The sequence below is a fragment of the Sylvia atricapilla genome, chromosome 6, assembly GCF_009819655.1.
Source record: "Sylvia atricapilla isolate bSylAtr1 chromosome 6, bSylAtr1.pri, whole genome shotgun sequence".
In the NCBI taxonomy this organism is placed as follows: domain Eukaryota; kingdom Metazoa; phylum Chordata; class Aves; order Passeriformes; family Sylviidae; genus Sylvia; species Sylvia atricapilla.
In genome coordinates, this window is record NC_089145.1 from 44,643,223 (window position 1) to 44,762,116 (window position 118,894).

A 118,894-nucleotide genomic window follows, 5' to 3' on the forward strand; every position below is an offset into this window, starting at 1 on the left:
TGTTGCAGCCTCTCCTCAACAGGCAGGGTTATCTGTACCACCACGAGCCATTCCCTCAATGCTTCTGGAAACAAAGGCTCCCTTTCTGCAGCTGTTTATCCAAAGGACACAGAGAGAGCTGTAGGAGGAGTTGTGGGAAGAGCAGGAATATGAGATCCCACCCAGCGTAATCCCTTCTCAGAGAGCAGAGGTATCTCTGGACAAGGAGGACTTGGGACTCACAGTCACATTCCAGGTTTATCTCCCTGTTCTGTCATTAAGACTCATCACTAAGTCTTCTCCCAATTTATAATGACCCATCTTCCCATATCAGAGACTGCTTCTGGACTTGGTAACAAACCTGAAGTTGTGAAGATTGAAGAATTATGAAAATTAAAGAAACAAGCAATAGGGCAAGAGACAACAGCTTCAAGTTGTGTCAGGAGGTTTAGATTAGCTATGAGGAAAAATTTCTTCACTGAAATGGTGGTCAAGCTGCCCAGGAAAGGTGCTGGAACAGGCTGCAGAGGGAAGTGGTAGAGTCTCTGTTCCTGGAGGTATTTAAAAGATGTGCAGATGTGGCACTTGGGACATAGTTTTAGTGCTGGGTTAACAGACTCTGGAACTGGGTGACACAGAGCAGCCCTGGGGGTAGTGGCAAAAAGTGCAGTGGCTCCAGGGAATGCTTTTTGGGGAAAGTGGCCATTCCCCAGGACAGGGCTTCCAACCAGGATAACCACACTGCTCATCTTGTGCTGAGGAACCCAGTTATCATCTCGCTTCCAGCTCATCCTGAACTGGTGGAAAGTTGATATTTCTCCTCCCAGTCCATAACTCACACATCTATTAGTCACTGACAACTGATTATATTTTTTGCCATCACATGCAGTGCTGTGGATGTTGCCAGAGCCCAGCTTGGGGAATATTTATCCAATATGTCTTTAGATGCAATTTAAGAAAACAGACTCTCATCAGCTAGCTGCCCCAGCTGGCCTGCAGCACAGAGGGAGACCAGGGAGAGGTTTCCAAGTGGTTTTTTCAGAGTTGCAGTAAACCCATCTCCAGGCCCCTGCCACCAGCCAACTCTGCCCTTTGTGAGCTGCACAGATGCAGCAGGAGGGAGAATGTTGGTTGAAATCCTGACAGACTTTATGCTAATTCACCAAAGAGCATTTTAGACCATACACGGACACTTAATCGAGTGGGAAAGACAGCAGCGAACACGACATTTAATTATGGGAAAGAAAAACGAAGTCTTTTACCCTGCATTTGGCGTTCTCCCAACACACAGAGTTAATTGTTAGGAGGGTATATTAGAAGGCAATGAAGGAGAAGATTGAAAACCCTGATTATGCCGAGGTCCTGAAAATGCTGAATTTATTGAATTTCACATGAGAAAACACAGTCTGTGCTACACTGAGGGCTGTGCCAGCAGCCAGCTAAGAGCTATGGGGGTCTGTATGTGCATGTGAGAGGGGAACAAAGCACCCCAACTGCTTTATGAGCCTCTGCCAACTGCTGGCCAAGCCTCACTGCATCCCTAAAATGGGGCAGGTCAATATAAACTCACGTAGATGCTCTTGGTGTAGGTGATGCACAAGGCCAGCACGTTTTTCAGGAGTTCAATTTTCCTTTAGAAAAGGATCTAACCAGGTAAAGTTGGAAAGTGCATTTCATCAGTGACCTCTGTGTTGTACATTGAGTTGTATTTGCCTAAATTTGGCTAAAGCCTGAAGTTACAGCAAGCCCAAATGCTTTGGCAAGCAGTGGCACAGACGCCCATGAGATAACAAGAGTGGTGGGGCTGGATCGTGTGAAGGTCCATCAGTCCTGGGGGCATCCAGAAGAGGAGGTATTAACAGAACAGAGAATCAACCAAAATTCTCCCCCAAAAAACCCCACTGCCTCCAACACTTTGATTCTTAGCCCTGTCCTTGGGCTGTGGTGTTGCCTCAGTATCCCTCAGCATGTTTCACTATGAATTTTTTCAGTTGTCCCTTGAACCACACAGTTTTAGCCCACTTTTTTCTTCATGCCTCATCATGAGTGAGGAGAAAAACAGTGACCCGTGTCCCAACATTTCTCCCTGGGAAACTCCCCATATGGGCTTCCACAAAAGAAAAGTATTGCCAATAATTGCCAATTCCGTCACATGGCATTACCCCATCTGCTTTTGCTGAAGTCAGTGGAATTTTCTCCGGATTTCAGCAGCACAAGATGGGGTTTTTTTGTTGTTGTTGTTTTGGGGTTTTTTAATAGGAAAAATCCTCATGGATAAATGAGCTCCAGCTGATGGGGCACCTGCAGTAGCTGTCACTGTGCTGCAGGGGGGAACCTTTGGCTGCTGATGCACTGGCGGCTGCGGCAAGCTGGAACAGGCACTGCGAGTCAACTTTGGCCGAAATGCCCGCAGGAAGAGCCCTGGTGATTTGTGTCGCGGTTTTAATTTTATTTCAGCTTCTGGGGTTTTTCCTTAGCTTTAAACAGTTTAGGAAAAAGATTCCTAAAAATTAAAATAATTTTTAAAAAGACAGAAAGAATCTGGCATTTGGGGTAAGGTAGCCAAAACTGTTCCTTCAGATCACATCATTTTTGTCCCTAACCAATGTCACTGGAAACACCCAAATGGAACACCTGAGTCCGCCGCATCGACACACAGTCAGCTTGTCACTGCAGATGGAGAAGTCCAGCAGAAAATGTAAAATTCTGGCTCCTAATGGAGTGCAGCAAAGCACAGGGAACACAAAAGGCTTATGTAACAGTGGCACACCCCTCTCACGGCAGCCAGGTGTGTGTCCCAGTCCGGGGAGCACTTGGCACGGGCAGAGCTCTGGATTGAATCCCAGCAGCTCCCGATGGGAGTTAAGCTCAGTGCCGAGCCAGCCCCAGGCTGCTGCTCTGAGTGGCCGTGGGTGGCCACACATCCCCCAGGACCATTCTGAGGACACACACAGCTCCCGGGATGAGGAGCTGAGGCACGACAGTGCGACACCGAGCATCGATTTGTTGATGGAGATCTCAGGGGAAACTGCTGAGCCGAGAAAAACAAATTGATGGCGACTCCATCCTCGGCAGCCAAACGCTCTTCGGTTTTGGCTTAGATTTATCAGGTGCCTGACCGAGCTTGTGCTAAGCCTGAGCACAAGCCAGCCGTGTTTACCAGGCCGGTGGCAGGCAGGAAGGAGCACTGTGCCAGCCCAAAGCCTGTGGACAGAGCAGGAGCAGTGGGACCTGGAGCTCTGGCTCAGCCCCACGTGCTGGCAGCATCCGCCTCTCGTGATACAGCTTTCGGGCAAATAATTAAGTTTTGTTGTTTTTTGGGGTTTTTTTAATGAGACAAGAAAAAGTCTCTCAACTAAAATGTCCACTGTGCTGTTTAAAATTTTATTTAAACATTTCCCACTGCTTTTTGATTATTTATCCCTCGCACTGAGATTTTTTTGAAAAACAATTCTCCACTTCAGACCCTACAAACATTTTCCTATAAGGACCTCTATGAGGAAGGGGCTGGCTGATCATTTGCAAGAATGTTGATCCCTGGGGCTGTTTCCAGCACTGCTGGGTAATGCTCCAGGAGACTTCAATAATTCACCCCCAAGCTGTGCATGCCCTCAGTCACACTGAATTTTTGAGAATCACATCAGTGTGGAACTGCACGCCAGGCGCACGATGCCCTGCCCGGGTCAGCAGGAGGCAAGTGTGAGCACACACCTATGGGCAAGTCACAAGTGGAAATGAAAGTTAGAAAAATGCAAAAGCAGTTAAATATGGGTGAGCAAATTCCTCTTTTTTTTCAAGGACGGAGGGGAATTGTTTGACTTTAATTTGCAGCAACAATCACGCTTCAGATCTCCATTGCACTGCCAATGCAAGTGTTCTCAGAGGAACCCAGGAAGACTTCTGCATATAAGGGAGAAGGAGATGTCTCAAGACAAAATAAAAAAAATCTCAGAACAAGGCCACCTCAACTACAACACTAAGTGGAAGTTAAGCGGATGATTGAAAGACTGGACTTCTCCAGAAGCACATTTTCCTGTTCCTGATATGACAAGCAAAGGGTGGGTTCAGTTCAGCAGCAGCTGAGCTGCTGTACAGTAAAACTCACTGGTGAATGAGCTACTTTAAAAGCAACAGAACTTTGTCCTCTTGGTGGCCCAGTTTCTCTGGTGTCTCCAAAATGTTTGTCTATAAATGGGAAATGACTAACTGGCCTGTGCAGAAACGAAGGCAATTGAAGTTCCAGCTTTGGGAAGCTGCCCATGGCGTCAGACAGACGGGGCTGGAGAAGCCCCATGAGAGCAGAGGCTGAAGACAGCAGAGGGAATGCAGCTCCAGCCTCACCACTGCAGGTGGCTCAAGGAGTTCAGCTTCTGACATCTGCTTCAGCCCCCTGGGAGCCCTGAGAGAAAACCTGAATGTCAAATCCCACTGTTCTGACCTTGCCTCCCCTCTCCCCTCGCCACCATCCTAACACTTCTGCTAAAAACACACTCAAGTCTCTCAGAGCACAAACCAAGCATCAGAAAACCTGTCCATTCTTCCCCAGACAACAAAACACTGGAAGTGGCAGTGCCAACGAGGCTCCCCTTGCCTTTACAGCTCCACGTGCTGTCAACTCTGAAACCTAATGATTGTGCTAACACAGCACCTACCTTTGGCTTGCTTTCAGGGACCATTGCATTGCTGCCAACTGCAGTGGGCTTGTGCTACTATCCCATACTCCTTCCACAAAGCCCCAGGCCCTCAGAGGGAGCATCCAGTTTACTGCTAATGTTTGCTATGACACAGCCACTGCTGCATGCCACGGTCTGAAAGGTCACCTCTGACACAGGACAAACTACAGCCCACACAACATAACCTTGTCTCACTCACCAAGAGTAGTCCAGACACTGGGAACAACAGATCAGCACCCTCTGGAAGACCATGGATGCCAGCTCTAAGTTAAGCAAAGCTGCTTTTATTCGATACAAGCAAAGACCTTGAACTTTTATCAGGCACTTATCACCAAGACAACCAAGAAAGGCGCTTGAACCCCGGCCAGTATGTTTTTCTTTCTGCTTCACAGAATACATGAATTGCAAGAGCAGGCTGTCTCCAGGAGCATTTGTGCCTCAGAGACAGCAGCCAGGTTTCCAGGGTAAACTCAAATGAACTCTTACATCTCTTGTGGGTTTAACCAAAACACAAGTCTAAGAGATCTCAAATGCTGACATCATTTTAAAAACCCAATCCCACAGTATTACCTCTCCCAAGCACAGACTTTACTCCAAGGCTTACTTCCCTTTCTCACACTGGTATATTATCCCAGACCCACTTTCTTCAGTGGTTTAATGTGAAACACCTGGCTGTAAACCAGGACACAGGCACTTCTTATTCTGCCATCTCCACTTCGGGGGCAGGAGAGTGGGGCTAGAGGTTGACAGCAATAGAGCAGAGATGGGAAAAGGTGAGCCTGAGTAATTTTGTCTGCCTCCTGCAAAGCTTCTTAGCGTGACTGAAATTCCCACTCGTGCTGTTGGGCACTTCAGCAGGTGCTGCTGTGCCCAGCTCTGAGTGAGCTGCTGAGCAGCAGCCCTCCAAGAGCCACAGAACAGCCCCCACTGCTGACAGACCATGTTGGCAAGCGTGGGGTACACAGATGGGATGGGTGGCCAGGATGGGCTCTGCCCACAGAGCTGCAGAAAAGTCTGAAGGAGCCCAAGACCTTTGTCCAAGTGTGCTTCACACCTTTCTGCAGTAAAAAAACCTGTATATGCTCCAAACACTCTGCCTCAACGGTGGCTGCTCCATTGTGGGCAGCTCTGCTGTGGAGATGGAAGGCAGTGGGTGAGCCCAGTCAGCCTGTCCTGGTCCTGGTATCCAAGCAGGACTATAGGAGAGGTCCAGGGAGCAGAGCCAAAGGGGAGGAGACCACTGGGGCCCCCGCATGGCTCAGGTGGTGGCAGGCAGCAAGCTGACCTTAGTGCAGTGCTTAGCTGCTGAGTTCAGTTGTTTCTTAGCTAAACTATTTATCTGTGGCTAGTTTTTGCCACATATCTCATCTCCCAATTACTTTACATCATCTCTTAAGATCTTTTTAAATTTCTGTTTTTGGGGGTGGAGGCATCAGCCCCAAAAACACCCCCATCAAAACTCTTACAACATTTTGGAAACATCAGTCCTCCTGTTGCCCTAAATTGCACATGGAGGAGTAGAGGAAAATCCTGCAAGGGAAGCTTGGACCCTAATGCCCCAGCCACTTAATAAGCCATGAGTAGACATACTAATAGACAAATCTGATCAGGCAGTTACAAAAACTTCTATGCAAAATCAGTGCTTCCAAATGGAGAGTGCATAAAATTATGCTAGTGCTAGACCATCAGGTAAAAGGCATTGCTACCGATTTTAAGCACCTCTACAGTCAGAAAATTATCTATCACCTCTACATAGGGGATAGCTACTGACTTAAAAAAAGAAAAAGCAAATAGAAAGACCCCACTATGAACTCACCATGGTTTAACCTCCTGATTGTACTTGGATTCGAAAATTTAATTAGAAAGTAATTACAGAGAAACTGAAAATATTGCAGAGGCCTCATCACCAGGCCCAGGAGGTTTTCTTGGCAGCTGCCTGCAGCACTAGAAGATTTCTGACCACTTTTTTACAAAGCAAAAGGCAGACTCTTCCTAAACACCAGTCTGCAGCCAAAAGGCTTTTGACTGATAATCCAATCTCTTTTCAGGAGAACAGGACGGGTTTCCCGTTGGGTGGTTGGCGGCAGAGCTGTGGAGGCTGCAGTCACGGTTGGAGTTAACTGCTGCACCGCAGCCGCTTCCCACTGAAGGAAGCTCACCACAGAGCTGCCCTCTTTCTTCATCCCTGTTTGTTATTTCAACAGACCCAGCAGCAGCCAGGAGCAGAGAGAATGAACAAATGGGAATAAAAATAAGTCCTCTAAGACATGCGAAGCATTAGCCAGTTCTTTTTTTAATCTTTCTGCTTGGCCATATATCTATTGTGTTTCAGCGCTGAAATAGCAGAGGGGTTTCTTACAGCAAAGCCAGATCAAATACAACTTTCAGGTGAGTGCTATACCATATTTACCAGCCTCTAAACAAAAGTGGGGGAGCTGCTTTGCTTTATCTTAGACAGGAGTTTGTCCTGCAATGAGCTACAAGGTCAGAACAGTTTCATGCTGAACAGAAGGGTCTGAATAGCCACATGTGCCACCAAAAATTAAATATACACTAATCACAGGAGAACTCAAACCATTTAGGCCCAGTGGTTGGATAGGTAATTTCTGAGTCACAGAGCCCTACTCACATGCCAGCCTCAAATACCTTGGAGGGAAAAAATAGGACGGTTAAGGTAATGCTCCCCATGGCAACTCAAGCATCTACACGGTGAAGCTGCAGCAGACAGAGGATATCTCTGCTTTGCTCCAAGGAGGCTCCATCCCCCCAGACCTCATCTAGAGAAGGGGATCTACACAGCCTGACAAGTACAGCCTGCTCCAGAAACCAGGAGCTTGGGAACATGCCGCTAACACTATGTACCTACACATCCCTCAGCTTTACGCAAAGCCATTTTGGCATTTCAGCATTGCTTGGAATTAGGGTGCTGCTGCATCAGCAGTCCTGGGCCCTACAGCCTGAACCACAGGTTTCATTCAGGCCAATTATAGCACATTATAAACAGAGGATCCTGCTTGTTTTGGAACCGGCACATTGCGAGCGGCAGGTTCTGCTTCCACAAATAGCCTGGGAGCTGGTGAGGAAAGGTTCACATCCACCAGCCTGAAAAGTGCTGGGCTTAAAATGACACCAGCAGGGAACAAGGAGGTGTCCCCAGCCTGGCCAGAAACTGGAGTGAATAAGTCTGGGTACCGATCCCCTATGGAGCCAGGCTCTGCTCTAGCAAAACCTTTATGCTATTTACCTATAGAGCTTTCATTCTGAACCTTCCCTGAATGTTTTAAGCAGCAAAATTTAATAATCACGGGTATAATTTTACAGGCAAACAGATGATTTTGCAATGATTTTAAGGCATGTTCGTGATATATAATAAAAAAGGCAGGCAATTCATTGGTTCTTAGGGAGCCAGGGCAACAAATTCACACTGAATTCAGGCAGCTGCTCAGAGCAATTCCCACTGGGGAAGCCATCCTATTCTCTAATTATAAAACACTGCATCATTTTTTTAACTTTTGATATTATCGACTTTTTTTTTAGTTGGAGAGACAGAAATGCCAAGTGTGATGTCAGCAGGCAGCAGTACCTCAGAGCACAACTGCTCTTTCCCAAAGCAGAGCACTGAATGCCAACTGAAGCATGGCTGGATATTGCACAATAAGAGACAAGCTATGCTGTGCATATTTGGGGCAATGGAGGCAAGGGTTTGACCCCTTGTGCCCTTAGGGGTTGCTCTGCCAAGGCCAGGTTGCTGTATCATTATGATAAGGGTAATCCTGTTAGGCAAACACATCAAACAAATAGTCATTCCTGATTGCAGACCTTGTCTAGGCAGATCTAAGCCTGGGTTAAAAATGTGCTGAGTGTGCAGTCCTCTAGCACAGCACACCAGGGGCTGAGAGAGGGATACGTGGGGGCTTCTGTGCCTCAGGACCCCATGCAGGCACACTTCGAGACTCAGGCTAATTCCTGGAAATGTCTAAAAATTGCAACAGAAGAAGTTCCCTCTCTTTCCCCTTCACTTCTTGTGTAGAAGAGGACAGATGACTCTTATGTCAGCCTGTTTTGCTTCTATATTTATGTCCTGCCTCAGGCTCACAATGTTCAGCTCAGATGCAATCCAGTCTGGTCGTATTAATACATCTGGGAAAATATTTTTAACAACCAACATCAAGCTGAAGGCCAAAATTGTCCACAGGCACCAGGAGCTCTCTGACCCCTCTTGACCGCTTGCTTACAAAACAGAAATGCTCCCCAAAAGGTACTCTGTAGACTTTTAAAGGCCAAGCATGCTTTTCAGCTTCCCTCTGTAATATGCTGGATGAAATTTAATCTCTGCTGCAGTTCTGGGAATTTCCCTACGTTTCCAAAAGAATGAATGTGGCTGTTTCATTATAGGTGCCAAAATCAAGGCTTAATGAGAGGTGGGCTCTGAACCCAGCCAAGGTGAAGAGGACACTGATTACAGCCTGCGAGCATCCTTGAGGGCTTTCCAAACAGCTGCAGCTGAAGGAGCCCATCACCTTGCTGCCCACCTCACTCTGCCAGACTACTTTATCAAAGAACCAGAAAAAAAAAAGTTTCAAAGCCTTGAAATCTGGGTAATCCCACTGGTGGGCAGCATCAACAAATCCGTGACACCAGCTGAGCCATTTATTCATACTCTCATCAGCTGGGACTGATGTCTGACAGCAGTCAACCCTCACATTATATACTTCCGACAGAGCCACTGGTGAGATTTTCTTTTAAAAACAAAATCTATCAGAGCTTCACTTGGGCTCTCAAGAATCAAAAATGGGTAAGGTTGGAAGGGACCACTAGGTTGGAGGTCATCTAGTCCAACCCCCCTGCTGAAGCAGAGTCCCTGGGAGCATATTACTCTGAATTGTGTCCAGGCATCTTGTTAATAACTTCAGGGAAAGAGACTCCTCAAGGTCTCTAGGCAACCTACTCCACCAAGAACCATTATGGATGCAGATTTTTGGAATTTGCTCAGCAGCAGCCAGGAAAAAAGAATAGCAAGAAAAGATTTGCTCACTTTGTTGTTTCCAAAGCAGATTTTTCTTTCATGCCATAGATCAAGATGGAGCTGACCCTATAATGAAGCAGAGAAATCAGAGCAGCCAAGGTTATGGGTAGCTCCAGCTCAGTATGAAACAGTGATTCACACAAAGTCAAGCAAGCAGAGACTGACTGTAAAACAAATGAAGACTGAGGAGGAAGAGGTGGATGCAGAGCGAGACAGTGCAGTGGTGAGTCATGAGAACAGGCTGAGGCTCAAGACTCCTCCCCTGGACAGGGTGATGTTGTTTGATGATTCCAGCAAGGGAGCCAGGAGCATTGCCCCAACCCAGTGAAAATATTTTTGCACTTCTCGGGAAAACTTCTGTATCTTCTCCAAACTGATTTGATATTCTGAAATGAAAGGACAGCCACTTGCCAAAATGTTCCCCTGAGAAACTGAGATGGGCAATGACGCACACAAAAGGCATGTACATGACCCAGGTGTTACAGACCCAAGTGGGCATAGGAGGGAGATGCTCTCATCTTTGCATCTGATGTGCCAACAGCCATCCATGGTGAACAGCCCTCACTCACCACCATGCAGGAAGAAGATGTACTCCTCCTTACCAGGTAACCTCAGGCAGCTTCCCTTGCTGCCTTCCCATCCCTGGTGCTGCAGGCAGCCAAGGGCCCTGAGGTGACAGAAACAAAGGACAAGCTCATCAGGAAAACCAGCAGAAGAAATGAAACAGAAAGATTTCTGAGAAAATGTTTGTGTGAGGCTTCCACGAGGTGTCAGCAACAGCTATCATTCATCAGAGCTGAACGGAGTGCCTGGGGCTGCCACCCGCCTCCTCACGTGGCATGTCCTCACCAAAGGAGAACAAATCCTGTCTAGTGACTGCCAGTAGCTCTGCTGCTGTGTCTCCGTGTAGGATGACCAGTCTCTGTCCCCTGTCTAACACAGCACAGCAGAGCGTTCCTCACACAGAGTCCAAGGACCAGAACAATATACTTGCATATTATCCCTGACCTAAAGAGCTCACCAGCTGAAACAGGATGGTTGAAGCAGCATTACTGTATCTCCTGTGCAGGTGGGATGCTGATGGCACAGAGAGATTAAAGTGAAGATCAGTGATGTACCTGCTGTGAGAGGGGGACATACAGTGTGTATATTCCATCCCAGTGTCCCTACATAAAACCCCTGACTCTCCTCATTCCTTACTTAACTCTGAAGATGTGCACTTTTAGCTAAACGTGAGGCATTTCTCTCTGACTTGATGAAGATGCCAGAGGCTGAAAGTGAAGTGGTAGCTGTGCTGCTCCAGCCCTCCAGGGATCTGGAGCTGTTGTCCAAACTCTGCTGACCTTTGGTCCTGAGCCTGCCTTTTTCCAGAGGAGACTGGTAAGTGTTCAGAGTCAAACCCATGCACAAATTCCTCACAAGGACTGGAGTAAACCCTGTATCATTCAGCTCTATTCAAGAACAAGGGATGTACTCCTTGCCCATCTTCAATCTCATGCTCAAACCCAGCACTAGACCGTGTTCAGTGTACTCCCTGATAGTGCCTATTTTTATTTTGCTTTCAATTATACACACAGTCATGTCCATTAAGTCAAAATTATCCTGCCCTCAATTTAACAAAAGCCTTAGGAAGCAAATGACGTCTGCTACAAGAAATGGCAGAGCTTTTCCCTTCGTCCAATTACGTAGTTGGGGTTTCCGTAGTATTAAGAAGGTTTTAGTTGGTCACTGGCTGGAGAAACCAAAGGATCAAGGTCCTGGAGGAGGGTGAAAACGAAAATAGCTCTGAGGGAATACGTCACGTTACTTGGATGTGGCTGCACCGACAGAGTAATCTCCGTCATGTGCCAAGGAACCTGTGATAAGCCCTCTCATAGTCGGATTGGTAATAAGATCAGTTACTTAATTCAAAGTGATTAAAACCAGGCTGGACTGCAAACGAACAAATCATGTTCATGGGTCTGTGCAAAAAAAAATAAATATACATATCAGAAAAGTAAGACTTTTCTGGACTGTCCTGTTACATCACTAGTGCTGAGCACCGCACCCTATAAACAATTCTGTGGCCAAATGTAATCCAGTGCAGCCCACAGACAGGCTGCCTTTCCTACAGGCAGGCTCCCACTTCAAATGTATGTGACAAATACAATTTGCAAAGGGTTACCCACCAGCTGCGAGGCCAAAAGGACTTGGCACGCTCTGGCCTATTTTTAAGCCAGTGCTGGGGCCCAAAGCACACTATGGTTGTAACCATTCCCACCACCTCCACAGGAGAGCTTGGCCCATGAATAATAGTGCCACTTCTACACCAAAGACATTAATTTCCTACAGAAAAGCCAGTTTGGCTTTGTAACTGTGCTAATGCCTTGCCTTTGGGCTCTGACACCACTTGGCTTGCCCAGGCGTATGTGCAGGATGAGTAAAAAGGGCTGGGCAACCTGACATCACCACACTGGACATGGAAACCAATGGCAATGTCCTAGCAACAGCTATGAAAGGATCTGGGATTCTCATCAGGGCATCCCCCAGAGCAGGCAGCACACAGATTTGTGATGGGTACCACTGCCATCAGCAATGGGCAGCAAGGCACAGGCAGACACAAAGGGCTGTAGAAGCAGCTATTTTTAAACAATTCCTTTCAGTCCTGCACCTTGGTACAAATTATCCCACAGCTGCAGTGATAGGACGTGACTGACAGGTCAGTGCCCTGGTGGCAGCAGGGAGTGGTGAAGCGGCTGCCTTTAATGGGTTTTCACCTGGAATCGGAAACAAGCGGCGAAAGAGGATTTTCTGTGCCGTGGCTGACATCCAAGACACCAGGAGCTGTGGTGGATCTGCGGGGATCCTCGGATGACGAATTGTGCTGACAAACACTGGACGTAATTCTCTCCGGCAAAGCAGATCAGTGGATGTTATCCTGCTTCTATTTTCTTCCTTCAGATGTGGTCAGCAAGAGTTTTTAAGTGTGACAGTGACCCACAGTATCCTGCCCAGCTCCCCCACCTGCCTGCACTCTCTCACGTGGATCCCCAGGGTTTGCTGTGAGCATCACATGGCAGGGAAGAAGTTACAAAGCAAACCAAGCACAGTTTAGGCATTGTTTCCCTGGCTGAATGGTGGTTCAGAAGAGGCACAACAAAGGGGATGGCTGTTCTTTGCCAGCTTCATACTCATCGGGGTCATTAGCACAGTTGGTAGCGAGATGTGGTGTCCCTTCCTGCCTCCCCGAGCTGCTTCACAGAGAGGGCTGCAGGGAAGCAGAGCATTTCAGCCCCTGTCTGGTGACCTCCCTCAGTGTGCATGAGTGTCTCCCATTCCAGCAGCAACGGGACAACTCCAAGGATAAAGAAATCAGAGCTGTGTCCTGTGAACCCATCAGCAACTGCATTGCCCACCTGCAGATGACAGAGAGTCTGATCTTCCTAATTGAGAGGACAATGGCTGCAAGAGGGCGATACCTACACTGGGACCAAACACACAGAGGAAGAGGGAAATGGTCTCAGGGGGTCAAGGATGGAGAAGACCCCAGTATTTGCTATCAGTTAGGAGGCCTTATGAGAGAGCAGGTCCCAGTAACGTCAGCACTTGCTTTCCCAGTGTACGACTCTTACCTGTACACATGCATTTTAGGGCCAAGGGACTGCAGGTGCCGAAGGGGAGCCCCTGATGCAGGGCTGTGGCCAGTGCTCTTCTGTAGCCCAAACCTGACAGGTGCCTGTCAGAGGGAATAGCTGCAGGCAAATGTCACTCTCTGGAGACATCCGAGAGCCACAAGTTTAGGAAGGAGCACGTGTGCGCACACGTGCGCTGGCCGCAGGGCAGTGCCAGGCCGCCGCCCGATCCGCCCGCGGGGCCGGGCAGCGGGACTGCCATGGGCCGGGCAGCGGGACTGCCATGGGCCGGGGGTGTGTCACCCGTGTGCCCGGGCACGGCACGTCTGCAGCCGCCCACAGCCAGGAGGCCGGGTGTCCCACAGTCCCTGGGCACGGGCCCGCTGTGCTCCAGACGCCATGTGCCCTTGACCCATGTGTCCAGGCTCTGCTGTGCCCTGGATCGTCCAGACTCAGGATCCCATGCCCCGGGACCCTGCACCCTCTGCATCCCTTAGCCCCAGGGCCCCATTCCCCCAGGACACCATGTACCTCGACTTTTGGACCTTTGTACCTGTACCTGTGTCCAGGTACCATGTACCTGGACCTTTGGGACCTCAGACCCCCGCACTGCTGGGACCCCATATCCCTGGGACCTCACACCCCCGGCGACCCCGATCCCTACACCCCCGGGACCCCGCACCCCATAGCTCAGGACCCCCATATCCCTGGGACCTGCTGTTCCCGGAGGCCCCGACCCCTACGCCCCCGGGACCCCCCCGCCCCAGGCCCCCGCCCCGCGGCATTCCCGCCCCGCCCCCGCGGGACTCCGAGCCCTCAGCCAAGTTTCTTGGAACTTTGCCTCCCGTGACGCACGCGCGGGCGCCGGGCCCCGTCCTCCCGGCTCAGCCAATGGGCGGCGGGGGCGCCGGGGCGGCGGCCAATCGGCGTTGGCCGGACAGTTCCCCGGTCCTGACCGACCTTCACCGCCCGGGCGGGGGGGCCATAAAAGGGCCCCGCGGCGGCGCGCGGCGCTCCCGCCTCTCCACTGCGGCGGACCCGGCACGGGCGGCACCGCGGGACCGGCGGAGAGGTGAGCGCCGGGAGCGGAGGGAGGGAGGCCGTTCCTGTGTACCGGGTCCCCGTGCACCAATGCTATGGGTGTCCTGTGCGCTGCCGGGAGGCCGTTCCCATACACCGGCTCTCCGTGCACGGGAATAAGGGTGTCCGGTGCACCGCGGGGAGGCCGTTTCCGCGTACCGGGATCCCGTGCGCCGGGGACACGGGCGTCCTGTGCGCTGGGGGGAGGCCGTTTCCTTGTATTGGCTGTCCGTGTTCCGGGCACACGGGCGTCCCGTGCAGCGGGAGGCAGGGATGTGGATCCCGTGCTCCGGGGTACGGGTGTCTCCTGCACCGGGCTGTCGCGTCTGCCCGCCGTCCCCCGCGCCGGCGGAGAGGCGGGCCGGCCAACCCGGCGAGCCCCGGAAGCAGCCCGGGGAGCCCCGGCCGCCCGTCACTGACCGCCCCTCCGCTCCCGCAGGTCCGGGCCGATGGTGGGAGGCAGCCCCCGGCGGAGCCCGGCCGCACGCCATGCCCTGGAGCGTCCGCTGGGTCGGCGGCTGCGGCGCCCAGTCCCAGAAGCAGTGCAAGAAATCCTCCTTCGCCTTCTACCAGGCGGTGAGGGACCTGCTGCCCGTCTGGTTCCTGGAGGACATGCGGACCATGGAGGTCTTCCACTGGGAGGACGGGGGCAAGGTGAGCGTGTACTCGCCCTCGGAAGCGCTGCTCTACGCGGTGGTGCACGACCACCAGCCCTACGCCCGGCACCTGCTCACTAAGTTCCCCCAGAGCGCCCTGGCCGTGCCCAGCCAAAGCTTCAGCTGCTGCCAGTCGGCCCCGCACCTGGCCATGGCCGTCCGCTACAACCGCGTCCGGGTGCTCTTCCGAATCCTCAAGGCTCTCCAAGCCTTGCCCCCGAGTGACAGAGCCGCCCACCTGGACCGCCAGGGCTGCAGCCGCGTGGAGGGCGGCAAGACGGCCTTGCACATGGCCTGCGAACTGGTGCGGCCCGAGTGCCTGCTCCTGCTGCTGGGGCACGGCGCGTCGCCCTGCCTGCAGGACAGTGCTGGGAACACCCCCCTCGACACCCTGCTGCAGCAGATCTCCCACATGCCGGCAGCTAACATGCGTGCCAAGATCCTCTGCCTCGACTGCCTCTTCTTCTTCGTGCCTCACGACCTCAAGTTTGCAATGAAACAGCAACTGTTGGACAACCGGCAGCAGTGGCAGGACCTCCTGGGGGAGAGCAGGTTCCAGTGCCTGGTGGGCTTAGTTCCCCCGTCGCTGTTTATTGGAGCCATGCGTGTCTTGATCAGGACCATTTCACCTGAGCACTTCCCAGAGGCTCTGGATAATCTGCCTCTGCCTCATTTTCTAAAGCCTTTGGACTTGAAACTGGAGAGCTAGAGGGGTGGTATGAGAGCCTCCTGCTCACCTGACAGAAATAGACTAAAATGTGCTAAAAATGCATCAATATAAAAAGCTGCTAATGCAGTGGCCAAGTATCTGTTTTACTGAGAACAGTATTTTTTAAAAGAATTGTATCTGGCACTTTAGAATATATTTTATTTAAAGATCCTTGTGGTGAGGTGAGGGCCACGCTGCATTTTATAAAGATGTTCGATGGCGTGTACAAATGAGGGTATGGGGAAGAACATACTTGTAAATACATCCGAATAAACCACTGGCAGATGTGATCAAAATACAAATCAACTGAAAACCCTGGAGTGGCATGTGCCTTGGAAAAGCGTGTGCAGGGTGGGGGAGTATCTTTTTGTTAGGATTTCCCTGTTACATAAGCCTTGCCGTCCTGGAACAGGATGACTCCTTTTTTACAGCTCTCCTAATACATCTTGGCAGAGATGCTGGGTTTTTTTTAAAGGCACAGATGAAAACTTCCTCGTCTTGTACACAAGACCGAAGAGAAGCCAGATACTGTTACAACTTCCCTAAACAAGGCTGGCAAGGATGTGCATCTGAACAAAATGTATTTTAAAATATGCATAAATAACAGTTGGCTTCCTTGTAAAGTTGTCTCTGTTACCCTTGGAGGGCCAAGGTGTTTATTTTCAGACCGAGAGAGATGGAGCACACGTGTTGCTGTGGCTAAAAACGTACCAACCCTGGCTGGGCTGGACCCTGCAGCCCCTCTGGGTGATTGCAGGTGCTGAGGGTAGCACAAAGCAGAAGGGCCAGCCTGCTATTCTCGGAGGGGTGTAAGAAGGTATGACAGTGGCCCAGGATCCTAAATCATGGCTTTTTAAAGTGGATTCTGGCTGCTCCACTGCTGCTTCCCGTCAGTGTGTGGTGGCTCAGGTTCAGCTGAGAGCACCATGGCAGTCTTGGTGTCCACCCTGGGTGCCAGAGGAGTAGCTTAGACATCAAACCTTTCCCCAACTATCCCTTCTGAGATGCTCCAAGGTACAAACAACATGCTCTGCAGCTGCTCCAGATCAAAAAGCCCTTTCAGGGTAATGTCCTTCTTCCAACACTTCTGTTTTGACCGAGCATAGGGTCGAGCTTCAGTTCCTTGCTCTGCAGCCTTTACTCTTCAGCATTCTGGGCAGTCCCTACGTGCTCTGCAGGGAGCTGTGCTGGCTCCACCAGCCCTGCAGTGATAGTGATCTCCTAGGACACAGCACTGGAGCCTTGGCTCTGTTCTTGGAAGTTGTCATTGAAACTGTAGAGTTTTGTTTCAGGACCTAAATTCATAGCCAGGGAGTTGTTTGCCACTTGAACTATTTCAGGACTGCTGTTCACGCTAGGGTCATCAAGGAATTTACGTGCTTAGCGGAGAAGAGCTATGTTCAAGGCACAAATTTCTTTATTCATTAATTAATTTTGGTTAAGGAATGAAAAAACCACAGAATTAGGCACTATAAGCTGTTCATGTTTCAGCAGAACAAAGTGGTATTTCATCTAAAATAATCTCTGTACTGCATGCACAATAAAAGATAAGCCATGCTTCTGAAATTTGAGAAGAAACAGAAAGAAGAATGCTATTCTTAGCCTGATAGCACTGAAAATGTTTCCTAGAAGAGAAAATGTTCCTTTTTCCTAAGAAACCAAGCGGATACATGCTCAAACCCATTACCATGGGAAATTCAAATCCCTTGCTGGAAAACATGAAAAAATTCTAACTGTTCTCTTCGGCTACCTTGTTGATGATAAAAACACAGAAATCCAGAGAACTAATCCTAATGTTCTAAACCTAGCCACTTAAAAAAATTATCTGTGTTGCTACATTCTTTATTTGAGTACCTTTCTCCGTTGCTTCTGTAACAATGGTGTGGAAACATCTTTCTAGACAAGCAGTCAGGTCTAACCTGGACGTGGCAAAGTGTCATGAGGTGGGGGAAGAGACAGAGCAGGGGGGTGGGACGGAATGTTTATCAGCTTTGCTGACAAAGCCATAACGAGACTCAGCAGTAGGGGGGAGGTGGTCGATTGGTTGAACTGAGTTGCTGGAAGATGCTCCTGCTCCCAAGCTGTGAGAGTGATTACACACTGGAACAGCACAACAGGCTGGGCAGGATACCCTACACCTTCAAATGAGCCCTTTAACAAAACACGAATGCAAAGGCTACCCTGTGACTCCCTGGAGCCCTCCCACCAGCTCTGGGGTAATTCATTTCAATAAACAGAATGGGTCCCCTCAACGTGTGATGCATTCAAAGCTGACTGGTGTGGTCCTCCTGTTATTCTGGGACAGGAGTCAGTGCCAAGGCAATGCTGGGATGGCTCTGCCGAAGGTCACCAACAGCCCTCGCTGTGTGTGGCTCTTTGATGTCTGCCACGCTTCATCTGGGGAGGAACTGTGGGCAAAATACACCCATGAGCACATGGATCACTCCCCCAGCTGGGGCCAGGCTTGTTTGTCAGACAGAGTCGCAGCTTGCAAAAAGGCTGGGGCTCCTGGGCATTGGAAACAGAAGTCTTTTGTTTATAGATCAAGCAATAGCAGCATCATCTTTCCTCAGGCTGACCTGCCAGCTTATCTCTGTCTTCTGCCACCTTTAGGGCACGATGGAGTGCAGGCTCCACAGCCCATTCAGTTTTACATCTCTTGGAGAAGGCTACCAACAAAAGTACCAAGAAGTGCCAGCTGCATCACTACTGACAAGCATAACAAAGTGAACATGGACAGTGATTATGTCACTGCAGAAGAGAACTGTGGTGCTAGAGCCAGGAAGCTGGCCACAAAGGTGTGGAAAAGAAGATTCACCAAGTCCTAACACTATGGGAGCACAGGGGTAAGGAGATAAAACTTACAAGCTTCTGTCGTACCTGCACAGGTTAATGTTGTCACACATGGCAAATTGCTCATCCATAGGAAATGCTTTCCAAAAGCATGCGAGACAGTGGATAGCACCAGCATTCCTGAAAAGCTTAGTTACAGTCAGTCCCCTAAAAAACTACTTTCTGTCAGGAAACACTGATGAAATCTAATAAATATGTCCCATGGGTTGGTCAAGCACCTTCAAACCAAAATATTCATATACTACCCGCCTTGTAGTACAAAGTTTTATTTGCTGTGACAGGTAAAAAAGGCCTGAAACATTATTGTTCAGAAAGCAAGGGGAGGGAGGAAGTACTGAGTTGGTTTTGACTCTGCAACTGACTCCTCTCTGCAGCTCCCAAAGTTTAGCCTGCCTAGAGTCTGCTGAAGGAGATCTGTTGTAATTTTGAGTAACTTCTTTAAAAGACTGGTTTGTGCTCTTGAACAGTCTTCTTTACTTTTGCTGGCACAGAGGCAAGGAAAGACAGAGACCTGAAAAGGGCCAGCGTGCCAGGTTTGTTTCCCAATTTCCTATTTGTCCTACGTCTGGTGTTCATATGGGTTTTTGATTTGCAGTATAAGAAATCCACTGACATCAGCAGATCCTTGTGCATTGCATCATCCCATCCAGGCAAACAAGGCACACATGCCATGTGCTTAATATTTAAAGAGCACTGTAAATCCTTGCAAACTAAGTTTCATAAGATCTAAGTTAATAACAGTATTTCCATCCCTGCTTGGTGTCAGCATGTGTCTGAGGTTGCATCACCATTAATTCCCAGGCTGGCTTCAGTGGTGCCCCCTCCTCCACCCACAGCCTGTGAAAAGGAAGTTCTGCTTATGACTTGCTCAGACCACATCAAACTGTCCTCTATTACCAAGAATCTCATCTATGGTGCTGCAAGGCTGCTGCTTGCACTGATTTACTCCTGCTCTTCCCACCACACAGGGTCAGGTGCACATGTAGCACAAGAGTGGAAGGAGCTGAGCTCCCCCACAAAACTTAACTCAGCAGGAAACAAAAATACAGTTTGCAAAAAAATCAGAGATTTCTCTCTGCTGCTACAAGAAATGGAACCAAGTTCACTTGGGGTACAAAGATTGCCCCCACTTGCCCTGATGACCTGTGAAATGACCAGTATCTGTTTGCTCAGTGGTTTAGTTGATAAATGAAAAAAAAAATCACATAAATCAACAAAGCAAATTTCAAAAGCCTCAGATGAAGAGAGACTCATCATGGTTAGGAATTACTGCTAAGGCCAGGAGAGCCTGGCCATCTAGTCTAAATTATGGAAACTCCAGGCCAGCAGTTCTCATGTTAAGCTTATCACATCTGATTGATTTACAGCTTCTGCTTTAAATCCAACCTTACTTTACTGATTTTTAAACTGGCACATCAGGCTCTCTGAGGAGCCTGTAGCTGAGCCAAACAAAGGTCCCATCCAGCTAACCTTAATCTCTCCATCAGTCTCTAAACCCCAAAATATCCCCTGCCATCGACCTTGCCTCCTTATTCTCTAGGAAAAAAAATGTTCTTTTCCTAATACAAATGTGAGAGTTGACCAAAATGGATCTGAATCAGCAAGGAGAGAGGCAGAGACAATTCAGAGGAGCAAGGAAGGCAGAGAGCAACTTTGATCTTTCCCAACTTCAGCTTTCCAAGCAAGGTTTTAGCAAGTCTGAGCCAGTAAGTCAGGATCCTGTGTGAGCTCCAGACCCTCCAATCATTTTAAGGTTACGTTCCCTGGACTGCAAATCTAATGGGAAGCAGAAAAAATCAACACTTCTCCTTCAGGAAAGCAAATAAGGCCTGAAAAGCTCAATTCCCAAGTTCAGGAGACAGGGCAAGACACCTGCTCGCCTGGGGTAGGAGGGATGACCATGGACCAGTCTCCCCTTCCCTGTGCTCCCCAACTAAGGCAAACACAAGGGCAGTATGCTCCATGGACCTCAACAGGGTAATGCTAGACAAACCCTTTCCCCAGGGTCCTCTGTGGAAAGTAGTGGAAGGAGGCCAAGGGAGGAGAGAAAGACTTCCAAGCAGAAAGGACTTGGCTCAGGCAGGACAGGGAGCAGCTTCCAGCTCTGAGGAGGGCAGCACCCTCCCTGCCTCCTGGCCCCCTGATTCCTGCACGGTTTGCTGTGAGTGCCACAGTTCCTCTCCCACAGTCTCATGGCTCTGGGGGCAAATTGCCTGTCCTCCCAGCAGTGACCAGGCAGTGTACACAGACCTTGACTCTGTTTGGGAGACTGGGCAGTCCCATCTTCTCTCTCAGCCAGCAAAGCAACTTTGCCCAAAATTGTCCCTCTGCTCCTTTGTTCCCGTCCCAGTGGTAATTACTGTTTTGATGCAAGGGGTGTTTTTTGTTATCATGCTCTTAATACTCAGCCTTCATTTTATAATCATTAGGGGTTTTTCTTTTTAATACTGCAAGTAAATTGCAGTGAACACATACTACATCACACTCATTTTAAATGTGATGTCATTTTTCTGACAAATATTTGAGGCAACATTTTAGAGCAAAGCCTAAAAGGATAAGTACTTTCTAACTCTCAGTAAGAGAGAGAATGAAATCCCTTGGGGAGCTGAGTTTCTGAACATGCTTTCTTCTAAAACCATCTGCTAGTGCTCTCCTGCTCTCTCCCACTCCTGCAACAGGGAAAGCTATTGATGGTTAGTGACTCAAAGTGATGAGACAGAGAGATGCAGACTCTCACACTGATTTCAGTCCCTTGCTAATGCCATGCCCAGTCAGGACTGTGGCCAAAGGCAGGCTGGAAAAAATTCCCTAACTGGTAAAGGAGGTGATCTCAGCAGTGGCTCGTCCACTTTTTCTGTGAGGAGAGGGACACACCACTTCTGATAACACATCTGATAACTTTCTGATAACACATCTGCAGACTCTCCCAGAAGGAGCAGGGCTGGGACCTGAAGGGCCCCAGAGCTTAGGAAAACTGCTGTAAGCACTGTAGGGCCAGAGAACCATTGCAGAGCTCTCAGTGCTCTGGGAAAAACACTCACTGCCAGTGGGAAGAATGTGGCACTCCCTCGGGTTTGCTCCTCCTTCAGATGCCCAAAGTTTGACTCAGCTTTGCTGCTGCCTCATTTTCCCTGCCAGCAGCATCAGAGCTGTGGTTAGACTGTGAATGCCCTGGTAGAAAAACACCACCTGAGACAGGCTTGAGGTAAGAGCTGTTGGGAGGGCAGAGCAGGTGAGTCACTCACTGAGTCACTCAGCAGGTAGAATATTTTGAAGGATAAAACCAAGTAATTTCCTTCAAAGTGGATGCCAGCTACACATCACCCAGGCTGCCTTCACTATGGAGAACATCAGCTGAGGTGTTGGAGCTCTGTACAACATCCTGGCCAGAGACAAGCAATTCACATCCAACATCATCTTCCCAACCTTCATGACAGGTCAGCTTGCTACCATCCTATCACATCCAGCATCATCCTTCCAACCTGCATGACAGGATGGTAGCTTGCTGACCTATCAGCCAGGGCTGTGGTATCAAGCTCTAGGTGAAAGATGCAAGGTGTATTTCCTCCTAATCCTTTGCCCTGGTCAGTCTGGTCTCTGTGAGACTGTAACTCTTCCTGAGAGCCACCACCCCAGACTGGGTGTGCAGAGAGGCACTCCACCCTCCATTCTTTCTGCGAGGAATAAAGTCCTGTCTCCAGCAGAGCATGTCCCAAGGCTGTTGTCTGCCACTGATCCCTTCCAGCACTTCCAGCCCTGCTCTCAGGATGCATGGGAAGCACACTGCCAGCATGGAATGGGCAAAGAGCATCCAAGCTGTCCTTCACTGTTGAAGAGACTGGGTAAGCCCCAGCTCCTCAGCAAGATCAGGCCCGTGTGGAAGCACAGAGTAGGAGGCACCTGGGGCTTTGGGACGACAGGATGGCCAGGCTGACACTGGGGCCAAGCACCACAACACCTGTGCCATGAATGCAGTGAGGAGCTGAGTTCCTTTGGCACCACATGGTATCAGCTGCACTTACACACAGGCTTAGACATGACTGGTAGTGGTCCTGAGTCACTGCCCACATGATGAACAGCCAACTCACAGCACATCTTCTTTTGCCACTTTAGAGAGACAGAGCAGTTAAATCCCAGCTTCTGGGCTCTAGCTTTTCCTGAGTAACATCAGCAAACATTCTTATCAGTGACATCTGAAACATACCCCCGCAGCCCCCTGGGGCTAGCTCAGTTACCTGGGAGGTTTTGGGGGCATATTTCAGGGACAAGACAGAAGATCCAAAAGAGGCTCTTACCCCCAGGGTTTATCCAAGACGGTTTATTCCAGGAGGGGAAGCGAGGGCAGGAGGCCCAGAGGGCAAGAGGGATGGAGGGCAAGAGATCCAGAGGGTAAGAGAGCGAGAGGAGGAAGAGCAGGGCCTATCAAGGCTCCTGCCCAGGGGGGATGGCTGGACCTCAGCCAGTTAGGTCAAGAAAGGAAGGAAGGGTCAAACTACATGGTTACAGGCTCCAGGGGGAAAACCGTTCCCCAGAGAAATACAACATCCACAAACAATCTTATCACCAGAGGTCTCTGGCTCGGTATTGTCCTGCAGTGGCCACCACAGCAGCCTTTAACTCCTCAAGTCTCACAGGCACCCACAACACAAGCCAGATAGCAGCAGACCTTGTCCTGCAGGTGGATGCTGCACCTGCAAACAGCATTTTTGCTGGTACCAGCCCCGGAGGTTGTCAGGCAGGTGTTTGTACTGCACAGCGGAGCCCCTTGGGGCTAATGACAGAACCACAATGCTCTGCTCAAACAGCAGGACTCGCATGTGCTCCCATCCTCTTTCCACTTAAACTGAATGATGGGGGAGGAAAAAGGGGGAGCAAATTACTTTGCTAGCCCTGACAGTGAGGGAGTAATTTTCCAAGCTACAGCCAAGCAGAAGAGGGAAGAAGTGACACAGAGCATGGCTCTGCCCACCTCCAACTCAGAAAGAAAAGCTCTGCTGAGCAAATGCTGTGCCTTTCAGAGGGTGCTAAGCAGCCCTGAGTACTCACTTTGGGAGGTAATAAGTCCCAGCTGGTAGTCTGGATCTGCATCTATTCACCTTTTCAGCATTTGCAGTTCATGCATGGGAAGTGGCACTGTACTGTACCAAACCAAGGACACAGAGATGGGAGGGTATTCGGAAGTCTTTTGTTCCAGAATCAAAAGAAGCCTTTCCTGCCTCCTACTTGGGATTTGATGCTTTAGAAACTGGTTGCTCAGATACCAAACAAATCTTGTGTAGACTCCCTATTAAAACAAAAGCATAGAAATTTATGTAACCAAATCCCTGCTTTGGACACTGACCTTACCAAGCCCTATTCATTAATTAGGCTACACTGAAGTTTTACTCAAATCCAAACCTGACACCGATGCAGCTCACTCTGTAGGAGACACCCTTGCTGATGGGACACATACCAAACGTCCTGTTTTAATCCCACCTTGACCACAGGTGACCTTGACATTAAATACAGTAAGAAATACATGTCTTACCTCTCTCTGTTAGCTGCTGTCTGTGAAGAAAAAAGCAAGTTTGGCTACCCAAGCCAATGAATTTTAGCTCAACTGGGAGCAGGGCTGCACCCCCTGTGACTGCAAGTCTTGAGCTCCAACCCGACAGAAAACTCACGTTCTTTGTGGTATCAAACCATGACACCAGCACAGTGCTCCTGGCATTTCTACCTGCCCTCCTAGCTCCCAAGCCTCTGCAACATGGTTCTTCATGGGTTAAAAGGAAAAACATAACTCTACTGGTTTGTGGCTCCCTTTCCTATTGCAGTAGGATGTATCTGCCCATCATGCTCAGTGTGAGCTCAACATTTATGTCCTGCTGAACTGGGTAGTGAGAGTCACCTGACTGCTGACCACTGGGGTTTGCTCCTTTCTGAGCAGCCTTTGGGAACTGCCCAACCAGTCAGTCTGTCAGCAGCAAACCTTCACTTCCTCTTTCCTGTCTGCCTGCTCTCCTTCTCAATCTGCCTTTAGGTAAAGATAAGTTTACTGCTGGTTTACTACAATAAATACATGAGATGGCTGCGTTTGGGGAAAATGACCAGGCAATCAATAAAACAGACAGCTCAGGCATGTTGAAGTCAAAGACTGATACTAAACATGAGCATCCACCTGTGGAGGGATCACCTGTGTGGAGAAAGACTATTGGAACCAGCATCTACACCCTAACAAAAGTAGATGTACTACACAAGTCTAACCATTTGCCTTCTACAAGTCTCCCATCTTGTTGTAATGACAAATCATCAGTGGTCAAAGGAATCTTTCTTATTTATGCTCATGACATACTGATTCTGAAAATAAAAAAACCAAGCCAACCCCCAGGTATGTTACAGCTGTTGCAGGTGATGTCACGTGTTATGAACCTGCTGGTGGCAATGCTTTTTTGCCTCTTCTACAATAAAAAGCATTGTTTCACACAGGTCATCAATAAACCCTGAATGTTCTCACAGATAAGAGAAGCGCTGATGTGCAAAACTGCTGTGTGTTCATCAAATGACTGTACAAGCCATTTATTCATGAGTTGGACTCTATGATCCTAATGGGCCCCTTCCAACTCATAATATTCTGTGATTCTGTGAAAATGACATCAAAGGAAGATGCACTCATTCTTCACCTTCAGAATTCTTGATTTTCTGCTAATATCATTCAGATCTACCAAGCAGAACACAAACGGACATAAGAGTACTTTAAGAAGAGAAAACAAGGTGATACCACCTACATAAAAGAATCAAGCAAAGCAAGAGAACATTAAATGGCTCTGAGAGATTGATGTTCTTATTTCTGTATGTAATTACAGGGCTTGTTCCCTTTGTCCAATCTTAAATGCTTCATGGAATGGAACTGCCACCATTTCCTGACAACAGCACAACCTAATAAGTCTTATGATAAAGAAATGCTTCCTGCCATTAAGCCTGTTTCTTCTTCCCTCATTCTTCTTCCACAGGTCAGAATTACTCTCTTCAATATTCCCTGAAACCATCATTTACTTCTACTCACCCTAGCAACCATGGATTAAGGAAGGTATTCTTTCAAGGCTCTCTCACTCCCTTGCCTGCCTCCCTTCCCAAGGGGGAGCATTATCTCAGCTCATACTGGTTTTCTCAGAATGTCTTTTCTGAAATTCAGGTGCTTCCAGCTGTTTGCAGTAACATTGATGTGAACACATCAATATCAGAAGGAAATAAAGTTACATTAGCACTATGCAATGCAATAGATTTCACCCCAAACCAGGAACAAAAATGCAAATATTACACAAAACCACTATCAGAGGCCTCCTGCAACTTGACTATCTTTTGAAAAGATACGCTCCTATTTCCCAACCAGCAGTATAAAATGGCTTCCAAAGATACTCCTTACTTATGTGGACTACAGCAGAGACACTGGGATAAAGAGGGGGGGGAAAAAAAAAGCTGGTTCCTTCCCCAAGTGTCATCCATGTTAAAATTTTATGAGTCACTGCCAAAGGACTATCACATTATAGAAAGAAGATCCATTTATTTTGCAAAATCACTTGCTTGGGATGGCTTCCAAAAACATCTTACTTGGCTGAACATAAGCATAGCTGCCTCTTGAGATGTTATATGGCAAAGCCTACTAAAAATATTCCTGAAGCCTATCCAGGGTCCATTGTAGTGAAAGCTTTGCCATGAATAGGACTAAATATGAAAGACGAACTTTCCAGTATTCCCTACTTGTCTGGCTGTGTTTTCATAAAATATTTTTTCAAAATAGTAAAAAAAAATTTGTTTTTCCCCTAGTCAGCATGGTTATAACTGTAGCCAATATTTCCTGAGTTACATGACAACTGAATTCAGATACTCTTAATCTGCTATTGGGAAAACAGCTAAATATAAGTCAAGAGATCAACAATATCAGTCCTAATAAAAATAAACTCAGGTTTCTTTTCTTTTCTTCTTTGGGGCAAGAGCAATGTTCATATTCCCATTGCAGTAGTGTTTCTGGAGCAGTGATTCTCCAAGATGCTTCATCAGGCACTGCCAAGTGGATCACATTTGTTTATAGAAGTGTAAAACTTCTGTGGTGCTTTCTATTAAAACTAGATAGGAAAAGTGCAGGAACATCTACAAGGAAGTTTTAGTGGTGACCCAGGTCAACCCACTCAAGAATTTGGGAATAGCTATTTTAAATGTACTCACTGTGAACAAGCTATACTTGTAAAACTAAGAGTAACAAACAGTGAGAATCTTGAATGCAAAATGAAAACAGGGTAATAATATGCAAATCATCTGGGTGAGAGGCCTATTTGTTGGGTCCACTAGACACTGGATTTTAAACGTACCCATGTCAAGGTCAGAGATGGGTACTTTTGGAAAACCACTGTCACTCAATGTCCTCAAATAATTGAAGATGCTAGATACAATACGGCCTGTGCTGCTCTCCTCAACATTTACCTTCCAAAATTAAAAACTGCATGAAATATGGTGAAATTCACCCTGAGAGAGCATGAGCAAAGTTGTATTTATAACAACTGATCAAGGATGCAGTTTGTGTCTGTTGTGCTGTGTTCTATCCTGGCTGACTTCGGGAACTCTAGCAGGGAACCCTAGACTTAAAGCAAAATCCCTAGAGACAGATCTAAGAAACCACCCATTTGTCCATATCTGCACAAGATTCCTCTTATCCCCCACAGAGGCTGGCAAAACTCACCAGGCAGGGAATCCTATGTAGGTTATGAGCCTGTCCATGCTGCCCAGAACAAATGTGCTGAGGGAGATACTGAAGTCTAGGCTCTTGGCAGTACAATTCTGCAGAGACAATGTTATTATGGTCCCTGAAGCTGGCAGGAAGATAGATGCCAACCTGTTTCTAAAAGTGGCTCTGAGAAATCATTGGCTGTGATTGCAACACTCAGGGATTGAATGAAGCATGCCTTTTAAGTGAAAGCTGAGCTCACCTTGCCTGGTATGCTTTGAAAACTCATCTGGAAAAACATGGCATCTCTCACCCATTAGAAAAAAAATACAAACATCTGTTACTTTCCATCTCAAAAGTCTTCTATTAAAATCAGATTTAAGAAGTGTATTGCAAGCAGCCAGCAATGGTGAAAAACATGCTGCAAAGGACTAAAGACAAAGTTAAAGTTGACATGAACCTCTGCTGGTTTAAGCTCTGTTTTTTATTAAAACTGAAGTTGAAGGAACTGCTTCACTACATCCTTGGACCTCAACTCCCATCCTACAGCAATTAGAAATGGCAAGATGGGGAGGAAGGAAAGAGGGTGCCATACAAAACACCCAATTGCCTGTTTTCCTCGAAGGATTTGCTCTATGTGAGCATCATGTAAATGCATGAAAGGACAGGAGAAAGATCTCACTAAGCAAAGAACAGTATGAAAAGCCATCAGCAGGCCTTAAAAGCAAGGAGATTCCGCTCCCCAGTGTACCCATTCCAAGCAGAGACAAACACGTGTTTCAGAGTTTTTTGTTGCTGTTTCAAACAGGCCTCAGGTTGGCAGTATTTTAAGTAATCAGCTAATGAGACCTGAAGCCCAACAGATCTTCTACACAAGTACCTGTGGCATCGATGTTAATATTTAACAAGGTCAGCATTATTATTACAGCAATTACAAAGAGAACCAACAGTGTTAAACATGCTATTTTGAAGTGTTACACTGATCGTTTACCATGTTCTCCTTAACTTAAAAGGTCTGACTTTCACCACAGCACCATGGAGCAAAGTGCAGGTCCATTGCTTCACATGTTTTTATCCCCAGTTTGGAGTGCTGGGCGCGGCTCACAGAGGGAACAGACCTTAGACCATCTGTTGAGGCACAGAACGGATTTAGCAAGACAAGCGTGGGAGCTGAGCAAGTAAAATCTCAGTCATTCTAGCAATTACCCTACTTTGCACTTCCCATGATCAGCTGGCTGGTCTGTTCCCTAGAATTGTGGGGTTTCTTGCTGGCAGTTGCAGTTTTTCCCCTGCAGCTCAAGCAAATTCATTCTCTATGGTACATCCCCCTGCTCTGTAGCCAGGCACACGTGCCAGGAATTCTGCTGGAGGCTTCCGGAACTTAAAGTTTTTTTCTGGGAGAGATCTAGTTAGCTTGATCTTTCACCTGACCCAACAGAGCTTAGCTAAATTCATCCAGCCCACGTTTAGGGAAAAATGCAGCAGCCTGACAGCCTCAGCAAGGAGTCATCTGTAGAGTATTCTCATTTCATACTTTAAGAGATGTCAACACCTGTGTCGCTTCTCCATTCCACACACAAGATACCTCTGCACACCCTTAAGAGCAGAGAGCTCTCAGCAAAGGCTCCCCACACTGATTACACAGCAGGTCCACTGAATACAAATAAAGCACAGTCACTTGTGCAAACCCAAGATGGTAAGTAAAGCACCTTAATAAAATTCTGTACACATCTTTAGGTACATTTTCTCTGGATATGAGATTCAAAACACAAGTGTTGTAAATGGAACTCTCCTTCCTTTATCTGCTCTAAGTGTATCTCAGCTGAGGTTATGAGAAAATGATATTAAAATGGAAAAACAAGTCTCTGGTTTCTTCAGTATCAGAAATAGTGAATAATGTTTGAAAGATTAATTCGTAACTGCAGCACCACTCAGTGATATGCGGCTGCATACTATTCAATTCCTATATCAGAATCACAGGCTATAAAAATCCCTGTATTTAGAAGTAATTTCTGAGGGTCAAAAGGGAATTTTTCAGTTTGGAAGACTTAGCACTTTTGGGTATTTTATAATCATTGTTATTATCTTTAACAGAACAGAAATCAAAGCTCTTATATATGTGCATATACACGTGCATATAAATATATATAAAGTCCACCATCCACAAGAACATAAAGAGTCTCAAACAGATCTTTACTTTTTCTATGCTTTTTTCTTCCACTAGCATCAAGCAGGATTTTAACCTTATGGCTAATATTTTTTAGATATATTTACATACCTTTCAAGTCAGATAGACTCAAAGACCAAAGGAATCATTGTGGTAATTTCACCCAGCTTCTAGTGTGACACCAGCCACAGAACACTCTAAAACATTTCCTGCACTGAACACAAACTTTACTTCCCATAAATTTCAAGCAGTGAGAAATCCATTACTGATAAACCTAGATATTGCTATTCAGCAGACTAGGGAGATAATTTCATTCATCCAGACATTTTAATCTTTATTGGTGGAGCTCTGGTTGTAGTAATTCACGAAAGATAATGACTGCAACTCAACTTTCACTTTTCAGTAATTAAAATCTAGTCCTATATATTACTAGTTATCTTCTGTCCTGCTGATGTGAGAGTGATTAACTATGATAACTCATTATCAAAAAATCAGGGTGATCATCTTTGTTTGGGACAGGATCCATCAGCTTTCTTTGGTGGCTACTTGCCACCATAATACTGTTTCCAACATTTAACTTTAGCTTTCAGGAAGGCTGCAAGAGGAATAAAGCTTGCATCTCACATTTTACAGCTGGAAATCCTCAATCCAGTCTTATCTCGGATGGGATGTAGACAGGGCCAGTTAGTGTAAAATCTGGAGACCTGAGACTTTACACCAAAGTAATGAGAACTTCATACCGCCATAAACAATTTATGCCCCACTAACTGCTAATAAACCAGGCAAAGCCATACAAGCACTTGGATTTCAAGCCCTCATACTCAAAACAGCATTTACCGAAAAGGTGTATCAAAGTTGTTCCTTGAAATCTACCCAGAACTGGCTGAAACAACTAGCAAAAACTCACTCATTAAAGATACTTTCAAGAGAAAAGCAAAAATATAAACCAGGATGTCACATGAATCTGAAATAGCCCACAAACGACTTTGAAATGCTTGGCAGACCTCAGCTATTGAAAAGTAATAATGGGGAGTTATGGGGTTCTGATGTTCACAAGTGTGTGAGAAGAAGGGGGGGATCCCAGTCTATTCCACCAGACCCTCTCTGAACAGGCAATGAAGGCTGAAGACATGAAATTCTGCACCTGCACAAATAAAGCTGTTCAGATAATGACCCAAGCTCATTATTGTCTCTCATTTTAATTTCCCTATTTGTAATACTGTTTCATATAAACAGTTCTACTATCTCACCTAAGGAATTAGTATATTTTCTTTGACACTTGTTAGCGAAAGATTTTCTCTGTACATAGAGATTCTTTAACATAATCCTATTCATTTTCATTGCTGTGAGACAAAGAAAACCAGGAGTTTCTCATCTATCTAAGACGGTTGGTTTCATAACAACTCATCACAGTCACCTTCCTTAAGCGGTGACATCAGGATTATTCCTGCATAATAGCAAGGAGCCAGTGCTGTAAGGAGACTACTATTTCCCTGCAGGAGTCAGAGAAGCAGCTGAACCAGTTTGTCAAGATAAAAGCTATGATAATTAGCAAGGACACTGCCATCTGAATCTGAACAGGATTCCTGGGGCTAGAAGTGTGTTTAAGAGTCAGAAGCCTCATTAATCACTGTTACGTTCTCTTGTGTGAAGTTACCCAGGTCCCAACTCCGTCAGGAAACAGCTCTCTCCTTTGGGAAGCTAAGCCAAGGTGTTCTCTTTTAAGCCTTAGCTGCAGTTCCAGTAAAATGCCAGAAACACAGGAAGTCCTCAGAAAATGAATAATTCAAGGAAGGGTGCAGTTACAGCACACGTGGTACAATCACCATTTTCTGCTGGACCATTTTCTAGCTGGAACCACAAATGCACATTTTTCACTGAGAGCTGAATATTCAACACGCAATTTTTGTTCGGCATGCAGAAGAATTTTTTTTACTTCTATTACAGCGAGACTATCTTAATATGGAGGCAACAAGCTTAATATTCAAATATGAGATGTGTTTAATTGTCTTTGCTTCAATGATGAATGTTTTGCTGGCTTGACACACCTGTCACAATTAAAAAAATATACAAAATGTACTTCACAGTAGCCAGGTCCTTACATTGTCATTACCATGTTGTCTGGGGCAACATTAGGGAAGGATTGCATAAGCACAGTCTTGCACAACAAGACAACTACTAGACACAGACAATTCTCTTGTAAATCACACAAAAGATGAGTCTTACCACAGTAATTTATTTCTTAAAAATCTAATTTATTGCACTTGTCTTAAAGCACAAACAAAAACCTAAATACAGAAATAAAAGTAAAAAAATCCATCCTAATTTTGTTGAAACTACCCTAAAAAGTAGTCTGTAAGAGCTCTTGACACCAATTGAATATTAACGACCATAGCAAGGAACAGTATTATACAGTAAATAATCAACTAGCAAGCTCAAACCATTACTAAGATGACTTTGAAAAATGTAATACAAAAGTGTCACTATTAAATAATGCCATTGTACTTGAGCATCTGGTGCTTGGAGGGCACAGAGAAGTTGTCCTTTCTCATGTCCTTTCCCCAAAGTGATTGACTTGTGAGTTGCCTTAAGATACTTTTAAGCTGAATTTCAGCTTCTTTGGGGTCCTCAAGACACCAAGCTATGCCTGCATAAAACAGACTGGGTTACTTCACAAGCTGATTCCATTACCATCCACTTCCAGACAGGCTAAAAGAATCCCTCTGGGGTAATCTCTGTATAGAGATGAGTTAGCTAAGAAGCAAACATATCATCTATAAAAGGGAAATAAATCTGTCCTTCCTGTAGGATTAAGATTCAACTGAGGACTGACAGCCAAAACCACAAGTGCTACTGAAAAAAAATGACATAACTTGGTTCTCTTTCCACCAATACACATTCTCACCTTGCACCATGTTTGTTCAAATTTTAGTGCAGTACAAGATGAACTATTCTGAAAGAGAACAGATGTTAAAAAGAAAACACATCCTTTTCCATTTGTGTTAAGTTCTGAAAACAGAAACGTCCCCCCTTTTCAACTCCTGGCCTTTCCTGAAACTGGTTCTTTTACAGTATTGGTTAGCAGCTGCTTAAAACATTCTGATGATTTATAAGCCTAGAACAAACACAAAATAACTCCTCCGCCTACATACTGAACTCAGGTTCTCTCATCTATGGTTCTATTGCTTAAAAAAGATGAGGTATCTTTCAAAGAAGATTTAGTATAAAGAAAAATAACTGCAATGATTAACTTAGGTTACTTCCCAGTTCATCACATACCCCTGTTGCAACATCTGTTAAGTATAAGACACTTCATAATTTAGCTAACATAGCTAAAAATCAGAATATTGTTAAGTATTTTCTCACAATATCACAATTTTTAGTGGGATATATAGGTAATTCTATCAATTACCATTTTATTCTTAATACATCTAAGTTTGGTACTCAAAACAATATGAGTCCAAATGTTAAAGCACTGGCTGGAGGCACAAATACAGCACAACAGGAATTATGAAAGCTGCCTTGTACATTCCTGCTTTGTACTACAAACCCAACATGCGACCTCTTCTTATTCTTATTTCAAACTGGGACTCACCCCCAAAACTCTGTCAGCTTCCTGATAACTATGGAAATGGGCAAAAGTCCCCCTGATATTAGGTGTAATCCAAACCTCTACCTTGCAAATGAAGCCAAATTATTAACAAAAATTCTGGAAATGGAAGGTTAGTATAGCCTTGCAATTATTTATATGGAAATGGATCAAACTAAGTTCATTCTAACAGTACTGTGTAATCATGATGTTCTCAGATCTTACTAAGAAATACTTCACCATATTTTCTTCCATGCTGCAAGGAAAAATAAATATATGTACAAGAGTCAGGGAGAGATCCATTCAGTGTGGTATGAAGTTCAAATACAAGAAGAAATTGAAAAATGCTTAATGTTTCCACTGTAGAGAAATATTTAATGCAACAAAATTCCTTCTCAAAATCAATACATTAGTTGCATGCTGTTGTGAAGTATTCACTTTCATTGCTAGTAAGGTTAACTTAAGGGTTGTATTTCCAAAGGAGCTTCTATAGTAGTACAGTATAACAATGGCAGTATGCCACACCTAAAGAGTCTCCCAAAAGATTATGTAACAAACATCAGAACTCACAGCTTGGAGGCTATTTAACAGATCAGTTTTCCAATACAAAAGTGCTAATATCACAGGTCCAGTATGAGTGGCTTTTAGATCCAATATTCTGTACATACATTACAGAAATTCTGTCCTCATGTTTTTTTCACTGCTTCACAAGCTTGACAGACTTCATATAACTTCCCATTCATCTTCCAAATCATCCGGGTGAAGCAGAACAGAGGTGTCATTAGTTTTCTGCAAACTATGGGAATGGCTAAAGGTCTTAGTGAGGCGCTGGAGAAGAGATCCTGAAGTACTGATTGCCCACAGTTCATCTACAGGGGTCACTGCAAAGCATAAATTATCCATCTTTTAATTACAGTAGCAGGTTCCAATTCTAAACATTGAATAAAAAATATTTTGATCTGTTTTCCCAATTATACCCAGAGAAGCTGTTTACTAATGTGATAAAAACACCCTTGGTGAAACACAGCGTGTGCAGCTCTCCCTGCATATGGTCAGCTTGAGCACCATCAGGTAGAACTCAAAGCAGACATCACAATGTTTTGGACACACTGTCATGCAGAACCAACTTGCCTGTTAAACGTGAGACATTCCCAGGAATCTTCTTCCAGTAGTCTCCTGCAGGATTCTTGTCAGTGACGCCATATCGGCGAGCGACATCTCCATTGGGGCAGCGTGCCCACACAGTCCTGGTGCTCAGAGCCAGCTGGCAGGCCTGTAAACCTACAGGGAATTGGACATGAGCAGGGAATAACCAGCCTTTCCTAGACACTAAATACATTTCAGGATGTACTTTGAGAGCAGACATCAAGACTAAAATAGTTTTTATATATTCTTACATGAAGCACTTGAAGAACAAAAAGGCTTTTTAACTGCAGACTTGCTACTTCCTGCATCTATTGATCTATAAGGATCATCCCAACATGGATATAATTTATGTGGCCACAGCCACAAGCAATATCCAATTAGTGGACCTTCATAACACACTTTTGGAGCCTCCACTGTATGTGACTACCACATGGGGAATAAGCCAACAATTACAATCTTGATTTGTCTAAGAATGGTTAATATTACAGATGTTGTGGACTCTTGCCCCCTCCTCACAGGAGTACTCTGCAACTAAGTGCCATGAGTTAATGCAGTGACAAATCTTTAAAAAGCAGAAAGCATCAATGCACAGTTATTTAGAAGGAAACAAATAAAATTTAATTTTATTTAAAGGCAAGGCAAAAGTGTAATTACCTAATCCACAACATATCCAGCACACAGGATTAGTAGAAAGATGTGCAAAACAGTGTAAGGTTTTTGTTATCCACATCCAAGTAGAAACCTCATGTGATATCACAATTAAATACAAAACCCCACAGCACAACAGTCTCCCTAACTGCTTAGGAATTCTGCTTTAGTTTTAACTGAAAAGGAACTGTACCACTTACTAACTGAGTGGCAGCAGTCTGAAATAACACAACAAATCCGTTTAAAAAAATTGTATTTCTCCCCGTTAACTACTCAGTGTTTTTAAGTGAAACCAAGGTCCTCTTTAGAAGATAACCCTTATCAAACACTTGATTGCCAAAAAAATATTAAGCATTACTATCCAATTAAAAAAGCAACAAGGAAAAAAAAAACCAACAACTAAACAAAACAAAACCACTGAGAAAATGGCAGAAACAACAAGGAATTGATGCATTCATTTTTACCTGGTACATGTTCCCAGTCAGTGCCTACAGGCATTTCATCTGTAATTCCAACTCGTACGTGGACATTCCATTTGCTATCAATTGCCCACAACATCTGATCATTTGGACTTGAATGAATGCTGACCAAGTTGATTCCTACTGGCTATAAAAATTAAGCACAGTATTTAAACTTTGTACTACTGTATCTTTGTACTATTGTAGCATTTGTTTTTCACAGAAGTACACAAGAGAAGTAAAATATTTACTAGATACTAAAGACAGGGAGAAATGTAACTGATATTTTATGTGCCATTGTACAAAACAATCCACTTTCCAAGAATTTATGCCCTTTGTAAGAACAAAAAGAACATGAATGAATGTATCATTACTGATAATGATAGTCATATTCCATGTTCAGTATTCAAGTCTAATGATCACAAAATCACTAGGTTGGAAGAGACCACCAAGATCATCAAGTCCAACCCAGCCTTAACACCTCAACTACACTGTGGCACTGAGTGCCACATCCAGTCTTTTTTTAAACACATCCAGGGATGGTGACTCCACCACCTCCCCAGGCAGACCAGTCCAATCCTTTATGACCCTTCCTATAAAAAACTTTTTCCTAATATCCAACCTTGGCGCAGCTTGAGAGTGTGTCCTCTCTTTCTGTCAGCTGCTGCCTGGAGAAAAGAGACCAACCCGCACCTTTCAGGAACTTGTAGAAAGTGGTAAGGTCACCTCTGAGTCTCCTTTTCTCCAGCCTAAACACGCCCAGCTTCCTCAGTTGTTCCGCAGCCTTGTGTTCCCAGCCCCTCACCAGCCTTGTTGCCTCCTCTGGACACGCTCAAGTGTCTCAATGTCCATCCTAAACTGAGGGGCCAGAGCTGGACACAGCTCTCGAGGTGTGACCTCACCAGTGCCCAGGACAGGGGAAGAATGACCTCCCTGCTCCTGCTGGCCACACCATTCCTGATACAGGCCAAGATGCCATTGCCCTTCTTGGCCACCCGGTCATACTGCTGGCTCACGTTCAGCTGCTGTCACCAGCACCCCCAGGTCCCTTTCCTCCTGGGCACTGTCCAGCCACACCAGCCCCAGCCTGCAACATTGCAGGGGGTTACTGTGGCCAAAATGCAGGACTCAGGACCTGGACTTATTAAATGTCATCTCACTGGACTCTGCTCATCCATCCAACCATTCCAGGTCTCTCTGCAGAGCCATCCTACCTTCCAGAAGATTGAAACATCCTCTCATCTCAGTGTCATCTGCAAATTTACTAATGAGAGATAAGTAAAAATATTGAACAGAGCTGGCCCCTGAAGGACACCACTGGTGACTGTCCCCAGCTGGATGCAAGGGACACCTTGCATTCACCTCCACTCTCTGGGCCTGGCCATGCAGCTAGCTCTTAACCCAGCAAGGGGCGATCCTGTCCAAGCCATGGGCTGCCAGCTTTTCCAGGAGTATGCTCTGGGAGGCAGTGTCAAAGGCCCTGCTGAAGTCCAAATAGACAACATCCACAGCCTTTCCTGTATCCACCTGGCGGGTCACCTGGTCATAAAAGGAGACCAGGTTGGTCAAACAGGACCTACCTCTCCTAAACCCCTGCTGGCTGGGCCTGAGACCCTGGCCATCCTGTAAGTGCTGCATGACGACACTCAATATAAACTGCTCAGTACCTTACTAGGTACTGAGGTCAGGCTGACTGGCCTGTAATTACCAGGATCCTCCCTCCCACCCTTTTTGTGAATGGGAGTCACATTAGCCAGCTTGCAGTCATATGGAACCTCACTAGTGAGCCGAGATTGCTGATAAATGATGGAGAGTGGCTTCACAAGCTCATCTGCCAGACCCCTCCTCACCCTGGGATGGTTCCCATCTGGTCCCCTAGATTTATAAACATCGAAATGGCTCAGCAGTTCTCTGCCTGCCTCCTCCTGGATAACAGGGGGGTCATTCTACTCCCTGACATCATCTACTAGACCAGGAGGACAGTTGTCCTGAGGACAAGCCATCTTCACACTAAAGACTGAGGCAAAGAAGGTGTTAAGCACTTCCACCTTCTCCTCATCCACAGTTACTAAGTTCCCTCCAGCATTCAATAGAGAACAAAGGTTGGTCTTACCCTTCCTTTTACCATTAATATATTTGTAAAAACATTTTTTTAATTATACTTTACAGAAGTTGCCAAATTAAGTTTGAACTGAGCACTGGCCTCCCCGATTTTCTTCCCACATGCCCTTACAACCTTTTTAAATAGTTCCTAAGAGACCTGACCCTCCTTCCAAAGATGATAGATACATCCTCTTTTTATTCCTAAGTTCCTTCAAAACCTCCTTGCCCATCCAGGCTGGACATTTGTCTCATCAACTCCTCTTTTGGCACACAGGGACAGTCTCTTCCTGTGCCCTCAAGAGCTCTGATTTGAAGCATGCCCACCTTTCCTGGATTCCTTTGTTTTCAAGGCTTGCTTCCCAAGGAACTCTCTGAATAAGTCTCTTAAACAGGCCAAAGCCTGCCCTTCAGAAGTCTAATGTAAAAGTCTCGTTGATGCGCCTCCTGATTTCACCAAATATTGAGAATTCTACAGTTTCATGATCACTGTGCCCCAAGTGGCCTGCAATCACCACATCTCCCACCAGCCCATCTCTATTTGCCAACAACAGGTCTAACGTAGTCCCTCCCCTGGGGGGCTCACTCACCAGCTGTGACAAAAAGTCCACAGCACACTCTAAAAACTTCCTGAACTGGCTCTTATCTGCTGTATTAAGTTCTCAGCAGATGTCTGGTAGGTTAAAATCACCTACAAGAAGAATGTTACTATTTGCTTAACCACTGCTATTCCAATCAGATACAGTTTCAACTGCAAGTTGGAAGAACGAGCTCTTTCAATGAAATGCACAAAATGCAGTATTTTCCTCTTGCCTGACAGAAACTTTTCCTAACATTATTAAATCTACACTTTATTTCTATGCATATTCTAAAGCAGTACATTTCTACAGTCTAAAGTCTCCTCATTGCAATGAAATTATCATCTGCCTTCCTGTCTGTCCTCTGTTCTACAGGAATTCAGCCATGGAACTCACTGCAGAGCACCACAGTACTGGAGCAGCCACACCTGCAGGAGAGGATCCCCAGCTACCCACTGGCAACGTGAAACCTACTTCCAACTCTCCCATGCTCCCAGGCATGTCCTTACTCCACCTGCTTCTACAGAGATTACCCTTAACTACTGTTCAAAATCAGTGATACCGACATAACATCATGATTTTGTAGCAAAACATATCATCTGATCAGGCTGATTGCAAATATCCTGCAAAACATGTACTTTGAATAAAACTGGATATTAAATTAAAATTTATTAAGAAGTTTTTCTCCACACCAGCTTAGTAAAGGCATTGCAGAAGACAGACAGTATGATGTCTGAAACACATCATCATCTCCTCAACAAAGCAGCACTGCATTCCCTGCTTTGGTCTCATGGCATAAGCTAAAATTCCAGAGTGCTAAATAGAAGAGCAAGTAGCTCTCTGTGCATATAAACCAAGGGATACAGAGGCATGATCTGCACGTATATATAAGCACACAACTTAGTCCCAGATGGGCCTTCTGTGTACATAACAGTTACTTGCTTTGGTTTTGCTTTTAAAATTCTGGCGTTGACTTGAGTCTGACCAAGCTGCAACCAAGTCTGACTTGCATTTCCAAATCAATCCCATCTATTCAGTTTTCAAGGCCCTTGACAGACTATCTTCTCATGTTTTTCCCTTCATTAGGTATTTGCCCTCTGTTGGAAGCTTCAGGCTGGTAGAGGCTTCATCAAGTATTTACCTGTGGTCACAGTAAATTCACATGTGGCTGCAGTTTGAACACTCAAAAGTAAAGCCACTAATTGTCTAGAAAAGCACTGACTACATAGAATACATAGCTGCTTAGCTACCTCAGATGGGTATTAAACAACTGTCTTAAACAAAAACCTCAACTAACCAAAAAAACCACCCAATCCCAAACAACAAAACACACCACAAAACATGCAAACATATCCGAAACCAACCAAGCAACTCATCAAACACCCAAACTACACTAAAAGAAACCCACTCCAAAACCCCACACAATTTTCCCATTTGGATTTTCTAACCCTTTGCTGGAAGTGATCCTTACTCCTGGCCCAGCTTACATTTCTCCCCTCAATTTTTATTTGCTTCTTCCTACAGCCACCTTGGCTCTCACTCCCCACTTGTCCCTGCTCATGTCCCCACATTGTTGCCATGGGGTAGCACCTCACTCCTGTGCAGATTCCTGCTCCACCACATCCCTCACCACATTTCTGCTCTTGCAGTCCCATGTTTTCACACAAGGAAACTGGGCAGTTGTTAGCTTGTGTAGGCTGAAGTACTGCATGAACAGAAGACCTTTGCATTTCATTTTTTTTTTTTTTGTATTTTATTTTTTAAAATCCACTTATCTCCTTCTTACCACGTTCTCCTAAATAGCCACCTCTTTCCCATATTTAGGACTTTCTGTCAGCTTTCCCCCATGTCCTTCACACCACAAACTGACAGTGTGTCTGTCTATGCTCTACAATACACTTCACGTTCCAACCAGGATCTGTCCCAAACTGTGCCTGACCCCTTGGTGGGACTGTGGTTGCTGAACCGTTGGGATTTGTGCACCTTGCTCCCCACTCTCAAATGCCAGAATCCCAAGCCTCTCTTCCACTATCATTTGTCTAGGAGAGAATTCTCTGAGGAAGAGTTGGAGGAGTTTTTCCATTCAAAAAGACTTACTGAGTGCTGAAACCTACTACCTAAGCCTGTGCATTATGACAGATTCACAGGTACTGGAAGCTAAGAAAAGCAGAGGAAAGGCCCAAAAGGAGAGCCACAAAAGGAGTTGCATGAATCTCAGCTAAATTGCTCCTGATACCACTATAGGCTCAAGTGTAATCAAAGCAATTACTTCTAGCCTATTCTGCACCAGCAATACATCTAAGAAACAAATGGCAACTATCAAATTCAAAAATATGTGTTTAAAAGCTTGGCTAAATATTCTTCTTTTTTTGTTTTTCTAAGTAAGCTCATTTTGTCCTTAAGTTTCCCTATCTCTCTGGATATTTCACTTCCAGCTTCTCTTCCTTCTTCAGGCTACTCAGCTCTTTCTGATAACCTCGTATCAATGAAACAATCCTCTAACATCTACTGCAAAGGATCTAGGCAATTCCTCTACCTCCTAGCTTTCTGCTGTGGAACAGCCAGTAAAGGGCACAACTGATAGGACATATAATGACATCATCATATACAGCAGCTTTTGGTACAAATCAAGGACAAGCCACTGGAAACAAACACAGGGAATTCTTAGAGCCTGCTGCAGAGGTTTTACTTCTGGATTATGTTTTACCCAGAAAGCAGTCACCTACAACATGACGGTACTCTGATGGCTGCCACAGTAAGGTGGATAAAATGAATTAAAAATTCCTTGACATACGTACTATTTTCTTAGAAAAAATCATGCAGATATTATCTCAGATATCTCCCATTTTCACTGTTTTAATTACCATAAGCATGCTTCAAGTATTTTATAAGTTACATAATGAGAAAATCTCTACAGCTGCAGTTAAAGGTTAAATAGAGTTCTCTCACAGCACTAAAGAGATATCTCTGCAAATTCATAAATCTGCTGACAACATTTCAGAGGCTGATAACCACGAAAATTGATAAATTATTTCAGCGAAGCCTTTACTCAGCTGGTTTAACTTCCAACAGCATTCATGAGATTTATATACCTTGACTGTGAAACATGTTCTATTTGTAATTTACTGGAGAATCTGGAATTTTAAAAGAACCTTGCAGCAATCTCTCAGCATTCCTGCTCTGACACACCAAGCTCTGTTTATAAATTTATCCACCATAATCACCATTGTGAGAGATCAACCTGTTATGGATAATTCATGGATCCAGTGCGATTTGATAAAAAATTGCAGAACATTGTTTTTCTATTACTTGGGGTGCCAAACATTCCTAAACTCTAAAAATCTCAGAAGTCTGCCTGTTTTAGCCAGTCAGATCTGAATGCAGATTCCCCATCCTCTGGTCTTGTGCCTTAGCTAGAAACACTCCAGTCACTTTCAGTCTTTTGACAAGAAGAATTTCCCACCAGGACCACGGATTGCAACACTATCAACTATGTCCTTTTCAACATTAAAGAAATATACTAAGACCTGTGGATGTATTTGTTATCTGCTACAATAAAACCAACAAAAGCCAGCTTGCCAGATCTGTTGTGAAAACAGTGTTGATAAACTGAAATAAACTGGAAAGAATCACATAACCGGCAAATTGTTAAATGGTATCAAGAAACAATGTCTATGCTAAAGATATTTAAGTTATCAAATTGTCCATTAGGTTTGTAATTCTGTGAAAGTTACTTCCTTCCTTTCTGCAAACCACAGAGAAATAAGTTTCAGGGTAAGAATTTACCTTAAACAATGGTATCAAACAAAATCCAAAGTAAAACAAACATATTCCCCCACCCACTCTCCCCTACATACAACCCAAAAGTTTTGTCTTACTGGTTACAGCTGAACCCAAATGGTTAAAGTTCCCTATCAACACAGAAAGGGCAAACACATGCACACAAAAAACCACATCAGAACATTTTCCACGTCACTTTTCAGGAGCACAGAGTCCACGTACCAGCAAACCTCCGCTATCTCTGTTCTGCTGGAAACACTCAGGATAAGGAAGACTAAACATAACATTATCAGTCTGTCAGAGCTCAATCCTTTTTGTAACAGGTTGGTGGCTACATTCAACACAAACGTTCTGCTTGCCTTGACAAATCAGGAACACCTTCAGCTGGCCTAGGGCAGGCTGTAAGAAGGTCACATCAGGGATACTTCTTTTGAGCACTATGAGTGTATCAGACTAATCTGGCTATTTCCATGACTAGCACCATCCAGACCCTCCTAATGAGGATAACAAAAAAGAACACAACTTAGAGAGACTCTCTCCCAATGCAGACCTATTTATATATTAATTTCCAAGGTCCATTTAAATGAAGGTTATAAAGCTCTTTCAGCATTAGCTTGCTAAATTAAGTGCTGCTTTTTTTCTCTGCAGAGAAGCTCAAGGCAATATACAGGGGCAGGAAAGAGGAATCTATGTTTGGTCTTCCTTGATGCCACATATTCTTCAGTAAAGCTGGCACTAAATTGTCAGAAAAATGTAACTATTTGTTGTCTGTAAAACTGGAGCATTATTTTCTTCAGAAGCCTTAGAACAACAACATGACCCTTTGCCCCACATTTTTGCCTTTAATGAATAAAATGGACAAAGGCCTTAGTTGGGTATTTCCCACTGAGGAGATATGTATTGTGCTGTTTATGACTAGCACAATCTGGAAGACAAAGCAAAGTTAAGCAGCAAATCCCTTGACCTCTACCTTCTGTAAGCCCTAAATTTTTTATTCCAACATTTTTTCTTGCAGAAACATGGGAAAGACAACAACATAAGGTATCAAATCATAGAAAAGATCAAACCTAACCCATGCAACTACTCAATACATTCTTGAGAGAATCATAAAATACTTTAAAAGTACTTAATACAATTGTTCCTTAGAAACAATTTTAAAAAATAATTTAAATATCATGTAACCACTTTAGAGACCATACAAACTCCAGGCTTACTCAGGTTTGCCCAACTGTCCTCTGGTCATATTGTTTTGTAACTAAGATTATAAATTGTAACATAGGAGATAAGCCCTCTGTAATTACCACTATAGGTATTTTTAATAACATACTGAAGTACTAACTATTAGGAGAGTAAGAATGAATTATTTACAGAAATGTGTGTTAAGTAAACACTAAGTGCAAATTCCCAGGAAAAAGAACATCATTTAATACTAGGTAATAAAAACCTTGTATAAGCAAAGTTCTGAGTAACAAGGCTTTTATTTTTTTTATAAGCACACTTTTAATGAGCATCAGCAAAACACCCTCTCATGCAGCCTATGCCCATAAAGGGCCCCTCTTTAGTTTTTGAAACTTAAATACCTTACCAAGGAGAGAAAGTATTTCTTGGGGGTTATAGGGAGGAGTCTTCAAGCTCCTAATTCAAGGTCAAAGGGTCTGATGTGTCTAGCAGATATCCCAGGGTGTCTCCTTACTCTGTGCAACCACAGCTCATGCCTGTTAAATCCAGATGATCATCCTCTATACCACAAATTTTTATACCATGGTGCTTTTATTTTTTAATAGAATAATTTGGAAAAACTCTCAAAACTTAATTATAGTTGTGGTTACTTTATTTGCCCAACTGAACATTAAATATATTTCTTCATCTCTCTGAAGAATAATTAAATATCTAACTCTGTGTTAACTAACCAAAATATGAGAATATTGGAAGAATTGCAGGTATGAGGAAGTTCCAAGTAATGACCTAACTGAAATATGAAAACGGAAGGTTCTCTTTCCCTCAACTGTTATTTTAAATATAAGCCAGTCTTGTCAAAAAGCAAATACACCCCCTTGAGATCACGTTTTAGAAGGACACGGGAGGATTGCCTACTGAACTTTCTGGGTGTACTCCAATTTGAGCACTTTCTGTGATCTGAAGCTTCTGGTGCTGATAACAGTTGCTATCTCCCATGACAGGCCACACACATACTTTTCTGAACAAGGCGATAGCAGCGCCTTAAAACAAGTATCACAAGGCTAAAACTCCACAGCAGCAAAATACAGTGAAATATAGTGACAGCAGTTTTCTTAACTAGCAACAAGGACGAAGATAATAAGCCCTACGCTCAGCAATGCAATCAGCATGAGGCAACTTCAGAACAAATGCTGAAATAGCAATTTTTCAGCCTCTAAAATCACCTTTTATGTAACTTACAATTACTTAAGATAGACATGCCTGTGAAGAAGCACCAACTTGAACTTAAACATTATGGCATCCTAAATCTGCTAAACAAAAGACTCAGCTGCAGAAGCTTTGATCTCCTATACTTATTTGCAACCCACCTTGAGACAGCTGCTCTTACTACTGCCAAACAGCTTTTCTCTACATCATCTTGAAAAGTGCAGTCCTCCAGGAAAATCTTCTCCCTAATGATGTTTTCAGAGGTCTCATATGAGTGAAGATATACAGAACAACAGACTAGTTAGTCCAGTCTAAGAGAACCAGGTCTAATGAGTCTATTACTTCTCCAACCTAAGTAGACTTTGGTTAGTAAATCAAATCTCTGAATCTCATCTTAGCACTCCAAAGCAGAACTCATGGTAACTCAGAAGATGTCTATGCAATGGCTGAGTAATGCAAACTGGTCTTGCAAGTGAAAACCATTGGACTTGGAAAGAACAGGCTTCCATGACAAGATGTTCAAAAGTAGCATAGATGCTTCTGAAGCAAAAGTAATAAAGCATTTTCAATAGAAAAATTTCCTTCCTCTCTAAATATTCAATTCTTGAAGATCATTTCAAACTAACCCTTCCTACATTTCAGCTTAATGGCAAAATCTGATCTTGAGGACTGCTCAGCACTTCCTCCTCTAAGTACCACTTAATGTAGAACTGGCTTTAATAACAACAAAAATCTCACTGACAAATGCAAAAGCAAGGCAGATGCAGAAGAAGAAAGTCCCCAGATCTACATTAAGTGTTCTGTAAGGTAAGCAGAATTTTATCTAAATAAAGGAAACAAAACAAAGATGATGACAACCATTTCTAACATGTCAACATCCATCTGTATGGTACAACCAAGTCCTTACATTTTCTTGACATATGTTCAATGTGAGGTATTGAAAAGAAGTTAAATCTATCCCATATTGATTTTTCAGAAATACAGATAATTTGCCTAAATTTCAAATGGCATTTTTAGACTACTATTTGCTTTGTAGTTTTAATAATTTTTGAATGACTGTGAAAGCATGAACAGCCTTAATTTAGTTTTTTGGAAGTCTGTGTGCAAGAAGAAAATAGCCCCTCCTACATCAGTAAGATTTTCTACTACCTATGAGAATTTCTCTTACCTATGATATCAGGCTTAAAGTACAGAGACACAATTACCAGGATGTTTATGGGAAGAGCAGTAAATCAAAAGTTTCTCTAACTTGAAACACACAAAATGCTCATGACAATTTTATGGCAAATTAAGTCAAACAATGCTCATTGCCGAGACCCTGGGAACTATAAATGATCAGCTAAAGCTTTATGCAGTAGCCAAACATTTCCTTAAACAAACCCCTTGTACTTCAGAGTTCAGACAAGCTATATGGATATTTAAACAGACCTCTGGATTTAATAACATCACTTTTCAATTCTACTCTCTATGAAATCTGGCTGCAAATGAGCAAAGAACAGCAATTAAAGAAGTGACAATAAAATGTCTCAGTCTATTTTTAGAGTAAGGCTGATTATTTACAATGAGTAAGATGATTAGTCACTCATTACAAATATTTGTTCTGTTCCCTTTAATTTTGTCAGATAAAGCTGTTTATCTGATAGATGCCTCAATGTAAATCTGCAAAGGTGGCTTTTAAGACCAGTTTTTTAAACTTTGGGAAGTAGGAGTTTCTCAAGACCAGATTTTGTCTCATTATCTTTTTCAGAAGGTACCAGATATAAAAGTTGAAATGCTCAAAAAATCATTTTCAAACTGTGCAATGTGGGAGGACCTTTGAAAGCAATTTAAAGACTTTTATCTTTTGATCAAGCTCCACTTTTTAATAATCTAAATTAGTCTTACAGTCTCTTCTAATTCTCGGTTTAATATTTAGTTATTGTTCCTTTAGGCCAGAGATTGGAAAAGCATTAAATCATATTAAAGATATACACATATTGAAAATACACTATATTATCTATATAAATAATATCTGTATTTCCTGCTCTTTTTTTAAATTAAATTTTTAATATATGTAAAAATATATATGTATTTTGAGACATGTTACAACTGATGATAGTTTTATCTTGCATGTTAACAACAGAATGGAAAAACATTTTTTATTTCCTGGTCTAAAATAATTTCATCATAGCATTTTGATCAGTTTTGTCAATGTCCTTGAAGCAGCTTCCAAAAAGCTGCTTAACTACATAATTATTTTACTTCTAAGACTGCAGAACCAAACTGATGAATCACAGAAAACAGCTATATATAAACTACTACTGCTCAAGATACTCTAATGATGTTCTCAACCACTTCTGAAGTACTGGATAAAATAAAAAAGGAGGGCAGAGAACATATAATCTTATTCTTCATCTCAAGAGATACTTCAGTAAGGAGGTACAGAGGGAAAACTAGCAAACAAGAATGGTTTAGTCTTGATTTAAGAAAAAAAAACACAGCATCACAGAGTCAAAGACTGAACTTAAATTATATTCACTCATTTTAGCAGGAGAAAAATCTCATCAAAACTGCAGTCTCTGAATACCTTTGTGAAGTGATGCAAAGATGAATGCTGTGCAACTGCAGCACTCTTGTAAGGAGAAGTGACACCATAAAAGCAGAGTCTGCAGCTGCTCACAAGCTGCTCCTGAGTCATGAGATCTGGGATAGACAAGTCATATTGGCTCTGACATTTACTAGGGAATTAAATATCCATAGTTGGTTTTAAATTACGTTGAGAGTGCTCCTGTATTTAAGCAAGTGAAAAGCAATTTTGATTTCCTTCTTCAAACAGAAAATGGCCAAATCATTCACAAATACTTCTTACAATATTTCTGTTGTTCTCTACATAAGAGTAAAGAGCTAAGAACTGTGTCAAAGTCAATTAAGGGACAGATAACAGTATGGTGTTCCTAATAAGCAAATATTGTTCACTTAATAGTTCAGTCTACAGACATCATGTTATATTTGTTTTCCAAATACTAAGTTAGCATTTGGAAATACTTTTAAAGTTCACATATTTTCTTATTTTGCATTAAGCCTCTGCAAATGCATGAAAGGCTGCTCCTTTAATGACTTGTTTTAACATGCTGGAATGTTAAAAACAAGCACATAACACCTAAGTTTTCACCTTCTCTACAAGCAACATCTGAATTCTTGCCCTTTCATATTGACTCATTAAATTTGCCATGTCAGGAGTTGGCAAGATAACAGGAAAAGGAATGACACTGCTCTGGGTATCAGGTTATAATTTTTGGAAAGCAACATCACCCAGCTTTGTTAAAAAGCATATGGGAAATAATTTGATTTTCCACCTTGTCTACTTTCCGCATAAGGAAGTTACTGCCAAATAATGAGCCACAGCAAAACCAATTCTTGTAAACACCTTTGTATTGAGTAGTTTAATCTACTTCAGTGGAGAAGTAGAGAATCCCTTAGTACAGAGAAAATACTATCAGCATACAGAAACAACTTTTTGGGCTATTCTCCTGGATAGACATTTGGTAAGAAGATAGTACACAAGTTTAATTCTCTATCTCTCGGCAATCTCAGTTTAAATTTAATGTTTCTTTCTATTTTTTAAAGAATATTGCCTTTATGGGAGACATCATCACTGACACCTTCAGTCTCCTCTCCCTGCTGCCCTGCTCCCTTTGCTAGCAGGGACAAATTGTTACAGATTACATCAGAAAGACCCACTTGGGTGCATCACCAGCACTCTTAACAAAGTCCTTTTTGCAAGTGGTATTGGCCCCTACTTATCAGTCTGCCCTGCTATTTTGCAAAACAAGTTACCATTTCTCCAGAATCACATTGCCAGTACAGAATTAGTCATCTAACCAGTGCTTATTGATGGGATGCATATCTGCAGTTTTCATTTCCTTGTTCCCCTGCCCTTCTTTGCTGTTACACCCTGAGATACACATGAGCCAACAACTGATTGATGAGAAATAAGAAGAACTAAAAGCAAATTATGCAAAAACCAAATAAACTATTGCAACTCCACTGGACAGATTTATTTCTATTTCCTAATGTATACTTTTGAAAGTACCACGCATTTCAAAATCTCTAAGAGAAATCCTGTAACATCATAAAATGTCCATCAAGCATGCAACCACATCCAGTGTTACTGCTGCTAGACCAGCAGACAGTCCAGTTCAAGTGATTTTGTGCCAAGGAGTAAAGAATGATATCAGTAGTCAGAGGTCAGCTCCATCACAGCAGTCCCAACCCACAACAGAAATTACTCCCATTTCATAGATTAACTTGCAAAGTATTAGAGCAGCAATGAAAGCAAGCACTGTGGTTTAAGGAGTGATTAAAAAAGAAAACAACCAAAAACCAAACAACAAACACACACTGGACAAACAGATTTTGTCAGTTTTCTCTATTTTCCAAATATGCTTCCAGGTTACTTTAGGAGGCTTCCTTCAACTCTGATCCTCCCAGCTGGCAGGGAGAAAGGATATAAATTTTGCCCATTCTGGTAATAAAGGAAAAGAGCTGCTTTGTACTGCATGCTTACAAAGCACTGCATGACAAGGACAGTCCCTGAATTCAGGCACAGCACCCTAGCAAACATCCCAGACTCACAAGGGTGAGGATAAAGGAAGAGGGTGGAGAGTGGCAGGGACTTCAGCACCATGCCACTGGAGCAGAGCCTTCCCAGACCCTCTGCTCTGTGCTGTTTGCCCATCCAGCTCCTTGCCTAGCATACACAAGGTACTCAGGGCATAGCTCAATGCTACACTCTACTATAAAACCTGGCTCTACTGTTTTCCATGAATTCTAAAATTACTGTTTTATTGTTTAGCACAGAGCCAAACTACCAGGTTACAGAGAATTGTAATCAACATTTTACCTGTATAGGTGGCTCAATCATTATCCACGCAGGAAGCATCAAACTTGGGTTAAGAGGCTGAGTTCCTACACGGAAATAAATGCCACCATTGGTGTCACAGGCCCAAACATGCTGATTTCCACAGGTCAAGCTGATCAGCTTTACACCACCTAGTAACAAAGAAATTATTAGCAACCTGGCATTTTCCTTTCAAATTCAGCTAATCGTCAGAACTTGTATTTAGACTTCATTGTATTAAACAAGCTTTAAACACAGTCACATAAAAATGATTAGAAGTTAATACAACTTGTGAGAGAATAAAATTTGCTGGATACAATGAACAAAACCAACAGGTAGTGCATATGTGACAAATTTCTCTCCTAAAAATAAATGTTTTAGTCATAGGAGACTGCAATTTCTAAAGCACATTATAAATACACTATTACAATAACCAAATTCAAGCAGGGAAACATTCCATGACAAATGTTATCAGTGCCTAGACAAACTTTCACATGACCTAACATGAACTCTTCTTTGTAGCTGGCCAAGATCAGAGACTTTTAAAGGTGTTGATCTGCTAATACAGTCAGCAAAGAACATTCCAAATTCCACCAGCATTTCAAAAACATGAAGCAAATGGGTTATGCACTTCAGTGTTAACATACCAGTGTCACATCTATAAATAAAGGAACTGATTTTCAAATGGATTCATATTCACCACTGTACACATTTATTACACCGATCTCAAATGTGCAGCAGTATTTTAACAATGTCAGCACCATGAAAACTAAGCTGCCAAATAAGGGTGTGTTGGAATTTTAGAGTGGTTCGTGTTTGGGTTTACTCTAGATTCCTGCAAAGACAGTGGAGAAGCATACCTGGTATTTTAGACTAAAAAGAACTGCTACTTAACTGTCTACTGAAACTCTTACTCCTTCACATTCATTTTAAAATAGCCATGTGATGTAATGTATCTAACATATGATTTCCTTTTTTCATCCCATGTTGGACAAAACAAAGCTAAGTAATGGAAAACAAGTTCCAAAGAAAGCAGGACCCAAGCAGTACAGATCCACTACAGAAGGAATGCTCTGGTCAGACTCCAAACTAAAGACTCTAAAAATAGGCCTTGCTGGTTAACTGAACATGCCAGTGCTGCTTGGGATATCCCATTCTTGGTAACACTCATGTTTTCAGGGATGTGAAGTTTGGCAGCAAATCTTGTAAAGTGCATCAGACACAGCATTCCTTAAAGAGGGCCATGGAATTTAATCCCACAGAGTGCAAGTTTGAAGAATTTATTTCTCCAGAACACAATATTCCCAATCATTAGGGCTTGCTGGGGAAAAGAACAGGAAACAACAGAACAACACAGCTTTACCTTTGAATTATCTATACTGGTAAACAGATCTCACAAACCAAAATAATTTAACTTTCTGAATCACAGGAATAGAAATCAACCTATCTCATCTCAAAATTTCCTTTAACCAGACAGCTTCATGTAAAAACCAAAATGGAAAACAACAACTTCTACTGCTTGGGATAAGAACGTCTATAGCAACTTTCTTTTGTAGACAGAGACTTGACTTCAAGCTGCAAAGCAAAAATCTTACTTAAAGCCTTGTAATTCCTTCTAATAAAGTATGACTCGAAGCAATGGCTTTGTCAAATGATGCCTCAGCTGTCGAAGTGTTCTGATCCAGACAAGCATCAGGCACTCAAACATGGAATCACATATCACCTACTCAGCATAGCTGATATCATTTATGTCTACAGTACAATTTGATATTCAAAAACACAGCCCTTACGTAAATGTTTTGGGGCTTCTCCCTCTTCCCACTTACTGTTTATATCTTAGGAGAAGGTCATGTTAACCACAGTCACCAACTGTTTTAAGGTAGCATGAACCAGCAGTATTGTTTATTGTTAAAACCAAAAGGTCATTCTACTGTGTTTAGAAACCTTGACAGTGATAGTGGAATGCTAATCAAAATAATCTACTGGGTGCTACTCCCAGTACGTAATGAATAAAGCAAGATACTACCAATATAATAAGAATGTTTCAACCTTAATGCTGGTACCCCCACACACAACCCCACCACATCCATACAGAATTCTGAACTGCATTTTATAGAAAGTTGCTCCCACCCTGCCTGCCCTGCACAGTTAAAGTCCTAATGTTTCTGGAGTAAACTTAAACATATACTTGAACATTAACAACAGTTCTCTGATTTCTTCAGCCCCATTAGAACCAATACAGCCTTTTCTATTATAATGACGGATATGCACTTGTTAAGCAGCGAGGTATCACATGCAATTAAATGGAGGAGAAAATGCCCAAAACATCTTCATATTTCAGTGAAATGTGAAGTACAATGGAGTGTTTGAGTATTTCCTGACCCCAAACCTCTTCTATGCCACCACCACGTGCCACAGAGCTGACAGTCACAGCTGAATGTAAAGGCTGAATTTCTGAACTGTTGAAGTTGACAAGCCAGGTATTACAGTTAGCTAACACAAATTACACTGATTTCCTGCATGAATTCTTCTGAGATGTCAGACAATGGCCAGAAGTTACTTATTCTTTCAGTTAAACAGTTACTGTCTAAACTGCTGAGAAGCAGTGGTTCATGGGAAGAGTTTCAAACCACACTAAGGAACATGAGAAGGACAAAGCCGCCAAATCTATCCTGTAGGTCAGTAAAAGGCATCAATCAGTGTTTAAACTATGGTATGATGAGGGATTCAGAACCAATTCATCAGATCTGAAAAATAACTGGTGTAAAACTAACAAACAAGTTAATTTTAAAAGACATGTTTCAGAATTTTTCCATGAAGTATTATAAACTGTACACTAAAACTGTACATGAGGCTTAGACTCTGCCAGCTGTGTCTGTCTTTCCTTAAACCTTAAGTTAAAATTGCTTATCTGTTTGCAGATCAGTCATGAATATTGCCATCAAAAATGGAAAAACTGCAAACCAGTTGAATTGCTTTTAAAATGATAAAAGAATGGTGCATAGTCTCAATTTCTTTTATCCTCACCTGAAACAGGAATGCAGATTAGTACGAAGGTAAGAATGTTCTAACAGTCAGACTACTAAAGAAATAAATCTGATTAGAATATTACTCATGATGTTGGCAAATAACCTGATTACCACAGAGCCAAACTCCAAACTGCAACTGTATTTCAATGATCAAATCATGGCCAACCACCTAAGCAAATGAAAAGAGCAGTTCACTAGCATCACATTCTAAGCATTATTCTGAATTATTGCATCACTATAAATCTGAGCTTGAGTGTTATCAGCTGCATCACTCATGAACAATGCAACTCTTGGAGCATAATTCTTCCTGGGCAGGAAGCTTTGATGACTCTGCTAAAAATGTGTTTAACCATAAAATTCAGACCTTTGTGCACTAGACCAGGTGATTATGGCTGCACTGAGGTACAAGAGCCAGCCTAGTTAAAGCTGCTGGAGCCTGTGCACAACCACCTCAGACTGACCACTGCAAGATGCATGAACACAAAGTATCTTGCAAACAGGAAACCTCCTGTCTCCAGGAAAAGAGAGAGTTCTAAACAGAACACTCTTTGACAGCCACATCTGCTCCTGATGTTTTACTATCACCTGCCAATAGGTCCTATTTAATCCAGTAAAATGTTATATTCTACATCAGTAAACTGAATGTACTTCTGGAAAATACGGTGTGCTAAGAGATAGTCTACTCAATGAAAATGTCATACCTAGCTGGGAGAGATCCAGTTTTGTCCAATGCATCCCTGTTGGGCAGCTGGAGGAAAGTGTTCTGATAAATATCTGCCCGAGACTATCCAAGCCCCAAATGGCATCCTGGCAAGCAGAGTAGTGCACCATTTCAGACTCTGGTGGCAGCTGCACCGTAGAAGGACGAAAATGAGGATTCTGATCACTGACACAAAACAGATCCTTGCTGCTTTGGCACAGCCACAAAAAGCTTCCTATGGAAAGGACACTTCTGTTATTAAAATAATTCCTAATCCACTCTTGAGAAAGCTTACACACCTACTTTTTCTGGAAAAAACCCAACCAAACAAACAAACAAAAAACACCCCAGTATATTTGAAGGCAAAACTAAAGCTTCTTGGCTATGTTCATAGGGTAAGGCTTTGAAACACAAATACACATCCTAAGCCCTTATTTAGACACTTAAATACTCCATTTCTCACATAAAGGAAGTAGTAAGTGATCTCATTTGAAGAAATGTTTCATTTGAAGGAACAAATAGAGAGAAGACACATGTAACAGTGCACTATCACCTCTCTTTATTCTTTTGCTGTTTTTTATCCTTGATAATAGCCTTTGAAAAGCAGCATTCTTTTTCAGCTCTAAACCACATTTTTGCCACTAAAGCCAGTGTACTTAGATAATGCAATCGCTAACTATTGTAACCAGAAGTTCAATTCCCTGAAAGGGTCTCACTTTTACCAGTAATGGGCAATTTTGCTGCAGTAACAGCACTGACAGGAGAATCAGGCATTTCAGCAAAGCACGCTCTGAAACCTCCAATTACAAATTCTAGCAATTCATGCTTTGGCAGTTTAGGAAGTTGCTGCTCCTGAGGACCACCCATTTCTCTGTTGGATGCTGCTCCACACCAAAGGTGAGAGTTAATAATACATTAATTTTAATCTCCAGTAGTTTTACAGACATATTTCCACCATACTTCCACTACTTTAGATCCCTGCAAACAGAAAAGAACCAAAATCTGGAGTAATTCAGGATATTTAATTACTCACACCATCAATTCCACTGTTTAAAAATCAGATATTATACACCTGCACTGTTGATTTACCAACCTTCTTTAGAGGAAGCTGGGGAAGCCAACACAAAAATCCACTTTGTGGCAGAAGCAGTACCACGAGGCACAATATTATTCCAATATGTGCCTTGAAAGAAAGAACAAGTGGTATTAGTAGGAAATTTAGTTTTCTATTAAAATTTGTTTTTTAAAATTTAATAGAAATTCTATTGCAAGCAATTATTAAATATATTTTAGACAACATTTTCTATCAAAATCTTTCAAGAAACTGTTGGGGGGAGGGGGAAGCCTCCTCCTGACACCTATATAAACACACAGAGAGAAATCGGGGAATGCAGAAAAGAATAAAGAAAAATATTAATGGTATTCAACAGGGGACCGATTTGGTGATGAGGTTAAACAACATCCTAGATGTACTGTTAGTATTTATCTAAACAAAGCAATGTACCAAATCAGAATTCTATTTTGAGAACTGTCGCAAGAAAAATAAGCAATCCCTCTATTAGCATTGTAAAACCATAACATTAGTGTCTTGCACAGTCACACTGATCCTGAGCCAGACTCCACTATGCAAGATAAAATAGGTTCAGCAGCTTAAGACTGCCTTCTTATCCCAGAGACGAGGTGTTAAAAGCAGTAACTTGTTTGTGCACAGTTCACTGTTTTACAATGACTTTTCCATGAAAAATATTTCCCTTTAAATGAGAAAGTATTTAAGACCAAATGCTAACGAATCATTTAATTTAATTTTTAAAGAAGTTAAAGCCGCCCTGCCTTGCCATGGGTAATTTCTGTGGTGGCAGAGCTGTAGTTAGTTATTTCCTTCTATTTAATACTCTTAACTAAAAAAATTAAGATGCAAAGGCACACCAACCTATTAAATTTCCCTTTGCTACATGGAACTCGTTTTTGCCTGAAGAGATCCAAACTCCACTGCCATTAACTCCAAGGAGGCTGGGCTGACACTGAAGCTGCTGTGACCAAAATGCCATTCGAAGTTTGTCTGCCACCTTCTCCACAGGTGCCTGAGCTGCTGTTGCCACCGTGTGAGTTGCCTGGATTATGGTCTGGAACAGGCTGCACTGGTCAAACACTACATAATCAGTGATGCTTACCTGGGAGGAAAAAGAAAAAAGTGCCCTTGATAATTAGTTAAGCTGTGGGGTAAACTGCATAATCTTCCACCAGAAGCTTTTTTAGGAATATTAAAGGTGGGAAAGGAAAAATAAAAATGGTACATTTTGACTAATTGTCTTGCTGATAAGCCACAAGCAGTATTAAACACCAGCTTACAACTCCCTTCTATCCAACAATCCATTTAGAAATCTGCATTTTAAGATAGCCCTTTGTTTTAGGATGTCTCCCTCTAAAAACATGCCAAACTCTGCAAACTAAGAGGTGAATTTTCAATTTCCCAGAGGAGGAGAGAAACTTGCACAGCGTAGCAATTCAAACCACATGACAAAAACTTGAATGCAATACTCCTTTGCAACTACCTTGTGGACATTTTAATTCACAGTGCAGAAGGAGGTCTAAATAAGCAATCACCCAAGTTCTGTCATGGACAACTAGACTGGAAACCCTCTGGGATGCTCCTAGAAAGGAACAAAATGCCTAAAAGCACAAAAAGAGCAGCAGTTTGCCAATAACCTCAAACCCAAGCTACTCATGATGCCCACATGCAAAAAAGGATTATACATGCACATAGACCAAAATTCTTGTAACTAAGGTAGGCATGCAGACAAACAAATTTTCTGTAAGACTGTTTTTACTCCCTTCTCCCCCATCTGCATATCTGAAGAAAACAAGAAAAGCTGGAGAAACCAGAGTCAGGAATTCCAAATCGATACTGGACAGTACTTGCAGCAACCAATTTGGTTTCACCCACATGAACTGTGGCTGAACAAGCAGCTCCACATGGCTCAAAGACACCTCAACTGAATGGAAAAACACAAAACACATTCTTTTGCATGGTGACCTTTTACTTATTTTCTCTAGCTAAGGAAAATGACAGGCACTGGAAGACAAGAGAAGAGGCTGCATTCAGCAGTCAGATTTGATGCTCTGCCTCGACAGCATGTCCTATGACCTGGCAGAGCATCTCCTGTGTTCTTGAAAGCTGCAGTGCTGTTCTGGATGACCATGGGATTGTTTTCCTCCCCTCTTTATAGCAGGCACAAAAAGGGGATTTCAGCCACAGAAGTTTTAAAATAATGAATAAAGTGTACTACAAAATATCAAGCAATTAACTGCATTTTTTTCTTAGAATCTTGTGGGAAAACAACACAAATAATCAACCCAAAGTAAAAGACTAAACTGAAAGCAAAATTAAAAAATGCCTACTTGCCACCAATGGTTATCATCTCCTTGTGGTTTCTTTGAAACTATACCAGTCCTGAACCACAGATTGCCATGGATATCCAAAGCCCACAATGTCTGCTGATCACCAAGGGTTATGCACACTGGTTCCAAAGCTTGCATTTCACTAGAAATTCAAACAAGTAAAAATGTTAAAAACCTTAATTGCAATTTATGTTAATGGCATTTTAAGGAAGCTATTATAATGCTAATAGTTTAACACTGTTGAAACTCAGTGAGGCCAAGCAAAAAATACATTTGACATTAAATTTTCAGTTATTCAGTACTTTATATTTTATTTGTTTAAGTAAAAAAATTCAACAACAACTACAACAAAAACCATGAGTCCATCAAAGATCAGTCAAAATTTGAAACTTGAATACATAACAATAAAACTAAACAAGCCCTATTTTGTTCAGTAAATAAGCATTCAAGAGCTGTGTTCTTCAAGCTTTTGATAAAACAGCTTCATAAATGTATCTCCTCAACTTCCTTGACCTATTCTGGGAACAATACCTGCAGTTCAGGGACCACAAGTAGAAAACTCAACTTAACTATGTGACAAAGATAAATGCTGAATTTAGGACTGTAAGTTTCCTGCATAAGTAAACAATTTCCAAGCTCAGAAAGTCAACACGGTCAGGTGATCATATCAGACACTGAAAAGGTAGCAAACAATGCAAGTTCTTTCAGATAACCTTTCTTGACAATTTAAGAACAAATAGTGAGTGCTTCCTGCAATTTTAACACAAAGCCCAAGAACATGAAACGTACCTAAGGTGTAGGTCATGCAGGTATTTTCATTAAACAAACTCATTAAAGTTCAAACAAATTTCACATTTGAACAAAGACACAGTAGTGTCTCAGACGGTTCAAGAGCCAAATACCAGGCTGGGAGGTAGCACAAGTTAAGGTTTCACAATAGGATATTCAGTAGATAAAATCACCCAATGACAAGAACTTGAATTTCTTCCTACACTTGCACCAGGCTGATGTCACAAGAGACACTGCATTCTACATTCTCAAAGCCGGCAGTAGAGAATCAACACTTTTAACTTTATCACAAAGGAACTACCATGAGCACAGGATCAACTACAAAGATAAATACCAACTACATAAAATATTTATAAAAATTCGTGGCTGAGGAGTGCAGAAGTGTTATCCAGCAATGTGGATGACCAAGAAAATGCATACATTTAATCTCAGAAAAAATAGAAAGAAAAAAAAATCCTCTCAAAAACCCAGAGAGCTCGTTGAAAACATTACAGCATAGATTAAAAAAGCAATATTTAATACAAAAATCATGTTGACAGAAATCATAAAGATATTTTAAATTTTCTTCTCACTCTTTAAATCTGCTTCTGTTTATGACAATTCCTTTTATTACATAACACTCGTGGATGGATGGATGGCTGGCAGGAAGGAATATAGGCAGACAGACAGCTAAAATAGATATATACACACACAGTGGTATACAGATACACGAGTTCAGGTAATATGTTTGTAAACATCGAGGAGCTCCAGCACAATTATTTGTGTCATTCTGGTTAGGCCCAGAATGTCCCACCAGAGTTATTACCTGACAATATCACTCTTCCACTGCTCTCCTTCAGGACAAAAGCTGCGCACTCCCTCCCGGTAGAGCAGGGCACGCTGCTCGCTCAGGGCCCACACCACATTATTTCTGGATGTGACCTGTGACAGTGGACAAGGGCAGTCAACCTTTACTGCTCGGGCACAAGGACGATCCACACTCAGGCCTAGAAATCAGAAAATGAGGATTGCTTTACAAACTTCGGCTTTTTGCAACAAAAAGGAAAGAGAGAAAGCAACTCAATAAGAGAAAACGTGGAAGGGAATCTTCTTGGCATGCTAACATTTGTTATTTGATCACAATTTCCTTGAGCGATTGTTATTTCTATAAACTATTATTAATTTCCTCTAATATACCTGACCTTACATTTTAAAAAATAAGACACTGTACATCCTTCAACATCCTGTACAGTGCGTGTCCAGTACTGTCATTTCTGTTCCTTTTCTCCCTCTAGTGTCAGCATCAGGGATCTCCATTTATAAAACCGCTACTAGAGCTGACAGAAGCATCAAAGAAAAAACCAGTAATGGAAGAGCTTTTGCCCAAAACATGCCAGGGAGAGAAGCAACCTGATCTGAATAGTGACAGCAGAGCAATTACAAAAGAGCATGCCACAGTGTGTAGCACTGAAAGAAGCAGAGAGGTTCTGGTAGATTTACAGGTAGTTTGCACACATTTCTACATCTAATCTAAGGAATATGTCTTTTTTACAATTACACTGAAGCTTGATTTACACATGTGGAACATCTCAGAAGACATAGCTTTTGTTCCATCTTCTCATGCTAGGTATGAACAGACTCGTGTATGATATATCCTAGACTAACAAGACCACTCATTTCTAAACCTCTGAGCACACACTTTTGTTATAAATGTTACACAAGACAGTGAAGAGAATGAAAAGATCCTGGAGACACAGTTATCACTGGCTGCCTCCCATAGGAATGCAGATACACTGAGAATTTATCTTTTGCATCAAAAGACAAATCTGGAAGCCTAAGAGCAGCAGAATGTAAGCTGATGGATCCAAACCAATTGTTCAAAGGGAAGAAAAATACTGATTCAAACCTCCACAGAGCCCTGTATGATTAGCATCCAAAATTTACCCTCTATCACCACTACCCATGCCTGTTGACAGTACGCATATGACCAGGGGCAGGCCACTTGATTTCTCTGGGACTACTAAACTTAACTAAAAAAGAGAATTTTAATAGCGAGTCCTTGAAACAGTCATGTCTACTTAAAACAGTTTTCTTAATAACAACGAATTTTTGCACTGTGCTACAGTAACTAAACCTAAAAGAGAAATTATGAGAGTGCCAAAATTAAATGAAAGGTAAATAAGAATTTTGACAGCACTCAGACATGCTGTCCTGTTTCTGTATGTCTTATACAGTTTCCCCTTAACCCAGTCCACCTCTTCGTTCACCAGTAATCCCTTCATCATGTTATTGGTAATTTTTCCTTAGTAACTCAGCTCTCTGTGCAAGCCCCACTTGCCCAGGAGTCTTTGATGCTTTTCTCCCTTAACTCTAAAGCTAATACTGCCATTGTTCATCCTAGCTCCTTGCATTTAGCCTGAATATTGTTTCCTTAACACCTTCCAAATACATCCTCTTCTGTTGACTGAAGAACTTAAAACTAAGGCCATGACCTCAAAGTTGCCACTACAGTACCCCTTTCTCCAGTTTGTGCCTCACTCACATCCAGTAAGAAGGCGGCTGCAGATTCCTGCTCCACAGCCCATTCCATTCCTCCATTTCTCTGTTACATAAAACACACACCACTTGTCTATACTTCCAAAGCACTTCACGATCTTCTGTCTCAGAATACCTTGTCATTATCAGGTGGTAACTCTTACCTTCTAGAGATCTGTGCTTTTCAAAACACAAAGCTTCTACTTCTCACTATCCTGCCCACTTAAGGCTGAGTTGTTTCAGTGCACCATACCACTTTCAAAGCAAGGATATTATTTTGATATTTTCTACAAACCCTTTCCATTTATCTCCATCCATCTCATGTCTTCCCCATGCCAAAAATTCTCTGTACTGTATGTACTCCAACTGGCACATGCAAAACAAGTGGCCATGAATTGCCTTTCCCATTCTCCTAATTACACAAAATCTCACAGCTGTTTCAAAGTTTTTCTCCAGATAAAAAGGTTTCCTTACGTCCTAGCTGTGGATAAAAGTTTATAGCAAACTGCCATCATTCTATAGACTTGAAACCTAATAATCTCAGCCCATAAAAATTCAAAGAGCCTGCAATTAATTCCGGTACCTGTTTGCAGATACAGATCTCCATTTGTTCTAATAATCCAGGCGGTGTCATCACTTAGAGCTACAAATACAGCCTGGGGTAAAGCCTCATACCAGTGCCGTTTTCCTTTTATAGTTACTTTGCCACAAGCAAAAGCTTTGTTAGTCTTCTGTTCAATCTTCCAGAGAAGAGTCCCTGTATGAGAAGAACACAACAGCACTCAGCAATTACTGCAACAGTCACAGGTGATGTGTCCTAGCTACACCTAAACTAACAAGAGGGGAAAAGCAAGCCACAAGCATTTAAAAAAAAAATTGCAAAAAGCCCTTACAATTTTTTTTTAAAGCAAGACCAGAACAGTAACTGACTTCTAACATATAATAGTATCTTAATGAAAGAAAACCAAACAGAACGCCAAACTTCACTGCTGGCTTGTACACTGTACTGCCAGAACAGTACATTGTCCTATCAATTTCCTTTGAATGATTCCACAAAGTTGCATTCAATTCCACTTTGACATGTTGTGGTGAACATGCTCCCACATTAATACAACTACGGCAAACTGTGGATGCTATAAACTTCCACAAATTCAGTGAAAAGCTGGGTGAATTCCTGGAACTGAAGGATAAGAAATGCAGAGGAACAACCTTTTGCCCAGGCAATCTGAAGCACCAACAACTGCAGCCTGAAACTACCAAGGACAAACACGACACATGCCCATACCTTTTACTTTTCAGCAGGGACCTGCTGTTGGACCACTCTTAAGGGTAAGATACTGAGCTGAATGAACCCACCCTCTCACCTATTACAAGTACTCTCAAATTGTTTTGTCTATAGCAAAGCTCAGATAGAGATCAAACAGAATTTCTTTCCTCATAAAACAGATAGCAAGCCTTCCCCTACAGAAAGAAGGGAAGATTGACGTGTGCTTTTAGAGATGACAAGAGAAGTAGTGGCAAGGCAGAAGAAATTAAAATGGCTGAGAAACTTTGTTCCAGGACTGGAGTGAAAATACAATCTGGAAGGCCAAGTGACTCAAGTTTATACCCAAAACCTGCTTATTTTTAATCCAACATAATCCTCATTCACAACCATCCAGAACAAATGCATATGCAAATGTACTAGAACTTCAAAGTATTTTTCTTCAGTATTTAAAAAGAAATCAAATCAACCAACCCACGCATACACAAAGCCAATTCTACACTTACAAGAAAAAGAACTTCAAAATTGTGAATCACAGAATAGCTTGGGTGGGAAGAGATCTTTAAAGATCATCTAAGTCCAAACCCTCTGCCAGGGCAGGGACCAGATTGCTGAAGGCCTCCCTCCAGCCTGGCCTTGAACACTTCTAGGGATGGGAAATCCAGAGTTTCTCTGGGCAACCTCTTCCTGTGCCTCACCACCCTCACAGCCAAGAACTTCTATAGCTCTGTAACAAAAATCAAGGTTTTGTACAGAGAAGAGCTCAAGCTCTCCTCTGCCTACGACTAAACTGCCACTTCTGAAGTTCACTTTAATCAGGCAAATGCATAGTGGAAAACTTCCAAAACACAATGTGAACCTGTTAGAAAGACAACCACTTAAACTGGAACATGGGATGCAGAGGTAGTGAAGATGCAGTCATATAACTGTGACTAAAAAAAAAAAACCAAAAAGAAAACCAAAGCAACACACTACTTTTACATGAAACAACCAAGCTTCTGGAAGTAATTGATTTGAAAAAAAACAAAACAACAAAACCAAAAAAACCAAACAATAACCTGCCTATGTGGAAATTACATATGCACTCAACTATACCTGTAATCTCATAAAAACGACAAGTTTCACCTAATTAAATAATAACTGATATTTAAAAAAAAAAAACCAACTAAAAACAACCAACAACAAGAGCAAATACCTGAGCCTTCCCAAGTTTTATATTTACAAGGTGACAGTGCAGCAGAGGCCAACCCACCTGAGGGGGAAACTGCCACTTGCTGGACTCCATCCTCAAACTTCTGCCAGCGCAGCCCAGCTGCAGGAAGGGCACTGCAGTACAGGCTGCCTCGGTAGTCCAGGCACCAAACGTATTTTTCTGAGACAACCAGGCTCAGGATGCCATAACCAGGGCCAGAGTATCCCATCCAGCTCTCTGCAAACTAAAAACTGTAGAGTCAGAACAGTGTCAGGTGTCTTCAAACTGCATAAGAAAATGGGTATGTAAGAACAGCAGCTCTCACATTTTGATTTTAAGAAAGGTAACTTAAGTACTTTAATCAATAAATAAATTTGCCTTGTGAAAATAAAACTACATCTGTCCCCATTCTCTAAGGCAGTATGTGCACAACGAGACTGCTAGAACAACAGATTTAGCAAAAAATAAACTACTCTATCCCATCACCCACCTCCGAAGGAATACACAAAAATGTACAGTCTGCCTGTATTCCAGGAAATTATTCATTGTCTAGGAAGTGATGATCAAAGGAAACAAGACAGCTGAAGGGCAGAGACAGCTGATTATCCAATTCTGATACTCTCTGTATGGTAGAGGAGCCACATCTTGCAGAAATCTGGTTTACAGCCTGCTCTCTTAAATTTTGATTGCTTGCATGAGGTGAACTCAAGCACTGCAAACATTACCAGGGGACTTTTCTGAACATGACAGAGTAAAGAATAACCTGAAACTAAAATCTTCTGCACTTTGGGTTGCAGCTGTTAGTAGACAGGAGACCATCAACTTATAACTCAATTTTTATGAATGAATATTTGGTTGATCTCAATACAAGGCTGTTACAGATCTAGAAGAAACAAAATCCCCACCCTACAACAACTGCATGTCCTTCTTAAGACTTCTGCTAAAAGTCCCAGTGATTCTGGCAATTTTGCAGATTTTACAATTAACTTCAGTACTTCTTTTCTATAGTGTCTGTGAGGATTACCTACAAAATAATGATGAAGGAAAGAGGGATAACAGAAAAAAGAAACTGTCAACATTTTAAACAGTACGAACCACTGCTGGCTAGGGGGCAAAGACTAATCCTTATTCTGAGTATTTACAGGTAAAATAATCCTTAAACAGAAGCCAGCCATGTGAGATAATTAGCATTAATTCTCCATGAAGTCAGCTGAATTTGAGAACAGTATCACACAGAATTTGGACTACTGGAAATCCAAACTAGCAGCAGCCTTTGAGCGTGACTGTGTTTTACTGCCCACTTTTTAATGGATGGGTTTCTAATGGCATTTTTGTTGAGCTGGGAGCAATACAGCCAGAACAGCTTCTCTGCACTGCAAGCACACATCACCCATTCTGAAGTCAGATACATCACATTTTTTAAGAGTTACAACATGTACTGTTGTTTGGCTTTATACTTTACTTGTGTATTGAATCAAATAAAAAAAATTGCTCTCCTAAAGATGTAAAGGAAGTAACTGCAGGAATGTTTCTTTTGAAAAGCTGTTTCTTTTTAAGGTTAAAGGTACTTTAATTAAACTGAAAAGAAATACCTGATCAGATTTTAACAGCACCATTTCATCTGGGCTTATCTTGGCTACATCCTGTACACCAGGCACAGGACCAACTTCGGGCATGCTGGTCTCTGAAGATGAATATGGTAATCCATGCCCATAAATATCCTCTTCATCACTTGAGGCAGATTTTTCAGTCTTACTTTCATGACTGTCTGCTATCCTTTCAGCAGTGCTAGTACTACCTTTAGCTTTGATTGCACTTTCAAAATTCCACCCTGAAATGGAACAGTTATCTGAATGAACATTGTCAGAGATGTCACACTGGAGCCCAGAAGGGTCTGACAGAGCACTGTGGATTAGAGACAGCTGCTGTTGGTCTTCCCCACCAGTTTCATCACTTTCCTTTGGTGTCAGCAATGTCTGGACACCAAGGATACTGTCACATTCCAAAAACATCTGGTCTGTAAGGTCTGGATCTTCAGAAGGTATCTCAGTATCCTGCAGCTTCATTTTATCCAAGTCTTCATCTATTTTACACAATGTAGGAAAATCCTGCTCCTCCTCCTCCTGGCTCAGCTTTCCAAGACAGCATTCATTACTTGCAGAAACCACACCACCATTACATTCACCACCAACACTGCTTGTCAAGTCTTCTGTGAGCATCAGAGGAGATGCAGACGTCAAAGTATCTCTAATACCTGAAGTACCCATGCCACTGTCACTGTTTGGAAGCTTCTGTAAATCAACCACATCTCCATTTTCTTCATCAATTAGAACATTTGTTGACTCAGGAGATTGCAGGACACTGAAAGTTTCTGGACCGTTATCTTCTTGCAAGATTGTATGAGACTCCACACTGAACACACTCTCCTGATCTGGAGATCCAGTACTCAAATGATCAATGCTGCCACTCATTATGCTGGAAGTCATGGAAAAGGAGTCTGCATTCAAGGAATGTGGACTGTCACCAGAAAGCTGACGCTCATAAATAGGTGTGCCTTCCAGAGAGCTGTGGTTTCTCCTTGTCCCACTTTCTGTTATCACACACACATAAAAAAAAAAGGAGAAAAGTAATATTAATAAAATCTATTAAATCCCAGTGCCAAGTAAGAAATCAATTTTTTTTTAGAACTGGAGGAAGAACAAAGTTAAATCTAAATTTTAACCATATTAGTTTTTTTCAACTATAATATTAAATGATACATATAAAGCAAAAAAAAAAAAAGTCTTAATACAATTACAAGTCCTTAAACAATTAAAATTATCAAGTACTCACACTACTTCATCAAACTAAAGAGGATGGCTAAGAAAGACACTGTCAAATACTCTGAATAGGAATTACACAATTCCAACATAAAACTGGACAGAGTGCACTGTATGTTCCCATTAACAAATATACTGGAACTCAAAGCATGTTTACATAAAGCAAAACGAAAGAAACACTGAACAGATGTAAAAAGTCTTCATCAATCTATCACTTTTAAAGGAGATTTTCATCTTAGACAGAAATGGCCTACCACAACCCCTCAACCACTGCAGAAGCAAAACAACACAGTATACATGAAGCCCGCTGAACAGAAACTCTCATGTAACATGCTCTAACAACAAGCAGTGTCAGGGAAAGCTCTGCTCGACCTACCCTGTTTCTTCTTTTTTTTCTTTTTCACCTTAATTGGCTTTACAATAAGTTCTTGATCAAAATCTTCAGAGCTGATGGTGCTGAACCGTTGTGAAGAAAGCTGACCATCTCTCTGAGCTTCTGGAAGTTGGTCTGCACACAACATAAAGCTTGAGCCACTGTCCACAGAGTTCACAGAGCTGCTCCTGCTTCGTGATTCACTTACTACAGAGCAGCCTCTTTTCCTGGTTTCACTGCTCAAGTCTCCCACTCTATCAAAACTTTTCTCTGATAGTGTTGGTGTTTCCAGATCATCTTTCACTGAAGAAGTGCCATTTTTATCACCAGTAACTGAAGGGGAAGTAAACATTTTTTTTTCTGTTTCCACTGAAGGGCTGGATGATACAGATGAAACTACTGATGATGGGGTCAGCAATTTAGGACTTGTATCTGTGAAAGAATTTGACAGTTTTAAATTCACATCTGAAATTGTCCAAAAGAAAAATAAAATAAAAATACTAGTTCAAGTATAAATACTAGCAACAAGTGAGTAGGGGCATAATTTTGCAGAGTATTGAAAAGAAAGAATTTTTACACAAAAAAAAATTCTAAGCTAACAAGATTAAAAAATAAACACTTGCACATGCACACACACACAATAAACTTCCTGCAAATTAATCTATATGAAAGCACTTCCCCCAAACCCTCTATCAAGCTTCTCTTAGCAAAATTCTGAATTTGCCTTTATGTAAAAAGAACAGTATAGGTCTGCAGCTTGGAAGATCCAATTGTATCACACATGAAGTGCCATCTTATGTCTTTAACTTCTTCATTCAAACATTTAGTAGCTTGAAAAAAAAAAAATCAAGGAGAATTACCAGATACATCACTGTAGTGAATAGAAGAAAATACACTTCTAAAGGCTCCTTTCAAACTATACTTGAAAGTTGAGATAAAAATTATAAACAGTCTCTAAAAGTTTGTGAGTAAAGAACTGTCTAAATGACGAAAGCTATTGCCAATATGCAACGATAAGAAAGTTAAGTTCCTCAGCATTCAATGAGACTTCATAGAATATTTAGTAGCATTTTGCTAATACAAAGCTAAGATGGAGTATTTAAATGCATTAATTGCCCCTTTTAAAGAGTTCTAGTACCATAAACGTTTTAACTCAGATGACAACAAGTATAAAAAAGTCAAATTATTTCTGGAATTTTAGTGACCATTCTTTGGATTTATTTGCCAATTCCTTCTTTTTCACTGCTAGGAAGGCTGAGATTCCCCCTGGAATGCGGCTGGTGACAGGTGGCACAGAATCAACGAATTCAGCTATTGAGACTGATGCTAAAGGGATAACCATAATCAGGAATCCAGACTGCTTCAGCATCATGGTTCAGAATGAGCTCTCAAATGCACAGATTAGAGATGCCTCATTAGGTTAATGCTGATCCACTCTCAAAAAAGGCAAGCATATTTAATTTCTTAATGCCCCCATTCTCACTGTAGCCAAAAGAGAAGCTCAGATAAGCAGATAAACCAGATCTCTAAATATAACCTATCAGAGCAGATGAGTAACTCCATAGGACCCGGCAAGTTTTTGCAATAATCTGAAGCGTTTTGTCTGAGGTTTGGGTTGTTTCATTTTTGTTGGTTTGTTTCGTTTTTTTCTTTATCCGTTTTTGGTTTTTTATTATTTAAAAAGTACAATAGCCACCATGTTCCATGAGGTACACACTAATTTACACATAATAAACTTACTAATTTCTGCATACTAAGCTTACTCATCTATACAAACCTATTGATGACACTCCTTCAGGTCTATTTGAAATTCTTATTATGTCTCTATCTCCCTTTAAAAGAAAAATCTCATTGTTGGTACAGGACACAGAGACAATATCACCGTATCCTTCCAAGCCACCAATCAAAGCCTGTAAAGAGTCAACAGACAAATAAATAATTGGCATTAAATTAACACAGTGTTTGCACAACATGGTACTCTTAACAAAAGTGTTCACTGGATTTTAATCAACACAAACAGTTACAGGCTAAAGATTTTTATCTTACTTAAAAAAAAAGAAAATAGAAAAGAGAATCAGTAAAGAACCCTTTAATCATGATGCAGCTCCATTTTTATACTAATTTAAACTCCACAGATCTATTCTTTGTCCAACTAAAGGCAATTAAATATAACAATTTAAGCAATATACAATTTGGTGGCAGAAGTGTGCCACAGTACAAATGTTTAATATTGTTTAGACAAAAATATACTAGCTTGTATCCATGTTCATATGTGTCTTTAAGACAACAAAATAGCTAACACTTCACTGTATACCAAATAAAAGGTAATTTGTCTTTTTGTCAGACACCAACAGTAGTAGAAAGGAAAGAATAAATAGTTCCAGGCACATTTTATAGGCCTAAAACATCTTTTTGCATTAGTTCCTACACTGTAGGTTTCAACATTTCACTAAGCATCAGAATTAATTTTGATGTTAACACCACAACTGAAAGCTTTAAATATATGTAATTTTCATAAACAACATACTGAGCTAGTCGGTGAGTATATCATTGCAATGACAACTTGAGAAGGGAGACAATAAATGTTCTCCTTTTTTCATTTTAAACAGGGATTTGAATCACAGCCACAGAACGCATAACCAAAAGAGATGCATAACCATGGCATAGCATGAACAAAAACATGGAAGAAACAAAATATGCAGCCACAAGATTTATCTACCTGGTTCACAGTGTCTAGTAAATAAATACTGTATTCGTTCCAGGTCAGCACCCATCCTTCTTGGAAAAAGCATGAGACAAGCCCAAGGTGTTTCTCTGGAGAGCTGTAACTTCCTCTGTCAGGTGGTTCCAAACGAGGATACAGTTCAAAAGTTTTTATTCCTCCAGCAAATATATCTTTCAATATGAACGTGGCCTGAACAGTCCCATGAACATCAGACTTCCACAGACGAAGCCCAGGTCTGGCAGCAAATAGTGTCAAGTCACTCTGTTTACACAGGCCAGGTATAAAACATGCTCCAAATTTGCCAGTGCTAAAATGCAAAAGAATTTCTTTTAAAAGCTATATACTCAACTTAGAAATTATTTAAAAATGAATGGTGCAAATGTAGAAGCTCAAATTATCAAAAGTCTTTGATTAAAATATTCAGTCAGATGACTGAAGTACAAATTTAGTTACAGTAAGACAAGAGCAGTAATGCCAAATAACAATTTTCCCCTCAGCTTTGGATGTCAGACACTTCATCAATTAAGCAAGTTAAATGACTCCTCCTAATAAGCTTCATAGCCTTAATGCCACTCTGTCCATCTCAAAAAGATCCTACTATGCATTCTTCCTTCTCCCAGAATTAATAAAAACCAAGCAAAACACTACAAAATAATGCTAAGAAACTGGCAGCCTTTACTTGCAAGAAGCACAGAACAGATATCAGCTGTTAAACCCTTGGTTTCTCATACACAGAAATGCCTTTATTATCATCCAAGGAAATGTTTCACATATAAGATGGACCTTGGTATTCCTTTACTATTCATATCCCTGAAAGATACATCAATCATAAACCCTTTTTTTCAAGGGTAAATTTCCTCTCCTTAGAGACAGTCATGACGTTCTGTGACCGGGTTCCCTCTTCCTTACCTGAGAGGGATTATAAAGAGAAGATGTCAAAGCCACACAAGAGGTTCCTAGTCTTCAATTCAAATTTAAGTGCTTACTATACATTCTCCTTATTAACTCACTTCAGTGTATAAGAAAAATAGAGATGATGACTTGCTTTTTGCATCAAATATTACATCACCCATTAGGCAGACAATTACAATGCTTGCTCACTCCAAGTGACAACAAACAAAGAGGGACTGAGGAGGAAGTTTAACAGTGTCTTCTGTTTTAAACAACGAGAAAACATCTTAAATATTTGTGCCTAATAGTGCCTTGAAAACATGACTGTAACATACTTGCAACCACATACTTTCTAAATAGATAAAATTGTCATTTCATGTTCGATTACACACAGTCATTGTAACTAGCTTTTTATGAGCAGATTGCTGTGTTGTATTAATTTTACTGCCTAGATCACTCTGCCTGTAATTCACTTTGAAATGTAAGAATTAACAGATGAGCCTGCATCAGGATTTTATGAGGGTTACTTTTTTCTGGGCTGTGTTCCAACTTGGTTGACGGATTTCTCTTCAGTGTAAAAAAGCAGAGTCCGCTGTAGAGTAGAGACAAGCAGCACCTTCTGGTTGTAATCCAACTGGACAATTGAAGATGGCTCTTCCAATACAAGGCTGGAGTTGCAAATGCCCTTTCAAAGACACACACAATTCACCAGAGCCAAATCCTCTTAAAAATACAAGGTAGTAACTAACATTTATTTATTTACATTTACATTATTTATTTACATTTATAAGCCCAAGAGAAAAAACAAAACAAACAAAAAAGCTTTTGAACTCTCGTTGCATGAAATTCACTTAATGAATATGGACTTAATTTACGTAGCAAGAGGGGAGTTAAATTCTGTGTGACACACTGTGAAATGTAGTTTCTCTTGGAATATTAGCTAATATATTTCTCTTGAAATCAACAGAAACTTTGGAACTTTAGGACACATTTTCTTCCTCCTTCCCCACTGCCAGCTCATACATTGCTGAAACAATCATTACTTCTGGTGACTTCTGTCAAATCAAATTGAGGGACAGTCACAGATAAATCAGGACAGGTGTTGTTTAAATTTTTCTCCCATTTAAAAATTCAAGCTGGCATTAATTTTGTTGACATCTCAGGTCTGTATTAACTAACAAGATGTGAGAAAAATTCCATTTACTGCTAACATGCTAGTCAGCCAGCAGCACCTGAATGTTACTTTCATTCTACACTCTAAACTGAGATGCTGAACTATCCTGGGAGAAGAACTTCCCCAATAGAGCCACATCAATCAAAAATACTCCTTCCAAACAAAAGAGAAAGTACTGGCTCAAAGCTGAAGAAAGATTTAATAGTTATTTCATGAAAAATGAGAAGGCTTACTACTTCTTTTAAAATGCATTACTTTTTTAAAAAGATAAGGCAGTTGTGAAGGATGGCAATCCAACGGTTGCCTTGCTAGGTGTGCACACACTGGGCCAAGTGTATACTTACCAATAAAGCCATCCAACTAAACACATAACACTGGGCAACTAAGTAACTGCTAAATATTTAAACACACAAGCATCCTTTCAGAAAGTGCAAATGTGAATTAAGGTCCATGTAAGAAACACTCACCTGGTCTAGGTCTAGTGCAGAGTAGACAATTTTTCCTTTATCATCTCCAGAGAACAACTTCATTCCATTGGGACTCCAAGCTAAAGCTGTAATGCTACTTTTGTGGATGCCAGCAACATCAAATCTGCGAAGCTGTGAAACAATAACATGCAATAGAAGAATGAGCTGAAGAGAAAATGGACACACAAAGGCTATTCAGTGACTCCTAACTGGTTTAACTGGAGATCAGATACAAAAGTGCAAGTTCTTCTAAAGTTTATTTAGCACAAAAACCCCATAACAATCCAAACCCCCCTCTACTACAGAGATCAGCCAATTATTACACATGGCAAATCTCTCAGAAATGTATTTGATTAAATACGTCTTTTGTAATGCAACGCATGCTTTAATATTATTGTTTTATAAGCTTAACATATGAGGCCTAAAATGCATTCACAGCTATTTCAGCAGGCAAGACTGAATCACAGTACTGGCCATACTAAACCTCACAGAGATTTAGGCAAAAGAAAGTATTTACCTGTTTGTTCCTTCCAGGTAAGGAAGACACAAGCTGGAAAACTGCAACCCGGCCTGAGGCTGTACCAACAGCAACCAGATCATCGAAACAACTCAGTAGCTTTACAAAAGTTATAGATTCACACCTCCCCTGTTGAAACAAACCACACAAAGAACTCGCAAGTTAATGAGACACCAACAGAGAGCTCAATTCTGAGCAACTCAGCTTCATCAGAAGAGACAACAGTGAAAGTTAGCATTTACCTCAAAATTATATTTTTTCATCTGGTTTAAATGTCTGCAGTAGAGATAAAGCATTCCAATGCTGCTCCCCACAGCAATGTAGTCTCCATTGGTATCAAGTGCTGTGAGGTAAACCACAATAGAGCGAAAGCCTTTCTGGATCTTTGTAGGAATGGCATTGAGGAGATAATACAAGGGACAAAATTCCTTAAATATAACCGGTGAAGCCACAGATGCCATAGCAAGGATTTGCATCAGCAGTTTTAAGGCTGAAATAAACACATCTACATGACCACATAAGGAAATCTGGAAGACAAAAGCAAAAGACGTCATTAACTTGTGTGGAGAGTAAAAGGTTAACAGATAGCTACAATTTAGCAAAAAAGAGGAAAAAATTTCCAGATTTTCCTTTGCATAAAGAAAAAAGCAAGTTAAATACTAGTAATGAATGTAACCTACTCTTAGAAGAAACTTCTTACTAAAAAGTGTATTCCTTAATTTCAGCTAACATATAAGGATGTCCAGTAACCACTATATATGGCACTACCACTTTTTCTTGCATCTGTAAGTTTGTCAAAGTAGAGTTGAAATGCAATGTTTCTGTTCATCTGCATAGTGAAAAAAACCATAAGGACTCTTTGACACTGAACAATACATCTGACATACTTCTTCATCTTCCTGCAGCCTCTATCCTCAATCCAATCAGTGCCCAAGAGCATGGGAAATTCACTGTGCCAGACAGTGCTGTAAGATGAAAGCAACAGACTAGCATTTGTACTCCTTAATGCCCCACAGTCCAAGAAAAACACAGCTGAGGAACAGTTTAGCTAGAGCTCCATCTGCTATACATTCAAATAACCAAAAAATTAGAATAATGTGGGAAGAAAGGGGAGAGTAAAAACTAAAGAACTCCCATTTTGGCAGACATAGGAAAATATCCACATAGCAACTGAATTTAGAAAGATAAGGAGCAAACAGGAAAAAAGTACCATATGTTCAGGTTTCCTTTAATGGATAAGAAAATTATTTCATGCTTGTGAGCAATACTGTAATATACTTAGGGAATAATATCTAAGAATAACAGAAACAAAGAGTCTGTTTGCCTTCTCCAAGGAAAACAAGGTGGACAGAGCTCATCACAGCAACAACATACAGGCACCTTCAGAAAAAGTTGATCATGAGGGACGCAAAAACTCAAACTTTAATTCAAAAGATTTAATTAAACCCAGTAATTTTTCTCATCATTACAGCCTTGACAAGAACATCTTGTAGCAGTAGCTGCTGCTTCTCCTCATGGGTGTCTTTGAAACACGGAAAAGAAAAGAAGCCTTAATTTCTCCAATTTTATTTTGCCATGAGCAAGTTTGATTAACAGAATGGTATAGAGTCTTGCAGTTTTCCAAGACAAGAATTTTGGATATCTGTAGACAAGAAAGTTTTTTGCAGTTGTTTAAGATCTTAACACTGAAGATTTTCTTTAGCTTCAGCAGAGTTAGAACTTCCTTAGAGAAATAAAACACAGAAATTGGCCAACTGAAGTTAGAAATGCTTCTAAATGCTCACAATTACTCTGTGAAGTACTCCTACTGCAATTTGTGATATATCCTATTGTGCCTAGTTTTTAATTCTCTAAGGATGGAAAATGTTTTTTGTTTGGCAGCTTCATACATTGCTTGCAGTGTGTATCAACTATACTAGGGGAAAAAAAAAAAAAAAAAAAAAAAGCTGCCCTAGTTCAGTATGTCCATTACTGTGAAAAGCTCTGGAGCCTCAGCTTTCCAACTGTTTCAGTTATTGTGCAAGAGCATTCAGCACCCACACTTTGGGCCCTGCAACACTTGCTGCCAAAATAAAATTCCACTAAGTCCAAAAGGGATTGTTTGCATGACACTGGCCATGCATGTCATAGACAAGACCACAGGAATAAAGACTGGTTATTTGGCTTATATTTTATCTGCTACAAAAACTGCCAGTAACTACACTAGCACCAGCTGTTAGACGTTCCTAATTGTGGTAAATTTTACTGCTTGCTAAAGTTTAGGAATTAATTCCACTCTCCTCCAATGTTTACAACCTGTCATGATGTGTTTCATAAAATATTGTAAAGACAAGCAGATACATGTGTCCAAACTCTTTCTGAATGAAGAGTTTCTTTCAGAGATGCTTACTAAATTAACAGATAACCTCAGTGCATCATGACACTTCCACAGTATTTTCACAAACCATCTATTTCCTGTCCTGTATCTCAAGTCTCCTACCCCTTCCTTCAGCATTTACTACTTTCTGTCTACAGTCAACTAAATGTAAGAAGAGTCCACTGCTAAACTCTCATTGGCTCTTCTAAATGTGCTGTTTTGCCACTTTAGTCAATGGTCTTTTTTTTTTTTTCTCTAATAAAACAAAATCCAGTCTTTGTCCTGAGTCTCACATTTACTAATCTTCCTCTGTCTAACCTCAAATTCTACCACTATCCAGCTACTGCCTCATGAATTTCACATATTTTAGTTTTTAACTCCTCTTTGTGACTCTTGCAATTTACATTTGTCAGCATCCAAAGCTGCTCTTGTAGCTGGAACCATCTCACAACTCCTCAGTTACTAGAGGACCTTCCAAGCCCTCAGAATTCATCCTCTTCCATAGTTTCCACCACGTATTCTTCCAGCTCAACTAAACCATTAAAAACAGAGAAACTGATTACCAGCTATGGAAATATGCAAATTTGTATTATCCAGAAAAAGACTTTTCCTCTTTCCTCTACAATAACCCTATCTGCTACCTGATGTATATTTTGGAAGTTGACATTTAATTTTAAAAAAGAGTAAAAAGGAAAGCTTGATAGGGTTGTTTTTTTCTTCCCATCCACAAAAAACCATGGGAGGAATTATTTCTTGTCACATACTAAGTTAAATTTTAAAACTCTGCTGTTAGGTGAAGGTTCTCGCTCTTCGTAAAATTTATACACAATCTCTGACAGCAAAGTAGTCAAAAAAACAAATTAAGATTTTGTGCTCTATAACCCATTCACCTGGTACAATCAAAAAAAAAAAAAAGGAAAAATTTATCAATTAACTATAATTTCTTGATATTGTACACAGATTAGTTTAATCTTGAGTGGTTTACAGACTAACAAAACACTTCTACTGCTTGTATAAAAACATACAGGTGAAAACTCAAACCCATACTTTTACTAAAAAACACCACTAATTCACACTTTAATCAAAAATACCACTAATTATATAATTTTATCTACACTAATCAAGTGTATAAGGGTCTACAAGATCTCCCATATGGCCTGTACATTCAAAACATCTGCACAAATGCCATTCTCTGCTTTTGAGCCTAAAGTCTTTAATATCCCTCTAATGACAGTTGTGTATCACACGTAGTCTGTAACAGCTTTAGGATTAATTGTTATCTGTTTTTCCTACCTCATTAATCAAAGGCCATCAGTGGATATAATTTATTTTCTCAGGCAGATTTTGGAACTGGATGCATGTGTTGAGTGTGTGTCAGCCACAGTTACTCTGAAGCACACAACAGTCGTACAGGGCAAATCAGCTTGTGCTAAGCAGCTGTCCTGCAGCAGAGATAAAGTGGAGAAAAACACCACATCAAAAACAATCACCAGAGTCCTTCCTTCTCAGCTCTCAGACTTCGCGAGTTCTTCAATACTGCATTCAAGGCCATGCTTTGAAAAGTAGCTTTTTCAATTTTTATTTTTTTCCTGGTCTTGGAAACGAGAATAAGGCTCAATGCTGCCTAACAGAGGCAACTAAACTGAGAGATAATCTTGTGGTTCAGCAGACAGGCAGTGGCTAAAGGTTCAGTGCCAGGCTACGCCACAGACAGACTGCAGGAAACTAAAGCTGTCACTACATTTCTTTGAGCCCAAGGGTCCCGTTTGTACTAGAGTGACCACAGCTCCTTTTTTTTTTTTTTTAATCTTTGACAGTAATACTTAAATGTTAGGTTCTTCAGAGCACAGACTACCATATGACCACAGTAAACACAACAGTCTCCGTTCTCAGCTAGATCCTGCCAACTGAAAAGGAAAGCAGTTTTCTGTTCTAATACTTCTCACACATTCAGCCCCAGAGCAGGCTATCCCACTGTCACATCTCCAGGGCTTTTCACAGCAGAATGCTGCCAAGCAGGGCAGGGAACACAAACACACACCCTGCCAAAGGAGCTCTGCTTTCACGTGTCCCGCACACAGGCAAAGGACCAGCTGGCACACAGGTCATGTACCTGATTAACAAACGCTTGGCTTTATTTATACAACTCATGAAATGTTGCATTTTTGGCTCAAATGACATTTGGGTTTTTTTCCTCTGTGACATAATAAAAAATAAATAACAGAACAAAAAATCTAGATGAAAGAGGTGGAAAGGGTAGAAAAGGGGAACCTACAATCACTGCACATCCTTAAAGGGATGGGAAAACTCAGCTGTAAACAGGCTGATGGTCCTGTGACACCCCATGAAACCTTCACAGAACCCCAGATTGGTTCGGGTTGGAAGGGACCTGCAAGATCACCCTGCTCCAACCCTCCTGCCACGGGCAGGGACACCTTCCACTAGACCAGATCGCTCTGAGCCCTATCCAGGCTCAGCACTAACACTTCCAGGGATGCAATATCCATAGCTTCTCCGGGCAACCCGTTTCACCACCTCACCTTAGTCACATCGAAGAATTTGTTCCCAGTATCTAACATAAACCTGCCCTTCTTTCACGTTGAAGCCATTCCCTCTTGTCTTAACCTCTCTTCCTCAAACGTATTTCTTAAAACTTATTCTATTGAAAAGTGCTCAGATGTTTCAAACCACTCCTTTTCAACAGGTGCCTTCTGGCACCGGTGCGGCGGCAGCCCCTGCCGCAGGACAGAGCCAGCGGCTCCCGGCCGGACACCCGCGGGGCTGCCTCGCCTTCCCGCCGGCTTTACCGCGGCTTACGCCGGATTTACCGCCCAGCCCCGGAGCCCCGGCAAGGGGAAGGAGACGCGGCCCCTCCAGCCGCTCGGCGGGCGGGAGCAGCGGCCGAGCCCCCGCCGGAGCCCGCCCCGAGCCCCGGGAGCCGGCCGGGAGCGCCGCCCGCCGCAGGCCCCGCCGGCAGCGCCCGGGGACGGGAGCGGCACCGGGCCGGCCCTGAGGGCTCCCCCCGGCTCCGCGGGGACGCGGCTGCACTCACCGCTCCGGGGCGCGGCCGGCGGCTCACGGAGGGCGGCGGAGAGCGGCTTCGCCGAGCCCCGAGGCGGCGGAGCGGCGGCGGCCCCGGTGCCTGCGCCGCTCGGGGGCCGGGCTGGGCGGGGCCGGACGTGAGCCAACTTCCGCGGGGCGGCGGGGCCGCCATGGCGGGTGAGTGAGGGCGGGAGCGGCGGGGCCGCCATGGCGGGTGAGTGAGGGCGGGAGCGGCGGCGGGGCCGCCATGGCGGGTGAGTGAGGGCGGGAGCGGCGGCGGGGCCGCCATGGCGGGTGAGTGAGGGCGGGAGCGGCGGCGGGGCCGCCATGGCGGGTGAGTGAGGGCGGGAGCGGCGGCGGGGCCGCCATGGCGGGTGAGTGAGGGCGGGAGCGGCGGCGGGGCCGCCATGGCGGGTGAGTGAGGGCGGGAGCGGCGGCGGGGCCGCCATGGCGGGTGAGTGAGGGCGGGAGCGGCGGCGGGGCCGCCATGGCGGGTGAGTGAGGGCGGGAGCGGCGGCGGGGCCGCCATGGCGGGTGAGTGAGGGCGGGAGCGGCGGCGGGGCCGCCATGGCGGGTGAGTGAGGGCGGGAGCGGCGGCGGGGCCGCCATGGCGGGTGAGTGAGGGCGGGAGCGGCGGCGGGGCCGCCATGGCGGGTGAGTGAGGGCGGGAGCGGCGGCGGGGCCGCCATGGCGGGTGAGTGAGGGCGGGAGCGGCGGCGGGGCCGCCATGGCGGGTGAGTGAGGGCGGGAGCGGCGGCGGGGCCGCCATGGCGGGTGAGTGAGGGCGGGAGCGGCGGCGGGGCCGCCATGGCGGGTGAGTGAGGGCGGGAGCGGCGGCGGGGCCGCCATGGCGGGTGAGTGAGGGCGGGAGCGGCGGCGGGGCCGCCATGGCGGGTGAGTGAGGGCGGGAGCGGCGGCGGGGCCGCCATGGCGGGTGAGTGAGGGCGGGAGCGGCGGCGGGGCCGCCATGGCGGGTGAGTGAGGGCGGGAGCGGCGGCGGGGCCGCCATGGCGGGTGAGTGAGGGCGGGAGCGGCGGCGGGGCCGCCATGGCGGGTGAGTGAGGGCGGGAGCGGCGGCGGGGCCGCCATGGCGGGTGAGTGAGGGCGGGAGCGGCGGCGGGGCCGCCATGGCGGGTGAGTGAGGGCGGGAGCGGCGGCGGGGCCGCCATGGCGGGTGAGTGAGGGCGGGAGCGGCGGCGGGGCCGCCATGGCGGGTGAGTGAGGGCGGGAGCGGCGGCGGGGCCGCCATGGCGGGTGAGTGAGGGCGGGAGCGGCGGCGGGGCCGCCATGGCGGGTGAGTGAGGGCGGGAGCGGCGGCGGGGCCGCCATGGCGGGTGAGTGAGGGCGGGAGCGGCGGCGGGCGGCCGGAGGTGGGGTCCCGGCGCTTACCTCAGTAAACTAACGAGGTTTAATGTGGATTAGTGCTCTGCCAGCCCAGCGGGCTGCTGCTGTCACATCCCGGTGCGCAGTGTCCAGCGCCAAGCTCATGCCCCGGGTGGAGCGGGGGATGGAGGGGCCCTCACTGTTTTACCACATCTCTGTATAAAAATCTAAAGGTGGGTGTCAAGAGAATTGAGCAAGGCTCTTCTCGGTGGTGCCAACCAGCCGGACAAGAGGCAACGGGCAGAAACTGATGCACAGGAGTTCTGCTTGAACATGAATAAGAACTTCGTTACTGTGCAGTGACCGAGCCCTGAAACAGACGAGCCAGAGAGGTTGTGGAGCCTCCTTCACTGGAGATATCCGAGAGCCGTGTGGGCGCAGTCCTGTATCATGTGCTCTGCTTCAGCAGGAAGGTTGGACCAGCTGAACCACTGCGGCCCCTCCCAACCTGACCCATTCTGTGATTTTGTGTGGACTTTACATCTTTTGATGTGATGAACTCTTTCCAGGCATCTCTGTGGATATAAGTTGAAGCCAGCAAAGATTTGGCTTGGCTTTGAGCCCTGCTTTGGCTGCCAGGGCAGGGCCCTAGGTGCAAAGGTGGGGCTGCTTTGTGTGATGAGAGGAGTGCAGTGGGTTCTTAGAGCTGTCTGCCCTCCAAGGAGACACCACGAAACGAGGGCTTTGTGCTCAGCAGTAAAGCACCCACCACCTTCAGCAGGACCCAGCCTTTCTCCAAACTCTTGTAGCTCACGTGTTGCTGTGAATTAATTCTGACATTCATGGCATGAGCACTGCAAGCATGCACAGTAATTGCTGCCATGATTTCTCTGTCACACACTGCATTAGCATCTGACTGTCATCTGATATCAGAAGACTGCTAGATCTGCCAGCACTACAAAGCCACTGCTGTCCGTGCTGCAACTTCACATCTCAGAATGTGCTTGCGTTTTAATAACATGGTTTTCTTGCATATAGCAATAGATGAGGAATTAGATTTCATGACCAGAGACAGATAATGTGAATTCCATTTTACTTTAATCAATATTTGCCAGTAAAGCCAGGAAATCCTTCACACAAACAGCTGCTGGACACTGCTTTGTTTCTGTATGCTTTAAATGGCTTCAATATCTTTATTTTCTCATACAGCAAAAAGTCCTCCTGATAGTACTCCAAGAAGGCCTGTTTTATCTGTCAGTGCAAGAAAAATTAAAGATAATGCAGCAGACTGGCATAATTTAATGATGAAATGGGAGAAACTGAATGATAATGGGTTTACTACAGCAAACAAAATAGTCAACATGAGGATCAGTGAGCAGTAAGTATGCTAATACACATGAATAAAGATAGCATAAAGATTGCTTTTATTGAGAGATTAATCTGCTTTCTTCACTAGAAAGTTCTTTTGGGAGATGGGAAAAGAACATGTCACAGTGGATAGGCTAGCTCTTAGATCAAACTCAGCAGTTGCATTTTTTGGTTACATAAACTATTTACATTCAAATAATGTCTCCTATAGTAATGATATTGTAAGAAATAGGAAATGTTTCTTTTACATAGTCAAATGTAACATATTTTAAATACTTATATAATGTACCAAGTTGAAACCTAATTCTATAAATCTCAGCCCATGTGAGTTCCCATATTCTCTTGCATATTTTACAGTGAGGCGTAAAAACTCAAGTCAAAAGTTCAGAAGATTCTAAGAAAGAATCAGTGACTAGTACAGACAAAAAGTTTTAATGGTGATGATTTAAAGCAAAACCAACAAAGAACCAACAGAAATACCACACTGCAACCACCATAAAAAAAAAGAAAAAAAAAACAAACAACAAAAAAAAAACCCCAAAAAAACCCACCACCCACAGCAAAACTGAAAAATAAAACCACCCCACTTTGGTAGAGCTCTTATTTTCATGCTGTAATGAAAAATCTTAACTAAGAGGGCTTTGAGCAGCTTCTCCAGAGTCCTGACAGCTGAAGAGGGTTCGTCTGACAGGGTTCTGACAGGTACAAGCTGAGGAATATTTTGCTGTAATGGTGCCAGATGTTGCTTTTGCTCTTCAGCAGCTCTCTCCTGTCTAAGTTTACAGCTGGTGTGGGAAAATCTGCCAGACAGGACTGGTGTCTGTACATTGGCTGCTCTGGGGTCACAAATAAATGACTTGGATTAAATTTGCACAAAGGTGATTTTTGTGGTGAGGCACCAGATTGTATTGTGGAGCAGCTGAAGCCTGGGTGTACCTTGTCGATGATGAGAGAACAACCTCAAACACAGGGGCAAGGTAAAGAGGGGAAAAGTGTTACCTTAACAACTGTAAATGTTTTTTCAAGCACATGTTCTAAGGTAGAGTAGTTCTGTTTTTCTCTGAAGATTATGGTACTAGCCCCATTTACTCACATGGCCAGCTATGCTTTGTGCTATTTTTATGTAGGAATTCTTATGAACAACCTGTGAGAGAGATTTTGTGGGATCAGACCACAAGGACTTTAAATCCGCGCTGCTCAGGTGGACCTATATGTAGTTGTTTACGCTCCCTCATATTTCTATTTTAGATTTCAAGATGACAAACTAGAGATAGCATGTGATAACAATGGCACAGAACCTGAAAAGCCAACCCGAAAATACAACGAAGAGCTGGACAAATGCTGTGCAGAATTACTTGAGACCTTAAAGCATATGGTAATACGCATTTTTCATATTAGTAAATATGAATCAATTCCAAGTGTGCTCAAGGAACAAGGAAATATCCTGAAATATTTATTGTAGACAGAAAATTGGGATTTTCATTCACAGTTCTTTGGCTTCAAACCTAACTGACTGTAAATCCAGACTGCATCCTGTATTTGATTCATTGGTAAATTTGAAAGCTGATTTTACATCTTCTGTCAGCTTATAGTTCTACGCCCCCCTTTATAAAGTGATCTGGAAACAAATCACACAAAGAATGTATTCCAAAGCTGCACCTGTTTCTCATCTTGGATATTCCTTCTGTTTAGAACAAAAGAAAGAGCAAAGCATAAAGCAGTGCTTTACCTGCCATCATATCCGTGCAGCTGACTTTGATCAGACATAATGCAGTCATATTTTTAGCCTGCCTACCTGTATTTGCTGTGCAGATCTCCTTATCTGGAGAGTGGAGTAAATTAATTATTATGCAACTCACCTTTTTTTCTGGATACCTTGCTAGGAATTAATGTCACCTGTCAGTTTGACAGGAAGCAAACAATTTTTTCTGCCAGATACTGTAATTTAAAATTCTTATTAAAAATAACTTTTGCAGCCTTTTGCCAAAATGGGGGCCCATTAAAAGGACGGTAGATCTGGTTTTAATTTAGACAGGATACAGTCCTCCAGTATTTAGAAAAAGCAGGAAACTGACTAGATTTCCCTCAGATTTTGTTCTGTAGGAAAAAAGTGTGGGAATTTTAATTTTTTTCTTCATGTACTTTTGTATTCAGACTACAAATGCATTGATAAATGTTTTTACTCTTCCTGAGTAACAGGAGTTAGATTGGATACTAAACAGAGCTATGACCTAATTTATTTTTCATTCCTTAGGAGTTTATATGAGCTTACAGGTTTATAGATGTATCTATGTTTTAGCTACTTGATATAAAGATATTGCCTGCAAGCTTCATTTTGGTGTTAATATTCATACCCAAATGCACAAAGTCAGAGGCACATGAAGGAAGTGGATAGAATGACCTATTTTTTGAAGGAAGCTGTTAGATCAGCCTAGGTATATTGCCAGTAGTAGCTTAAGGTGCTTTTCTCACCTGCTGCTGATCTTTTGAAATTAAAGTAATTTCAATATGGTAATGTAAGAAAATATCTTGATAGGGCTTGTGCTATACCAGTGTGATGTTTTTCCCCACTGCTAAATTGCTATAGGAAAAACTAGGGAGGTGAAAAAAGGAGAAGGCTTTAGTATATTTCTTCATGTAGAAAACAGAAGAATGTTCAAAACAGAGTCATATCTGCAGTGTACAAAATTTCAGGGTATCTCATATTAAGTCATTATAGTCCAGTTTTTGATTCCTATCCGGAGTTAAAAAATGTGAGTTAGAAATGTTAATATTAAATAGCCTTCATAAATAGCGTTTTTTTTTTAAAAATGCTTAAGATTATAGTAGCCTAATGTTCCTGAGATATTAATTAATGTTCCATGTTCATCTTTTTCAGACAAAAATACAACTGAAAATGGAAAAGCTTACTTCGACTACTAAAGCTATCTGTGACTTGGAAACATTCCACCATGGAGCTGGGAATTGCACAGCACCCTTCTTTCATACATGGCCTACACCATACTTCTGTAAGTGTAATATTGATTATCTTAGCTAATTACATTGTGTCATCTAATTTATGACTGAAAAATAAGCCCTTTTATGTGGATGTCTTGTCTGAGGGAGAGTGCTGTCTCCTTTACAATTGACTAATCTAATCAATAAACACATGAATGCACCACTTGGTTTAGGGTTACTGCTGATGACTGCCAAGCATTGTCTGACATGCAACAATTACAGCATAGAACTAATTTGTCAGCAGCTTGCAGTGTCCAAGCTGCAACAGCCACAGCCTCTGCAGCAGAGATGTATTTGCAACTTGCTGGTGTTAAGCTGCAGGCTTAACTACTTGACTTGTTACTTGACACTGAAATTAAATCCTTGAATGCAAAGAGCAAGCTATACCTCAGTTAATTCTCAAGCAGCCAAAGAAAAATACCTCTGATCTCAGTGTCAATCAAAACAAGAAATGTTACACTCTACTGTTAATAATAATTCTTTTAGTGTTCACTTGATGGCAAAAGGTACTGCCTCCCAACTGCTATTACCCCAGTTTTAAAACTGTCTGAATTCAAGAGAAGCCTGATTGCATGCAAACCAGCTGCCTTCTTTGTGAAGTGAAAATGATACCTCTGTGAAGCTCTGCTTCTTACTTCACTACCACAGTTTAGCAGGAATCTTATGCATTCGTTTCTGTCAGCTTAAAAGAATAAGAATGACAAAGACAACTGCTGTCAAAACACCCATTGTGACTGAATCATTTAGTGATACTGTCTACTCCATGAAAGACTAAATCTTTCTGCAGGCAGTGATAGTTTAGGCTAAGTTAGAAGCACAAGAATCAGCCTCTCTTAAAAAATACTTTGTGTGGTCATTTTTTAGCAATTCAAACAATGAAAAATTACAGATGCATTTTAACCCCCCCTACCAGTTTTACTAACATAATTAGTAACAGTTTTTACAATAAACGCTTTGGTTTTGGTCTGTTGGGGTTTTTTACTGTTGTATTTCACTCTTGGTATTACTCATTGGTGATCATGCATTGCTGAAGTGCATCACAGCATGTGAGGCCATCCTTAAGATTAGCTAAAATCAAGAATCACTCTAAAATGTGATTGTGTTGCAGGATAGAATTACCAAATTTTAAAATCAAATTTCAGTTATTTGAGGAACAGCTGTAACTGATAATTTTACAGTGGGTCCTGAGAACCAGTATCATTGCTTATTCTGTAATTAAGTGTGCACTCATGTCAGAATCATCTGTGTGTAAAATACATCCCAAAGCTGAGGAAATTGTTTAGTATTTTATATTCTAATGTAAAAATATCATTAATGCTCTAAAAAAAAGATGGCTAAATTTGGGGGATAGCTTATGTAAGGTAGGGGTTTTTTGTGGTCCACATATTACAATTTGCTTTTAGAGAATTGCTGAAATATTCAGGTCAATGTGCTTGGCTTTTCAATCCATTTCAGATGAGGTTTCTCTGAAGCTGTCTGAAATGTACAAGAAGGAGCTACAACTCAAGCAAACAATTCTAGGAGACATTGCTCATTCTGCTGACCAGGATCTGATGATGGTGTATTTATCGTCATGGTTGTACCAGCCTTACATTGAGAACAGCAGCATGCTGCTGCTCGAAGCCATGCTGCTGGAAACAGGACACAGGCAGTGCTAGAATTCTAAAGGTTACATGGCTGGCTTCTAGTGATGCTTATATGAATGGGCATATTGCAAGGCTTACCAAGTAAGTTTTTTGTAAAACTTATTAAAAATATTTTTCTCTATTCATATTCCTTACTTCGTCTCAGCTGATACTCCTTTTTCTGTGTGGAACAATCTAGTTTTGGTTGTTTTAATCTATTTTAAGGGCAACACAGAGGCTACAGGTAGGAGGCTAAGTCCTCTATAGTCAGAAAGAGGTAAACACTGCTTGGTGGTCTGGGGATTCAATGCATATAGAAGCTACAGCAAAATATGTTACTTCCTCCCAAGTCTGGACAGCCTAAAACACCTACATGGTCCCTTTTGCCATAGAAATTCAGCACTTCTTGATCTTTCATGGGCTTTTTTTTTTTTTTTTTTTCCATGAATTAACAGGGCAAATGGTTTTGTACTTGCTTTATAAGTGGAGGAAAGGAAAGCACAAAACGAAGAATCCAAAAAGATCCACATAGTTTGGTATGTGATTTTGAAATGCTGTTGTAGAGAATCGTGTAAATTCTGGTTTGGTTGTGATTCTGGTGTTGTTGGGTACATCACCCTCAAAAGAGTGACCCAAGCCTGAGCCAGCACCCGGGGAAGGTTTAGTACAACTCAGCATTCTACAGTCATTACATAATAAGGTTTTGTCCCTTTAAATTAATTTTAACTTTTTTTTTTTTTTTTTTTTTTTTTAAGAGATGTTTCATGAAAGCATCTGTTGAATAAAACAAAACCTACTTTTTTCGAGGCTGTATCCCATCTTGTTTGCTCCCTGTCATAGGGCTCAGTGAGTGTTTCCTTGGGTCATTGTTACTGATGTCAAGTTGTTTTGGTTTGAAGGTGTGTCCCTGCCCCTGTACTGATAACAAAAGCAGGGTCACTTACCTCATTAGCCTCAAACTGAAACCTCGTAAGCTTACTAAGGGAAATACATCTGTTTCCTGCAGTAACAGGACAGACAGACATGAATTGCAAAGTTTTCTTGGAATGTTACTCTATTGAACAATGAGGTGGTTTCTGGCAGCTGCTAAGAGTTCTATTCTTAGCCCACAGCTCCAGCACCTAAAATGAAATTCTGCAGTAGCTCAAGGAGAATAAAGTTAGGAACAGCTTTGTTGGGTTTAGTTATTTTTTCAGTGTTCCACTTAGCTTAACAGCCACCTTAATTCATCTGAGCTGGGCCAGACCTGTGTCACTATGGAAACATCTCCATACTTTGGAAATATTTTCCAAGGAGAAAAGACTGGTTCACATATAGAATTGTTCTTTTAGGATGAGAGTAGGTGTATTGTATTTCCCAGCATGTGAAAATTGATAGGGAAGGCAAAATTGAAGCAAGTTTTCATTTTCTGCACAGGTGGAAATTGTGGTTTGTTCTCATTTCTTAAGAGGAAAAAAGCTTTTCAGGAAGGGGTCTTCATATTCACAGACCCTCTTGCTTATTGACTGTTGTTGGGCATTGGAAAATTACTGCAAAATCACTGCATAGATGTTTTCTCTAAGCAGTTGATTGTTATATTTGTAGCCCTCAAATATAATTATTAGACAGTCAGTACAAAAGAGTATCATAAAGAATTGCTCACTGCAATCAAAGACTTTGAAAGACCAGCAGAACCTTGCTTTGTATGCTACCTTCACTTACAAGATAGGTCTGTATCCTCTGTCAATTACCACCTCCGTAAAAAAGAGGGAAAAGAAACCCCAAACAAACAGTAACTCATTAATGTGCAGTGTATTTCACAGCTACTCATAAAAGGCAACATTTTGGGTAATCAAATTCATCTTCTACTTATGCAACCAAGAAAAAAACCCCACCAAACAAAAAAGCCTAACCCAACTATGTTTAAAGGGACATAGTAAAGCAGTTTATTTAATCTGTAAATTGTCTTCTGTTTAGATTCAATTTTAGTGTTTTTCTTCAGTAACAATACCTTGAAAAAAAATCAGCGTTCATACTCAATTTAAGAACTCTCCTGTCCTTGGCAGATTTGTCCAGTTGTCTCCAGTAGTTGCATCTATTCAGCAATGAGGTTACACACACTTTCTAAGGATATGTTTCCACTTTTCAGTAATATCTGCTAATTTAATGCCATTCTTTTTCACCTGCTAAACTTCTTGAAAGAAAAGACAGTGCCTTGGACAAGATGCTGGTAAGAGGTCTCCACAAAAATATAATCTGATCCAAGGATCATATTGGAAGTATGACAAAAATTCAAGTAATTTGCCAAGTTTCCTCCCTGCCTAGAGCAACAGTCCCTTTGTATTATGATTAAACAGCACAAGGTAGTGTGGAGTTACTGGAAAGGTTGAAGGTTAGAACTGATAAAGGATGCATCATCTGAAAGGAAAAGGAGTATAATACCAGTCTAACAAAAATAGACCATGACAGACTAAAGCAAAAAAAAAAAAAATTGATACCTCATTAAGGAAAATTAGATCACTACTTATGCACCTTCCCATTCATGTCTATGTAACAGCAATTTTTAAAGGTGTGGCTGAACATCAGACAAGCAACTTAAATACATTTCCAACTGTTCAGTACAAATCAGATCTTGTTTCAGGCTATTTTTGTCTCTTAACTCAGTGAACGCTTATTTCTGTAAGGATCAGCTAGGCTGTCACATTATTCCCAGAATGCACAAGCATGGATCATACTTAAACCTGCCCATTTTTCCAGGCAGATTTATGTGCATCTAGTCTAGAGGCTAATGAATATTCAAGATAGCTTTTAAAAAGCGCAATAAGTGTTTTGTAATCTCAGTGGCACAGAAAATGCACATTTTTAATATAGCTTTTATTTTACCCATATACAGCTTGCCAGTACACAGCACATCACTGCTGACAGCAGTACAACTTACTGCATTTTTAGATGGCTAGAGAGAAAAGGAACTATGTAACAAAAGGGAACAGTGCAAGTTTTAGGGTTGACAAGATTTCCACTCTCTACCCATCCCCAACATATAAAGCAAATAGAACAATGTTAATTCTAGAATTTTTGGTTGCAATGCTGCTAGATTTATATAAACATAAGTTAAAAAAAGTACAGTCATAGAAACAGTTTACAAATAAGTTAAATTTCAATTATCTCAGTATTCACATTAGAAAAATATACATTTTATTATCAGTCTTTTCCAGAAGCAAGCTTGTAAGGTTTTCTAATTTATGGCTCCAATTCACTTTGCGAGAGCAAAATATCTTCACTTTGGCCACCTGCTTCCATTGCCAGTAGTGCTTCCACTGTTTCCAAAGGTATCCCTTCGGGTGTGCGGATGTGCATTGTAGTACCATTGGAATCAGTCACAATAACGATGCCTTCTGCCTGAGAGAAAACAGCAGTGTCTTGATGAGACAAGATAAGCCCATCTGAAGTCTGAATAAAAATGTGTTCGTGTCCCTGAGACAAAAAATCATGGCTCTCATCAGAAATCTCAAAAGCTACGGTTTCATCTACAGTAACTGTGTTTGCCAGCTCCTGTGCTTCCTCTGTCCCACAAGAATATTCACTCTGGTTTTTGAAAGCATTTTCCTGGTTCCCAGGAGCGGACAGGGAGGCTCCTTGGACAGCATTCTGGTGCGACTCGACCTGAGCACTGTGGGGGTAGTTTATTGGCACAACACTTGTTGAAAAAACTTTTTCAAGTTCCCGGATCTCATCAGTCACATCGGCATTATGGAGTTGCTCAGAACGTTCTTTAATTGCAAAATCAGGGTTTTCTTCTTGCAGTTGATGGTATTTCTGACTGTGACCCTTTTCTTCACTGGTTGGTAGGCCAGTGCTCTGCCCGCCGCCTGCCTGCTCCGACAGGGAGCTGCGGAGCTCAGCAGCTGCCGGAGCCCCCGGTGCACTCCCAAATTGTGCCTGAGGCAGCCCAGCCAAGCCGCCGGCTCCCAGGGGCAGCACGACCTCCGTGTGCAGCACAGCAGCTTCACCTGCCACGTCTGCTCCCTGTATGCTCACAGCCTGGGGACACTCTAGCCTCATTTCCACAGTTTGGGAGAAGGTACCTGAATTTTCACCATCGATTCTAACTCCTGAATCAGCGAGTGAATTGTGTTCCTCTGCTGTCTGTAATGTAGTTCCAGTTGTACAGCAAGTGATGTGCCTATCTTCTGAAAGCAGGATTTCTCCATTTAATGGATTAAAACCTGAAAAGGGGAAAGAAGTATTATTTTGTTGGGCAATCTAATATTGCATGCCAAAAGAATTATTTTTCAGCAATAATTTTGGAGGAAAAGCTAGACTACTTCCCTGCTTTGCTTCCCCCAAATTAGCAAACCTGAAGCACCTTACAGGAGTTTCATAGAACTTCCCAATGAGAAAGTCACTATAAAAATATTTAAGGAATTTTTGAATAATGATATTTTATCAAGTATTTATATATTAAGAGACCTTACACTAAGAGACAGCATTTTTCTGTTCATCCTGAAAACAACCTGGGCTGAAAGGCAAACTCGATTTTCTTCCGTCATGAAGCCAGTAACATTAAAAGATAAAGATTTTACCAGGCACAAACTTGTCAGCTGCTCATCCTTATCACTTTTAGTAAGTTGATGGAAGCATTTAAACTTCTGTTTAAATTTCTATTCCTAATCAAGCTCATCCTGGATTCATACTATCAGGTTACTACATATTAGCTCTCTGCTAAGAACCACAGCAGCACTTTTGTCCTGTGTCAGAAAAGCTAAAAACCACAAAAAATGCAATGTTTTACCAGTAACTTGACCTGGACCTGACCAGGGTCCCAAACCCTGAAAAGTAGTTGAAGCTGCAGTAGTGTGAGCTGTCAGTCTTTATTATTAAGTGTCAAAAGGAGCACGTAAGTTGGTTTGGTTTTGGATTTTTTGTTATGAAAGATACCACTGCACAAAAAAAGGAGATGTAACACTGCAGAGAGGACTATTTTTAACATTTTGTACTGTAGACTAGCAAACACCCTACTAGCAGGTGCAAACAAAACATAATTTTAAAAACCCACAGCCCAGCAGAAAATCATAGTGCAGCAAGAAGTAAGCATGATCAAGCAGAGAGCCTTTAAAAGAAACAAAATCTAAGGGAGGGAAACAAAAATAACCATTGACTGAAAGACATGCAAAGGGCAGAAGCAAAGCTGCTTAGAGCAACAGCAAAACAAGGTGTTTACAAAGTGGATGGTACTGATAGACATATCTTACTAGATATTTACTTTCCTTTCACTGTTACCCTTCTAATCTGAAGGACAGCAGGATGAAATGTGAAGAAGGAATAAAAAGAAAGGCAACCACTTGAAGACTGTGGTGCAAAGTGGTTCCTCACTTCCAATACAAGACGTATTCCAATGATGGATGCAGGACAGCCTACACCAGCTCTCCCTTTCCCCCAGGTTCCACAAAGCTCTGGGAATTCTGCTATTGTAGCTGGCTCAGGCCATGAGGAAGGACATGCACTCTGCTTCCTCTTCCTCTGCTCTCTCACAGCTGACACAATGGTCATGCACTCAGAGGGACAGGACAGACAGGAAGCACAGAGGACAGTATTATGCTCATAAGTAGTATCAATAACTGATTATCATGCATCCAGGATTGAACTACTGCTGTCTGCATCATCTGTAACTTTTCCCTTCTCATGAGGCCTTTCCAGTTGAACAGCTGCTTTTGAAGGAGCTGGGAAGCAAGTTAAGGAATGAAACTGTAAGATAAAAAACACAGTGGCCTGAAGAACAAAGATTTGTTCAGCTCCTTCATGAACAGAACAGAACTGAAAAATTTGAAGAGAGTACCATCCTTTTCCAACAGCGTACACAAATTCCCACTCTCTTCTTTCACTTCATTTTGACTGGCATAAGCATTGTTCACATTCTCTGTTACATCTTCTAACTTGGTCCTTTTGGCTGGTGGCAACAGTTCTTCCCCTGAGCTCTGTCAATAAAAGAGATGATTAACTGCTGCCCTGTAACAGTTGACAGTATTGGAAAAGATAACTGTGGGAACATCATGGCAATGAACTGATGATCCTTGAAAACAGGATTTACACTAGAGGTCTTCCTAAGAGGTAAGGATTTAAACACAGACCTCACACTTCGCCAAAACTCCAAGGGTACAAAACACAGCTCTCTGCTACAGCTACCAATAGACTGAAGCTTATCAAGTGACTTATCAGAAAGAAGGAAACTGTTTTCATGCACCTCTATCCACCACCAATTAGCAGAGCAACCACTTCTCCAATGTCTGAACCTGCTGTATGTTAGGCCATTTCCTCTAACACAGGAATCTGTGGAGCCCCCAGTACCCAGCACCTCAACGATGTTCTTTTGTGCCTGGATTAAAGACCTGTAAGTCTGATACTCTGTCCTGAATGCTACTAAGTGTCATCCTAAAGCAAATACTTGGTGCTAGTTCCTATGCCCTGCTATGATACCACAGCAGAGAGTACTTTCAGTATTTCTGAAGACCACAAAAGCCTTACTTTTACATGACTTAGGTAATACCAGCATGTTTTTTAAGGAATAATTACGCATGTTTTAAAAGTTCTAATTTCTCTTAGTTTCACTGTTAATCTTCACAAAGGTATTCCATACCTCAGCTAACCGTTTTTGTCCCAGTATGTCCACAGGCACTTGCTCATTTACCATTTTAATTACACATTGTGAATAAGAGCCTGCATCTTGCATCTTCTGTTCTCCACTGAGTATTTCTGTGATTCCTAGAGATTCAGCAACCTTCAAAAACAGATATAAGGAAAAAAGTAGAAGTTAGCTTCTCAGATCTGAATACATAAATGCTGAAATACATATTAGTTTTCTTAAAATTGAACTAAAACTACATCATGTCTAGCCTGACAATCACCTCAGCTCAATGCAAGTATTTAGACTCCCACGTTTTCTACTAGCCTTCACACTGACACATGACCTTCATCTGAAGGTGACTGCTAACAGGCAAACTTGAAAGAATTATGGTTATATATAGAATCCAGGGACAGTTACTCAGAGCAGTGTTTAATAAAGATTATTGAGGCTCTCCATCATATAAAAAACACTGAAGTCTTCCCGTTTAGAGTATCTCTGTGTAGTTAAAGCTTTTCCCCCCTCCACACGATCCATTCCTGTACCTCCTCCTTGGTGGACATTCTGCTATCCAGCTTCTCAAAGCTAGGTTGTTTTGGGGTTTGGTTTGGTCTTATTTTTCTTTTTTAAAGAGCATCGTTCTATACTAAGAATGCATATGAACACAGAAGAAAAGCCAAGAAAGAGGTTCCATCTGTCTTTCCAGATACAGCTCCACAAACAATGAATCTGCAGTCACTGAAATATTAGTTTGCAATTTTATTAATGTAGTCACTACCTTTCATGTTTGTTATTGTGACTGTGAACTGTATAGATGCATTCATTTTGCAACAAAATTATTTATCTCTTTAAATCAAGGTCAATCATTTTAAATATAGATACACCCCCTTCCTGATCAAACATCAGGATGTACCTTTATAGCTGGTTAATGCTAAATAAACCTTGCAGTAACATGCAGCTTCATACTACCCTAGATATGCAAGGCAGGTATCCACACTGGTAGAATTGGTTTTTATCTTTCTAGTGTATCCACTGACATAAACCAGAATTGTAGTTTTATTATGGACTTCTTTTTCTTCTTGGTAAGTTGTTGGACTTTTCACAATAACGTCTAATTTTGCTAATTAAAAATCATGTTTTCAGGTAAGTTTACCTGCATGAGAAAGCTCATCAGAGAAAATTAAAAATGCAAAGCATTTAAAATAAAGCAAACAAACAAACCAATCACAGTTTCAGAGTACTTTATTACCTTAGCATCTTTTACTTCAACAGGCTGTTGGCAATTCACAGAATCAGAGTTACTGAGGTGATCATAAGCCATTTTCTTTACCATGTTATGCAAATCTTCAAATTCCCTGTAGACATCTGGAAAGTAAGCTTTGGCTGGATATCCTTTTTCCACCTAGGAATAAGAGGGGAATGAAAAAGGACTTGTTTCTCCCTCCCTATACTTAAAAAAAAGATGAAATTAACATCTGTCAATTTTGTTCTGTTCAACATTTTAAAACAGGAACATTCAAGTCAAAAGACTATGGAATATTCAAAATGCCACTGAACCAGGCAAGGATTTGAGCTGAGATCTACCAGAGTGTTGCCTTTGTAAGACTGAAGTGATGTGTGGAACATCTACCTGCTGTATGATACTAATTTAGAAAATTCAATCATGTCTCTAAAGGAATATTTTTATGTATACTAATGGACCTATCCCTAAAATAATTTCATATTTTTACATAAAAACTCACCTTCATCAACAGAAATTCATACACCGTAACAAGCTTTGTAAGACGTGGGAGAGCCAGCTCCATTAAGTCTTCATTATCACATTGTTGTATTAGCTGTCAAAAGCCAGAATGAGATTATTAGGAAAAAGCATCCCACACATTATGCACCCCATTTTCAGAACATAAAATATCACTACTTTTTTTTGAAAGATATGCTGTATGTTTAGGCAGCTTTAAGAATAGATGCAAACTAACTCCAAAATGGGTAATTACAAAACCTCAGAAGAGTTACTGCTCCTGTACAGACAAAACTCAGTCCCACAAATGTTGCCAATTCATAGAAAGAACATCAACCTCAGTAGCTTTAGTAGCCATTAAGGATCTACAACACAGAGAAAACAAAGAACAAGTTGTGTTACCCTGGATTCTAATCCCCATTCTATCCTCCCCCAAGACCTTCTTTGTGGGTTTGTTTTGGGTTTTGGGGGGTTTTTCATTATTCTTTCTTTTACTGTATTGGAGGAGATACGTAATAATAGCTAGTAACTTTCCTTTTCCAGAAAAAGGGCAGCAAGAATGTATCTACATGTCAAAAGTCCTTTTCCAAACTGAGTTCCCATTTTCCCTTTTTCTAGTGTTCTGTTGGGAGTATTTTTTGCTTAAAAAATGTTTTCTTCTTAGAAGCCATCTAAGGCTTTCATCATTTATATACATGAGGATATATAAAAAAAAGGAAATCTTTTTTGAAAATGATTCATTGAAAATAAGTGATTAAATAAAAAAGGGTGGTGGTGGGGGGAAAAAGGGCAGGGGAAAAACACTTGTGAAGTAATTGCAGAAGAGAACCATACCTCTTTTAACCTAGCTTTTCTTCTGAATACATTGTGTTCTGCTGACACACTACTAAGTGACTTTGAAGGGGACTGACCAGGTCTGCTAAGCCTTCCAGAACACCTGGATCTTCCACCCATCCTGGGTCGACCACGTCTCTTCGGTCGTCTGGGTCTTCCAGGTCCTTTTGGCGTCCCAGGTCCCCGGTGTCCTGAACTGGTTTCATTTGGCTGCTCTTCCAGCAAGTGTCTGCTTTGCTCACACTCTGAAGCCTTAATTAAAAGGAGAAGTATTTATTCCCCATTTTAAACAGTTTTGCGGAAGACAATTTTAGAATTAAGTTGTAATCTATGCAAACAATAAATAGCGTATCAAAAAAATGCAAAGCTGGATACAAGCATAACATGCAAAGAAAGTTGTGGAATAAATCCAACACATTAGTAAGACTGCTACTTCTGTATCACATATGTGCCATTATTTGCAAAGTTGGCATTTTTGAGCCACAAGATGTCATACAAAATAAGAAGATTAAATAAACATAATGAAAGAGGTGTTTTAAGTGGGTTAAATACATTTAATATTTCTGAAGTAAAATATGTCTTCTTTAGATAAAGAGGTTGTAGAAATAAAACTTAATTAGCAGTAAAATACACTCAAAGAATAATTTGGGTTTCACTGTAACCATGTCAAAGCATGAAGACTTTATAAGAAAGACAAAACCTCTGACACCATGAACAGTGACAAGCCCAGTAATTAAATATCAAAGTGTACTGCCCAGTTACCACATTTCAAAATCCTGCCTTCCCTAGGAACACAGCTAGGAAGCAGCTTTTGTTATAAGATTACACAGAAAGTCCAAGCACCTTTTATATGTTTAAGTTACAATAATTTCAGTGTAAAGCCTTTTAACTGTTCAAAGCAGTGATTTCTTACTTAAGAAGCTTCCCTTCCTAGCTAAAATTTCTAAGAATGTTCCAGCATCTTTCAAGAAATGAATATATAATAGTACTGAGGTATATCAGGCTTCTTTGCATAATCTGTACATTTGCATCCCAACATTCAGTAACTCCCTACTATTCTACTGATTAGGAAAGCTCTATAAATGGCAAATTTATGTCAGTTCTATCCAGGGATTAAATTACTAAATTAGTTCTAAATTTGACATACAACTAGGGGTTGAGCATGGGGATCTTGATTGGCTTCCTGTCTGTATCAAACTACTATAATACTTCAGAGAGCAGACTTCAGTTTTCTGCAATTCTCTTTTTCCAGAGATGATAACTGAGTGTAGAGGTTGAGGGAAGGTTTGTTTGCTGCACTGGCACCTTAAGCTGTAAATTTTCACTTTCCTGAGAACAACTTCACAACTACAAAGACAAGTAATAAATGTGACACCGTTGCATCTAAATGAGTACTTATTCCTAGCCAGCAGCTGCATCAGCTCTTGCTGCAAAATGGTAAGAGTCATTTCAATATTAGAAGAGAAACTTTTCTTTGAAGTGACCAGCTTAGAACATCACAGGAAAAAAAAAACGCAGCTGAGCCAGCTTCCACCTCAGAGACTCAAATTTCACCAGTGTTTGGTGAATAGGGTTTCAAAGCCTCACTTTGAAAATCTGCTCTATGAAAAGTTGCAGTTCACTGCTGTGTTCCAAATAAGAGACCTTTCTGTGATGACATTATTTCAGCAACAGAAAATGAGAGAGCAGATGATGGGCTGCTGTCATGCCAAGGGCTGTAACTTATCCAAATGCAGAGAATATAATTTATACAGACAAGGTGAAAACTGTATGTCAGAAACCCAGTAAGAAATTAACACTCAAAGAACATTTAGTTGTATGTGTCTTGTGCACGAGTATTACTGCTGCAGCACTGCAAGAGACAATTTGCTTTTTAAAGGACTTCAATGGGAAATTTGCCTAATGTAGTCCATCAGTGGGTATTTTCTGAGCAGTACAAGACTGTGCAGCTACAGAACTGCCATTCTACTTTCCACAGAACTGACAATATTTCTAAGTAACACTTTACCTGTTCTCCAGCCTTTGAATCAACAGTTTCTTCCAGACTGGTAGCTAGTGCTTTTTCATGATTTAAAGTGACAGCAAATGAATCCACATGTGTTGGACTCATCATTTCCTCTTCCACAAATATACTTCCATTAGGCTTATTTAGAGGTATTTTCTGAGGTGAAGACTCCAGCTGTCCATGGTCTGGGTTAAGTTTATAATGTCTTGCTAATCCTCCTTTTCCTATGTAAGATTTTTCACAAGTCTGACATTTAAATGTTTTGGGTTTCAGATTATAATTTGAAGAACTGAATAATGCATCCTTTCCCTTCACCTTTCCTTCTTCGTCATCTTCTATACTCAGCTCAGAGTAGTCATCAGAATCAGACTGATGACCATCAGCCAGATCCTCCATTTTAATGAATTTATAATCTTTAGCTTTGTATTTTGGGGGGCGTGAAATCCGTCCAGAACGAGTTTTCACCTTCAAGGATTTCTTTAACTTGTCATCCTTTTGCTTTTTTTCAAGGCATGCTGTACTCGCTGAACTGCCTGCAGCCACGGTAGGATGTGAAGACCTTGAAGCCGACGCTATGGCACGAGCAGCCCTCTGTCCATTCACCATCTTAGATGGGGGAATCTTGTCCACAGACACTGAGCCATGAGATGGTAAAGGCCTCTGCATAAGCAACTGAACCAGAGACTCAGAAGAACTATGCAGGAATAGCTGCTGCTGCTGCTCAGTTCCTGAAACAGGCTGTATCCTAATTATCTGGGGATTAATAATGCCAAGTCCTGGTATGCTAGAATTCCTACCAACTGGCTGACTCAGCGTTATAGTTTTGGACTGGGTTGGTGCCAATGATGTCATTGGCCCTTCAGTTTCCTTCATCTGTCCTGGCTGAACTTGGACACAAATGGCTTCCAGCTGCTTTTGTGGAAAAAAGGAAGAGTTGCAATTACACAAATACAGCATTAATAAATAAATAAATGCAATATTTATCAAGATAATACACATATGCCCTTAAAGCAAAGCGTGAAGAAACCACTGCACATTATTAGCTTTCCATTTTAATGCATCAAAGCACAGATTCCCTTCCTTCAAGGCATGGGTTTTCCTGCACATTTTCTGCTGTGACTGCTGTTCAACTAAAGCATGTAAAGTTTGCTCTGAGGCCATGTCACATCTTTGTTTTCTGCTAGCAGGCTTGGCTGGAATAGCAGAGTCAGTGGCATCACCAAGGCACATTCATAACCTTCAGCAAACCCTACACACGGGAAAACTACAGTGTGTAACATGACACAGGCGGAATGCCCAGTCCAGGACATACCCTAGTATGTGTTCACTTCAGAAAAACTTTGTGGTGATGATTCACAGAATCAGATGTTACTGTTCATCTCCCTTACAGTTTCTCTGCCTCATCCAAATTTCTGCCTCAGTTCAAATCAAATACTTCACAACCTGCACCCCAATCGTGGGTTGAAAGCCCAGGAACCTGCAAGAAGCATGCAGTGACTTCCTCTGTATCACCACTTAACCACTACTCTTCTAAGCTGTTCTTGGCTGCACGTGTTGTCAGACCAAAATACTGACCACAAGCAGCTATTAGCTGCGTTCAAGCACAGATTTTCCTAAACCCCATTGAAAGCTGTGCCTTTGAGCTGTGGGACTAGAGTCTACACTCGAGAGCAGGTGTGACTGAAGAGAACGGAAAATAAAACCTAAAAAGTATTAAACCCGCCGGAGCCACGGCTTTCATCACCAACGGAGCGCCGCAACCTCCCTCCACCCGAGCCCTCGGGGTTACCTTCTGCGGGAGGAGGCGGGCGGCCGCCGCGGCCCTGCCCTGCTGCAGGGCGACCTGCTGGGCCACGCTCTGCAGCTGCCGGGCGGCGTTCCGCATGATGCCGCCCGCGGGGCAGGGCTGCGGCGGGGGCGCGGCGGCCGCCGGCTTCAGCTGCTCCTGGGCCCTGCTCACTTGCTCGATGACCCGCCGGAGCTCCGCGGGGGCCAGCGGCGCGGCGGCGGGACGGGGCGGCGAGGGCGGCCCCGGGCTCTCCAGCAGCCGCCGCCGCCGCTGGCCGGCGCTCGGCCCCGCGCCGTCCGCCGCGCTCCCGTCCGCCCGCAGGTACGGCACGGTGCCGCCCGCCGCCCCCGCGCCGGCTTCCAGGGCGGCCAAGCTCCGCGCCAGCTCCTCCGTCACCGCCAGCAGCTCCGCGCCGCCGCCGCCGCCCTCCTCTGGCCCCGCCGCCGCCGCCGCGCCGGGGGGAGCCCCGCGGGTCCCGGGGGGTTCGTCCTCAGCGGGCGCGGGGGACGGCAGCGCCCCGGCGCCCCCCGCCCCGGGAGCCGCCATCTTGGCAGGCGCGCGCGGGCGGGCGGGCGCCGCATCGGCGGCTGTCCCCGGCGCTGTCGGCGGCGCGGCGATGCGCGGGGCACCGGCAGCCGGGCCAATGGCGCCCCCGGCAGCGCCCGCCGCGCCCCCCCCGGGGCGGGGCCGCCCGGCACCGACGGCGGCTCGTGCGGCAAAAACCCCGCCGAGGTGCGCCCGGAGCTCCTGGCCCCGGGTGCGCCCGGAGGTGGGACCCGCGGGCGGGGTTACCGCGAGTCGGGTCTCTCCGCTGTTCAAGCTGAGTCTGTACCGAGTCTCAAGGAACGTACAAGAGGAAAATTGAGCTCCTGGAGCGGTACAGTGGAGGGCAATGGGGGATAGTTGCGGGACTGGACCGTCTGTCTTACGAGGAAAGGATGAGGGAGTCGCGCCTTCCCAACCTCGAGAAGAGACAACTCGGAGGCTTTAGATATTTATACAGCTCTGTGTATAAATATCTAAAGGAGCTTGTGCTAAGAGAATGGATCCACTCTCTTCTCGGAGGTGCCAACCTCTAAGATACGAGACAACTGGCAGAAACTAATGCACAGAAAGTTCCACTTGAACATGCGGAAGAACTTGGCTGTGCAGGTTACGGAGCACTGGAACAGGTTGCTCAGAGAGATTGTGGAGTCTCCCTCAGCTGGAGATATCCCAGAACGGTCTTGACGCAGCCCTGTGCCGTGTGCTCTAGGACAAGTTTGCTTTAGCGAGGACGTTAGACGAGTTATGGTCTCCTCCGACGTGACCCGTTCTGTGAATGAGTGCTCCGCCACTGGCTCTCACCGGCCGGGGTTTCGGATGAAGGGCAACCCCCACGGCAGAAAAGAGCCCGAAGGGGTCACCCCAGCACGCTGCGGCCGCCCGCGCACAAACCGAAATCCGCACTCTGCCGGGGCCCGCTGGGCTCCATCAGCCGCGGGAACGCAATAAAGGTTCGGTTCGTGCTGCAGCCGCCCTGGGTGCTCGAGCCCCTCACACACAGACAGACAGACAGACAGACATACACCCCGGCCCGCTGCCGTGCCCTTGAGCAGAGGTCGCACCGCGTCTCAGGAGAGCCGCGTGAGGTGGGTGGGAATTGTTGGGACAAACTGGAGAGATGAAAAGAAAACGTACAAAAAACGGGAATCTGCGTGGCCCGTACGGGGATCGAACCCGCGACCTTGGCGTTATTAGCACCACGCTCTAACCAACTGAGCTAACCGGCCAGCTACTACTGGTTAGCCTCTGGGAAAAATAAAGACACAACGGCTCCAGTGTTCCACCTTTTGGCCAGAGTAGCTAAGGCAACAGGCTGGACGAGAGACCTCCTCGTCCCCGGGAGCCGGGTCTGCACATATGGAAACACATGCTTAACTCCTCAGCAAAACCAACAAGCAAATCGGAAAACTCTTCCCTGCCTATAGGGAGATGCAGCGCCTGGTAGGAAACAACCATAACGTGGGATCGGGGACAACTTCGTCTCTAAGTCAATAGGTTAATGATTCTTCGAGTTTACTAGGATATGATTTCAGTTTCTTTTAATTAAAATATTTGAACATTCTTTAAAAGCATCGACTCTTCTCTTTAACGCAGTACTGGAATCTTGGTTTGCACGGACAAACAATTCTCCTTTTCCTAGCGTTTTGATTTTTACTGCATAAGCCGCATAGAAAAGACAACTTTTCTGCTCACCTTTGAAGCTTACATTAAAGTACAGGATGTCGTTTTAGCAAGAGGCAAACACCAGGGAGCGGAGACAGGGAGGGGATGACACAGCTCTCCGAAATGCAGGTTTTTGGAGTCAGCTCGGTGAGGAGAACACAGCCCCTGGTCTCTTCCCGGGCTCTTCTCTGTGCCGGGCTGGCGGTACGGCTGCTCTCCCCATCCCGCAGTGGCGCGCAGGATCCGCCAGGGATCAGACCATCACCGGGGATGAATCTGAGCCCGCCGGGGCGCTGCTCGGCCACGGGAGACTTGTCAGCAGACAGGGCCTGCCGCCGGATTTATGGAGCACATCTCTTGTACCGAGGGCTCCACTCCTTAACGCCTCATCCACGGGCGGCTCAGCGCCGCCATCCCCGGGGAGTCGGGACCGTGGTGTCGTCCCGAACGTGGGCTCGTCACCGGGCGCGCAGCCCAACTGACACAACGAGGCGAGGTGGTTTTGGGTTTTATTCTAGCTGGCGCAAAGCAGGGAGCTGGGTGGTAACCCACAAAAGTCTAGCTCGGTGATCACTTTACACTTACGCGACCTTTTAACAAACAAAGGCATCGGCATTCCTTAGTTACCAACTACGTAACTTCTCAATCAATATTCAAACCACTATTTGCTAGTAGCACTATTTGCTCGTTTCTCACGCTAATAAGTCCGCAGGCGCAGTTCTTTTTTCCAGTTGTGTCTAGGGTCCCTTTTTGGGTAGGCGGCCAGCGGGTTGCCATCCCGCACTGCCGAAATTGCATTTCCCCCAGTTAATGCTCCATTCTCCTAATTTCGGTCCTGGCGGCTCTCGTTCAGACAACCCGCTCACTTTGGGATTGCCTTTCCTTTTCTTTAAAATACTATCCGAGGGTGGGACACCCACGATGCTCCCGCACCTGGGCGTGCACCCGGCGGGCAGGGGCGCGGCGCCGGCACCCCGCGCCCACTGCGCATGCGCCCTGCGGCCGTGCCGTGTGCAGCGGGCCGCGGTGCGGGGCCGGCGCATGCGCGGTTGCCGGGGCGACTGGGACACAACATGGCGGCCTGAGGGGAGCGCCGGGAGCGGGGCCGGGCCGGGCCCGGCCGCTCATCCGTCAACCCCGGCACCTGCGGGACGGCGCGGGAGGCACAGTAAGGGGGTACGGGGGAAGGTCTCGGGCCCTTTCTGAGGGGTGGTGCGGGCCCGGAGCCTCCAGGGAGGCTGACGGTCACCGAGGGGGCCGTAGGTGCTTCTGTAGCCCCTGGAAACGCCGTCCCTGCAGCCCGTGGGCAGCTCCCGGGTGTCGCCTACCAGCGCTGGTCTCTGCGTACCGCTTCTCCGCAACGGGGTGCGAATAGGTCTTTCCCTCGGCTCCTGCGGGGCATCACCCTGGCTGCTGGTCTCTCCGAGGAACTGCTAAGTTTTGCTGGTTCGTCATGCCGTGTTTAGCATCCTTCACATCATCCCGTGTCACACCCTGCACATCTGGCGTGTCTCTGAGTGCAATAATTACGTACCATGGCATTGAAGCTCAACTTCTTGCTGCTTCCTTCATTTCTTTGGTGATTTCTGTCTTTCCGTGCGTATCAATGTCATACTTAAACATCGTAGCTTTTTCTTCCTCAGTATCTCGGCATCTTTGTAACAAAGTGTCTGCTTTAGATTTTTATAATACCCTCTTTTGACTACCATAGTGCTGTCTTTTGTATTGGATTCTTTAATTCTAAATTATTTTTAATTTTCCACACTCTCTAGTTACAGTGATGAGGTGTTGTCTTTGAGTTCCATCATTTGCCCATAGTTGATATTTAGATTGTTCCTTTTTTTTCCTGGGTTTTCTACCCTCCCACATGAAACTCTTATCCTGTTGAATGATTCATGGCCACTTTTTTGGGGTGTTGGATGAGTTCATATTGCTACAACTTGTTCTTCCCAACCTTTATTTCCCTTTCCACTAAGGATTCTAAGCGTGGACGTCTGTGTGTGCTGAAACAGAGGAGAGGGGAGGGAAGGGAGAGGTTAAATAACATCTGTTGTTACAGATGTATGAAAGAACTCTACCCACTGCTCAGGTCTCTTTTATTCTTCAATATTCTATGCAGATGTAATTAGAACACTTCCTTTAATTTATCCTCGAAGTTTTCAGTTTTACAGTGCTCATAAATTTTTTAACCTTCCTTTCAGTCTTCGTCTCTGACCACGACAAATTCAGGAAATTTAACTGGAAGTAAGTTTTGTTTTGTAGCTGTAGGAATTTTCACAGCTTAAAGTTGCCAGGCTCAGACCTGGCTTTTTTTGTTCCATGTGTGTTTGAAGACTTTTGTTTTGGTGGGTTCTTTTTATTGTCTGGTCACTCCCAGGATGTGATCACACCATGGTCAGCATGGTGCTAAAGTGGATTTTTAAGAATCTCCAGAAATGTTGGCTTGTGAATTCAAAATTAAAAGTTCTTAGTACCCTTGAAGTCTAAATTTTATTTCTTCTTATTTTATATTAACTTCTTTGCTGTTATTCTTACAATGCCTGGTTTTCTTTCAGCTGCTGACTAAACAATAACTAACTTGTCATGTGATCATTATAATTTTGTTCCTAGGAGAAAATCCCTCTTATTTTAGTGATCTGTTTTGTTCAGAGTTCACATGTTGTCTTCATTCTTCAAAGAGACTTTTTCAAATAATGCAATTTTTATTCCTGGTTCTGCCGTTTATTCAGTCAGCTGAAATTATTCAGGCCTTTGCTTCATTCTTGTCACTGGATGGATCTCATGAGTGCCAGGTTAAAGCCTCAGCTGTTGGTTTTGTGTGGGGTATTTATTTTATCTACAGAACACTCTGTTGGGAAAGAATTACAAAAACACCCTTTACAGGCTTACATGGAAAACATCTTCAGTGCTGTAAGAATGTTTTAAAATGTGTGAAGGATTAAGTCTTTGTACAGTATTAGAATGGTGCAATTTAAAATTTAAACAAGTTGTTTTGAGCTCTCCACTGTCATCTGGGCTTCTCTTGTAAGTGTAAAACACATCCATAGAGGAAAATATATAAACATAACCAAATAGTATAAACATATACTATTATGTTACTAACATATATATCTGACTTCTTTAAATGCTGGAAGATATCTTTCATAAATTTGTACAATAATTCTTTCCCTGCATTTCTCTGCCTGAGTACTTGGGTTCATTAACACTATGGCTGATATGCTGTAGATATTAAGATCTCATTTTCAGATCATGATTTTGATTTTTTTTAATGCCAGAGAATCAACTACTTGTATTTTAAGGAGGAAAAAAAAAAACAAAACAAAAAAAAAAAAAAAACCAAAAAAAAACAACACCAGGGTGGCTATTTGTTAGAATAAAAGAGTAAATCAACAAATAGGTAACTTTTTTGTGTCTGTCTTGGGGATATTTGGCCCCAGGGCTGGCTCTGACATTATAAGAACCTGTAACACAACCATTGTCTTTCTGGCTGGTTCGAGGGTATTAGTTGCTGCCAAAAATATCCATTTACACTGAATTCTGTGAGAGAAGTATTTAAGTAGTCTGCATTTACAATCTCCATCTTATATTTAGCAATTTAGATAGGAAACTAAAACTTAAGGTGGGGATAGAGAACATGCTGATTTTTCCTGACAAGACATCGTTTCCTCAGTCTCAGGCTGAGGATCAGCTGCATTGAAGCACAAATTGCCCAATTATCAAATAAGAGCCAAAGCAATGAAACACTCCTGGGGTCTCCCCATTTTCAGTCTCTGTTACAGATTGCCTCCTTTACCCACAATGATTTTCAAATTCAATTTCTGCTTTTAAAATAGCTCTATATGTAAATTGTCTACATTGAGTGCATGAGATGGTGTGGTTTGTTTTAAATTACTGTTTCCAATTTTTCAAATTTGGATGGCCTAATTAGTTAGTTTATGATGCAGCATGATTGATAATGATCAGAAAACAGATTCAGCGGATGATAAAAATGAGAAGAGCACCTGACAATTCTCATCTAAGTGCTGCTGCTGTATTGAAGAAAGAGGGGGTGCAAGGGGAAGGTTTCTACTAATTAAAATACAAACATTGGGCTCACAAAGAAAGAAAACACTTTGTTGTTGTTGCTTTGGGTTTTTTTAAACAGAAGTATGAAAGCTGGGGAGATGAAAAGAGAATAAGACAACACAAATTGATTGTTAGTTGGAAGATAGCATTAGAATGTCCCTGCCTAAGTAACTTTCCCCTCTGCAAAACTTCTTGGCAGGCTTTCTCCACTGCAAGGCTGTGTTTATACTTGTGAATTAAACATATCTGGAAATCTTCTTGGCCACAAAGAGCAACTGGCATGAAATAGCCACCATCTCTGCTAGTAAATTCTCTTATCTTCCAAAACAAGGCAGTAGGACAGAAACTGCTGGAGAACTGACCTTAGAAGGAGTCCTCAGAGCAGGCAGGGAAGATGCCTCACAAAGTGCTGATTGTCACAGGCCAGTTGTGCCAGGGACTGTTGTCACAGGAACTAATAACAGGCAGCTCCACTGAATTTACTGCAATCACATCACTTGAGACACCCCGATATTCTGACACCCATAAAGGGCTGAATGTGGTAGAAGAGGTTTTCTGACCTGCCGCCCTCAAAATGACTGGATTTGCATTTTCTTGAATAAGACCATGTCAAAAGCAACAGCAGCATAAAGCTAACCAGAATTAGATTTCACTCAGGTGAAATTACTGAAAAAAAAATTATCAAGGCTTGAATCTGTGCTAAAAATAAAAGGAGATAGGAGGATGAGGTGGGTGAAGGGAACTAAGCACTGGGATTGGTAAGGAACAGTTAATCACAAAGCTGAAGGAGAATAAAGGAGGAAAGAAATAAGTCAATTCTGATGGAAATTAGAAAATTAATATAAATAAAACTTTTTTTGATAACCTTTATCTGCTTCATTCCTTAAAGTTCTGCCGAATTAGAACTGACTGATTTTTCTCATCCTTGTATTTGAAGTGCTTCATTATCAAAGACAAACATTACTTTTGTCTCAGTGCAAATCTCATATCTGAATTTGATATAAGAATAAAGCTTTAAAATCAGAAACTGCTTTGCTTAAAATAAAATTTAAAAAAAAACCCAAACCAAACAATACCCACACAAAAAAAACCAACAAATAACCCCCATGTTGGAACAGTGATTCCATGATACACTTGTTTCCAAGATAACTTTGTTTTCAGTACATTGTAAGTAAAGGGATTTGTTTTGTTTTTTGGTTTGTTTGTTTTTTTTTTTTTGTGAAAGAAGCAAAGAATAAATTCAAATATGAGTTACTAATGTGCTGCAGCATAGAAAAAGGTAGGAAGGGCTGTGTGAAGAGGCATCATGTCTCTGAGCAAGGAGGTGGTAATTTATTGTCTCAGAATTACTGTATTCTGCTTTCTGGAATATATAATTCTGTAATCTGGGCAGCAAAACTTCATTTGCTGTTTTTCATTTTATTTTCTCTCAATTTATATGTTAACAAAATACCTCTTTTATTTGAAAATTTTCCATTAGTCAGCATTTAACAAGTCAAGTAAGGATTGATAAAGAGTCTTCATAAGGATTTCTGACATACTGAAACAGTTTATTTTTGTTTTTAAAATACCAGTTGTTAAGATAAGGAGAGGGAACATTTTCTGATGTTCTGGAGAAGAACTGAGTCTTAGGGAGGAAAAGTACTATGCAAGTAAGCACATGAAGCAACATTTTGAAAGGTATGCATAATTAATCACAGAATTCTACAGAAAAACCATGTGTAAATTCAGCGAGGGGAACACAAAATTAAGACTAAGTGAAGCTTTTTAAGTACACACGAATTTAAAAGGTTGGCATGTGGTACAGAAAGGCAACTCTGCCTTCCTGTTTGGCACTGGGGGGTTATTTCCTTGAGTACTCTTAATTGATGTCACCCACTGTATTAAATGGTGCCTGGCCACTGGGTCCAGGGTGAAACAAGATGAATGAAGAGTAAATGATTTCTGCCTTGCCAAATGCACTGAATATACTTGTGCTAGTTTTTTTTAGCTGTAAATAATAATTGGAGGAAATGTGTCAGTCCTCTCCTTGGGTAATACTTTTTTCAGTTTCTTTAAGTACTGTTTTAATGCAGGTTGAAACCAGTGCATTTATCCTTAGTCAATGTATGGCATCAGTTCTCCTTCATATTTGCATTTATATTGACATCCATCATCCAGCTGTGATATGGTCACAAAATAGGTAACTTTCAGTTAGGAAAACAGAGGAGAGGGTTGTGTGTAAGTAGACATAGGTTTGACATTGTCCTCCAAGTATCTAAATGCCAGCCAGTGCCTCTTGGGTTACTGATTTTGTCTTCTCAGTTAAATATGTCAAGTTCCTAATGAAATCACTGGGAATGACTCATTTGTACACACGAAGTGAAATGGGACATTTTGCTCTTAGGTGAGATTTCAAAATGTAACTCGGAGCTTCAAAGAATGTCACTTAAAAAAAGAGAAGTGTCTTGAAGTAATGTGGCTTCTGATTCTCTGTTATATTGTTAGAGATCTGTTGGTCCATTTATACACTACCTACTACTGACGGAATTGTCCAATTTATGATCAAAACAGTAATTAAACTATCTGCTTAACTGTATTAAGGGCAGATGTATACAACTCAGTGACAAGGCACAACAAGCAGACTCACTTTCATCTTTTCATCTAGAAGATTTTTAGGCCTTTAACCCTTTGATAAATTGACTGACAAATTCTTTTTGATGCAATGAACTCTTTTAACAGCAGAGAATAACATTATTTTAAACAGAACCTGCCCATACAAGGTATTTCTCCTGGTTTCAAAGTGGACAATATTGTTTTGGTGTTTAGCTGTGAGTCTGACTGGGAAAAGACGCATGTCCTGCTCTGATCCATTCAATGTGTGCAAAGCTCTTTGTTTCCTGCTTCCTCCCCAGAGTTTCTGTAGCATGGGATTTTTGTTTGTTAAGGCCTAGGAGGGCAATGAAATAATATACACAAGAATTGAATAGTGTCTATGTTTCATGTAAGAGCTTTCCATCAAAACTTAATTCTAACTGTTAAATTTGGCAATGCATCCCACTGAGCAATGTTTGGAATGTATGCTACAGCAGCACAAGAGTAAACAGTATCATCCATACTCTTATGCAACACAAAATTCCTGCTGGGTAGCTCCTTGGCATGGTAACTGGTGTCTGGAGCACAACACACTACTACTTTTCTTCTTGGGGTAAGCCCAGCTACTCCAAGCTGCAAGAAGAAATAAAGCCACTTACTAATTACTGATTGTTTAATAAAGAAACAACAAGCAAACGATTTATCAACCCCTGCATTTGAAAGTTCAGTGACAGATTAAAGTTCTGACAGCCTCATGGCAGGGGGAAAAGTCAGCAATAATCCAGTCCCTGGCTGCAAGTCAGTCTTCCTCTTTTCTGTTTAATTCAACTTCAGTGTAGAACAAGTGAATAATCTGAGATAAATACAAGCATTAAGGTGGCTGAGTCTACATCCTACTATCTTTATGTTTACATAAAGTTGTTTTGTATGCATGGTGCATTGAATTCTTTCTTCTTTATTCCTGTATTTGAACAATATCCAGTAACTTTTGGGTCTACAGACAGCCTGTAGATTCTTAACCAGCTTTTTATTTCAACAGAAAGAAAAAACCAAAACGTTTCTCAAAATCTGAAATCTACACGTCTGCCTTTGTTCAGAAAGTCTGATGTAACTCTTGCTTTCTGTGGCTCTTCCAACAGACCAGAAATATTTCGACATCAGTATTAAAATTAAAGACTCAATATATGCTAAGCATAGTTAAATTTCATCTCATAATATATAAGATTTGCTGGTGACTTCAACCCATGTCCCATATCCAGTTAGTGCTTTATCTGTACACCAGGGCTCAGTGCTCTGGTTAGGCACACTCAGCTTAGCTGCTGAAACAGCCTCTGCTACTTAAGGATCTTGGCTTGACTTATCAGTTTCAGCTAGGGATCAAGGCAAACTGTTTGGCAGTATCATTTCCTAGGCAACTTTACAGACACCCCTGTGCAAGCAGTTGAAGTTTAGGTCTCAGAATTAGGCAGTAGCTGAGCTATGCTTTTGGAAAGAGGTGTCAGTGATAAAGTTGGGTTCCTTGCCTCATTAAGCACTTCAGTGTCTTCTGGGGACATGTTCTGTCTCACAGAGTGATCACGTTTTATGACAGCATTTACTCCATTACTGCATGGTACATTTCATCACTGGGCAACAGCAGACATATCCTTCATTATTCAAATACTTGACACAAGACTTGTTGACTACTCTGAATTATTTTTTCTTGCCCTTCAGGCTGTCCTATTTCTCTGTTCAGGTACTACACTCTTATTGCCAGGCCCGTTTTCTACAAATACATGGGAAGAGCTAATTGTGTCAGCAGCTTGGCTTTCTGGAATTCTCAGCCTCAGCTGCTGTGGTGTTAACTAAGTGTAATCCAGCTGGCCAGCCAGCTTGCTGAGCTCCTGCAGTCTGTCTGCAAGCTGAACTGCAGATTGTACCCTCAACCTTTTACTGGCTGGGTTAACACAACATTGCAGGGGAGATGGAATGTAATGCAATTATGGTACAGGAAAAACTGAGCACCTAAAGATGTCTGCCTCTGCAGGGCAGTGAAATGCAAAGTAAAGAGTCAGATGTATTACATCATGATTACACTTTAAATTGCTGCTGTCAGCAAAATAGTGATTCCAGCCAGATACTTATTTCCATGCAATAGAGCACTGCTGGAGATTTAAATAAAAAGTATTTTCACATATGGTCTAATGGCTTCCCTCTCTTACTGTAAGCTTGTATCAGTTAATTTACTGGAAATTTCTTAATACTGAACAGTGTGATAATGCCCAGAAAACATCCTTCAAAAAGCTTCATGGAATAAATCCATTAACTTCTGCAGTGGGCACTTTGGATAGAATAAACTAAAACTATGATACCTCAGATGTCAGTTTAAAAACTTCCATAAGACAGTATCAATTAAAAATTAACATGTCTATTTCAATACTGGTTAAAGTAAGTACTTTCTTTTTCTACGCTGTGTGCAAATCAATGTATCGGTTTTATTTCTAGCTTAAAGTCTCCTTACTTGTTTCTGCAGTGATGAAAACCCTGGCTCCCTTTCACTGGTATGTGAATTAATGGCCATGAATATTTATGAGCTGATAAAAGGTATGTAGCATATGCTTAAGAAACACAAACTCTCCTTGTGTAGATCACAAAGTGGAATTAATTATTTTTCACTTCTTTGTTCACTGTTACAGATTATAAAACTCACAGGGAATTTGGTGCTGTCCTGCTTTACCCTTTACTTTTTGCCAGGGGAATGTACCCAGTTGTTTAAGACATGGCTGCATGCAGGTTTCTCATGAGTCAAGTCCATAGCCATCTATTCTACAGTCAAACAAACTTGACTGCAAAACACAAAATAATTGCTTTATGTAACAAAAAATAAAACTTACACAGATGTTTTGTTGGGTCAGGGCTGCAGTGAGGTAATAAGAAAATTATTCCCATTTGTTTCAAAACTATTGAATCACTGAATTAGGATTTTCAGGTTTTATACCTAGTAAAAAAGCCTTTCACTAAGTCTTCTTAATAAAATAATATTGTTCTCTCATACCTCCTGTATTTAAAAATTCTGGAGCTGTTTGTCAAAGCTTAAGGAAGAGTTCCTACAAAAAATTTAAAACAAAAGCTGATTTAAAACTGGACCTTATATACAGTAAAGGAACTGGATATAGCAAATGAAGGGGCTTACACTTCTTAAATAAAAGAGGATTTTAAAAAATTAATAATTTAGAATTTTTAATGTCTTAACAGTTGGGAGTTTAATTTAAATAACTGAACACGCAACTGTCCTTCAGTGTAATACAATAAAGACTTGCTCCTGGACATGACACCGGTGACACTGACTATTCAGATCTCTAACAAAAGGAGTAACTCTGTTTCTGACCTAGAAAAGAATGTGAGATTAAAATTGAGTTATTTGCTGATTGCTGAAGTAGACATTAGTGTGTACTAGTTTTAGTAAGACATTTTGGGTTTGCTATATTTAGCATAGTATTCAGATGGAAATGAGAATCATCATTTCAGTATGTTCTGATTTTATTTTTTTTTTATTATTTAAAAATACAAGTTCTTTCAGAGTTTTCCAGAAGATTATTGTTTTCACACCACTTAGTTGTAGTAGCCTCCTTTTCTATGGCATGGTGAATCAGTTCAAAATGAAATCTGTGTTCAATAGTAATCTGAAATGCTGCAGTTTGGGATTATCTGAGCATTAATCTGGGTTTACCTGAACTTCTGTAAATTGCTGATTCTTTTTTATGGTCTGAATTTTGAGTCTGGGCTGTGTTTACCACGATACAGTCAGTGCCTTATTTTTAATGTTGTATAAGGTGGTGGCACATGGGGTGGAGCTTGTCAATCATAGAATATAATAGGAAAGCACAGAGAAAAGGACTGAAAATGAACTTTTAATTTGACAAGGAGTATGGAGACACTTCTGTAATTAGGAGGACAGTTCACTGTAGTGCTACTAATGTGGAAAGCTGGTACTTTTGGTTTTTTCCTTAAAAAAACAAGAGATCCATGTTACTTCAATCAAGCCTATTTGTCTTTACACAAAGTCATAATTGTCTTGCTGTTAATTTATAGCAGAAGCATTTAATAACTGAAAAACAGTCTTGCCCTTTGTTTAATCAACAGCAGTTTGGTCATTTAAAGCAATGAAAAAAAGTCGCTGAGAGAGGGGTGGAGGATATTTCAAGAGAAATGATAGAAGCCTCAAATGCTACTGCCTTAGGATTCACTGCACCATTACTGCCAAATAAGGTTTCTCCAATGATAAATCTGGAAGTAGAAGAGCATCTGCTCCAGATTTTTCTAGTGACATGTAATGAAAAAGCAATTAAGCATGACTTCTTTTTATGAAGGCCTCATTCCTTAAATACAAAGGATAATAATCTAAATTGATTGGAATAGCTGCATTTTATAATATCTTTTCCACTATAAATGACAAAAGTCCTGATGTTGAAAGCAGCATTAATGTCTACGGGGGCACTACTACTACAATTCCTGATGTAAATGGTGCTCTGTTCCAAGTGCTTTGTGATCTAATCCTGCTCAGTGGATTATGTGGCTGCCTGGAGGAGCACTGTAATCAGTTGGGAACACAAGTCCCCTGGCTGCTGGGGCTCTGGCCTCAATGAGTTACTGTCCTGATAATCTCCCTCCTCCTCCCCAGCCAATTACTCATACTACTGTCATCACGCAGATCAGTACCTGCTTTGTTTTTCAAAAATGTGATCATTTCTGCCTCCCTTGATGGCATTGCAGTGTTACATAAAGGCATTACAGCAAGATTAAATGGCCTTTGGAGCTATAAAAGAAAAAAGCTCAGCAGTTACTGAATGACTCTGAAAAATAGATAAATTTTATAACTGTAATTATTGCCTAACAGCAACAGGAAGCTAAACTAGGTAGGTTAGCCTTTAATTTGCAATTCAGATGTGAATCACAGTCCTTAAACCATTGTGGTAACTTGAGGTGTTTGATACAAATCTTCAACCTGAAGGACAATTACTTTGAGTAGAAAGGAAATGAGATACTTAGAAGTGGAATACTGGAGTTCTGCAAAACTTCAGGAAATAGAGACTGCAAGTAATACATGCAGTAAAAACTAAGGCATCTTACAGAGTATTGAACGGACAATTGTTGGCTGAGCTATTCTGGTGCATACTGAAATATAAATTATGTCAGAAGTTGAATGGAAAATGAATTACAAAGCTAGCTATAAATGACAGTATAATGGAAAAAGGTGATATCAATGCACCTCTGGAAGCTGAAGACTATGGTATCTGTATTCTATTTGTTCTTTACTAAAAAGGACTCACACAACTTGAAACTGTATTCTAGGAAGGAGAAAGCCATTGCCTGAAAAAAAAATCAGGAACATGTGCCAGATATACAAATCTCTAGATTGCTTACACAGGTAAAAGACCTGGTTCAGCAACAGCTTTACAGCAAATGTAGCATACATTTATTTCAGGGTCTTCTCCAGACAGAAACAGAACCGTCTGGGGCAGCAGCCAACTGCAGCAGGGAGAGAAAAGGCCATGGCCCAGATACATCTTTGCCTGCAGCAGAGCCCTGTGAGACAGCAGGCAGCCAGAGCTGCTGCCAGCACCCCAAAGGAGCTCTAGTAGCTGCTTACCTGCTGCAGGAAGCCCTCCTGAGAGGGGATGGCCCTTGAAATCCTCTGGTAGCCCTGGTGAGAGCAGAAGGCCTGGCCTCTCCTTCCTGGACTTGCCCATTCCCCTATCTGTAGGTGTTGTCTCACCAAAATTTAATTATTATTCTGTTGATAAGTTAGGAAAAAGTGCTGGCTTCTTTAAGTTTTGTTGGGTTTTTGTTTGGTTGGTTTTTGTTTTGTTTGTTTGTTTGTTTTTAATAACTGGAATCACTGATGTTTATCTTTTTACTGAATTCTTTCCTCTGCTGTGTTTGTATTAGAACAGAAATGGGACATTTCAGAGAGATGGGCAACAAGAAAACACTATAATAAACTTAATTTTATGTGAGGATGTTTAACTAAAAGTGAAGTATATAAGTATTTTTCTCTTTACCCTGAGAAGGTAATGTTTCTTCATGAATAAAAGTTCCATTTTAAAAGAAATATATACAGTTACTGTAGTCATAATCTAGGGGAATGAACAAACAATTTTGTTACTGGCTAAAACCTCAAATGACTGATATGCATTACACCCTGCATGTGTTCCCTCCAACCTAAAAACCTGTTCTTTATCCTCTATTAATATATATTTTCCTTTCTGTGTTAATCTAGACAGAGGAAATAGGGTTCAGTTTTGCAGCTCTTTCTTTCTACATTCAATTCCTACATTTAGTGGAAGTTACACATGCAAAAGAGAGCAGAAGATAATCAGAAGATCTAATTGTAACCATTTCTCCTGACAGTTTCAGAAAGTTGTGAATGGCTTCATATTTTGCTAATGCTTGAAAAGCAAGGATTTTTAAATTCAGTTTATGAAATTTCATTTTCTGAGGATAAATTTTTCTTTTGAGTAATAGAAGTGTACAGGAGAAGCCAAAGCCACCTACTGTATCACTGCTAAACAGAAGAACTCTAATAACTTAATCTAGATGCCCTATTTAGCAGCCTTTCTTTCTGTGATAGTCCCTATGCTCTTAGACCTTTGTTTTCATGATGTGCAGAACAGTATCTGCATTACATACCATGGACACAGATATCTTCATGCCTGGAGCTACTTACTATTTTAATGCAGCTTTACTACTGTGATACTACTACCCCTGGATTTTGGAAAGTTTCTTCTTAGAGTAATCTGTGATTTCTTTTACGATGACTATTTTACAATCATTGCTTGAGTATTTTACTGTTTGTAATTTGTGGAAATACTTTATTTATTTTTGCAGCAGAACACCCTGTAGTTAAGAGATTTTGGATCTTGTAGGAGTTTCTATTCTCAGCAGGCACACAGTTACCTCCCCATGCTGGTACTGAGCACTGGAATGTTTGCTTACAAATGGGCTCTATAGTTACAAAATTGGCATGTGGAGTCCTGGCTGTGTTTTCTGTGAAAGCACAAGGTATTTTGTTCAGTGGAGGGTTTTTGCTTATCATTAATCAAGATAATCAAAGGTAAATAACTCAAATTAGGAGCATGTGGTTTGGGTATTATGATCTTCATTTCCATGGATTTGTAGAAGCTTCTATGCTGAGTGTGCAGGGTTCGTGAGGCAGTAATCCTGTCTGGTCTGGCACTCTCTTCACCCTGTGGCAGGTTAGTCATAAAGCAGTTCAAAAGAACACAGTACAAACAAAAGTGATTTACAAAGAAACATTTTTGAACATATTTCCCCCAATGGTTTCATATTTAGTAAAGATGTATTTTCTCTGCTTTATCTTTGTGTAGAGTATGGCTCATTTCCTCTCATGAGCATCATAAACTATCCTCAGTCTTGTTAATGCACTTAAATGGTAAAATGTTTCCTACTTTTTTTTGACTTTCTAATACTTTCTGCAAAACCAGAGGAGATTAGAGAATGCACTCCCTCTCATTTAGGGCTTTGATTTATAGTATGTCTAAGACCCCTGTGCTATTAAGATTTTGTGTGCTGGTTTATTTTGAAATCAGGTTCTGATGAAGGAAGAGTTCAGGAAAACATGAATTAAAGTCTTTTAAGATTTTTGGTGATGATGAAACGATAACTCAAAAAATGTGTCCCTGGTCTTCAAGAAAAAAGGAAAAATACCCACCATGAGTATTTCTCCCAATATCTTTGTGCCCTAGCAACAGCAGCAGTTCTTTATTCTCCTCCTACACTGCTGTCTCTGATCTGCTACCAGGACTGATAACATTTGCTTTGCTTCTTTCCTCCTCCACATGGCAAGTGCAGCTGCTGCCATCACCATCACATTAAATGACAACCATTATGCTTTGCCTGCTAACTTGTAGAAACATTTCTACTTCTCCAGCCAGAAAAGTGTTAAAAGAAAAATCAAAAATGTGGCAGTACTCTTACAAAGTAAATTGGGACCAAAAGCTTTAAAAATGCCTCGTTTTTTCATTTCAGCTTGAATCAGCTGGGCTTGGTAGCTTTGTAAGAAAATTTTTGTTAAGGGAAGAAACCCAAACCTTAAAAATATTTCCTTGCAGTTTCAGCTTAATGTAAAAAAAAAATCACTCTTTGCAACCACTGAACATTTTCAGAGATGTTATAGGTGTGTTCAGAGAGAAAGGAGGGATGTTTATTGGAAATTAATGAATTAAAAGAGGTACAGTCTTGCCAAACTAATATGGACAGGTTTGTTTCTTTTCCAGTGCCTCCTGCAGTTGTTGCTGTTGAATGGTTGCATAAGCCTTTATGCTTTACAGCACATTATAAAAGTATAAGAACTTATAGTCTTTTGCTCAGCCTTGCTGATCTTTCAAGTCTTGTTTCCCTTTCTGTCCCCTATAAATCAGGATTCCTGGATCGCACTTTCTAGTGGCTTGCACAGTTGTTCTTGACTTTGTTACAGTTTTACATTCGACAACAGCACATTTTTTAGTTCACACAGAAGCTAGCCCCAGCTGCATGTCTTGATGCAGCTGCACAATGTGAATCAGATCTTTTCTCTCCTTCCTCTACTCTAAGCTTTATGAAGACACTCAGAGCAGTGTGCAGCCAGCTGTTTGATTGAATTTGCAAACAGTTAAAAAGAAGTTTCTCATGTACAAAGGGGCTGAGTGTTTTGCTTTCAAGAGTCATGTGGTGCTACTGAAGTGTTTCTTAAATTATAAGCCCAAGGAAAAAAGCAACAAGTGCAGGAAATAAATGTTAGTGGACCAAAGTCAGATTGCTCTAATATGATAAAAATGTTTTCAAGGACTCTGTGCAAGTTTTATATTAACCGAGGATCAAGCTCAGGAATGAAGTTCAAATTACCATCTTTCCAGTACTGCTGCTTGCAAAGAACCTGTGTGTTAGGAATGGAGTGTTATAAATACATTTCTATGTGCATACACATTGCTTGATTCTGCTGTCTTAAAATGAGAGCACATTGTCTTCTAGGATCTTTACTAGAAGCCACTTTACTAGAAACAAACACAATCCCAGATCCATTGCCCTTCACCACAAGGGATGATCTCTTTACATATTTTGCCTCAAACCAGCAGGAGAGGGCAGCTACAGATTTCCATTTATTAACCCAAGTTACTATTTCAATCCAAACCAGCAGCTGTGTTGCTCTGCTGCTCATGTTATCCTCCAGTTGTTGACAGATATTTAACTGTCCACAAATGAAAAATTCTAACATGTTCTCTTCCTCATAAAAGAAAGGGTTTTTTAATCAAAAGTGACAGTTTAACTGTGTCTTCTCTAGTACTAATAATACCATCTCTTACCTTGCAGTTTCCAGCCTCTTGTTCTTGGATCTAATGAGCTGGACCACATTTCAGAAATCCTTGAAGTGATAAGCACTCCTGGTAACAACACTCCAAAAGTTCAAGCAGTAAGTATGCACTCCCATAGTTACTAATCTCACTGTTTCAATATCCACAACAGAGCTGCAGAGCTGTGTGCAATTTCTGCTCAGGGAAGCACCACAAAACCCCAAATCTATGTTGACCCAAGAGCAGTGTCTTTGATCCCTACCCAGAGACCTATTCATGAACCTCAGAGGCAGAGCAGAGGAAATCTGAGCCTATCTTCATCTTATTTGGCCTTTTATTTCCACAGTATGTTTAAGGCCGGTGACATAAATTTTTAGGAAATAAAACATTTTTTTCAAGTATTACTTACTTTTCCCTAATGAATGATTACCTAAATAAGGTGATTTCTTTCTTTTCAATAAATTGTAATCCTCTCTGAATATGCATGATTAAATGTTTTTCTCAGCTTGCTTAACACAGGTCAAGAATTTTGAGTTTTGAATGCTCCCTTTAAAGAAAGGAAAAGGAAAGTCTTCTCTTGTGTACAGATTGCCTTTCAAAGGTTTTTATTTCCTGTGTGCAATGATAAAATATTACCCCAATGAGAGAACTGTTGCCCATCAAACCTTAGAGCACGCTTATTTTCAAGAATTCTGGCAAGTGACTTCAAATCACTTTAGTTTTGAAGACTGAAGTCAAAAGGTGAGAGGAACATTGTGTCCATGTTTCAAGTGGCGTGAAACCAAATTTGTTTCCAGTGCTAGTTCTTGCCATGTCAACAGTGAACACAATTCAGTCAATGTAGTTCTTTGCACCGAGTCCAAGCTTTACCTAAAACGCTACTATTGCTTCTCTGTTCTTCTTTTTGCCCCAACCTTTTTAAGACAGTCAATACATGAGATTTAACCATGCGCAAAAAAATTAAGACTTGTAGGAAATAGGCCAGGGCAAGTACCTCAGTATTTGTGGCAAATTTCAAAGACAAGTCCAAGACAGGTAGCATTGAAGTGGAAAAACTGTCAGCGCATTTAGAGAAAGTAATTTGTAGCACTGAGCTTGTTAGCTAGAAACAAATGTTTTTACTTAAGCTGATTTACTTGGGTTTATTCTGTCTGCCTAAACACAGATCTTTATTTGGTCTGATGCAGTTCCCCCTCCCCCCCAAATCCCTGACATACACGAGTTAGAATTTAGAACCTCTGATACCTCATAATCCCCTCGGTAGACTCTTGTTAGAGTTGCTGTTACTTAATGGGTCAGCTCCACCTTAATTTTTAAATATCATCATCCTGGTTTTGATGTCTGCCTTGAGTTAAAAAGTTTTCCAGATGAAGTGTGGCAGAGACAGGAATTACGCTTTTGCCTTTTTAGGGCCTCAGTCTACATTTTGAGCAAATAAAAATATTTTTTTCAAAACTTAATTATCCTGTATAGAGATGATATCAGGGAAATTCTAAATGGGTATTTGACATGAAATAAAAAATAATTAAAATATGATTAAAAATTCTGGCAAACTAAAACTTTTTTTATATATCAGCTATGTGAAAAATCCTCCATGTATTCGGTTGCTGTATCAACAAGGTGAGGTGGAAATTAGTACCACATGGAAAACTTTAAAATACAGGTTTTTCTCAAAAAACTCTCAAAAACCTCCACAAACTATCAAAGAACAATTATTAATTATTTTCTGCTGTGCATTCAGCTTTGAGAGCATGAACTCTCCTTCTGCAGAAGAAGCCACTTTTTCCATGAATTTAGTTCTGAGGTTCATCAGTGTAGGTTTTCTAAGAAGCTTCTTTAGGCAAGATTTCAAGAAACATTCAAGTAAGGCAAGTAATTTTGCAAAAGGAATGATGTGAAGTTGTAATTGGCTGAGGGTTTTTTAATTTCTATTTATTTGGATTTTCTCTTCTAATTGTATTCCTTAAGATGTTCTCAGAAAGAAATTGAATCTTGTTTATTTTAAAAGCATTCTCTTAGGGAAGTCCTGGAAAAAAAACCCAAATCAACAACATGGGCCTCCACTAGGAGAATTACCAAAATTACATTTTCCTGGAGTAGCCAAATTGATTTCCTGTCCTACTCCTACATGGTATTTAGTTTTCCGGGGAGCTAAGGAAGGTGGTACAACCCCTGTGTTCCAGTCTGTCAGATTTATTGGATCAAATATTGAGGTGTAGACTCTCACTTGCCCACTGAAGCTCATTTGAAACTTCTGTTGTTTCTTCAACAGTCTGAGAAACAGAAGGCACTTCAGTCTTCCCTGAAACATTTCCATTTGCCTGCTACAGAAGAAATAGAAGTGAGGAAAAGCCTGGCTATTCAGTGAGAAAGACCGAGTCATGCTTCTGTTGTTACAGATCTAACAAGAACAGCAGTGCCTGATTTTGCCTTGCTCTGATAATTTGTAGGAAAACCCCACAAGGTTTGAGGGCTGCTTGCCTACCATTTTGATATTCTTTTCCTGAAGGGGGTCAATATTTAATTAAAGCATTGTTCTGGCAGAGCACAGAAAGTGTTCTGCATTGAACTTCCTAAGTACTTGTTCCTTTTAGAACCTGGTGGAGGAGGAGGTTGGTTAAAAATAACATGAAAGGATTCTTTGAGCTCAAGTATTAGGAATGGAACGTTATCTACAGAATTTAAGTTTTCAAATTGTATTACAAATGATAGCTAACTGCTGGTGGGTTGTTTTTTTTTTTTTGGTGGGTTTTTTTTTGGTTGGTTGGTTGGGTTTTTTACATTTAAGGGTTTGGTTTTTTGGGGTTTTTTTCAGTTAGCTCCAGAAATTATTCCCCTCCTATATTCAGAAACTTCCACCTCAGGTTCTACTGAGAACATGCAAATTGTGCACTCATATGAGATACTTGATTTTGATGACATTTCTGTAACCACTGAATATTTTTATGTAACTATAACTCAAAGCTAAACCAACCTTTTAGCTGATTCAAAAGCAAGTAAAACTTAGACGTAGTTTGCTTCAAGCCATTAATCTTAACATGAAACCAAAGTCTTCACAGGGGCTGATATTGCAGCCAGTTGCTTAAAAGAGCAGTAAAAGCACTTAGCTGGTCATGCTTCAGAAATCTGGCAGACAGATCATCAGTAACAATTTAACAGACTATTGCCTATTGCTAAATTAGGTAAGAGTTAAAACATCCTAATGTTTTAACTCTTTTTTTAATAGTTTTAAAAAAAGAGTTTTAATAGTTATAAAAGTTACTCTGCTCATAATTGGGAAGTGATGATAATTTTTTTCCATAACCAAACACTGGGCTCTGGTGCTGCTGTTCAAAAACCCAGCCATGAGCAAGAAAGGGCATTTTGTGGGGAGGCACCCATGGAAAATGGGGCACTGGGGGGGAGCACATCACACCCAAGTCACTTAGCCAACCCTTTGGCATCAATTTGAGATTTGTCCTCTAGATCCAGACTATTTATTCCAACCAATTAAGATATGCAATGCAGTAAAATACAGGTTAACATAAATATCTTGGAAGAGTAAAAATTATGCCTGTTATGTTCTCAACTGTCTTTCTGAGATTCCACAGGGCTGTGCATTTGTGAAAATAATTATTCTTCTCACTCACTTTGAGGTCTTCCAGTAAGTGGACTTTTTGCTGTGGTTTGTTGATTGGTTGGTTGTTTTTGTAAGAAGAGACATCTCAACAGTAGTAGGGTTCTTTTCTGACTAGATTAGATCCTAATCCTTGTTCAGGTCAATTTTGGACATTTTTGACAACTTTGAGGATGCCCAAATTCCACATTGGGCTTTTCTGTGTGGAGTTCATGAGACTAATGTTCTTTATGAATCCTTTTGACATCTACTGCTTAAAAAGCACTTGTCTAACTTAATAATATCTTTTAAACATGAAGACAAATCTATCACATACTTTACTGAGGATTAATGTGACATTTGTAAGGAGATTCTTGAAAATGTGAAAATATTCACAGGGTAAATGTGCAGACTGGTGTACACTGGTGCAGACTGTGGGAGTATTTGATATTGATTCAAATTTGACTATCCAAGTTAAATATTGTGCACCTGCATCCTGTACCATTGCTCAATTTATGTCATTTTTTCATAGCAACCTTTCAGAATCTCAATAGCAAGAATGGAAAAACATCCCAGCCCT

The 118,894-nt window shown here is 42.0% G+C and overlaps 4 protein-coding genes, 3 long non-coding RNA genes and 1 other non-coding gene across 14 annotated transcripts; 4 read left to right on the forward strand and 4 right to left on the reverse strand.

Annotated features, from left to right (window-relative positions):
• Positions 1 to 3,342: 3,342 nt before the first annotated feature.
• On the reverse strand, positions 3,343 to 4,380 carry LOC136363221 (uncharacterized). The gene is made up of 2 exons (XR_010743934.1): positions 4,321 to 4,380; positions 3,343 to 3,879 (listed from the first exon to the last, which is right to left on the reverse strand). It is a non-coding gene; the product is annotated as an uncharacterized lncRNA (long non-coding RNA).
• Positions 4,381 to 14,165: 9,785 nt separating this feature from the next.
• ANKRD9 (ankyrin repeat domain 9) lies at positions 14,166 to 16,047 on the forward strand. Of its 2 annotated transcripts, XM_066321760.1 has the most exons (2): positions 14,166 to 14,361; positions 14,809 to 16,047. In XM_066321760.1, exons 1-2 carry the CDS (start codon positions 14,181 to 14,183, stop codon positions 15,732 to 15,734), a joined length of 1,107 nt encoding a protein of 368 aa, XP_066177857.1. In that variant the 5' UTR covers positions 14,166 to 14,180; the 3' UTR covers positions 15,735 to 16,047. The 2 variants fall into 2 exon arrangements, with proteins under 2 accessions (XP_066177857.1, XP_066177856.1); XM_066321759.1 differs by lacking the exon at positions 14,166 to 14,361 and having other exon boundaries at positions 14,502 to 16,047.
• Positions 16,048 to 31,686: 15,639 nt separating this feature from the next.
• Positions 31,687 to 76,406, reverse strand: TECPR2 (tectonin beta-propeller repeat containing 2). 5 transcript variants are annotated; one of them, XM_066321762.1, is made up of 21 exons: positions 76,277 to 76,385; positions 74,518 to 74,666; positions 71,111 to 71,395; positions 70,869 to 70,997; positions 70,352 to 70,483; positions 69,238 to 69,395; positions 67,814 to 68,126; positions 66,872 to 67,004; positions 65,098 to 65,526; positions 63,495 to 64,492; positions 61,963 to 62,146; positions 60,030 to 60,203; positions 57,738 to 57,918; positions 56,144 to 56,285; positions 54,675 to 54,915; positions 53,838 to 53,927; positions 52,746 to 52,979; positions 49,019 to 49,167; positions 35,300 to 35,441; positions 34,173 to 34,322; positions 31,687 to 33,922 (listed from the first exon to the last, which is right to left on the reverse strand). In XM_066321762.1, exons 3-21 carry the CDS (start codon positions 71,342 to 71,344, stop codon positions 33,765 to 33,767), a joined length of 4,371 nt encoding a protein of 1,456 aa, XP_066177859.1. In that variant the 5' UTR covers positions 71,345 to 71,395; positions 74,518 to 74,666; positions 76,277 to 76,385; the 3' UTR covers positions 31,687 to 33,764. The 5 variants fall into 5 exon arrangements, 4 of the variants coding, with proteins under 4 accessions (XP_066177859.1, XP_066177860.1, XP_066177858.1 ...); XM_066321763.1 differs by having other exon boundaries at positions 74,518 to 74,661; positions 76,277 to 76,341; XM_066321761.1 differs by lacking the exon at positions 74,518 to 74,666 and having other exon boundaries at positions 76,277 to 76,405.
• LOC136362858 (uncharacterized) lies at positions 44,299 to 50,667 on the forward strand. Its single transcript, XR_010743854.1, has 2 exons — positions 44,299 to 44,943; positions 50,445 to 50,667. It is a non-coding gene; the product is annotated as an uncharacterized lncRNA (long non-coding RNA).
• On the forward strand, positions 53,571 to 56,041 carry LOC136362856 (uncharacterized). Its single transcript, XR_010743853.1, has 2 exons — positions 53,571 to 53,641; positions 55,799 to 56,041. It is a non-coding gene; the product is annotated as an uncharacterized lncRNA (long non-coding RNA).
• A 1,178-nt stretch (positions 76,407 to 77,584) lies between the features above and the next one.
• CINP (cyclin dependent kinase 2 interacting protein) lies at positions 77,585 to 95,289 on the forward strand. Of its 2 annotated transcripts, XR_010743855.1 has the most exons (6): positions 77,585 to 77,600; positions 78,799 to 78,967; positions 80,206 to 80,332; positions 81,836 to 81,965; positions 83,410 to 83,681; positions 95,265 to 95,289. XR_010743855.1 is itself a non-coding variant. In XM_066321766.1 (5 exons), the coding sequence occupies exons 1-5, from the start codon at positions 77,594 to 77,596 to the stop codon at positions 83,610 to 83,612; spliced, it is 636 nt and encodes a 211-aa protein (XP_066177863.1). In that variant the 5' UTR covers positions 77,585 to 77,593; the 3' UTR covers positions 83,613 to 83,734. The 2 variants fall into 2 exon arrangements, 1 of the variants encoding a protein (XP_066177863.1); XM_066321766.1 differs by lacking the exon at positions 95,265 to 95,289 and having other exon boundaries at positions 83,410 to 83,734.
• Positions 85,630 to 97,089, reverse strand: ZNF839 (zinc finger protein 839). The gene is made up of 8 exons (XM_066321765.1): positions 96,544 to 97,089; positions 94,758 to 95,666; positions 92,750 to 93,001; positions 91,920 to 92,012; positions 91,427 to 91,579; positions 90,193 to 90,333; positions 89,395 to 89,533; positions 85,630 to 87,784 (listed from the first exon to the last, which is right to left on the reverse strand). The coding sequence occupies exons 1-8, from the start codon at positions 97,087 to 97,089 to the stop codon at positions 86,799 to 86,801; spliced, it is 3,219 nt and encodes a 1,072-aa protein (XP_066177862.1). The 3' UTR covers positions 85,630 to 86,798.
• A 1,152-nt stretch (positions 97,090 to 98,241) lies between these two features.
• On the reverse strand, positions 98,242 to 98,315 carry TRNAI-AAU (transfer RNA isoleucine (anticodon AAU)). The gene has a single exon. It is a non-coding gene; the product is annotated as a tRNA-Ile (tRNA).
• Between the last annotated feature and the right edge of the window lie 20,579 nt (positions 98,316 to 118,894).

Bases quoted from the DNA above. Each gene is read 5' to 3' on its own strand.
- ANKRD9 (XM_066321760.1), top strand. From the start codon at position 14,181: ATGGGCGGCGGGGGCGCCGGGGCGGCGGCCAATCGGCGTTGGCCGGAC. The intron at 14,362-14,808 runs GTGAGCGCCGGG...CCGCTCCCGCAG, and splicing joins ACCGCGGGACCGGCGGAGAG to GTCCGGGCCGATGGTGGGAG.
- CINP (XM_066321766.1), top strand. The intron at 78,968-80,205 runs GTAAGTATGCTA...TTTCTATTTTAG, and splicing joins AACATGAGGATCAGTGAGCA to ATTTCAAGATGACAAACTAG. The intron at 80,333-81,835 runs GTAATACGCATT...CATCTTTTTCAG, and splicing joins TTGAGACCTTAAAGCATATG to ACAAAAATACAACTGAAAAT.
- TECPR2 (XM_066321761.1), bottom strand. From the start codon at position 71,344: ATGCAAATCCTTGCTATGGCATCTGTGGCTTCACCGGTTATATTTAAG. The intron at 69,396-70,351 runs GTGAGTGTTTCT...TGTCTTTGAAAG, and splicing joins CTGCACTAGACCTAGACCAG to GGCATTTGCAACTCCAGCCT. The intron at 53,928-54,674 runs GTTGGTGTGCCT...CTTTCTTTCAAG, and splicing joins AGCAAAGGGAAATTTAATAG to GCACATATTGGAATAATATT.
- ZNF839 (XM_066321765.1), bottom strand. From the start codon at position 97,089: ATGGCGGCTCCCGGGGCGGGGGGCGCCGGGGCGCTGCCGTCCCCCGCG. The intron at 95,667-96,543 runs GTAACCCCGAGG...TTTCCACAAAAG, and splicing joins CCCGCCTCCTCCCGCAGAAG to CAGCTGGAAGCCATTTGTGT. The intron at 92,013-92,749 runs GTATGGTTCTCT...GGCTTTTGACAG, and splicing joins GAAAAGCTAGGTTAAAAGAG to CTAATACAACAATGTGATAA.